General features: G+C 39.2%; 2 protein-coding genes across 2 annotated transcripts; both read right to left on the minus strand.

The window, feature by feature from the left end:
• Window positions 1-20,468: 20,468 nt before the first annotated feature.
• LOC120297531 (maestro heat-like repeat-containing protein family member 2B) lies at window positions 20,469-71,868 on the minus strand. The gene is made up of 37 exons (XM_039320257.1): window positions 71,623-71,868; window positions 71,350-71,442; window positions 70,819-70,947; window positions 70,093-70,162; window positions 68,482-68,598; window positions 67,872-67,945; window positions 62,388-62,510; window positions 60,203-60,313; window positions 58,193-58,331; window positions 55,557-55,597; window positions 54,347-54,479; window positions 51,626-51,672; window positions 50,238-50,345; window positions 49,754-49,873; window positions 48,940-49,065; window positions 46,646-46,798; window positions 45,837-45,863; window positions 44,261-44,383; window positions 43,007-43,086; window positions 41,597-41,732; window positions 39,707-39,802; window positions 37,698-37,799; window positions 35,671-35,794; window positions 34,981-35,090; window positions 33,876-34,028; window positions 33,246-33,400; window positions 32,324-32,486; window positions 30,777-30,967; window positions 30,432-30,569; window positions 28,755-28,866; window positions 26,710-26,856; window positions 25,491-25,664; window positions 24,749-24,904; window positions 23,928-24,059; window positions 22,303-22,408; window positions 21,937-22,002; window positions 20,469-20,842 (listed from the first exon to the last, which is right to left on the minus strand). Exons 1-37 carry the CDS (start codon window positions 71,728-71,730, stop codon window positions 20,628-20,630), a joined length of 4,398 nt encoding a protein of 1,465 aa, XP_039176191.1. The 5' UTR covers window positions 71,731-71,868; the 3' UTR covers window positions 20,469-20,627.
• LOC120297540 (maestro heat-like repeat-containing protein family member 2B) lies at window positions 71,759-80,820 on the minus strand. Its single transcript, XM_039320266.1, has 5 exons — window positions 80,787-80,820; window positions 79,174-79,310; window positions 77,178-77,340; window positions 74,321-74,419; window positions 71,759-71,763 (listed from the first exon to the last, which is right to left on the minus strand). Exons 1-5 carry the CDS (start codon window positions 80,818-80,820, stop codon window positions 71,759-71,761), a joined length of 438 nt encoding a protein of 145 aa, XP_039176200.1.
• Between the last annotated feature and the right edge of the window lie 63,359 nt (window positions 80,821-144,179).

The raw sequence follows: 144,179 nt of genomic DNA on the forward strand, positions 1-144,179 counted from the left end.
TAATTTAGGAAATGGGAACTTTTCATCTCATAAGGACATAATAAAACCTCCTGCATCAGATCAAATGTATTCAGTATTTAGTCCTCTCTATGGTCCTTATAGGGTTCAACTAGATACCTGTGGAAATATAATGAAATTAAAAATCTCTTATAGAGGAGGACAAATTTTGTTTAAACTCAAGAGAGTCTTGGGATCTGAATCCCTAATTAGGAAGTAATTGCCTAAAGGGTATTTAGAATTAGCCTTGGTAAATTGTGCAACTATGGAGTTGTGGGACATCCTGGGTCCAGAGACTTTGGTTCTTGGATGGGATTGCACCACCCACAACAGTATGGATTTTCAATTTTAAGGGGTCTTCTTGCTCAAACAGCTCCTGCTGAAAGCTTAGGTAGCTGTGGTAGTATGGAGAGTGTTGATAGCTCCACCTTCTGTGTCAGTTGTGCCTACTCTCTGGTTATGAAGCCTTGCTCACAGTCACTTATGCCATAATCATCTCCTGTTTGGAATATTGCAATGTGATCTACCTGAGGCTACCCGTGGTGACTATTTGGAATCTACAGTTGGTCCAGAATGCAGCAGCATGAGTAGTTATGGGACACTTTGATGTACCGCAGTGGTTCTCAATCTTTTTAATGCCGCGACCCCCAACCGGTTGTAAGTCGAGAACTACTCAACTGTTGTAAGTCGAGGACTACTCAACTGGTGCAGCACTGTTTGCAGAATGGGACTTTTGACGGGCTCAGCAGGGCAGAGACAGCCTGGACAATTCCTATTGGCTTTTGAAAGCCAATAGAATTAGAGTCTATTCAAGAGAGTCTATTCTATTGGCTTTTAAAAGCCAATAGAATAAAAGGGAGTAGCACAGCTAAGGAAAAGGGGGAAAAATGGCGGACTGCGTTGTTTGGCGACCCCCGTGAAATGGTCATTTGACCCCAAATGGGGTCCCGACCCACAGGTTGAGAACCACTGATGTACCGGTATATGTATAATATCCTACTCTACAAGCAGTAGTGGTCATTAGTGCACTTCTGGGTATGATTCATATTGTTACTGAGGTTTCTTGTCTATTCCTTCATAGGTCTAGACCTGGTTACATTGATCCCATTACATCTGCCCATCCAGTAACATATATTAAGGTCACGTAATGTTATCTAGTGGAACAGGGAAGGATGTTTCTCTATTGCTTCTCCTGCCATTTGGAACCACATCCTGAGACTGGGTTTGCCCCAAGCCTGTCTGCTTTTGGAAAACATCTGGTTTTCTACCAGCCATTGGGTCTGGGAGTGGTAAGATCTGCTGGATAAATTTTTCTCCCAACACTTAAATGTTTGTACATTACTCCTTTAGGTTGTATTTCTAACATTGTGCTTTATTATTTTGTTATTGATTATTCTGTTATTGATGGTGTATACCATCCTGAGTCATGTGATGAGTAGGATAGCTATATAAAACAAATTAATTATACATCTCTAAGAAAGTGCTGATTCTGATTAATGAGAATGTTAGGTTAGCTGGACTCATTGTTCTTATCAGTGATTGCTTGCCCTCTCTTTCTTTAGTGATCATTTACTGTCTCCTGCTTGCCTGCCATTTAAGTATCTAAATCTGGGCTAAGAAAAATTTCTCAGTCTAGGCCTAATTTGATAATCAATAGTCAATATAATGTAAAAATGGTTAGTTGACATGTGACATTCTTCTCTGACATTGTAATAAACCCAGTTCACATGGTGTTGAAATCCATACCAAGTGTGGACTGGCAAAGTCCACATTTTTGATAGAGAGGACCATTGATCTGAAAGAGGAGTAAAAAAAAATCCATCTATGTTAGAATTGAAAACCCCTCCCTCAACAGAGGGAATAAGACACCATCTATCTCCAGTCTACAACACAGCCTTTTCAGCAGTTCCAAGAAAACTCCACAACCAATTACACCCTAATTCAGTTTACCCTGAGGGAACAGATAAACTTCCAAGTAGCCTCAATAGCTCTCGGAATGCTAACAACCAGATGACTGAAAAGAAATACAGTCCTTCCATTCCCCCTCCCCCATCCTATCAGAACTTATTTTTCCATTCCCACACCTTCATTTCTGGGATGAGAAGTGAAATGTCTCCTCCTCCTCCTCCTCCTCCTCCTCCTCCTCCTCCTCCTCCTCCTCCTCCTCCTCCTCCTCCTCCTCCTCCTTCTCTTCTTCCTCCTCCTCCTTCTTCCTTCTTCCTTCTTCTTCTTTGAAAAAACAGTCTAGTTATCTTTTGAAAAAAAGCACCTTTGAGACACTGGCAAATATGTTAACCAAAAGAAAGGGAGGCAGAACTTGGCTTCCAGGCTTTTTCTCCAATGGGTTGAGTGGGTTGAGAGAACTGAGCCAACTTACAACTCAGGTCAACTGAACCACTCCTTGTGTTATCACTTTTGTTTACAGAGAACATGTCCTATCTTGTGTAGGTGAACCTCCATAAGAAGCATTTGTTCACACAGGGAGAAGATGACATTGGGTGAATCATGTACTCCTACTTAGCCCAGACTTGTTTGCCCTGTTGACCTAGTCACCTTCCTGTACAAAGGACGAGCTAGTTGGGTGTTTATTTAAAATGCTTCCATGTTATTTAGTAATTAAGAAAATGTGTGTGTTTTACATAGGAAGGAACTTAAACTGCTTCCATCACATAGTATGGTCATTCTGATATGACCAGAATAATACTATAGGGAATTGTGGATGAGATATGCTGAAAGTAGAATATAGGAATTGCCAAAGAGTAGCAATAAGTAAAAACAATTTCATGGCAGTTTAATTTTATGGCAACTGAAGGATGGGTAGATGGCACTAATTCAGCAGTGGGGAAAGGCCCAATATATGAGACAGAGAGCTCACAGAATTTCCCCAAGCACAGAAGTGATACTCTATGGAAGTGATAGTTGGACTTTAAAGAACCAGGACAGAAAGAACATTAACTGCTTTTAATTTAATGCTGCAGAAAGTTCCTGAGAATACATGGATAGTTAAGAAAATAAAGGAATAATAATAATTAATAATAATAATAATAATAATAACTCCTAATAGACAAAATGATTTGCAAGAAAAGGAAGACCAACCTGAATGTGGCATGGATTGACTACAAAAAGGCATTTGACTCTCTGCCACATGATTGGATAATAAAGTGCCTAGAAATAACAGGAGTCAGTAGAAACATCAGAAAATTTGTGCAAAGATTGATGGCACAATGGAAGACACAGTTGCAGATCAATGGTGAGAAGCTGGGAGAGGTTAATATCAAGAGAGGAATATTTCAAGGAGATTCATTGTCACCATTACTATTTGTTATTGCACTGTTTCCTCTGTCAACAATACTGAATAACTCAGGACATGGCTATCAAACATCAAAAACATCTGCCAGACTATCCCATCTCCTTTACATGGATGATCTGAAGCTGTATGGAAAAACATCATCTGAAATAGAATCGCTGCTCAACACTGTCCGTATATATAGCCAAGATATTGTAATGGAGTTTGGCTTGGACAAATGTGCCACACTTACTATCAAACAAGGAAAAATAGTGAAAACTGAAGGAATCAAGATGCCCCACGAAAATAACATTAAGAGTCTGGATGAGGAAGAATACTACAAATACTTGGGTATCCTTCAAGCTGACAACATCAAGCACACTGAAGTCAAGAAAAAGATTGGAGGTGAATACATCAAGAGAGTGAAGAAGATCTTAAAGTCCAAAGTCAATGGAGGAAATACCATAAAGGCAATCAACACCTGGGCAATCCCAGTCATTAGGTACACAGCTGGAATAGTGGACTGGACTCAAGCAGAACTAAAAGCAATGGATAGGCAGACCAGAAAAATAATGACAATGAATCATGCCCTTCATCCACGCAGTGACATTGATAGACTTTATCTACCAAGGCAAATAGGTGGGCGTGGAATGCTACAAGTACATCAGATGGTTGAAGAAGAAAAAATGGCTTTGGAAGAATATCTGAAGAACAATGATGAAGATGCACTGAAATTAGTATATCAGGAAGGCTTACTAACTACTGGAGAGACAAAACTGGCCTTCAAGAAAGACCAAATGAAGAACAGAATAGAGGTATGGGAAGACAAAGCACTACATGGCCAATACATTAAAAAAATAGCTGGGAAAGCAGATAATAATAAAACCTGGCAATGGCTAAGAGCAGGAAAATTGAAGAAAGAGACCGAGGGACTAATTCTGGCTGCACAAGACCAAGCCTTAAGGACAAATGCATACAAAGTCAAAATTGAGAAGACAGCAACAGACAGTAAGTGCCGCCTATGCAAAGAAGCTGAAGAAACAGTGGACCACTTGGTAAGCTGTTGCAAGAAGATTGCACAGACTGACTACAAGCAGCGGCATGACAAAGTAGCAACAATGGTGCATTGGAAGATCTGCAAAAAATATCATTTGCCTGTAAGCAAAAACTGGTGGGATCATAAAATAGAGAAAGTCATAGAAAATGATAAAATTAAACTGCTCTGGGACTTCAGAATTCAAACAGACAAGCACCTGCAACATAACACCCCAGACTTAACAATTGTCGATAAGAAAGACAAAAAAGTCTGGATAGTGGACGTGGCAGTGCCTGGAGACAGCAGAATAGAAGAGAAAGAACTGGAGAAGATAACAAAAATACAAAGACCTACAAATAGAAATAGAAAGACTGTGGCAAAAGCAAGCAAGGGTAGTACCAATAGTCATAGGCTCCTTGGGTGCAATCCCAAAACAACTGGAGCACCACTTGAACACCATTGGCACTGACAAATTCGTTATTAGTCAATTGCAAAAGGCGGCCTTATTAGGAACTGCTTCCATCCTGCGACGATATCTGTAATACCATCAAACATCCACATCTGCCTATCCCAGGTCCTGGGTAAGGACTCGATAGGTAGACAAAATGCCAAATCCAGTCTGAACATCTGGCTGACTGTGCGATGATCAATAATAATAATAATAATAATAATAATAATAATAATAATAATAATAATAAAAAGTTGGAAGGGACCTTGGAGGTCATCAAGTCCAACCCCCTGCTCAGGCACATACCATTTCGGACAAATGGCTATCCAGTTTCTTCTTAAAAACTTCCAGTGTTGGAGCATTCACCACTTCTGGAGGCAGGTTGTTCCACTGGTTAATTATTCTTTTTTTTTTTATTAAAAGTTTTAAAAATTTTATACAATATATATCCCAAATCCCTCCTATCCCTCCCCCCCACTTCCCAGAGCTGATTACAGGGTTACAAATAAACAATCATACTCTAACTAACATTACCCAACTATACTAACAATTAAATCCATAACATACTTTAATTCCTTTTCAAAATAAATATTAACGTTAAAAACGAAAATAATAATATAATTAAACCATAATACTAAAAATAATATAAATTCAACCATATTAAACTATTAGTAATAATCTAAAATTTACTCATAATCTAGATAATACTTTTTAGTCTCATATTTATTCTGAATATAATCTATCCATCTTCTTCAAACTGAAATATATCTTTCTTGTGAATAATCCTTCAAATAAGCGGAAATTTTTGCCATTTCTGCTAAGTTAGACACCTTGAGTATCCATTCTTCCATAGTAGGCACTGAATCTTTCTTCCAATATTGCCCCACCAGTAAACTTGCAGCTGTTATAAGATTCAACATCAAATTAAATTCTTTAACATCAAAGTCTACAATAACACCTAATAAAAATAATTGTGGCGTAAACTTTATCTTTCTCTTAAAAATCTTTTGAATGTTCCACCAAATCTTAATCCAAAAAGCTTTTATATTTCTACAAGTCCACCAAATATGAAAATAAGTTGCATCTAAGCTTCCACATCTCCAACATTTGGGCTGTAAATTAGGACATACAGGACAGTTTTTGAGGATCCAAATGCTACCTATAAAACATTTATAAAAGTTTTCTCTTAAATTTTGAGCTTGAGTAAATTTTACATTTCTAACCCAAATTGTCTCCTATGTATCCAATAGAATCGGCTCCATTTCAGAATCCAATTCTATTAAAACATTATAAATTCTCTTTATATGGGCTCGAGTTTGATCTTTAATCTGTTTTACCAAATTCACGTCCTCTAAGGTAATACCAACCTTTTGATCTAAACTCTACCTAACTAACAATTGATTATACTGAAATCAAGAGTGTACAATATTTTCCTGCTTCAACTCAGCTAAAGATTTTAATTGCTAATCCTTCTCTACCAAACTAAGTAATTCCTTATAAGAAATCCTATCCAAATTCACTCCCCTAGATGCCCCCTCTATCGCGTGTCCAGGAATCCCCCAAATTGGAATTTTATAATTTAACCTATAATAATACTTCTTCCAGACACGTAATAAAGCGTTTCTTAAAATATGAGATTTAAAAACCTGATCTACTTTTTTATTATAAATTAAATATGCATGCCATCCATATAATAAATCCCATCCCTCAAGAAGAAGTATATTTTTATTTGTTAAATTAAGCCAATCACTAATCAGAGTTAAAGCCACCGTACAGTACAATTTTAAATTAGGCGCCTTAAGTCCTCCTCTTTCCCGTGCATCTTGTATAATCTTAAACTTAACTCTTGGTTTTTTCCCTGCCCAAATAAACTTATTAATACCCTTCTGCCATTCCTCCAAGTTGGCATCTTTTTTCAAAATAGGTATCATTTGAAACAAAAAAAGAAACTTTGGAAGAACATTCATTTTAACCGCTGAGATTCTCCCCAGCAAAGATAACTGTAGTTTCTTCCAACTGGTTAATTGTTCTAACTGTCAGGAAGTTTCTCCTTAGTTCTAAGTTGCTTCTCTCCTTGATTAGTTTCCATCCGTTGCTTCTTGTCCTGCCTTCAGGCACTTTAGAAAATAGCTTGACTCCCTCTTCTTTGTGGCAGCCCCTGAGATAGGTAGACAAAATGCCAAATCCAGTTTGAACATCTGGCTGACTGTGCGATGATCCATCAACAATAATAATAATAATAATAATAATAGTAGTAGTAGTAGTAGTAACAGTAATAATAATAATAATAGTAGTAGTAGTAGTAACAGTAATAATAATAATAATAATAATAATAATAATAATAATAATAATAATAATAATAAAGTTGGAAGGGATGTTGGAGGTCATCTAATCCAACCCCCTGCTCAGGCAGGAAACCCTACACCATTTCGGACAGATGGCTGTCCAATTTCTTCTTAAAAACTTCCAGTGTTGGAGCATTCACTGCTTCTGGAGGCAGGTTGTTCCATTGGTTAATTATTCTAACTGTCAGGAAGTGTCCTTAGTTCTAGGTTGCTTCTCTCCTTGATTAGTTTCCATCCGTTGCTTCTTGTCCTACCCTCAGGTGCTTTGGAGAATAGCTTGGCTCCCTCTTCTTTGTGGCAGCCCCTGAGATGTTGGAACACTGCTATCATGTCCCCCCTCGTCCTTCTCTTCGTTAAACTAGACACACCCAATTCCAGCAACCGTTCCTCATATGTTTTAGCCTCCAGTCCCCTAATCATTTTTGTTGCTCTTCTCTGTACTCTTTCTAGAGTCTCAACATCTTTTTTACATTGTGGTGACCAAAACTGGATGCAGTATTCCAAATGTGGCTTTAACAAGGCATTCTAAAGTGGTATTAATACTTCCCGTGATCTTGATTCTATCCCTCTGTTAATGCAGCCCAGCACTGAGTTGGCTTTTTTGGCAGCTGCAGCACACTGCTGGCTCATATTTAAGTGATTGTCCACTAGGAATCCGAGATCCCTCTCACAGTTACTACTATTGAGCAATGTACCATCTATACTCTACCTGTACATTTGATTTTTCTTGCCTAAATGTAGAACCTTACTTTTTTCACCATTGAATTTCATTTTGTTAGATAGCACCCAGTGTTCAAGTCTGTCCAGGTCCTCCTGTATCTTAAACCTGTCTTCTGGAGTGTTTGGTATAATCTAACTTAGCTGATTTCACCACTGTAGGCCAGGCCTCTTAATGCCACAGAAAAATATGAAGTTCTTTATAGCAGAGGTCCCCAACCTTTTGGGCACTAGGGACCAGTTCTGTGGATAGAGGTTTTTCCGTGGACCGCAGGGTGCGTGGTTTTGTGTGCTGCCTGCATCCCGCAGATGGGGCTTTGCTTGTTTGTGCAGACCGGTTGCTGGCATGCCGCGGCCCGGTACTAGTCCATGGACTGGAGGTTGGGGGCAACTACTTTATAGGCAATTCTTGACTTAATGAGCACAACTGAGTGCAAACTTTCTGTTGCCAAGCAAGTTAGATGCTGAGTGAGTTTTGCCCCATTTTACATTTGCCACAATTGTTAAGTGAATCATTGTGGCTGTTAAGTCAATCAAGTGGTCATTAAGTGAATTGGGCTTTCCCCCATAGACTGCTTGCCAGAAACCATCTGAAAAGGTTACAAATAGTGATCACATCAACCCGGAAAAGTGCAATTGTCATAAATACCTTTCCGCTGCCAAGTGTCTGAATTTTGATCATATGATGATGGGGATGCTGCTGTAAGTATGAAAATCATCATAAGTCACTTTTTTTCAGTGCCATTGTAACTTCAAATGGACACTAAACAAATGGGATTGTAAGTCAAGGACTACCTGTAATTGGCTGAAAACATTAATTGTCTTACTTTGAAGCATTTTAATATAATTAGGTGGTTATTCCAAAATTCCCCTATGGATATACCCATTTCTCCCTCTCTCTCTCTGTCATAGAATTTATTGGCTGCCCAACTTCCATTGGCTCTGGGTGATTTACAGTCCTAAGTAAAACAAAAAACAAGACAAGTCAAAATAAGGATCATGAGTAGCCCAAGGACAATATAAAATCTCCACCCACCCATCTCCATTTCAACAAGGGCTCAACTTTCACCCTTCCCCAGGGTCTGAGAGACGTCTTTAATAATTCCTGAACATCATCAAGGTGGGAGCTTTCTGGATCTCTTGGAGGAGATATCATACCAGAAGACAGGGCTGCTGCAACATGCTGTTCATAATCCATATTATCCAAATGTAGAAAATGTAGAAAAGCAGTAAGAAATAGTGATATAAATTAATGCATGAGTTAAAAGAAATACAACTAAATCTTGTTTGTGAAGTTTTTGGTGTTCTCCGAGCTTGCTTGTTTTCTTGCAAATGTTTTATTACCCAGCAAGGTAACATCTTCAGCGAAGCACTGTTCCCTACTTGGGTAATGAAATGTCTGACAGGAAAAAAGCAAGAGAACACTAAAGATTCCACAGTTCAACCTTGAGCTACAAATATTGTCTTCTACTAGTAAATCTTGTTTACTGCAGCACTTCTCCAACCCATTTTCCCTTATTTTTCCATTTTGCAAACTATCCTTGCTTTTATCTAAACTGTACACTGCTTTATACCTACATTTATTATTTAAAGTTCTCACCTTCCTCTTTTTGAGGATCTCATCAGCTTTATCCAATCAAGATTTTCTCCCTCTGTCTTTTCATCCTTTCCTTCCATGCATTTGCTTTGCAATTCAACCTCATTCATTCTTTTCTACCATCAAACTACCGTCTCAGCATATTTCTTTCCTAGTGGCTAGTCATCTAATCACTTTTGTATTGAGTTCTCGTTCATTCAACTTCTCTTCATTGTTAATATCTTCTTGTGCACACTTACTAGGTAACCCATTTCTACTATCTTTAACTTACTTTAATGTTTTTTCTGTTAAATTCACACTTACCTGTAATCTAATTATCTTTATTACAGATATCTTCTGGTTTTTTTTTTTTTGTCAAACATGCAAGTTTAACTCATTAATTTCTCTTTGTGTGTTTGTATGGTGTGTTTATACTTCCTTTCACATTTTTTTCCTTTTTAGTTTTGCAGATCTAAATACTAGGGAATAGGTTGCAAAATTCAGAAAAATATTTTTGTGCTCTGAATTCGGAAGAGCAATCCATTTTGTAATTAATGATGGAGTAATCAGGGGTCAGTAATTTATGGAATGACTCTACTCAAAAGAGAAGCAGATTTTTAAACAATTCTGATCAGCAGGGAGGAATCTCCAGTTATCCTATTGCTTCCATTTTTTCCTTTTCTTGATAAATCGTGCATTATCAGCTGATCGCTGCTTGATCAGAAGATTGTTGTAAACAGAAAGAAAGAAAAAGCAAAATGACATTGGGAGCTATGAAAATTTTCCTGGCATTTGGATGTGTGAAGGGGCTGCTTTTAATCAAAGATTATAAATTAAAATAAATAGATTATTTATAGATTAAAATAAATACACCAGAAGAAAACTCTATTTTTCCCCTTCAAAGTATCCTGCCACATATCTTTTGGCAGTACAAATGTTCCCATTTCCTCTTCTTTCCCTGTTTAAAAAAACCACCTGCCTATGCATTATTGACTGGTCATCCAGCCATTGCAAGGCTAGTAATTATTGATAAATAAAAAGAGAAAGAAAGAAATAGCACCAGTGTTGGGAGCTCTTGACATATATTAACCCTTGGTAGAACAGCTAGCAGTTTCTATTATTTGCTTCTTCTATAAGGTAGAATGGTTTGGGAAGAACAGAATTGGCAGTGAAGATGGTTGATAATGACACAGTTATGAGGGTTTAAACCAGTGTTTTTCAAACATGCCATTTGAAGACGAGTGGAATTGAACTCCCAGATTTCCCCAGCCAGCATTTAGGAATCCTGAGCAGAGAAATATGCCCTCATTATTACTTGTAATAGAGATAAATACACTTTGGGTTCTTTCACATACATCCCTAATTATGGTACAAACATACCCCAATATTCAATCGATCAATCAGAATAGAGCTGGAAGGGACCTTGGAGGTCTTCTAGTCCAGCCCCCTGCTCAAGCAGGAGACCCTATATCATTTCAGACAAGTGGTTGTCCAGTCACTTCTTAAAAACCTCGAGTGATGAAGCATCCACAACGTCTGAAGGAAAGCTGTTCCACTGGTTAATTATTCTCACTGTTAGGAAGTTTCTCCTTAATTCCAAGTTGCTTCTCTCCTTGATTAGTTTCCATCCATTGTTTCTTGTCCTGCCTTCTGTTGACTTGGAAAATAAATTGACTCCCTCCTCCTTGTGGCAGCCTCTTAAATGTTGGAATACTGCTATCATGTCCCCCCCCCCAATCCTTCTTTTGTCTAGACTGGCCATTCCCAAATCCTGCAACCGTTTTTCATATGTTTTAATTTCCAGGTCTTTAATCATCTTAGTTGTTCTTCTTTGCACTTTTTCCCCAAGTCTCAACATCTTCACTTCTTAAAGACACATCCATATCAACTTACCTTAATTCTATCTATCATGGTGACCAAAACTGGATGTAATATTCTAAGTGTGGTGTTACCAAGGCATTATAAAGTGGTACTAACACTTCATGTGATCTTGATTCTATCCTTCTGTTAATACAGCCTAGGACTGCATTGGCTTTTTGGGCAGCTGCAGCACATTGCTGGCTCATATTTAAGTGATTGTCCACTAGGACTCCAAGGTCCCTCTCACAGTTACTACTATTGAGCCAGGTACCACCTATACCAGAGGTGTCAAACTGCTAGCCTGCGGGCCGGATACGTCACCAGGAAACCCCTCCCACCCCATTGGTGGCAATGGAGAAAAAGCTCTGATATGTTGTGTGACATCACGTGACATCACAAGTTTGACATGTCTGACCTATACTATACCAGTGCATTTGGTTTTTCTTATACTTCTCTACAAGTCTGGTGTAAAGTTAAAGTAGGACTTCTGCTGCCTAAAGAAGTCCTACTACTAGTTTTGTTCATGTTCTATCTGTATATTTGCAAACTAATAGATGCCATCCAAGCTGTGCTATCAAGTAAATGGAATCTACCTAGAAATATATACTTCTGTGCTGTGAAACTGTGAAACTAAACTTGATTTAGGAATAGTTATCTTGATTGTGAAAGATATAACATTTTAGAAATTTATTTTGCTAATGATTTAAAAATAAAGCTTGCAGTAGATATCAATAAACAGGTACAATATCTAAAGAATTTACCACCAAATTGATTCCTTGAAGTTTCTTAATAGCAATAGCAATAGCACTTAAACTTATATACCACTTCACAGTGCTTTACAGCCCTCTCTAAGTGGTCTACAGAGTCAGCATATTGCCCCAACAATCTGGGTCCTCATTACTGACCTCAAAAGGATGGAAGGTTGAGTCAACCTTGAGCCAGTCAGGATTGAACTCCTGGCAGTGGGCAGAGTCAGACGACAATAATACATTATAACCACTGTGCTACCACAGCTTAATATTGGGAAAGGGCAGTAGCATTCCACTGCAAACCCTCATGTGAATTCTACCATTACATATTCACAGCCTGATTTTTTAATGCAAATATGTAATTCAAGGCATTTGACAGAAGAAAAAGGCAAAGTTTGTAATTTCATCCCCCTTAATGAAGTTAATTTCTTAACTTGTAAAAAACAGATATTACGTTAGCAAGTTCAGTAGCAATAAAAACAGAATTGCTTACAGGGATATTTGCTGATTTACTGTGCTGAATCCATTCCTTCATCTTATACATTTGAAATAGGCAATATTGCATCAGATTCTTGCAAAATATGCTTGAAGCGTGGCAAATTTATTTCACAACATTTATTGTTTCAATACAAATTGTTCTATTCTGAGCGTTGGTAAGGCATTGAGACGAGGCAGGAGTAACAACAGTTGCTTCTTTATTCAATCTTCAACAGAACAACAACAAAATGGCGCAGATCCCTTTTATACCCTTCTGCAGGGAGCAGCATCAACCAATAAATGCAACGTATTTTTCCCACGTTGCGCATGCGCAATAGGCTGGAGACAGCTTGTTTGGCCCGGGCAGCCTCATGGTCTGCCCAGGACTTTCTGCAGCTTCCTGCACCTGCTGTGTCAATCGCAGCCCAGGACATAACACAAATAATTGAGGAAGGAGATGCATAACCTTTTCTCTTGGACCCACAATGCCTAATTAAATTATTTTTTCCTCTTGTTGATTTAATCAATCAGAATAGAGCTGGAGGTCTTCTAGTCCAGCCCCCTGCTCAAGCAGCAGACCCTATACAATTTGAGACAAGTGGCTGCCCAGTCTCTTCTTAAAAGCCTTCAGTGATGAAGCGCCCACAACTTTTGAAGGCAAGCTGCTCCATTGGTTAATTGTTCTCACTGCTAGGAAGTTTCTCCTTAATTCCAGGTTGCTTCTCTCCTTGATTAGTTTCCATCCATTTTTCTTATGAGTCACAATCCTATAGATAGACCTATTTGTTAGTCTATCCATGCTGACCCTTCATTAGATTAGCAGTGATAGGGGTTTTCACTAAAAGAAGAAAATGTTCAAAATTGCAGAATCTGAGTTCAGAACCAATTAAACAGCCCTGGAAAACTGTTACATAACAATCAAGTAGAGATGGGTTTCTAGTCTGAATGGCTGAAAAATAATCTAGCATGTTCAGCAATAATGTTATTTTTTGTAGAGAAGCTTAGTTTGATCTGCTCTGCTGTTGGATTAGCTCAATCCATCTGTTTACAGTTCAACAACATTTATGGAACTCGACACCTCATTGGATTTAGTTTATTTAGTTTATTTCGCTAATATCCATGTAGGTCACTTGAGGGACCTACATAGTTCGGAGATGTTATCCAGTATAGCCAAGGAAATATCTAAAGCTTAATGAAGTATTTGGGGGACTTGTTTTGCCACTATGTGACATAGTGGATGTCTCTTTATGGAAAGTAAGTTGTGGTGCTAAAAAATCATAGACACAAAACACATTCAACCATCATTTAAAATACTAGGAAGATAATGGAAGCCAGCTGTTATAATTACAGACTAATAGATGGATTTGAGCAAGATTATTGGATTCCGGCACAGGAAATTTACGTTTCTACCAAACAGATAAGATATATAAACTTTCTTTTTTTAAAAAAAAAAATCTAATGTCAGATTGTCTCTCCCATCTCTGTGTAAATCTGTATTTAATTCTGTTGGATTTCTAACTCTGTAACAGACACTCCCTGAAGAATTTAAATATCTCTTGTGACTGTTAACTGAGTTACAGAAGACAGTATTCAGAAGTCTTATTATTATAAGAAGATTTACGTAAAGCAACATTGCAATGTTCCAAGCTCTTCAAGTGCAAACTGGCAAATCACATTGTTGAATAAGAGATGATTACTGCCTTTTTGTTCTAGAGTGTAGTCTTCACAGAAATACCTGGTCAGTCATTCCACCAAAAGGGCAATGAAAATTAAAATGAGATGGGCCTTTGGTTTGATCCAGCAATGCTGTTTTTACTCTTGAATCAAAACTGGAGAACATCTGTATCTATTAGAGCACCCCATTTTCTTCAGTTTTATTGATTTATGGATAGGATGAGGGTGAGTCAGTTTTAACATCAAACAGCACAAAGATGATGGGAGACAAACGTTTTCTTGCTCTCTATGGCATATTTATTACACACACACACACACAAGATTTTGGCAATAAAGGGTGGATCTAGTATTAAGTTGCTCTATGAGGGAGAAAGGCAGTCTCTAAATATGATAGATAGATAGATAGATAGATAGATAGATAGATAGATAGATAGATAGATAGATAGATAGATAGATAGATAGATAGACAGACACATTAAGGATGCAAGCTTTGTGAGAAGGCCACAAGAGGTAAAGTAACAGAAGAAGGAGGTTTCATTTCTATCACCTAATCCTCAAGAGATGCATCTCCTCCCTTACTTATTCATGAATAACACTAATGAATGAAAAATGCCTAGCTTCTGTTTTTCAGTTAAAGATGGTTTAGAACTGAGACATCATTGTTAATTGCTTTCTGAGTAAAACCCACAATCAGAAAGTTGGCTTATTGACTGCTCCCATCAGGTCTTCCAGAATGTTCCATTTCATCTCTATTTCTTTTGATATTCTCTTCCTGTCCAATGAACATGCTTAGTCTTTTTTGGGTTAGGGCATTTTCAAATGGATTATGATAGCAAATTTCTGTGTTTTCAAAATCAAATAATGCACATGTAAGAATTGTGCTCTTTAGGCTATATAAGGAATATTATATGATTCTACCATCGTTATTATACAAGTATGCTTCTTTATTATTATGCGAGTATGCTTCTATTTTGTGTGGGTGTTCCTTCAAGTCAGATTGGACTTCTGGTAATTACACAGATATTTTCATGCATTTCTGAAAAGGATTTTTTATTGCCTTCCTCCTTGAGCTGGGAGGGAATGATGGCCCAAAATCATCCAGTTGGTTTCTGTGCTTAAGGCAGGACCTAGAATCTTGGACTCCCCAATCCAGCACCATTAACACTCACTTAGCTTTCTATGGCCACTGGGCATATCCCTTATTCACTGCGCTTCTGCTTTCTTAAACTATGTTCAGATATGGTTCCACCAATTTTGGGAATATCTCACACTTGCTGTTTTCCTTTCTTGCACGTGCTGCCATTCTGACTAAAAGAATGCTGTGCTTGGAAAGCTAAACTTTATACTAGTATATAGAATGAAACATCTTCTCATTTTCTGAAGTTGGTTTTACCTTGACACAAGATCTGAGACCTTGAGTAATGCTAAGATATGTAAAGGGCGAGGCAAGATCTTCTTTGGTGAGAAAGCTACAAAGGAAAAAAAGTATTTACACAGGATGTGATATTCAGTTCGGATTCCTTCATTTGCAATATACTGTTTCAAGAGGCTATTTTGTGAACATTTATCAATCAAATATTTATTACGGTCATAGACCAGCATTAATGTGAACACTTTATGGGGTAGATATACTGTATCTGCTTGCAAGGAACCTTTCAAGGAATTATCTGGTTCTATGTTCATAAGCCCTCTGCTGCCATCTTCTGGTTCCTGAATCCCATAATACTGTACATAAAAGACTACTATGTTTACTTTAAATTTGGGACAGCAAAGTGTGTTTTTAATCATCATCATCATCGTCCATAAAAGCACAAGTTAAACCAGTCTATCTAAAAGAAATCAAAGCCAACCATCCTACACATTTTAGGGAGCACTGTATTGTACCACAAGCACACATATATGTTAATACGAAACAAATACAAACCCAGCTTAATGAAAATAGAGTAAAATAGCCAGGACTTGCATTAACCCACTAGTCAAATGACAAGGTCTTGAAAGCATCAAACTTTTGCAGGGGTGATGAAGGAAAGGAAGGAAATGATTCCAAAGTTTGAAACCGGAAGCCTCCTGGAATGAGAAGCAAGAAGAAATAAATACTGGAAAGATTGTGATTCTGAACACAAAGTCCAATGGCTTGAAATGGGTTCTTGCTAGAATCGGAAGCCAATGAATAACTCTGTAATATATAAGAAACATGGTAACAAAAGAGATAAAAGAAAAGGAAGATACAGAGTATTATATAACATGGAACAAGTTGTATGTCTGGTTGGAGACTAGAGATAATAGAGGAGAATAAATATAGAAAGGTCAAAAGTGAAAATATGTGTATAATAATGTATAATAATAATAATATGAATTATTCTTAGTAAGAAGTAGAACATGAAGGAAGAAAAATGTAAATAAGAAATAACGGGGCTATGACAAATATTTTAAAGAAGAATAAGGGGGGAAATGTAAATAATAGATTACCATTACGCAATTGCTGTAAAAAAAAAGGAGGAGTATATATTGTGTGTGTATGTGTGTTATGTTTTGCTTTGTTTTGTTTTGTCTTGTTGGTTAAAAATAAAACAAAATAAAAAAAGAAACATGGTAATTGTGTAAAGCATGCCTGGCTGAGGAATTCTGGGAGTTGAAGTCCACAAGTCATAAAAGGGCCAAGTTTGAAGACCCCTGGTGTAAAGGATCAAGAACAGCCCAAATGAGACTGTTCTGAACTAGGATTAAGAGGATGGAGAGAAGAATTGGAATACCCGTCAGGAGAATTTTTTGGGTAATCTAAGTACGAAATAAACAAAGCAAATTGTAATCTCTCTTATTAAGCCAATGGAAAATCGTGACCATCCCTCCAACAGCAATAAATGAAAGCAAAGTCAGCCGATCATCAGCCAAGGCCCTGAGATTGTGAGTGGTAGAAACAGGGATAATCTAGGAATCCTGGAGACAAATGAAGGGGTGGGTGGGGTGGGATAATAAAAACAATTAAGCAAAACCAAGCAACCTAAGAGACTAAACCCTATCAAGAATGGTTAAACAAACTGGAACGTTCATCCTAAAGAAGAGAAGTCTAAGGAGAGGCACGAGAGCAGTCTTCCAACACTTGAAATTGCTGTCACACGAAGAGGGTGTCAATTTATTTTCTATAGCACTTGAAAGTAGGACCAAAGAAGCTTTACAAAGATAAGATATAAATTGAAATAAGGAGGAATTTTCAGATCAGGATAATCAGTATATTGTGGAATAGCCTGTCTCCTGGAGTCATGGGGGCTCCATCACTGAAGGTTTTCAAGCAAAGCTTGAGAATTCCTGCCCAAGACAGGTGGTTGGATTGGAAGGTCTTCAAGGTCTCTTCCAACTCTCAGGTTTTATTATAAGAAGAACTATGAGTATGGAATGAACACTGCATGTTGAAAGCCTGATAGGACTGTGTAAGTTTACAAAATACATTCTCAAAAGTTTCAAATTGTATCCACTGGCACCAAAGAAGGAGATCCTAATCCAGTTGATCCAGAAATTTAAATTGCTCAAATACCTTTTATTTTAAATGTAAATCACACTGCTTTTCTTTCATAAGTGAAAGATTTGGGTATACATCCCAAGTGAAAATTTTTAGATTAATATTTGGGGCTAGCTTTATTCTGAATCTCAGAACTATTGGAATTAAGATTTAGTTTAGGCCTGGGAAGATGTAGATTAGCTGGGCAACAGGCATAACTGCATGTAGCCCAGAAGTCATGCACCATTTCAGACAAACAAGTGTTTTGTTGAATGTTTATCAGTCTTCACAGATGCCATTTCCTAAGGGAAAGTCATTTGTCCTACATCCGATTCATGCTGTCTAGCATAATTCTTGAAATAGAATAGAATAGAATAGAATAGAATAGAATAGAATAGAATAGAATAGAATGGAATGGAATAGAATAGAATAGAATGGAATGGAATAGAGCTGAAAGGGACCTTGGAGGTCTTCTAATCCAGCCCCCTGCTCAAGCAGGAGAACCTATACCATCTCAGACAAGTGACTGTCTAGCCTCTTTTTAAAAATCTCCATAATTTCTGAAGGCAAACTGTTCCACTGGTTAATTGTCATCACTGTTAGGAAGTTTCTCCTTAATTCCAGGTTGTTTCTTTCTTTGATCAGTTTCAACCATTGTTTCCTGTCTTGCTCTTTGGTGCTTTGGAGAATACTTTGAGCCCCTTTTCTTTGTGGCAGCCTCTCAAATAATGGAATACTGCTATCATGTCTTCTTTTCTTTAGACTAGCCAAACCCAAGTCTTGCAGCCGTTCTTCATATGTTTTAGTCTCCAGGCCTTTGATCATCTTAGTTGCTCTTCTCTGAACTTTTTCCAAGGTCTCAACATCTTTTTTATAGTATGGTGACCAAAATTGGTTGCAGTATTCCAGGTGTGGTCTTAATAAGCGGTACTAATACTTCATGTGATCTTGATTCTATGCCTCTATTTATACAACCCAGGATTGTATTAGCTTTTTTGGCTGCTGCTGCACACTGCTGGCTCATAGTCAAGTGATCGTCTACTAGAACTCCAAAGTCCCTCTCACAGTTGCTGTTTTTGAGCCAGAGCTTACCTAATCTGTATTTAAATCTTTGATTTTTCCTGCCTAAATGTAAAACTGCTTTTCTCCACATTAAAATTCATTTTGTTGGATAGGGCCCATTGTTCAAGTTGGTCAAGATCTTTTTGGATCCTGAGCTTGTCTTCTGGAGTGTTGGCTATTCCTGCCAGTTTGGTGTCATCCACAAATTTGATGAGTTCCCCTTCTATTCTCTCATCTAAGTTATTAATGAAGATATTGAAGAGAACTGGGCCTAAGACGGAGCCTTGTGGTACCCCACTGCATACTTCTCTCCATGTGGATATGGTGCCATTAAGGACTACTTGTTGAATACAGTTTGTCAGCCAGCTACAGATCCATCTGATAGTGTTGTTGTCTATCCCATTTTTTTCTAGCTTACAAAGCAGCAGGTTGTGGTCTACTTTGTCAAATGCCTTACTGAAGTCTAAGTATACTACGTCTACAGCATTTTGCTGGTCCACTAATTTAGTCACTTTATCAAAGAATGAGATAAGATTTGTTTGGCATGATCTGTTTTTGACAAACCCATGCTAGCTACTGATTATAACTTTGTTTGCTTTTAGTTGTTCGCAGATCTGTTTTTTGTTTAACTTTACCAAGATCTTCCAAGATCTTATCAAAGAGGGACTGATGATCTTCCACCATTTGATTATAGACCACCAGTTTCATGCTTGTTGGATTGATCACTGCCACTAATGAACTAATAATCTATTGCCCATGGAATGGGGGCCATCAATTTCCTGACCATTTACTGTACCTCCTGACAAATGCCTAGATAGCCCTCTACAGTTTTCTTGACAAGATTTCAGAAGTGGTTTGCCATTGCCTCCTTTCTAGGACTGAGGGAGAAGAATTGGCTTAAGGTCACCCAGCTGACTTTGAGTCTAAGTTGGGACTACAACTCACAGTCTCTTGCTTTCTGGCTTGATGTCTCAACCACTACACCAAAACTGGCTCTCAAACTGGTGTACATTTACAAAATTCAGCATGCTAATATAAGATATGGAACAGATAAGGAGAAAAAAGAAAGCAGCTCTTCCCTAAACCAATAAAAGATTGTTGCTTGATTCTCATCAACTTTTACCAATTATTAGTAGTTTATTGATCTCTGCAGGGCAGTGTTGGGTGAAGAAAGAGCACTGAATAAGAAGGAAACCAATGGATTGACTGAACCCCAAGAAGCCAAGAATCTATTCTACATTTCTTTTAAATTCATCTCCCCTTCAAACATTTAGGACAGTGATGTCCAACCTTGGCAATTCCCAGAATTTCCCAGCCAGCATTTAAGTCCACAGGTCTTAAAGTTGCCAAGGTTGGATATCCCTGCTTCTTAGAATGTTGCATCATTTTCTTACTTCAACCTGTCCTTGCCATTGTTTTTTTTTAACCATAATTGTCTCTATGTAGGAAGGTCTGATGTTATTTCCTTGACTTCTATTTCAGTATTATCCACCCGCATACATATATAACCACAGTTAGCATTTTGGTTTTGCTTCTTGTCTGTCTTGCCAGTGTATGGTGAGACTGCTTTAACTATTCTGTTTTAGTAGTGTAAATCTCAACCTTCTGTTTCTTCTTTCTTTTGACAACTCAATCACTGATACTGGCTTTTCCTGTAGAGTCTTAAAAAATGTATGGAAGACAGGAAAGCAAGTAAAAGAAGTCCTGAACCAGTTTTGGGGAGTTAAGTCAAAACAAAAATCAGCATTTGTGACATGGCTTCTTTAATTGTATTTATCACAAGAAGCAGAGAGATATAATGAGTGGAAAACAGAGAGGGAAAGTGCTTAGTATTTACCAAATAACCAAGCAACAGTCTTGATGTTATGGCCATACTCACAGAAAAAAAATTACACATACAAGTCCTAGACTGGTGTGTCATCTAAAGTTGCTCTAAGCTGACTTAGAGAAGACAGATTAGATTTTTGGATTCCATTGCTTCCACTGATGGAGGATTCTGTTCTAGGCAGATCTTCTCCCCACTTTTGGAGGATATAAGCTTCCACTACAGCACTCGCCTGGGGCACGTCTAAATGTTCATTGAAACCATAGCTGACATTTTTCTGAAGCCTTACAAGAGCTGAAAGAAGGAACAGGTAAATGATATCAGTGAAACAGATCTTCAACAATGTTAGAAATACGGCAAATATTTGTTCTATTTTAAGTTGACATTTCAAAACCCCTCCATCATGATCTTGAAAACAAACATTGAACATTTAAGGCTGAAAGATTTTATGGCCAGAAGCTTCCTCTTGGCTTCATAAAAACTTACACATTTATTTTATTTACACAGACATTTACATATACATCAGTAGTGTTTAGCAGTAGTGCTTAGACTTACATACTTATTCATAGTGCTTTACAGCACTGTCTAAGAGGTTTACACAGTCAGCATATTTTCCCCAACAAACTGGGTCCTCATTTTACTCTCGAAGGATGGAAGGCTGAGTCAATTTTGAGCTCCTCAGGATTGAACTCTGGGCAGTGTGCAGAGTTAGCTTGCAATATTGCATTCTAATCACTGCACCACAGCCCTAAACATATACAGACTCATTTAGGCAGTTAGGCAAAAGCTTATTACTTATATCAGTAATAAAAAGGGATCCCAGAAAATATTTGCTCAGGCTTAAAAGAGCAACCACGATATTTATAGTATGTCTTTTTAATCTCTAACTGAGGATAAAAGCGGGTTATTTATTTGTGGTCTCATCTTCCCTTTATTGTGCAACAACACCCCAGTGAAATGAATTACTATAAGTGATAACAAATGACCCCAACCTATGCAATCTGAATCAAACTTTCAAATCAAATTTTCTAGAAAGTATTTTGCTGGAGACTGAATATTAGTGATGACTAAACCTAAGTGGGCAAAAGAGAGCCAAAAGTGAGTGAGAATACTCTTCCTCTGCTTTTCATGCATTTCTTTCTTTCTTTCTTTTTAATCTCACTTTTTCCTCAGTTGTGAGAACTCCACAAAATTACAGTGATCCCTGCTCTAAAATATTGATTGTACCATTTTGCTGCTCAAACCAGGTGGTCAGAGATCACAGTTAAATGGGCAAAATTTTCTTCAACAGATCTAATGCTGCTCTTCTTGAAAACTCTAAATTCAGATGTATATTTATTAATTTGTTTAGTCAAAGATTTATTTATTTATTTATTTATATTGCTTACAAGTCAACAGAACTTGCTTAATAGGCTCATCCAGGTCTGCTACTTGCATGCATTCCAGAATGATTTCTGAAGGGAAGGAAAAGGGGAAGGGAAGGAAAATTTGAATGCATTTCAATCTTTTCAAACATGTAAGAATTACTATGGTAAGGACCATCATGCCACCAATCTCTGGACACTTTTTTCCCCTTTAGGATCTTAACCATAAACCTGCATGCAAGAAATAAGCATATAGCATATAGCATATATTTTTAAAACATGGTCCCCTAAAAATTCTCACATTGTGACACATCTCATTTTTTCACTCCATTTCTCCTTCTACTGATTTTATGAACTTTACTAAAAATCTTACTAGGTCTTGTCTCTTACCTGTTAATTCAAGAGCTCTAATCTGGATCTCTTCCCAGTTGCTTTGGAAATAGATCGTTGTCTTTTTCAACAGTTCTCTCCTCATTTCTGGTTTGGTATTTTCAACCTGTTTATCAAGAATAATATTGCATTTTATTTATTGCAGCAAGCAAGGCCAAAAGCTGAAACATGAAGTCTTCCTTTACTGAAGCCATGGTTAGACATATCTCACTGTAGTTTTATCATATTTTTCCTAGTTATGTTATTCCTGTAACTTTTTATAGCTATATTCTATAAAACACATCTTTTTTTAAAAAAAGAGATTTTCTACTACTAAATATCTATCTCTTTAAAATTATACATATTATATAATTGTATTTGTTTATTTATCTATCACATTTGTACACTGCCCATCCCATCTAAGTGATTCTGGATGGTTTACAATAATATAATATGTAAATTTATATTAACTGATAGGATCTGATATAGAACAATCTAACCTAAACCTAATCCTAACTGCTGTATTCTCAAAGGACTTTTCATTTTTCAGATAGCAATAATCAGGCTTTCTCCATTTTCTTATTAAAAAGCTTGGAGTGACATATACCTCACCATGGAACAGATTGTCCTGTACCAGATTACTGTATTTGCAGTCCTGGCCAATCCACTTAAATGAAAACTTTATTGCTCTCTGTGGCAATAAGATTAAAATAAAAAGTATCATCTCAACAAGTACAGATTACAGTTATGCAAAGATTTATTTATTTTGGGGATTTGATCTGAACATGATCTGACTGAATCTCCAAATTAGATGCAAAATTAATTTTGGACAATTTTGAATACTTTTGTGATAGTCAAAAGCATTTTTTGCTCCAGTCAATTTTTAAAATCAAATCAACAGCCTACAAGATACTTGTATCTCCCTGTAGTCTTCTTTGTTTCAGGTTAAAGATAGCTAACACCTCCAACTAACATTTTGGTTGATGCAATCTGGGACTGAACTTGTAACTACTCTATATTACATTTTTGGTTCATGTTCAGATAGTGATTCTTTAGACATAACCTTTTGAATATCTACTGCTAATAAGTACGATCCCCCCATTCCCTACTCAAGCTGTTGATTTTTCCTGTCAAAATGGAAGAGCTAGCATTTGCCCTGTTGAGTTCATTTTGCAAGTATTCGTTTCTGCTCACTGTTCCAGCTAATTAAGATCTACTGAATCTTGACACTGAGACTCTATGGTGTTTGGTATCCTCTATCCTTTGGGTCATTTCTAAATTTGAAATATGTATCTATCCAATAAAAATGTACATTGAACCTATGAGAACAATGTAACACATTAGTTTTTCTTATTTCCCTATCCTCTCATGAAAAAAAAAAATCAGATTTCCAAAGTTACTATGGAGATGCTGAAAGAGACTAAATGAGGCCCTGTTTGGGTTGATCTATTCAGAACTGGCAAATGTTTCTTTTCCTCCTAAGTGGATAAAGTGAGGCAATATTTTGCAATTCCTCGGAAAGGTGGCACGGGTTGGGAAGGGACTGTTTTAGATACAGATTTGCTGAATGACCATAGCAACTTCAATATCTTCCTAAAATTATCCTGTATTTACAGTATGCTAATTCAAGGATGTCTCTCTCTTACCAGCTGCCTGCATACATGAGCATGTAGATTTGGAAGAGTTAAATTAGTGGTATGATAAAGTTCTTCAATATAGATTCTTAGTTTCCTTCTCACTAAAAACGTCATGCATTGCAGAAAAGCAGTCCTGCATGCCTGAAAAAGACAGTGGTATTCTTATACAAATCATGTGTAATAGTAGCAAGCATTGTAAATTATGAATAACTTGTTATTTATTCACTTGTCAAACTTTATATAACCCATCTTACTCTCAGAGTGACTTTTATCTTTATCCAACTCACTACTTCTTCTCAATCTAGGCCAAGTTTCAGAATACGTTCTCCAAAATCAGGGAAGACTGAGTGGTGCTAGCTTTTGGGGGGGAAAAAAACTGAAAAATTCCAGGACTACCTTCTTTTTAGCCTAAATACTTCCAAGCCTTCATGAAGGTTCACAGTTTAATTACTGTGTTCATACAGCTAAACAAACCATAATTTGCTTTACCAATTTACTGATAAACTAAAGCTGAATTGCACAACAAGGTGGAAACCATAAAATACCAATTGCAAGGGAGCAATAAGGAGATGCTTATTATATTGCTGCTTGTGTGCCCTGTGGGAGCAGGTAGTTGAGCACAACACAATCAAAATGCAGGACTAAAATGGATCGTGGACTGAATTAGCAGGTTATTGCTATGATTGACAAGTGTAAGAAGTAGGACTGGAACTGAGCCATACTGAGGTGAGTTATAATCAAAGTCTATGCAGTCTTCAATGAGATAACAAACTTTTTAGTCATTTTAATATTCAAGGATTATCAAATACAAAATTTACTCTGGAACTTACCTCAGATACTCTGGGATTGGGGTCACGCTGGTGTATTAGAAGGGACACCAAATTCTTTCTGGCTTGGATAGTAAAAAATCTTTTGTATCTAAACTTTGTCCAAGCAGCCAGGATGCCAAAGAGACATAGTGCAGCCTCACGAAGGTCAGCATTGTCCTATAGCCAGAAAAAAACCACCACATTTTTCCATAAACTTAGACTTCCTGGTTTGTAATATTGCTGCAAAAAATACATCGGGCTTAGGCTGAAAACCATATGGAGGTTCACATATCAACCCTGAAAAATCTTAGTTAAACTGTGGTATTTGTTGCCATAGTAACAGCAGATAACAGATGGCTTCAAATGGGAATTAGATCCATTCATGAAGAGTAAAACTATCAATCGCATAATTATGAAATTTTATTTTGAATTTAGCAGTCCTAATAGCCTCCCCCTTAATGATAATGAACTTTCTCTTGTGTACATCAATGTGTAGGAAAACAGTTTGTTGTGCAGAGGGATGGAACATTAACTAAGCTAAGTAGGGCCTTAGATATTTGCTCCCAAATCCTACTCAGATGGCACTGCTGTTTGGACTTTATCCGATGTATGCTGAGCAATTTGTGAGAAACAATTTTCAGTATCTTTTAAGCCTGTTATTTGTTAAGAGTGAAGAAACAACCTCCTTAGGACCATACCACACTAGGTATAGGCCTTGACCCTCTCAGCAGTTCCTAAACAGGGAAGTCGATCCTTTGCTTACATCTGCCAGATATGAGGTGGTCTTCAGAGAGATGTCTTTAAATAGGAAACCCACATCTTTTCCCTTTAGGTGTGGAAAAATCAGAGCAAGCAACCTGAGACTCTCCAGAACCAACTTTTCATCATACAAAGCTCCAATCAGGACAGCTACAATGGTCCTCTTCTGTCCTTTCACCTGTAAGGACACAGGTTAAGAAGGCAATTGTGAGTATGCCTTTAGAAAAAGATTTTATAGCACATTTATGAGATCTGTCAAGGCATACACTATGATCAGGTTGATACTGTATATCATACTAAACCATGATTTGTTTAAATAGTTTGTTGAATAACTACAGTTGCTTGAATTCATTGTTCCAAACTGATTTCCAAATCTTAACTGTTGGATTTAAACCACACACTTAAGTCATCAGCTTTGCAATCTATAATAATAATAGTAGTAGTAGTAGTAGTAGTAGTAGTAGTAGTAGTAGTAGTAGTAGTAAAGTTGGAAGGGACTTTGGAGATCATCCAGTCCAATCCCCTGCTCAGGCTGAAATGGTATAGGGTTTCCTGCCCGAGCAGGGGGTTGTACTAGATGACCTCCAAGGTCCCTTCCAGCTTTACTACTATTATTATTATTTCAGACAAATGGCTGTCCAGTCTCTTCTTGAAAACTTCCAGTGTTGGAGCATTTACAACTTCCGGAGGCAGGTTGTTCCACTGGTTAATTGTTCTAACTGCAGGAAGTTTCTCCTTAGTTCTAGGTTGCTTCTCTCCTTGCTTAGTTTCCACCCGTTGCTTCTTGTCCTGCCTTCAGGTGCCTTGGAAAATAGCTTGACTCCCTCTTCTTTGTGGCAGCCCCTGAGATATTGGAACACTGCTATCATGTCCCCCCTCGTCCTTCTCTTCACTAAACTAGACATACCCAATTCCAGCAGCCATACCTTATATGCTTTAGCCTCCAGTCCCTTAATCATCTTTGTTGCTCTTCTCTGTACTCTTTCTAGAGTCTCAGCATCTTTTTTGCATTGTGGTGACCAAAACTGGATGCAGTATTCCAAGTGTGGTGTGAACCCTTTCCATGTGCAGGCAACAATATTGAATGAATACTTTCCATGCCCATTTTTCCTAGCCATCAGTCCAGTGTCTGATTCTAGATCTACTTCACTGAAGGGGCAAGAGTGTGTCTGCCTTCAACATATTTCACACATTTTCTGCAACCTCAACAGGCAAGAACTGACCTTGTCAGGAGCCACAAGGAGAAGGTTCCCAAGACCACGGATTGCCATCTGACGGATCCCAGGATCCCAGTCTCCTGCTCTTAGCATCATGGTTGGGAGAAGAGATTTTAGCTGCAGTTTCTCTACCAAAATGGGATCTTGAATCACCTACAGTAAGTCAATGTGTTTCGTATTATGCTCCAGCATCATGTTATTTCATTTTTTTTTTCTGTTCATCTATCCATGTGGCAATTAAAGTAACTAACAGGCTGGGATAAAATATAAATAAGATAAAACTGATAAAACCCACTACTCCAATATTATTAAAAGTGCAATTTTACATTTGGATGAAGAGAAAAGTCTGAACTCCTTATCAAAAAACAGAATATATAAGGGCAGAACACAAATCAAGGCCTAATACATGCCACCAAGTTTTGGTCAGTTTCCTGTTGAATTTTGGTCAGTTTCCTGCTAAAGTTTGGAAGAGTTGAGTCTTTGGATGGGAAAATCATAGGGCTGGAATGGAACTTGAAGGTCTTCTAGTCCAACCCCCTGCTCAAGGCAGGGACCTTATCCCATCTGGGACAAACAGTTGTCCAATCCATTCTTGAAAACCTTCAGTGATGGAGCATGCACAACTCTAGGAAGCAAGTTGTTCCACTGATTAATTGTTCTCATTGTCATGAAATTTCTCCTTAATTCTAGGTTGGATCTGTCTTTGATAAGCTTCCATCCATTGCTTCTTGTCCTGTGGTAATTTGGAGAATGTCAACCTTGTCTTCTCTGTGGCAGCCCCTCAAATACTGGAAGACAATTATCATGTCCCCCCTAATCTTTCTCTTCATTAGGCTAGACATACCTAGTTCTTTTAACCATTCATTGTGCAATTTACCCTCCAGACTCCTTATCATCTTTGTTGCTCTTCTCTGCCACACTTTCTAGGGTCTCAACATCTTTCTTGTATCATAGTGACCATAAACAAAACAAAATAAATAATAAAATAATAATAATAAATTAATAAATATTACATAGATAGTTAGAGACTTCCTGCTGTTATATCCATATTTAAATTGGTGAGAAATTTATTTTATTTTATTTATTTTATTTTTAAAATTTATAAGCCGCCCCACTCCCGAAGGACTCTGGGCGGCTAACAATAAAAAAACACATAAAACATAACAAACAACAATACAAAAACAATCATCCAGGTGAAGGGTTTTATAAACCCCAGGCCTGCCGGAAAAGCCAGGTCTTAAGTAGCTTACGGAAGACCAACAGGGTGGGAGCGGTCCTAATCTCCGGGGGGAGCTGATTCCAAAGCGTGGGCACCATCACAGAGAAGGCCCTCCTCCGCGGCCCCGCCAAATGGCACTGTTTGGTCGATGGGGCCCGAAGGAGGCCCAGCCTGTGGGATCTAACCGGACGTAGGGAACTATGAGGTAGTAGGCGGTCTCGCAAATAGCCTGGCCCTGAGCCATATAGGGCTTTAAAGGTAATGACCAACACCTTGAATTGGACCCGGAGACCAATAGGCAACCAGTGCAGTTCACGGAGGATAGGTGTAATGTGGGTGTATCGAGGAGCACCCACTATCACTCGCGCGGCTGCATTCTGGACCAACTGTAGTCTCCGAATACTTTTCAAGGGTAGCCCCATGTAGAGCGCGTTGCAGTAGTCCAAACATGAGTAGTCCATTACTTTTTCAAAAAATTGTCTCACCCTTTTCTGTGGGCCTTCAAAGCTGGGGAGAAAATATGTAGGTGGTTTATGTATTGTACTCCATTTATGGCTTGTAAAAGTTATTAATATTTTAGTTTTTTAAAAAATGATTTGTCTATATTTGTATATTGATTGTTTTTATAACAATTTATTTTTATAATGAGTGTTTTTATATGGTTGCTTTATTTTAATGTTGCATGCTGCCCAGTCATTTCATGTGAGATGGGTGGCTACATAAATTGGATCAGTAACTAACTAACTAAATAAAAATAAATTAAAGGGCTCCTTTCATGGTAACTTGTCCCCAACACTTTAAGGCTGTCAGCATCCTAGGTCCTAAGCCTTACTTCTGTCAAAAAGGCAGTTCCTGTTAGTCGGAGCTTCTGAGAGTCTGAATTTATCCATGGAAGGATATTCTGGATGGTTTTGTAGTGAAGAAGTCTATTCTGAAACAAACAACTGGAAGATAAAGGAAGACTGATTTAGTGACATTGGTCAAGTTCAAAAAAAGAACTTATTTAGTCCAAAACAGCATTATATGTGACAAGACATCTCCCTGGGAGAATTGGATTACTACTCCTTGTTTATTATGCTGCATGTCTCTTGCCTTGCAGCTTCCCTTCCTTTCTGTGGAACTTATCTACTACTTGTAACTCAACCATATAGCCAGCATTATATTCTCCTTCTCCATTGGTAAGAGGGTTGTTTAGACTCAGGAGGTGTCCTGGAGAACTCAATTCCCCAGAATATGCAAATGGTATGCATGTGTTATAGTCCTTCTATATTTAATAGTAGTAGTATTAGTATTAGTAGTAGTAGTAGTAGTAGTAGTAGTAAAGTTGGAAGAGACCTTGGAGGTCATCTAGTCCAATCCCCTGCTCAGGCAGGAAACCCTATACCATTTCGGACAAATGGCTGCCCAGTTTCTTCTTAAAATCCTCCAGTGTTGGAGCATTCACAGCTTCTGGAGGCAGGTTGTTCCACTGGTTAATTGTTCTCACCGTCAGGAAGTTTCTCCTTAGTTCTAGGTTGCTTCTCTCCTTGCTTAGTTTCCACCTGTTGCTTCTTGTCCTGCCTTCAGGCGCCTTAGAAAATAGCTTGACTCCCTCTTCTTTGTGGCAGCCCCTGAGTATTGGAACACTGCTATCATGTCCCCCCTCATCTTTCTCTTCATTAAACTAGACATACCCAATTCCAGCAACCGTTCCTTATATGCTTTAGCCGCCAGTCCCCTAATCATCTTTGTAGCTCTTCTCTGTGCTCTTTCTAGAGTCTCAACATCTTTTTTACATTGTGGTGACCAAAACTGGATTTGCCAATACAGGGGCAGAATGAAGAGCAATTGGAAAGAAGAGGGAAAACCAGAATTGGATGATGATGTGGCTACCCTTTTTACTTTTTTTTCATTGTAGTGGAAGGAAGGAGATCATGGTGGTTGGGAAAGAAGATGTTTCTGTAAGCAAACAACCAAGGTCAGAGACCACCAAGGTATCTATCTATCTATCTATCTATCTATCTATCTATCTATCTATCTATCTATCTATCTATCTATCTATCTATCTATCTCTATCACTATTTCTATCTCTCTATCTCATCTCCATCTATATCTGCATCTATATCTATCATCTATCTTTATCAGATATATCCATATCATATATAGCTATCTCTATACCTATCATCTATCCATCCATCCATCCATATCTAATAGTAGGGCTATAGTTAAAACAACTCAAGATTTTTATTTAAAGATTTTCAATGTAGTTAATGTTTTGTTTTAAATCCTGGATAAACAATGGTGAGTGAAGGGCTTAAGGAAAGCTTAAGAATGCAAGACAAGTTAGGCTATTGGGTCAGAGCAAGGCCTATTATTCAGCACCAGTTTGCCAGTGTCCAGAAGCACACAAATGAATTAACACACTCTTTCAGCTGTGTTTTCCAAAACTGGTACAAACAGCTATGTTATCCCTGTACTTAAAGCCATTAGGTAATCACTGACAATCTCTTACCATATTACAATCTCTTACCGTATTAGCAGACAGACACCTTCCTGATGGGTTTTAGGATCTCTGAGTAATGTCCATATACTCACTTCTCTGATTTCTGCCAATGATGGGTCACAGGCGAGCTTTAATACTAGAGCCTTCAGGCTTGACACAGAAAGTCTATCCAAGAAAAAGAATATCAGCACAGAATATCAAAGCCTCCAGCCCTCTACGCTTGTGTGTTAAGAGTGATATTTAACAGTAGCAGTTTATGTCGGCCATGTTCATGCTAACTAGGAAATCCTTGATGGAAACAAATTTACTTTATAAGAAGTTCTCATTCCACTGTTACAAGAAAAGCCGAGCTGTTAAGAGAGGAAGGCTTACCTGCATGGGTTGCCTTCAGACAGTTGTTGTTCTCTTAGAAACAGCTTCCGTCGGCCTTCAGATAAAGGCATCTTTTGCCCCAAAGTTTTGCTGACCTGCCATAGCAGAGCACAAAAGAGCTCTGGGAACACCTGCTGGAGGACTTTTTTCACTTGCAGTACAGAAAGGATTTCATAGATGGCACAGGTGGCCTGGGAAAAGAAAGAAGAGGAGACTGAAATCTGGAATTTTCTTTCCAATCCCTGAGAAAGGAAAACAAATAGTGGAAGACAAAGCTTAATGTAATAGACATTTAGGCTTCATGAGGATCTTTCCCCCAATCATATGGTTCATTAAATTGTGACTTTATCCTAAGTTGCCCCAGGCAGTATAGGATTGTTTCCAGTGCTATTGGGAGGAAAGAGTGAACTGCAGGAGCTAACCCTTAACTGCACCCTTTATTTTCTAGGTCCACAGATTCAACAAGCCACAGATTCAAGAAGTGGAAATAGTACTCCAGGATTTTTGAAGGATATGGTGCAGTGGTGCTGAGATAACATCTGCCAGCTCTTTCAGAACTCTGGGATGTAGTCTTCGAGTCCCAGTGATTTATATTCGTCAAGGTCAGACAGGTGTTCTCTTACCATTTTCCTGCTTATTTTAATTTTTGTTTCTAGTTTGTCTTTTGCAGTGGGTTTTTTTGGTATGTTGGGCTGTAGTTTCTTTTTGTGTGAAGACTGATGCAAAGAATGAGTTCAGCAGCTCTGCTTTCTCCCTGTTGCCTGTTATTTCCTTGCCATCCTCTCTCTTTAGCGGACCTACAGTTTCCCTAACCTTTTTCTTGTTGTTAATATGTTATATTAATTATATGTTATATTAATATGTTAATATGATAGATGCCCAATAAAACAGATGATGCACCTAGTGACAAAATGTCGTAAAGCTATGTCAGCTGCATTTCTTGGGAGAAGTTCTACAAAATTCATGACTCTGCTAAACTTATCTCATATTTATAGAAACAAACATTAATTGTTAATTATTGAACTGAAGGAGAATGGTTAGGGAAAATAAAAAAATGCAACTTCAATTTTCCTGCTAAGACTTGTTAAATTTTTAGATTAATAGTTAGGACACCCTGCCATTTCTAGATACAGCACCACATTAGACCTTTTTAAAAACTATGTTATTTGTAGAAATAAAACTTCTGTTATTTATTTATTACATTTATATAGTGTTTCCCATACATGTCTTCCCATATCTTTGCTTGAGAACATTTATTAGCATTGATTGATGATAACTAACTAACAAAAGTATTTTTGTTTTAACACTGTTCTGCAAAGCTTGAGAGTGTTAGTAAACTGACTACCTAGATGGGGCCAATGCACAGCTATGATGATTAAACATTCTTCAGCAGTCACATCATTTATCTCCATTTTTCTAGGAATCTCTCAGAATAAACAAACCTCTATTACAAGAGACTCCAGTTGTCTAATGCTTAGGCCATTCAGAATGCTAATGTCTTCTTGAAGAGATTCAAAGAAAAAAAAACCCTATTCTTCCTCACTTACTTTGAGAGGATCTTCTTCAGCAAATTCTACAATATCCTCATTTGTGAAGTGTAAAATTGTTCCTGAGTCTGTGGGTTTTGTTATTCTGCTTGCTAGCTTTGGAAGGATGAGCAAGGCCAGGGATGCATCTTTACCCAGAGACCTCCAAAGTTCACCTGTCTCACTAAAATTAAGCAAGGCAAAAGAAAAGCATCATCTCATAAGCTTTGCACAATTCAATAAATATAATATGCATTGTCAATACCTATATGGGGTGTAATTTAAGGCAGAATGCATAATATAAAGTGCCATTTATTTCCTTCTTTCATCTTTTTTTGATGCCAGCTAACAATCACAAAATTGAAAGCTACCCTTGACACAAAATACACACCTCTGTCTTAAACACATGAGTTATGCAGTACTTTTCAACCTTTTCTTCACTATGGACCCCCTTTAAATACCTTTTGTGGCCATGGATCATGGCCATGGACCACCCCAGATTTACTTGAAGATTTAAATCATAACATTTCTTCAAGGCTTCATGGGACCCCTGTGATGACATTGAGCGCCTTCAGGGGCCCATGGACCACAGGACGAGAATCACTGCGTTATGGCTTTGTATGAAACAAGCAGATTCCCCCCATCCCTCCCTCCTTTTCCTCTATTTAGAAAAAGTCAAGGTCAATCTGACCTGCTGTACAACAGTTCTATTTCCTGATAGGCTAATATAATATAAATGTTCAAAAACAGTGATTACATTTCCCTAGCCTTTTCTCCTCCCCTGGGAATCTAGGTACAAAATGATATACAAGTCAAAGGTTGGTTACTCTCCTCCTTAAACTCCACTAGCTTAAATCCAAAGGTTCCCTGGGTCTGTAGAGCTGACATAAAGAAGTCACCTTCTCAAACAACTATGGATCTTGATTTAAATTTGGTCACATACTTATCCATTGGAAGACGCCGGCATAACAGGCTGCTAAACACAGCTTCCAAATGAAAATGGGCTACAATGGACAAGGCATCCATGAGAAATTGTCTTAGGTCATCCTGCTTGATGATAGGCAAGTGACTGTAGAAAACATCCAGGAGTGCTGAGATCTAGAAGGAGCAACGTAGATACCTGCACTCCCATTTGTTAAGCACGTAAAATAATAATTGCACAAAAAAGACTTGGGTCATCCCCTTAAATTTAACAAGTGGCTTTTACTGATATCTAATCTCTCGGGTAGGAATTTCTAAAGCAGTCCAAAAATTGTGTACAGCTCTAGACCTACAATTGCCTGCTTCTACTATAATTAGATTAATTGCAATTTTAAGAAAGTTTACACAAATGTAAGAGTAGCTGTCTTAACCATCCTTAATAGGAAATACTTAGGTGATACATAAATAGGTATGTCTGAATCTGCCCACCAAATCTCCTGCCCACATTTGGGAGGGGAGGAAAGTCATGCTCTACCCACTGGGCACTTGCCCTCCTAAAATGTGTTACAGCTAACTCCTGGCCACCAAAAAATGTCCACCCTACTCTATGGGAAGCAAAGTTTTAAAAGTCCGTTTTGTGACAAAGAATCACCTGTCCTTCCATTGCATTACCACAATCTTGAAGGATGGTTAGGAGCCAGTGACCAGCAGCAATGGCACACATTTTGTTTCCAGACACTAAAACCTCCAGGATGCCCTCGACAAAATCAAGGCCTTGATCTGGTGGAAAATAAGCACTGACCACCTGTCAACATACCAGAAATAGATAAGATTATAAGAAATCTATAGCTCATCAGTCGGTTCATGCTTCATTTGCTTGTTTATATAATTTACATCTTGTTAAAGTTGGAAATGTTTATGTGATATATCCAAAATCACACATCCATGATATAAATGAAAATAACAATTAAGCCAATTAAACAAAATCAACACCCATCTAATTAATCAATAAAAATAACAAGATTGTGAAGTTTAACTCCTGATAATGTTTTATTGAACAGTTCAGTCTTTAGCATCTTCCTGAATGCAATCAGGTAGCAGACTAATATGATCTGCACACTAACAGCTACTAAGAACCAGCTTCTGGCTTCAGTTTCCTTTATTTCCCTAATGTAGGAGCCAAAAAGACTTTTTCCCAAATTAATCAAATAGGTTGTGTTATGAAAATGTAGCTTGGAAGGCCTTTCCTGATTCTCATCATTCCCTTTCCAAGATGAACAAAGATTCCAGACAGCATTTACTCAGTGTCCTGCCCCCCCCCCGTCCTCCAAAAAAGAAATCCTGGCAGCTCAAATCACAATTACAAATAAGGAATGGTTGTTGGAATTGGGTATGTCTAGTTTAATGAAGAGAAGGACTAAGGGTGACATGATATCAGTGTTCCGATATCTCAGGGGTTGCCACAAAGAAGAGGGAGTCAATCTATTCTCCAAAGCACCTGAAGGCAGGACAAGAAGCAACGGATGGAAACTAATCAAGGAGAGAAACAACCTAGAACTAAGGAGAAACTTCCTGACAATTAGAACAATTAATCAGTGGAACAACCTGCCTCCAGAAGCAGTGAATGCACCAACACTGGAAGTTTTTAAGAAGAAACTGGACAGCCATTTGTCTGGAATGGTATAGGGCTTTCTACCTGAGCAGGAGGTTGGACTAGAAGACCTCCAAGGTCCCTTCCAACTCAGTTATTCTGTTACCTTGGCCATTTTGGAAGATGCCCTGAGAAGATTCCCCAAAACCTCTATCTGTAGATTAGCATAAGCAGATTCCATTTCTTTTCCTTCCACATATGTAGCTTGTGACCTCGCTGAAAGAAGGGAGAGAAGAATGATTGAATCATTTTCTGACTAGTTCAGCTTCTGCCGAATGCCTACTTTGTTAAATATAAGACTAAATATTGTTTTGGTTTTGAGCTGATGATGACTCATTAGGCAGAATCATCAATTAACATTCATTTAGAAGTATAGGTGCTATTTTATCAGAATGAGATCTCCAGCAGAGATCTGGTAGAATAATCCAGCCTTCCAGATGAAAGAAGGAACATGTTAAAACCATTTTATCTAAAGGTTGATTTTTTCTTAACACTCAGGTTGAGCCCTGAGGAAGCAAAGTCTCCACCACTGACAATCTGATTTGACCAGTCTTTTTGCAGGCCTCTTGACTTCCATTTTATTATTTGCTTAGTAACATATAAATTAAGGAAATACGCATGTTCTAAACCTCCCTTATCTTCTTAACCAACAGTCCTGATCCTGCTGTCTTTAGAGTTGTGTTGATAAGGATAGTGATCAACTGTATGCCTTTGGTTCATTGATCCTTAGGCTTTTGATTTTTGTGAAGGAAACCAAACAAAGATTGGGAAGCCTTTATTCATGTAGTGTCCTTACCTTGTATATGAATGAGGCAGGTGATGCATTGGGCAGCCCACTGCCGGCATTGGATGGAATTGTCACAGGTATATGGAGCTAGGAATGCAACTCGGGACCCAAATTGTTGAAAATTTTCTCCTTCCTGCCAAAGAAGGCGGAGAAGAACAATAAGGAAAAGAGAAAAAGATTATTTTAAAATATACTGGGAAAAATCAGAATATTTGAAAAATTTCCCTTCTCCCAAATAACCTACATTCATGTACAATACGTGTGAGATAAGCTGTGACTAAACACCAAACTATTTTGCCTCTCCATATCCTTCCATCCTTTAAAAGGATCCTTGCTTCTTCCACATCAATATACTATTTTGTGCACTGCCTTTTATTCTTTAAACTTTTTATCACACTGTTTTAGTTCCATTAAATCATGCTTTTTTTGTCTTCCCCTTTATCTCAGTCTCCATAATTATCTTATTTTGGGGGAGGGTGTTCTGATTTGTGTGTGCCAGAACTTTCAGATGACACTTTAGACAAATCCATGCAGTTTTCTTGGCAAGATTTCAGAAGTTACCATTGTCTGTTTCCTAGGGCTGAGAGGAACTGACTGGCACAAGTCAACCCAGCTAACTTCGTGTTTAAGATGGGACTAGAACTCACATTCTCCTGCTTTCTAACCTGGTGCCTTTATCTACTACATCACATTATCTCTCACATTCTGATATACTTAAAGTCTGCCATAAAAACATGGCTATACTGGTGAAGTCATTGGGAATCATGTTTGACTCAAGGGAATCCTTATCTTTCACCTTTCCTAGAAAAGCAAATGAGGTACCTGTGCTGCCCGCATTTAGAAGCCATCTGAAATGAAACATTTTATCAAGACTTTTTGAGATAGGCTATGAGATTTGGTGGACTTAGTTTTATTGGTTAATTTTACTTGCTTATGACTCTATTACTGATCTAATGGGGTTGTTTTGACATTGCTGAATTTTATTTGGCATTATCTACAGCAAGCCATTACAAAACAGAACACATTGATCTTTTTTTAAAACAGACCTAATAAATAAAAATTCAAATGTGAGTGGCACACTTGGCTTGGAGATTTGACTAAATGAAGTCATTTGTAACATTTGGTATTGTTTGAGACTGGGACATAAATTTCTTTCTTCTTTGATTGGATATATTTCATTTCCTAAATTCTCCCCTCCCCATTCAGAGCATGACACCTGATTCCCAGGCCAAGAGTGGTTGGGCAAATTTGCCCATCAATCCAACTCATGTAAACAATGCCATTTTTCTCCAAGCACATAGTACAGGGGTTCCCTGGGGGTGTGAGATGATATTCCAGGGTTTTTCAAAATTATAAGGTATATGCATAATCTGTTGCTGTTATTTTGAACTTTTGTAAGAGGTGCGAGAATATATCAGAAGCGTTCTAGGGGTGCGGGATATAGAAAAGGTTGGGAGCCACTGACATAGTATAAAATGTGTATATAACTATGTACATATATATGAGCAGGGGGTTGGACGATGACCTCCAAGGTCCCCTCCAACATTATTATTATTATTATTATTATTATTATTATTATTATTATTATTATTATTATTATTACTATTATTATTAACTTAACTAAACATTTACTCTAAACATAGGCTTTCTAGTGTCTCTCTTGTCCTGATTAATTAGAATATAGAATAATAACTTTATTGTCACTTTGAATGGTACACCAATCAGTATACATTAAAATGAAATTTTGTTGCATACAGCTCTCAAAGGGTCACCACCTCTGATATACAATACATAAATATGACAAAAATAAATAAATACAGAATTATTTATACAATAATAAATAAATACATAAATAAATATTAAATAAATAAAAAAATATCAAGCCCATTTAAGATAACACCTAAAGGCTGAAAGAATAAACCCAGTAAGCTCTATCCTAGTGTTGAAGAGATCCTAGTGTTCAATATACGCTCCAGATGAATGAGGACTCTTGGCTCCTTACAGATTGGCAGCAAGGAGAAGAACAGAAAACTCACAGGGAGATTAACCTTCTCCTGAAATGCAACAAGGGCATGGAAAATAGCTTGCAACGCTCGCTCTCTGCTCCATTCTGTTTCGCTGAACCAAGGATCTATGAGCTGTTGACCAAGCAAGGAAACAGGAAGGATGATATCAGAATCTGTCATAGATTTCTCCAGTAATTTTATTAATTATTTCATTCCATTTTGAAATCAGGTTTCCTCCACATTGCTATCTAGAGAGGCAGACTTTTTGGAAGGAAGAGTCATGTATGGTGAATAAAAGAAAAAAAACCAAACCCTTTGCTTCTGCTGGATACCCGCATGACATGAGACGTGGAAAACCTCCTGTTGGAGATAATAGAATGCTTTCCACAAGCTTCCTAATTTTTTCCCATCTTGGCTATGGGAGCATGTGTTTTCATGATGGGGGAGAGAATCAAGGCGTAGACACTAGGGCAGTGATGGCGAACCTTTTAGAGACTGAGTGCCCAAACTGCAACCCAAAACCCACTTATTTATCGCCGGGTGCCAGGTGGGTGTGACCCACTGGATGGGCATGGCTGTGGTCATGGCATACTGGGTGGGTGTGGCCAAGGTGGGTGTGGTCACCTCGATGTTGCTCGTGGCGAGGGACGCCTGTGAGGGCCGGGCAGGGTTGGGGGAGATCCAGGGGCTCTCTGGCAGGTGGGCAGTGAGCAGGAGGCTCATCCTGAGGGGTGAGGTAAGGCAAGGCGAGGCAGAGTGGGGGTGCCATTGTTGCAGGGCAAAGCGAGGCAGGGACCGGGGCGGCTGCTGCCTGACACCATCGGCCCCTGCACACAGAGGCCAGCGAGCGCATGGGGGCTGACAGTGTCCGTTAGCAGCCACAGCCTGCTGGCCCATCAACCGGTGCACTCTGGGACTCCGCAGTCCACCCCCAGCAGTTCAGAGAAGCTGCCTCTGAGCTGGATGGCCAGCCCACAGCTGAGGAGGTGATGCAGTGGATCATGCCTGGGAAAAGGAGAGCATGTGAGGCCAGGAGGGATGGGAGGGGGGGGGAGAAACCAGCTATGTTGGGATGCATCTGGCTACGTGGGACCTCGGTGAGTTAGCAGGCAGCTGGTTGAAGAGGGACAGTTGCCATCTCTAGGGCATGGTGCGCATGCCCACAGAGAGGGCTCTGAGTGCTGCCTCTGGCATGCATGCCATAGGTTCGCCACCACTGCACTAGGGATATAGATCTCGGTAGATTTTTGGGGGGACGGGAACATAATAATAATAATAAATCTAGTATTTTCTATGAGGCTTGAATATTGCATTTAAAAAAACTAAAAGCACTGGTATGTGGGGAAAACTATTTGCATTGGTATAGGACAATAGGCAATAATATAATATATAAGGATAATGCATATGCAGTTTTTCAAGTTTTTAGAACAATTGTCTGACAGATTTAGAGAGGATTGGGTGAAGAAATAGTCTTTCAAATGCAGTATGATTGCATTTCATGAAACGTATCATGCTTCAGGATTAACATTTGTCTGCACATATAAAAATGTTAGCCTAATTGAAAACACTGTGTTTATTGGGATAACATCGGATCGCTATATTTATACAACAGTATTTGTGTCTTGTAATTGAATGTAAGAGGGATACCAATCACAGTGATGGCCCTAATAGATTGAGTAATTCAAGAACAATATTTTTTACTTTTATTTCAAATATTTATACCTTGCCTTCCTGCTAGAAAGTGTTTAAATTGGATATAAAAAATTTATAATAAATCAGTCTTCAAGTCATTCATCATGTGGTATTTTGACAGCCAGCTTTTCACAGATATTATCTTGCCCAAATTGTTTTATCCCTTTTATCATGCTATCACAGAGTTGGATTCAGTGCCCAGCTGCAATGCGATCAACCTTTTATACGCAGAATGTGATGAAATCCTAACTGTAAATCAACCAATCAAAAATTGTTTGAAATGGTTGAGCCACTATACTGGCTGCATATTGCAGATTAACTAATATCAGCAAACAGACATTACTCACCTGGAACATTTCATCCATTAGCTCAGATGTTGGGTGTTCCTCCACCATGCTCCTCACAAGTTTCCCAAAAGCATCCATTGAATCAGTGTAGAGCGACTAAAAACACAATGCAAATAGTGAGGTCTAGGAGCCATATTAGGAGATCCATCAGAGGATCATTATCTTTTGATTAGCTCACCATAATCACTTATTTGTTTCCAAACTTTATTAATGGTTCTAGAAGAGAGGGATCTCTACCTACAGGAGGGATCTGGCCTTATCTTGAGGTCCCTTTTCGAAGTTCGTATATTTGTCCTGCAGATGTTAATTATTTTTTTACTGAGAAAATATTTTTTTCCACTCAGAATTATCTCCCCAAGAATTATTCTGCTGACTTGTCTCTCCAGTAGGAAGACAACATCAGCTGGGCAAGGTTATGTGTGAACTTGCATTGAAATCTATTCTATACAAACCCACACTTGTACAATATTGTCTCTCTCCATCCATCTGCTCATCCATCAATCTATTTTTTCAGAGTTTTTTTTTTTTTGAAAAAAAGTGGGGTTATAATAATAATAATAATAACAATAAAGTTGGAAGGGACCTTGGAGGTCATCTAGTCCAATCCCCTGCTCAGGCAGGAAACCCTATACCATTTCAGACAAATGGCTGTCCAGTCTCTTCTTAAAAACTTCCAGTATTGGAGCATTCACCACTTCTGGAGGCAGGTTGTTCCACTAGTTAATTATTCTAACTGTCAGGAAGTTTCTCCTTAGTTCTAGGTTGCTTCTCTCCTTGATTAGTTTCCATCCGTTGCTTCTTGTCCTGCCTTCAGGCACCTTGGAAAGTAGCTTGACTCCCTCTTCTTTGTGGCAGCCCCTGAGATATTGGAACACTGCTATCATGTCCCCCCTTGTCCTTCTCTTCATTAAACTAGACATACCCAATTCCAGCAGCCTTTCCTTATATGCTTTAGCCTCCAGTCCCCTAATCATCTTTGGTGCTCTTCTCTGTACTCTTTCTAGAATCTCAACATCTTTTTTACATTGTGGTGACCAAAACTGGATGCAGTATTCCAAGTGTGGCCTTACCAAGGCATTGTAAAGTGGTATTAACATTCCACGTGATCTTGATTCTATCTCTCTGTTAATGCAGCCTAGCACTGTGTTGGCCTTTTTGGCAACTGCAGCACACTACTGGCTCATATTTAAGTAATTCTCCACTAGGACTCTGAGGTCCCTCTCACAGGTACTACTATTGATTCAAACCCTGAGTAGATTGGCAATTTTGAAAAGATTATTTATGGGGGTCATTGTTGCTCTCTGAGCTTGGTTGTTTTCTTGTAGATGTTTCATTACCAAAGTAGGTAATATCATTGGTGCTAGTAGGGAGTGGGGTTAAGCTCACAGTAAAACAACAGCCCAAACCAAGACATTCCCACCAATATTGATAGGATTAGTATATAAAATGAGAGCAAATCCCACTCCCTACTAGCAGGGTTGATTTACCTAATTTGATAATGAAACGTTTACAAGAAAAACCACCAAGCTCAAAGAGCACTAAGGACCCTGGTGTTCAATCCTAAACTACAAATAATCTATCAGTAAGATAATTTATATTAGTTTTTCCATGTTGATGCCATTTATAGATATGTTAGTCATCTCTAATAACCTAGCCAGATGATTAGGAATGATACAAGTTAGAAATGCATGGGGAGGGCATGACTGGACTGGATATGACAATGATATCTTTTATGGTCAGAATCAGATAAATAGTTGTATTCAATCTCAAAGCAGATGGTTTAATTAAACCAGCATCATCCTCCAGTGGCCAGCTGGAGATTTTTGTTTACAAAACACATTAGCAGACTAGAAAAAGAAAAGATTCTAGAGAAAAAGTCCCTCCAATTACCTCAATATATAAAGCATCCCTTTCTGTCTCTCCTTTTTCTTTCAGCTGCTCCAGAGGATGGAGGGGAAACAAACTTTTGATGCTTTGATCAAGAAGATTGCGAATGTCCTCCATATTCAAGGATGGCTTCAATTTGCTACCCATAGAAAGATGGACCAAGAGGTCATATATTAAAGATGAAAGCTAAAAATCAGCCCTTAACAGAACGGAAACTTGAACTGTCATCTGAACAATGAATAAGACAAAACTTGGAATTTGCAGGGCACACAATGCAGGAGTTCCATGTCCTTTGTCTATGTTCTGATTTGAATTGATTTGTTGGGAGATAATCAGAATATTTTCTTGAAAGATGGGAGAACTATATTACCATCTTACATGATCCAAGAGAAAATAAAGGTTAGTGAACTTCGGAGGGCATTGTATGAAAATAACTTAGTATTATAGGGGTTTTCCGGACACTGGAAAGGGAGAAGCTTTTCAGAGATAATTGTAGAATTCCAAGTGATTGCTTAAGGGATGTTTGTGAAGTTCAACAATAAAATATAGGTAGTCCTATAACTGACTTGCAACAGTTCATTTAGTGACTAGTCAAAGTTACAACAGCACTGAAAAAAAGATTTATGACTGTTTTTCACACTTACGACCATTGAAGCATCCTCATGATCATGTGATCAAAATTCAGACGCTTGGCAACTGATTCATATTTAAGACGGTTGCATTGTCCCTGGGTCATGTGATCATTTTTTGCGACCTTCTGACAAGCAAAGTCAATGGGGAAGCCAGATTCACTTAACAACAATGCAATCATTCAATTAACAATTGTGGCAAGAAAGATCGTAAAATGGGACAAAGTTCACTTAACAAGTGTCTCACTTAGCAACAGAAATTTTGGACTCAATTGTGGTCATAAATTGAGGAATACTTGTATTGTGGATTGCGGGAGGTTAGTCAAAGTAAATGTCTGGTTTTGATCTATTATTATCCACTTGATCTTTCTATGGACTCCCTGTCACAAAACTTTTCATTAACCAAACACTAGATTACCCTTCCTTGGATAAGTTGTAACCATAACTCCTGAGTTCCCACCGATTTGTTAGCTGGGAATTCTAAGAGTTGCAATCCCAATGTGTTTAGAAGATGCCCAATTAGGCAAGGCTGTCCTATGCTTTTTAATATAAAATGTCATAAGTCACAAACATGGAACCTGGCATGAAATAAAATATTTACTATATAACTAGATAGACCAGAGGTGGGGAATCTTGGCTCTTTTATGACTTGTGGACTTCAACTCCCAGAATTCCTGAGCCATCCATGCTGGCTCGGGAATTCTGGGAGTTGAAGTCCACAAGTCATAAAAGAGCCAAGTTCCCCATCCCTGATGTAGACATTCCAAGGACTAGAAATATCTACCTCAAGAATGCCATGGCAATGATGGCTTTGGGACGAAGGGGTGTTGCCAAAGAATCCAGTGGTTCTTCTCTAATGAAATCCTGAGCATACAAGAGCATACATAAGACAAAAAGAATGAAAAATACACTACGGGCAAAGGGATTTCTAAAACCAATGAATTATGGCAGCATTCTTACAGTTGAATGGCCTTGGGCAGAGTGCTGGAGAAATGTTATTAGAAAATTCTGGGAATTGAAGTGCCATATCTGAAACTGCCAGAAGTTACACTTCAAAAAGCCAGCCAATGGGTGACATTGAATACTATAAACATCTAGGCAAGGAGGAAGAAGATATATATGATTTTTCAAAGCAACTAGTCTCTTAGAAGAGAGCTAACTGCATTTGTCTAAATATATCATAACGATTCTGGAGCAAGAGCACAATTCTGCCAATTTGAATACAATTTGGTTGGGCTCATTTCTGATTAATGCCCTATGATTTTAAAAAGAAAATCCTTTTATAATCTTTGCACTAGGTTTTTTTAAAAAAATTAGTAAAGCAATAGAAGAACAGATACAAATAAATATTTTGTAGTTTTATTTAAAGCTTGCAGAAGGAATAAAAGCACATATTAGAATCAGTATGATTCATTGCAGATCAAGTCTAGAATTGGCTTGCAAAGCTGGGAAGAAATTGGTATCATAACCTATTTGACAAATTTGCCATGGGCTTTGAATTTATATTAGGCATGTCTTCATAGATCTGATTAAGGGTCTACACATCAAAAGTGATCAAAGCTGAAAGCATATAAAGCAGAGGTCCCCAATCTTTTGGGCACCAGGAACCAGTTATGTGGAGAGAGGTTTTTCCATGGACTGGAGGGTGTGTGGTTTTGTGTGCTGCCTGCATCACACAGATGGGGCTTTGCTTGTTTGTGCGGCCCGGTTGCTGGCATACTGCGGCCCAGTACTGGTTCATGGACCGGGGGTTGGGGACCCCTGATATAAAGTGTGTAGGACTCCTCCTCCTCCCTAACAATGGTCTACTGAAGTTTAGAGCAGAACATCAGTGCTGCCACAATTATAGGGAAGAAGTTTGAAGGGATGTATATTTTCATAATGTGATTTGGAGAAGTATTTACAGGACAGCTTTGTAAATGGTATTATTGAAACTAATATATTATTGTTATTGTTGTTGTTGTTGTTGTTGTTATTATTATTAAAAAGGTGGGTATAGGAAGGACATCTACATCTCTCTAGCATTGACTTTACTTACCAACAAAATATCAAGAAGTTCTTTCTTGCAACTTAAGGTAAAATTCTGAAAGCTCCGAGTCTCATGGATAGCTTGGCAGATATCTGTTGTGCTCTGAACAAGGGCTAATTTGAGATTCATGTCCTACATTAGCAGAAGAGCCAGCATGTTAGTTTGGTTAGAGTTCAAGACTAGGAACTGAGGTTCAAATCTTCACTCATAAAGTTCTATAGGTGGCTATTAACCTGCCCCATGCAAATACAAACAGATTTGTTGTGAAGATTACACAATACTAAGGTGAGCTGTCTGACTTCTTTCCTTCTCAGAGGAAAGACAGACTGTAAATTTAGTTAATAAGATTCACCAGGAAACTTGATATTACATGGAAACAGAGCAATCACTAATCACTACTCACTCACTAATTGAGTGATCAGCAACACTGAACCAATACTAGAATCAGACACAAGCAGTCTTTCAAAATTCTTCACCAAATTTATGGGCAAACAAATTGGATGATTTCTCTGAATTTCTGCAAGGAAAGGATAATGTTCTCTTTATAATTATAGTAACGTATACTTGAACAAACATAGGCACACGCATGCATGCACGTGCGTGCACACACACACACAAAGTCAAAACCAATGGGCAGATTTCTTATCAGGCTCCAAAACCCAAGAAAGACAGCCGTGAGTCTTCCAAGTAGATTTCTTTATTATTCCACATCTATAGACAGAATCTTGCCAACTGAATCACCCTACTGTCTACAACAAGCATATCCTCTGGGAACTATTAGTGAGGGACTGTCTTCACCTTCTTTCTCTCACACAAACTATCTGAAGTGACCTGCCTCTTATTCCTCTGGAATGCACCCCCTCCCTCCTGGGAATCCAGACCATCACATTCTATCACAGTTCTCCACTGATGTCTTTCCTCCCAACTGAATTACTGTAATGTAAAACCAAGGGCCACTGGAGAGATGGTTGCACAATAAAAGAGAGAACATTCCTGTATAGCTCCTTTGCAATAAAGGGAGGGAAGTGCCAACAGGACATTCATATACAGCCAATAGTCACCTTATCATTAAATGAAAACTGCATTCCACCCAGGATAATTTTTTTTTTAGAAATTCTCTTCTCTTAAAAAACAACAACCCTTAATCAATTTTTCTTCCATAGAATTGAATGAGGAACTGGTTAAAAAATAACATGATCATTTCTTTGTCTGGTACTATACAAGGCATATATCTTGAAAGGAGGAAGAGCTGCAACCAAGGCATTGTTCAGATCACTGGGCATATTCCAAGAATCTAGTTAGAGAAAGTTTCAGGCAGGCCCCTTCTTAGATTTCAAAAGGCAACATAAGAAAGGAGAAAGCACATTCCGATTTTTGCCACTAGGAACTGGGCAGCATTTAACTATATAGTTTGCAATAATAGTACTTCTGACATGTATGGCATTGGTTTCTTAGCCTGGTCTATCTTTTGGGCTGACAGGCACTAATACTCTTCCCATCCTCCTCTTTTTCTTGAAGAGAACAAGGACATAACAGAGATCGATTTGCTTTTATGTCAGCAAAGGTCAGCTCTTTTATGACTTACCTTGTTTTCAATACTGAGGCCCAGCACCTGAAAATGAAACAAGAATCCAAGGAGAATAAGATAACTTTGCCCAATAACAAATCAAATGATACAAACAATGCACTGTAAAAAGAAAGAAAGTGAAGCCTATAGTCTCCCAACTTCCCCCATTCAGCTTGCTATAGTTAATGATATGCAGGTGAGGTTCCACTGCTATGCAATTTGTTTATGACATCCGACCTCTGTCAAGTGGAAAGTTGTAGTGCCATTCCTTGACCATAAGTAGTGGAAAGCAACAGACCATTAGGCAATTTATTTGTTTTGTATGCTGCTGCAATTAACAAAGACCCAGCAGAGATCCCACACTGTAAGTAGATGGGTCTTGATAATTCCACTATCACTTCCACCCCAAACCAAGAAGATTGTGATATTTCTAGTTCCATCTCAAAGATTGCTCATGTCAAGCGTTTGCAGTGGGGTAGGGATCTAGGACGTTGACTGACCCCTGGATCTAACCAGCCCAGGATGCTCTGCTCTAGATCAGGGGTGTCTAACTACCAGCCTGTGGGCCAGATGCATCATAGCGAAACATGCCTACCCCATTGCCAGCAATTGCAAAAAAGCCTCAATATGTCATGACACATCACGTGACGTTGCGAGTTTGACACCCCTGCTCTAGATGAATTTTCCAGGTTCAGTCACTCACCCACAAACACTCCCTTTCAGTCAAACAAAAAAACTACAGCATTTGCTGGAAAGAAAAGAAGGTTGCAAAAAACAGACATGAAAAGTCTGTTTCTCAGTTAGAGAGTCAAAGGTCTTGCACTTGCCTGGCAGCTACTCCGGTAATGGTAGAGAACTTTTTTCATTATGCTCTCCTCCACCCTTGAAAGCAGGAGCTCTTTTGGTGCTCGCAGCGCCACTTTGCCATAGGTGAGCATCAAAGTTTGATGGGTGTAGCTTCGCCTTCCTCGGTAGTAGTCCTGGTCACATAAGAAAATTAAGAGGCAGAGCAGGTTTTTCTCCAGCTTGGTTGCTTCCTTACCTCACATTTAATTTTAATCTAGAATGACCGTCTTTTTTCCCCTTTTTGCATAGATTTCAGCCAACTATTGCCCATACCCTTTAATATTTTCTTTGTTGGCCTTCTGGTTTTCTTGAGAAAATATGTAGATTTTTTTCTGAATAAAATTATTGTAGCCCCAGTTAATTATCAATGTGAATGGGCAAAACACTATTATAGCTTACAGAATTACTGTACAATTATATTTAAATTTGTAATTTTCTCCTTGTACTTCAACTTTTTTTTAAAAAACTGCTGTTTCCTCTCAGATAGACTCTCAATTGCTTCCTGATAATCATTTTTTTTAATGTTACTATTTAGTGGCAATCATGAGGGTGAATATCTAAGGCAATGCTTTGGCTTAGTTCTAAGAATTGTCTTCAGAGTATGTAAGAGCATAAATGCAGTCATCATTCATTGGCATCCTTCAGTCTCGAGAGACTATGGTATCGTGCTCTGGAAAGAGGACCTAAGGCAGCATCTGGTGTGGCTAAAAAGGCCAATTCAAAAATGGCAGTCCCTTCCACACTGAGGGCAGATATAATCTCTCCCCTGTCCAGCCCCCAGATTTTGCTGGGACTGCCTCTTTGCCTCAGCCTGTCGCACAAGTGTCTCTTCGAATTGGAGAAGGCCATGCTGCGTCTTTAGCTTCCAGGCTGAACAATCAGAGGTCAAGGATTCCCAGCTGTTAATGTCCATTCACAAGGCCTTTAGGTCCCTCTTGCAGATACACTTATAACACAGCTCAGGTCTCCTTCTGGGGCACTTTCCCTAAACTAGTTCTCCATACAGGAGATCTTTTGGAATCTGACCGTCAGCCATTCTCACAACATGCCCAAGCCAGCGTAGACATTGCTGTTTCAATAGTGTATACATGCTAGAGATTCCAGCACATTCCAGGACTGCGCTATTTGGGACTTTGTCGTGCTAGGTGATGCCGAGAATATGTCAGACACAGCACATATGAAAGGTGTTCAGCTTTCTCTCCTGCCGTATATGAAAGGCCCAAGACTCACTGCAGTACAAGAGTGTGCTCAAGACGCATGCTCTATAGACCTGAATCTTTATATGTTCTGTTAACTTCTTATGCAGTAACACTTGATGATTTGTTAAAGCAGCTATGCCTGTTTCAGGATCTTGCAAAGCAATGCATAGACCTGCTTTTTCTTCTCTGAAATAAAATCTCAAGGATTTGACAAATTCAGTTTCCTGTTCTTGATGAACTTCAGCTCCTTGGCTGGATTTGCACATAAACCATAATGCAATTTATTTGGCATTGGCTGAACATACTGGACATACTAGAAAGAGAACAGAGAAGAGCAACAAAGATGATTAGGGGACTGGAGGCTAAAACATATAAGGAACAGTTGCTGGAATTGGGTATGTCTAGTTTAATGAAGAGACGGATGAGGGGGGACATGATAGCACTGTTCCAATATCTCAGGGGCTGCCACAAAGAGGAATGAGTCAAGCTATTTTCTAAAGTGCCTGAAGGGAAGACAAGAACAACAGATGAAAACTAATCAAAGAGAGAAGCAACCTGGAACTAAGGAGAAACTTCCTGACAGTTAGAACAATTAACCAGTAGAACAATTTGCCTCCAGAAGTAGTGAATGCTCCAACACTGGAAGTTTTTAAGAAGAGACTGGACAGCCATTTGTCTGAAATGGTATAGGGCTTCTTGCCTGAGCAGGGGGTTGGACTAGATGACCTCCAAGGTTCCTTCCAACTTTATTGTTATTATTATTAACCCTATACATGTGAACAGCCAACCATTTATAGTTTATTCAATAAACCATGGTAAAACAATCATGGTTTAATATAAAGTACAACTCCAACTAATGAATTCTAGTGATAAAAGCAATATGCATCACTGAAACTAATTTGTGTATCATCACTTCCCTCCATGGGTCTTAAATTCTAATAGAAATAAAAAAGGGTTTGGCTGAAAGAAGAATGTTGTCCATATGTTGTAAAGTGGAAGTAGAAGAGTACATATTAAATTCAACATGACTTACTATTGAATGGCATGTATTAGTGCTCAACTACAAGCTCATTTACCTTATAGCGATTAATAATCATAGACATCTTGATTGTTAAATGTACCCCAGCTCCAAATTCATGCAATATGGCCAATGTTAGATCCAAATGACCCATGGCAGAAAAGGACAGAATCTGGATGACTTTCTGTAAAGGGAGAAAAAAACATATTGGCCAGAATGATGATTCCCGCAGCTTTCCTGGAACGTTCATATGTTAAGAATATCCTGGAAAAGTGTCCACTGTGTCTACTCATGCTGAAATCTGCAGAAAACTGTTATCCTAGACCAGGGATGTCAAACAGCCGGCCCATGGGCTGAATGCATCATAGCAAAACCGCATTCACCCCATTGCAAAAAAGTTGTGATATGTCATGACACGTCATGTGATGTTGCGAGTTTGATACCCCTGTCCTACACTTTTCTCATGAGGAACAGCCATCTGGAGCACATGTGGGCAATCTCTCTTTCTCTGCTTATCCAGAGAGGTTCCAAAGAACTGGTCTAGTCACTGGTTCCTTGGTCAGTACTGATTTGTCAACTCTGCTTTCACAGAGCCATTTTCAGCTCACTATACCTCTTAGATATTGTTCTTGCACCAGAAATAGTCAATAGTCTGTTCTTGCGCCAGAACTTGTCATGTCAATCAGTTTTAAAATGTGTGGCTTGCAACTAAAATTCTAGATGTAGAAGTTGGTGGGCTCCAGACCTGGCTTAGCCACAAAGCCACACAATTTTCTTTCTTGGCTGCAAAGCAGGTGTGCAATCACCAGGTAAAATAAAGAAACATAATTTCAACAATAGAGAAGAGGCAAAAATTCAAACAAGCAGCTTACATCTCTCTCAGATGTTTTCATATAATCAGCATTTTCCATCAAGTTCTGTATCGTACTCTGAACAAAAGTTAAATCCTCAGAACTTGTCAGAGAAATTCCCAAAGATTTACAGAGGAAACTCTGAAAAAAAAGTGAAAAGGGAGAGTACATTCTATTGAACACTAAATGAAACAACTGCACTATATTATATTTAATTTGCATATAAAATTAAAAATAGCATTTAATTAAATACATGAGCATGATAATTTCATTTTACGACAGCAAAAAATGCAAAACTCATGGAGCAGTCACATACAAACCAACAGCAACAGCAAAAAATGTCTACTTCTAAACAAAACCCTTTATATTTGTGTTATAATTAGCTGGTAAAACAAGATTGGTTCATATATAAGAACCAAAGCTTCAAGTCATCTCTAAGTCCTGCACAAATTAAGTAGAAATGTTGCTTTCAGAGAGGAACTGATAAACAAATAAACAAACTGACCTTTTCACTTGACTCATCGGCATAACTGCTCATCTGACTTTCTAATTCTCTACTCAAATTCTGAATCCATGTGCTATCATCAATGGTTTCCAGAGATCTTCTCAGAAACTATAGAAAAAACAATCAAGTGTTTTGGATTATTGCTGTTATTGATTGACTAAGAAACCCTGTGCTATAGTATTGCTACTTGATTACCTTTACCTAAATTTCTGCACATACAATGGAGTTACTACATCGAGAAGTTAGCAGAAAAACCTCTTCCTAACTATTACCATCAATCACACAAGCAATTAGGTTTATACCACACCTTCTATTCTGCAGAGCACTCAAGGGGCTAAAAGAATTTTAAAAAATAGAAACAGAATATCAAATATTAAAAATGAAAACAAAAATAATGCAAAAATTAATTGACAATGAAAAGCGCAGTGAAAGAATGCTTCTTTACCAATTTCTTTTTTTAATTAATCGTTTTTTAAAAAACAACAGACAAGTGAAAGACAGAGAAAGAAATAATGAAAAGATACAACATCAAAAAGTTTCCCAAAGGTACTTTTTTTTCAAAAGGCAACTGGACTTTTTTTTTTCTTTGAAAATGTTTCACTTCTTATCCAAGAAGCTTCTTCAGTTCTCAGAATTAAAGAAGCTTCTTGGATGAGAAAGCAAAATGTTTTCAAAGAAAAAAAAACAGGAAAGTCCAGTTGCCTTTTATAAAAAGCACCTTTGGGACAGCCATGGCCTGGATTGAGAATCTCCATAGACAATATCCAAAAGTAGTCAAAGAAGTTGTAAAGTTATACAGTTAGTGCTCAATATATTGCTGATTAAGGAGAAAGAGAAGTTATTAAGAAAAGGGGAAAGGAATTTTAAAGGACTTTTTAAATTTCTGATCTGAATGCCTGTATCTCCATTATATTATTATTTAAAGATAAACCATCTATGAAAAAAAGAAAAGAAACTGGAATAAAAACAAAAGAAAAAATACCCAAACCAATAACTCCAAAGCATAGAAGACCCAATGCAAAAACTCCTAAGCTTACAAAACGTCAGCCATTACAGTCCATGCATCAAAAACTCCAATGTGATTTAATTTTTCTAGCAACAGAAGTAGCATATCTGAAAATCAAGAATGGCCTGGATATTCCCTACAAACAGCCAGTGACCAAAGGTTAGAATTAGGGTTAGGCTCAAGGTAAACATTGCATTCCTTCATCCAAATTTTTCTCCACAACAGAATTGTGGGTTACTATATAATTCCTCCTCTATCTGCTGCTTCTCCTTCTCCATCAGCATCATCTGCTCCCTCTGAGAATGCATCACAGCTCTTTAAAGAATAACATGCCAGTAATCAAGCCTGTGTCAGATGAAAAATTAGTGGTACGGTATCTTACCTGCAGCAGCTTCTGCTCCCATTGCTCTTTGCTGGTGTCTGTCCTTCCTGCAAAAAAATGATAAAAATGAATGTTTCACTTGGATTATGACAATTACTCATTACCTCTTTTTAATCACGAAACTAATAGTACACTTATTTTTACTTGTAATATATCATAAAGCACTATTTATTTATGAAAGCCAGTTCGGTGCAAGGAGTAAGGCACCAAGCTAGCAACCAGAAGACCATGGGTTCTAATCCCATTTTAGGCACCAAGCCAACTGGGTGACTTTGAGCCTGTCACTTTCTCTCAGCCCTAGGAAGCAGGCAATGCCAAACTGCTTCTGAAAACTTGCCAAGAAAATTGTATGGACTTGTCCAAGCAGTCACCAGGAGTCGAAAATTAACTTGAAGATACAAATTATTTCTTTGTATACAAAATTCCTACATAATGTGAGACCTTATGGTTGCTGTTGCACTCTAAGGAGCAGTTAGGTTTATGTTGCTGAACCATCCTTCATGATGCATGATAACATCCCTGCCTGACTGGTTTCCATTGATGGGTTGGTGCGGTAATCCTGAGGCTGACAGACCTTGGGGATGTTGAACTGCCCCTTCTTTAATTGCCTTTAAGTGAGACTTGAAAAGACTCATTTACACCCCTTGGACCAAGGTGATTGTTGGGCCCTAATAGATTGGGTGTTATATGGGAAAGAAGGAGGATTGTTGGGGTTTTTTTGGGGGGGGTTCTTGTTCTCCCTGGGCAATTGCAGTCTCTTTTGATCCTATGATCATTCTCCTTTTCTAATTTGGAAACTGCTCAGAGTCATTCTGGAGTTGTGTGACCTTAGAAACATATATACATACATACATACATACATACATACATACATACTATTGGAAGTCACACACCCCAGAGAAGGAAATATTAAAAAGGCAGAATATTATATTTCCTCAAAGGATCTTTAATAGCCCCAAGTCTCCCTCCCTCAAGCAGAAACCAGCTCTGTAGAAATGCAGATATGATAATCCTTTCAGAAAGACTGGCACCAGAAAGCTTAGAGTTGATGGGATTAGAAAGACAAAGATTCCTAGAACTAACATCCCCTCACCCCCAAAAATCCCAACACAGGACATAGCCATCAGCCACAGCCCCAGGGAAGCAGGATATGACCATTAGAACATAATAGGATTAACCCACCACCATCAGAATACCAGAAAGGCACACTGAACCTCAGGTCAAAGTTCATGCCACAAGAACAACTCCAAACACAAAAGCCCAAGAAGGTATAAAAATCCACCACTCCCTGCTCCATGTGGTCAGCTTTCCCAGAGCCTTCTGTCTGGCTCTGCTCTTCACTAAACTACAACCTTCTTTCTAAAGCAGTCTCCATTTTGTTTATTCCCAGCTTGGACTGGACCCTGATGAAGATTTTTCTTTGAACAATTCATACATACATACACTGTGGTGGGATTCAGCCAGTTCGCACCACTTCGGCAGAACCAGTAGCTAATTTTTTGTTGCCCAGGCCTAGAATGGACTTCCGGAAGTGGCATCCACACAGAGAACTGGTTGTTCACATATTTGAATCACATCACTGTACATACATACATACATACATACATACTATTTTGGGTAAGTTCATTGTAAGAACTTTAAACCATTTAAAGAAATAAAATAAAACAAATCACTCTCACTATAACTCCAGTATTAGAGGGAAAAAAATCAGAAGAATTAATTTCAAATGCTATTTGAAAAGTTTGAATAGTCTGGGAAATTAAAGTCTTCAACTTGCAACTCCAAAGGCTATAATACAGTTATGGCATCCTCCAGTAGAATTATTTAAATCAGGCAAAAACTGATTAACATGAATCTACCTATTTGTGCTATCATTTTTTTCATAGCAACTCTTAATAAGGAGTGCTGAGGATGGCAGAAAAGATTATTGGAAGTTCACTCCCTTCAATCCAGGACATAGCATATAAGCGATGCTTGAGCAAGGTCCACAGGATTGTCTGGGATACTACACATCCTCTTCACAACCTGTTTTTCTTGTTACCTTCTGGGAGGAGGCTTCGTGGTATCCGAAGCAGAACATCCAGATTCAGTCACAGTTTTGTTCCATAGAGTATCAACCTTGTGAACTCTCATTTCCTCTTTCCGCTATGTATTCAAGATGGACAGTGATTAATATTTATATGTATTTATATATAAGGGTGTAGGTATATACATATGTATGTATATAGCATGTTTATATGTTTGCTATGTATGTGTACACTTCTGAGACCAGGCAACAGAATTCCATTTTTAATGTGTGCTAGTGTGCCCACAGTAAAAAATGACAATAAAGTGTATCTCATCTCATCTCATCTCATCTTACCTTTAGTGCTGCCTCCCTGCTACCTGCTCTCTACCACATCCCATCTTCCCAGGGTTTTTTCACTGCTGCTGATGATTTTCTTGCTATTTGGGGTGGAGACTTCAAGAATTTTCAATGACACGGATGTCTTATGCATCTTTAAGTCTTACGATACCACCAAACCAAGGTCTACATTTTTAGTTGTATGCACTTTGGTTCTGGGGACTACTGATGACTTAAGTGTGGCCCCCAAGTCATGCTATTTGTGTCCCTGCCATAGGGACAAAGAACTTTATTAGAACAAGTAAAATTACAATGGGTGACAGAACGGATGAATCAATTAATTTTATTTTATTATTTTATTTTTATCCTCTACTAACCTTGGAAGGATTCCCAAAGAAAAGGGATTTGTTTTGCCCACAGTTTCCTGACTGCTGGATGGATGTTGGTATGAAGGATGTGTAAAAGTTGAAGGGCCCAACCTCCTCTTTGATTAGGATTTGAGGCCAAAACCTATTGGTAGGAAATGGAACAAATAGTTAGCATCTCAAGTCATCTTTAAATATAAAACATAAACATATGGGTTATGAAGACTGAAATCTTAAATTGGGGCTGGGATTAAGGACCTATTAAGGCTAAGCAGAGATTCGTACATAATCTCCAAATATTTTTCATGATAGTAGAGCTTTATACTGTCCAAAGAACTTGGTGATGATATAAATATTACAGGTAGCAGAATTAAGTATTGGGGGACTAGCAATCAGATCTGAATCTCCTGTCCCCAATAGAAGTCAATAGGTCTGCAGCAAACCATAATGTCCCCTAAAATGATGACGTATAGTGATGATGTCATCAAACAAAGGTCTTCAATGCTTTCTTGTGTCTGATCCAATCCAATCAGAATAGAGCTGGAAGAGATCTTGGAGGTCTTCTAGTCCAACCCCCTGCTCCAGCAGGAGACCCTATACAATTTGAGATGTTTGATGATATAATCTGAAAACAATAAGATGTCAACTTTTAGTTTTGGCAACTTTAAGATGGGTGGATCTCAACTGCCAGAATTTTGCAACAAGCATGCTGGGGAATTCTGGAAGTTGAAGTCCACACATCTTAAAATTGATAAATATAAAAACACTACCCTAGAAAATTGTCTTTCTGAATTATTTGATTGGCAGAGGGCAGGACTTCCCAGAATATGACAAATGTAAAAGTAAATTTAAAAAATCATGTTTCAATTATTTCCATACTATTGATTTATTCTAGTGATTCTGTATCAAAATAATATTAATCAAGATAAGGTCTGTATCACTTCAAAATGACTGGGTGATTCATTGAAAACAGAAGTCAACAGTCTTTGTACAAGGAAGCAGTTTGATTTCAGTTTGCTATAGATCCCTTTATTTTTGAAATGAATATCCAGTTTCCAAAATTCGTGGCTAGTCTGGCACAAGAAATAATATACAGTAACAAACTTCTTTTGGTTACAATATTAAGCAGTACATTGTTTATCTAATCTAATATGTTGAGCATATTACAAATATTTAATCTTAACTTTGAAAAGGAAAATATATTATTTTAAGCATTGCTCACCAGAAGCCTTGCTACTAATTCTTGGGCACTTGGAAGATTTACTACAAAGAGAACAGTAATAAATATATGTTATAGTAGATTTGAAAAAATGCAGTAATATTTTGCTATTCATTTCATATAATTCCAAAATTTGCTCTCCAGGATAACTTTCAAGAAGATGAATTTCCTTCAAATGCTTCAAAATCTGAAGTGATAGAGAAACTTGTACCTATATATGGATAAATATAGGAACTGATCACTATACACAGACTTTGATTGTAGATCAGTTTCTCAGACTGGACAATTTAAACTGGGTGGATGTCAATTCCCAGAATTCTGAGAGCTGAAGCCCACAAATCTTAAAGTTGTCAATTTAAAAAAAAAATCTGGTCAAAATGGTTTTCTTATCAAACCATTAATTGATGCTCCTAAGAAAAACCATTCTTCATGAGCCACTAGATTCACTGGTGTGCTTTGTATCTGATCCTGGCTGTAAGGAATTGCAAAGTACAGATAGTGCTTGACTAAGACTGGATCCCCCTCCCCCCCAAAAGGTACTTATGACCCAGTTCTGAAGTTCTGGTGCCCGGTCTATTGCCCATGATCATGTGACTGCATTTCAGGCACTTAGCAACCAGCCTGAAATTACTGCCATTTGCACTGTCCCACACTCATGTGACTGTGATTTACAATGTTCTGCCCAAAACTGGCATTTACTTCTGTTTTTGGCAAAAATGCCCCATAGCAAACAATGGCTTTGCTTAATGATCACAGCATACCCTTAATGGCCACTGCAAAAAAGTCTGTAAAATTGTGTTGCTCACATGAGTAAACCACTTTATGACCATGAGGACTTACCACCCTAATGGCATTACAGTTGTAAGGGAAGGACTACCTGTAATGAAGTTTTAAAAAGCCTTATATTCCATCTGCTCTTCAGGGCCAGTTTGGTTGTTTTTGCATCTTATTCAGCAAAAAAAAAAAAAAGCCAGTTTCCTCTGCAAAGTCCCAAAAGTTGCTGCAGAATTCTTTTCCTATTTCCTTTCTGCCTGAATCAGTCCTATTCATGATACTGTTCTGTTTACCTTTCTTGCTTGCCAAGAAGTCTTTGTTCACCTTTGCTGTAGTACCTCCACCATTCTGAACAATAATTTTTTCTCCTCAGTTGAGTCTAGATCAGTGGTTCTCAACCTGTGGGTCGGTACCCCATTTGGGGTCGAACAACCATTTCACGGGGGTCGCCAAACAAGGCTGTCTGCCATTTTTCCCCCCTTTTCTTTGGCCACACCCCTGGCATCCGGTGATGTATAAGTGGTTGGGGGTCACCACAACATGGGGAACTGTATTATGGGGTTGCGGCATTAGAAAAGTTGAGGACTGGTCTAGATCAGGGTTTTGCAAGCAGGACTTGCTGTTCCAATCCTCCTACTTTTTGGTTAGACATGCAGTGAGCTGCACTTGATGTGTATCCAAATCTTATAAACCAGTGTTTCTCAACCTTGGCAACGTTACAACATGTAGACTTCAACTCCCAGAATTCCCCAGCCAGAAACACTGGTATATACTCTCTAAATTGCCTGAGTCAATCTCTGTTTTCTCGGTAGGAACCAATCATTCAATCATACACAGTGAGCAACTAAGCAGTTCTCAAGACACATCAGTTGTGATCAAGACCCATTTTCAACATATAAAGCTCAGCAAACAGCTGGTCTGGTCATTCTTTCCCACTTAGAATTTTGCTGCCAAATATGACTCATTATTACTCTCTCTAGTCATATAGTCCTGATTTTTAAAATGGGAGTTTCTCCCAACATAAGTTTTTCTAAGACTATTTCCTTTTTTGGGATATAACATTTTAGCATATGGAATTCTGATCGGAGAAGATAAATGTCAATAGACTCCATTTGATTTTGACCGTGACTAAGTTATGGTAGATTTCACATGTTTGCTAGCATTAAAATTCAAAGTAGTGATAATATGTTGCCCAAAAGCCCAATTCTTACTGAGAAGGCAAGCCAAGCTTTACCCATTTATATGATTTATATGAAGGAGGTTTCTTTCAACAGGTTTCCCCAAATGAAATGCTTATCTGTGGGGGTAAAAAACTTTGCACCTATAAACATCATTCTGATAGAGCCATCTGGATATTTAGAGTTGTAAGAATAGGAAGAAATAAAGCTCCTTCTCCATTATTTCTAAATCAACACATTGCATACAGGGAAGCCATGTAATAAACAAATATGCATGTCAGGAAGCAGAAGTGTCCAGTTAGCATTTTAAAATACAGTACATTGAACCAAATCCCTCTTTTACTTGGTTACAATGAAGGCAAAAGCATATAATAAATTAACGAGGAATGGCTATATTGTGGTATCCATGCTTATAACTATTGTAAATATCCCCATGTTAGTATTTGCTCCTATGGGCAGGTCCAATTATATTTACTGAATACTTTTTCCTCTTTACCTGGTGGCTTCTTCTACACTTTGAGTGTCACATCCTTATGCCATCACACGAGACACTGCATTCGCCATTGTTTGAGCAGGTTTTCCCACCCTAACATCTACTGATGCAGCCTTTTAATGGGGAGGGTGCAGATTTCACATTGCTCTGCACAGAAGCACCATCTTAGTTTAAGTCTAGAGCCATCCACCAACCTCCTTTACATGAGCCCAGGAAAAGAGTCGATTCGTCTGGCCGAAGGATGGCCAGCTCTTTCAAACATCTGCAGAGCGGGATCAGAGTGCGAGTATAAGGAGCTGGCACCACAAAGACTAAGAGTTTGGGCCACAGAGCCTACAGAAAAAGGGAGACAGGAATCAGTATTTATTCTGTTCACATTCAATCAATCAGGACAGACCTGGAAGGGACCTTGGAGGTCTTCTAGTCCAGCCTCCTGCTCAAGCAGGAGACCCTATACCATTTCAGATAAATGGCTGTCCAGTCTCTTCTTAAAAACTTCCAGTGATGAAGACCCACAACTTCTCACAGCAAGCTGTCTGATTAATTGTCCTCATAGTTAGAAAGTTTCTCTTTAATTCCAGGTTGCTTCTTTCCTTGATTAGTTTCCATCCATTGTTTCTTTTTCCTGCCCTAAGTTTCTTTGGAAAATAGGTTGACCTCCTCTTCTTTGTGGTAGCCCCTCAAATACTGGAATGCTGCTATTATGTCCCCCTTAGTCGTCCTTTTCTCTTGATGAGCCAAACGCAAATCCTGCAATAGTTCTTCATATGTTATAGTCTCCAGGCCTTTAATCATTCTATTTTCTTCTACCAGGCTTCTAGGATTAATGTGCAGGATTAAAGTGAATTCTGGTAATTCTTAATTTACATGCAAGTGGGGCTGTGAGTGCCCACAAGCTCATACGGCCCGGTTGAAAATAGGCCAGGGCCCAATGGTGGGACATGGCCCACAGGTTGGGGACCCCTGTCTTAGTGATTGTTTGCGATGGGCCTCTCCATCTCAAAAAGTAATTACGACTTGGTTCTGAAGTTCTGATGGCTGGGACCCCTTCTCACAGTCATATGACTCCATTTCAGACACTCAGCAATCAACCTGCATTTATGTCCATTTGAAGCATCTTGTAATCACGTGACTGCAATTTGCTAAGTTTTTGCAAAACCCAGCATTTAATTCTGATTTTTGGCAAAAACACCCCAGAGCAAACAGTGAGTCAGCAAAACGACTGCCATGTTTGCTTAACCATTGTGTTTGCTTAATGACCACCACAAAAAAGGTTACAAAAGCTGCTCAGTCATAAGGCTGACCCATTTTACAACTATCCTGACTTATGACTATAATGGGCAGGCTCCATTATGGTCATAAGTCAAGGATTACCGGTATTTGAAAGCAAATATTTCTTCCACAAAAGTGGGAAGAATGTGCAACGCTTTGCTAAATGCTACTTTGTCCATTTTTCCTTTGATGGATGCAAGTTGAGGAAGGAAATGTTGCCTTCTTTTTGATCTGATTTTCTTAACATCACCAGACAGCAAAAACTGACCTGACTTTCAAATAACTCTGACTTCATTCTGCTGTTATGCATGTTTAATATTAACAGATATAAAATTAATCATGAGGTTGGACTGACTAATATCTGGCACAATTATTTATTTATCATGCAACAATAGCAAGAGCTATACTTAACAGTGAAACCTCACAAAATTTAAGGCAGCTATTTAAGAAGAATCGAAAGCTATGATACTGTTGTGTAAAAACAAAATCCCTTTTAGAGACTCAGCATTCATCTCCTAAACATATCATGCAAGAAGCCTTTCCATAAGATCTTACTTATGAGCAGTGATTCATAAGGAAGCAAATAAATCTGTCAGGCCCATAACTGAATAGGTAACTGCAAGCATCTTTTACTGCTGCCAGAATAAGTGTATAGAATGTTTTTTATTCTATTCAATTCATTTATACTATTAAAAACTTTACTAATTTAATAACACCTCATGTGGTATTTTTCTTTTGTTAACATAATATTTTAATTGTGCAGTACTTTGACTGGAAAGCAAAAGTATGAGAAAGATGCAGACACATCCCAAATAGAATGGAGGGAATTGTTGCTTTTTCTACATTTTTCAGGTAATTTGATTAAGGGAGCATGGCACATGAACTAAATGGAACATTTGTTCTTTAAAAAAGTCTACATAAAGGGTACTTACTTTACTCATGCCTTCTGCAGAAGCGTTCACATGTTCCAAGACATCAACGCACATATCTTGAATATGCTCCTCTTTCAACTTTTCCTTTTGAATAGCAACGGGATCTTTCCCCTGTGATAGCAACATGCATGAGAGAATAATTTGACAAAGAAGATGCACTGTAAGCCTATATTCAAGTAAGAAAGACAACCTGAATATTCATTTCAATTGCTTTAAAGAAATACGCAAATAGATCTGACCTAGGATATATTGCATTGGAGGTCCTGGTTTATTATAACAGTATGTGGGAATGATCTGGGCAGACAGGAGGAAGAGTCCAGACAGCAGTTTAATAAATGTAATTTGAGTGAAGAAGGAAGGGTAGGGAATGTCTCACAGAAGGGACCCTCCCTAGTTTTCGGGCAAGTAGTAGTGAGGGATGGTAGGGGTTCTTTCAGGCTTGCAAGTAACCTTACAATAAAGATAGAGCTAGTACTCTTGGTTGGGCTTCTGGTTTGGACTACCTGGCAAGGCTAGCAATTTTAGATTGTAGACCCTTTCATTAGGCAGAATAGCCAACACACCACGGCCAACTTGTTGCAGAACAACTCACCACAGCTATCTTGTCACAGGCCAACTTGCTGCGGGACAAGAGTTACACTAATGTCAAAGAAATGGTGAAACAGAATCATTAAAGAAAGGATGCAAAAGTGGGGGGGGGTAGTGGAAAGAAATGTGAATAACAGATTTTAAAATAATCTTTATTTATTTTAAATAATTAAATAGAATTGTTAAATTGTCCCGCAGCAAGTGATCCATGGTGACTTGACTGTGGCGAGTTGTCCAGCAGCGAGTAGGCCATGGTGAGTTGGCTGCAGCGAGTTGGCTGTGGCAAGTTGTCCCATTCCTGAATGAGATGCTGGATTCCAAGGACAGCAGAAATTATTCCCATTGTTACTAGGAAGGGCCTCTGAATGAGCAGGCAGCCAAGGAAGCAGCCAACCCTAACCATAACCTCCAGGATGTAATGTGCATATTCCTTGCTTAAATGGTGCGCATTGGCACCATTGCACTGCAATGGTTCTTTACATGGGCAAAGAAACAATGACAGGATTGCAGTTGGTAAGAATCCAGGTGACCGTATTACAGTCAGTTGCAGTTACCAGGCTAGTCAGCTTTTACACTTGGAATTGAGAATGTGGGAGATGCCACCTTGTCCTTCTCTTGAGGAAGCAAATGTCGTGGGTCACCTTGGCTTCAATGCTGCATTCAGCTCACAAAAACTGAAATGGTTGATTTTCTACAATGAGCAGTAAAGGGATCCCAAGGAAAAAGCCCAAAGTCCTGTTTCCTCCAAGGATTTCAAATTATGTGTTAGAGTACAGGTAGTGCTCGACTTATAACCACAATTGAGCCCAAAACTTCTGTTGTAAGTGAAACATTTGTTAAGTGAGTTTTCCTCCATATTACAACTTTTCTTGCTACAAATGTAAGTAAACCACTGCAGTTGGTAAATTAGTAACATGGTTGTTAAGTGAATCCAGCTTCCCCATTGAATTTGTTTGTCAGAAGGTCGCAAAAGGGGATCACATGATCCCCAGACACTGCAACCATCATAAATATGAGTCAGTTGCCAATCATCTGAATTTTGATCACGTGCCCGTGGGGATGCTGCAATGGTCATAAGTGTGAAAAATGGACATAAGTTACTTTTTTCAGTGACATTGCAACTTTGAACAGTCACTAAATGTACTGTTGTAAGTTGAGGACTATCTGTAAAAGAAGCTGATACTGTTACATAACCCAAAGGGCTCAAAGTGGAATACTGTGGTAGATGTGTTTGATTCAACTTCTTAAAAGTAGTAAACAAAATTTGTGAAAATGGATAAACCTGAAATGTTTGAAATAGATGAGCCAATATCCCAGAAATAGCTTGCTGTGCCTGTTGTGAAAATTTCTTAGATTTCTTAAGAATTTTTCATCTGGAAAGCTATTTATCCTTTGCTTTTACTGTCATGTGTGGGCTGATGTTTTAGCTGGGCTGGGCCATTCCTGTCAACCAAGGAGGATTCAGGTCTACATTTGCAGCACTCTAAATAGTCCCATAGATGGTTTAGCATAGACCTGAAGAAACTCAGCAGCTTCCACCCTCATATTTTGTAGTTGCCAGATTAAAAATATTTTAGCTATCTAATGCTCAACTCACTGACAGGCTGACTGACATGGTAAACTGCTTGAAGATGTAGTCAACCATATCCCATACAGCACAGCCCTCAACACTTTGAGAGCGAAGAAGTTCTTTAATAAAGCACAGAGTAGCTTTCCTCACCTGTCAAAGAATGACAGAAGATGAAGATGTAGATGAGGATAGTAATCATTACCTTTGAATGCTGCAGAATCTTTATAGGACCCCATAAATAGCTTTCGTAAACTTTTGCCAAATGGTGAGTCTATAGCCATGCTAATGAGAACAATGCAAATCAGGAGAGTTAGGGCTGAATACTTCTGCAAAGCAATTCCCTCCTCTAGAGAAATAATAAGACACCGGCTCAGAGGACTGCAAGAACAACCCTTTGGGAGCAAGGGGACATACTATTTTTTGATACTTTTAGAAAAGGAGGCAGAACTTGGACAAAAGAAATGGATAAGACCTGAACATTTTAATTTAATTTTAAATTTTACTTAATTAGAATTAAATACAATTAATTTGATCAGCCAGTCACATATTTAATCATTTGTTCTTTTATCAGATTAGTTGCTCTGTGAGTGGGGTTGGCAGTCTTTAAATCTGATATAGAAATAAATAAATAAACTCTAATTTGGCAACAAAAATTAGAATTGCAGCCAAGAGCTTGAAGAATTCAAGAAATTCTGAGGCCATAGTGGGTACTTGGATAGGTAGGAGAAATTTTACACACAAACACAGTTGCAGTCACAGTCACAGTCACAGATACAGTATATATATATATATATATATATATATATATATATATATATATATATATATATATATATATATATATATATATATATGTGTGTGTGTGTTTTCTGAGGTTTTCGCGGGTGTTTGTATGTAGGTCTTTGGTTGTTCGGGTTTTCTCCCACGTAAAATTGGAAGTGTCTTGGCGACGTTTCGACGAAGTCCCATTCGTCATCTTCAGGCTGGTGTTTTCAGCTTCGTGCTTCGAGCAGCAATGTGTGGTCTTAGCTGTTTCTTCCTTTTAACTGCCAGTGGGGGTATGAACTGATTGGGTGGGAGCTTGGCTGTGTTCTGATTGGGTGGAGGTGTGTTCTGATTGGTTAGGGGCTGGCTGTGCTCTGATTGGCTGGGGGGTTGGCTGTGCTCTGATTGGCTGGGGGGTTGGCTGTGCTCTGATTGGCTGGGGGAGTGTTCTGTTTGGTTGTGCTCAGGTTAGTCTGAGTTGCAGAGGGGTTTAAGATTTTGGGCTGCCTTGCTATTTTTTGGCTTCGCGTTTGTGGTCGTGCCTCATTTTCATGGAGGGTGTCAGTTTGCTTCATGTATGGATTGGAGGGCTTTAAAGTGGCTAATGATGCAGCTCTGATCTGGCTTCTGGTTTGTGGTCGTGCCTCATCATCGGTGTGGCTTTGGGTTTGCTTTTTGCGTGGATGTGTGGTGGTGACATCCTGTGTGGTTTTTGTGAGTGTGGGTCTGGTATCATTTTTTGTGTTAGGGAGTCGTTTGTCAATAAGGGCGGGTTTCCAAATGGCTGGTAGGCGGGAGGTATCATCTCGCTTGTTCATGCTGTGTGGGCGTTTTTCTATCTCGATGGCTTCTCTGATTATTCTGTTATTAAAATGTTCACTTTTGGCAATGGTTCTGGTATTTTTAAAGTCAATTTCATGTCCTGTGGCTTTAAGGTGTTGGACCAGGGAAGATGTTGGTTCCTCTTTTTTGACTGAGTTCTTATGTTCTTCAATGCGTGCACTTATTCTTCTGTTGGTTTGTCCGATGTATGTGGTGGGACAAGTGGTGCATGGGATTTCGTATACTCCTTGATTTTCTAATTCAATTTTATCTTTGGGGTTTCTAAGGATGGTGGATATTTTTCTGTTTGTGCAGAATGCTGTTTTGATGTTGTGTTTATGGAGGATCTTACTGATTCTGTCTGTGGTGCCTTTTATGTATGGGAGGAGGGCTTTGCCGTTTTCTTGTTCTTTGTCTTGGATTTTAGTGGGGGTTTCTTTTTGGATTAGGTTTGTAATCTTATTTCTTTGGAATCCATTGGATGTTAGTACATTGGTGAGAGTGTGTAGTTCGTTTTTTAGGTGTTGTTCGTCAGCTAAGCGTTTTGTTCTGGAGATGAGTGTCTTGGCTACAGAGTTGATCTGTGCTGGGTGGTGGTGTGAGAGAGCGTGCAGATAGCGGTTTGTGTGTGTTTTCTTCTGGTAGATGGTGTGTCCTAGGGAGCCATTGGATTTCTTGTAGACTAAGACATCCAGGAAGGGAAGTTGGTTGTTAGCTTCTGTTTCCATGGTGAACTGTATTTTGGGGTGTAGGCTGTTGAGGTGTGTGAGGAAGTTGTCCAGTTTTTCTTTCCCATGTGGCCAGATTATGAAGGTGTCGTCTACGTATCTGAGCCAGAGTTTGGGTTTGTGATCCGATTTTTCTAGAGCTTGGGTTTCAAAGTGTTCCATGTAGAGGTTGGCAATGACAGGTGAGAGGGGTGATCCCATGGGTGCTCCTTCTGTTTGTTTGTATTTTTGTCCATTATAGATGAAGTATGTGTTGGATAGGCAGTGGTTGGTCAGATCTAAGATGTGTTTGGGGGGGTTATATTTGTTTTGATAGCTGTCAAGGCTTCTTTGATAGGCACTTGGGTGAAGAGGGATATGACATCAAAGCTCACTAGTAGGTCGCTGGGCTGTAAGTTTTGTTTCTTTATGATCTCTATAAACTGGAATGAGTTTTTTACGTGTGAGGTGATGGATTCTGCATAGGGCTGTAGTTGTTTGGCGAGAAATTTGGCTAGGTTTTGTAGAGGTGAGCCTATGGAGCTGACTATAGGTCTGAGTGGGGTTCCTTCTTTGTGTATCTTGGGGAGACCATAGAGTTTGGGGCATCTGGATGATTTCTCTCTGGGAATGATTCTTTGCTGGATCTCTTCGCTAATGGGGGAGGCTTTTATTTTGGATCTGGTGGTTTTTTCCAGGTAGGTGGTGGGATCTGTATTTAGGGGTTTGTATGTGGAGTCTTGGAGTAGGTTGGTTAATTTGGTTTGGTAGTCAGATGTGTTCATAACCACCGTGGCGTTGCCCTTGTCTGCTGGTAGGATTATTATGCTGGTGTCTTCTTTCAGGTTACGTAGTGCTGTCTGTTCCTCTTTGGGTAAGTTGCTTTTGGGTGGCTTGCTGGTACAGAGGATGTTGGTGATTTCGAGTCTGATTCTGTTAGCATCGTCGGGGTTGATTTTGGTCAGGCTGGTTTCAACTCCACATATAATGGTTTCAGTGGGGATGTGTTTGGGAGTGACTGCAAAGTTGAATCCTTTGGAAAGGACATTGGTTTCGGCTTTGGTGAGGATCCTATTGCCAAAAGTGAACATTTTAATAACAGAATAATCAGAGAAGCCATCGAGATAGAAAAACGCCCACACAGCATGAACAAGCGAGATGATACCTCCCGCCTACCAGCCATTTGGAAACCCGCCCTTATTGACAAACGACTCCCTAACACAAAAAATGATACCAGACCCACACTCACAAAAACCACACAGGATGTCACCACCACACATCCACGCAAAAAGCAAACCCAAAGCCACACCGATGATGAGGCACGACCACAAACCAGAAGCCAGACCACAGCTGCATCATTAGCCACTTTAAACCCCTCCAATCCATACATGAAGCAAACTGACACCCTCCATGAAGAATGAGGCACGACCACAAACGCGAAGCCAAAAAATAGCAAGGCAGCCCAAAATCTTAAACCCCTCTGCAACTCAGACTAACCTGAGCACAACCAAACAGAACACTCCCCCAGCCAATCAGAGCACAGCCAACCCCCCAGCCAATCAGAGCACAGCCACGCCCCTAACCAATCAGAACACACCTCCACCCAATCAGAACACAGCCAAGCTCCCACCCAATCAGTTCATACCCCCACTGGCAGTTAAAAGGAAGAAACAGCTAAGACCACACATTGCTGCTCGAAAGCACGAAGCTGAAAGCACCAGCCTGAAGATGACGAATGGGACTTCTTCGAAACGTCGCCAAGACACTTCCAATTTTACGTGGGAGAAAACCCGAACAACCAAAGACCTACATATATATATATATATATATATATATATATATATAAACCTTAATACAAAATACAAAATTAAACAATGACAAAAATCTAAATGTACTAAAAAAATCCCATGCACAATTAAACAAGACTATGTGTAAACGTAATGAAGTATTCCTAATGAATCCATTCATCCCCAGTTTTTATCAATTCAGGAAGTGCTTCTTTAACAATCACAATTTGGCTTTCTTTGTTTTACAGACCTGCAAAAGTCATAAAATGAGAGGACTGTCTATGAGTAGTGCAAATGGGTGTGGAGCCTTCTTGGCTGCAGGATATTGCCTCCTGAAAAAGTGCCTTTAAGACAGTGGTTCTCAACCTGTGGGTCGACCATTTCACGGGGGTCGCCAAACAATGCAGTCTGCCATTTTTTTCCCCTTTTCCTTAGCTGTGTTCCTCCCTTTTATTCTATTGGCTTTTGAAAGCAATAGAATAGACTCTCTTGAATAGAATCTAATTCTATTGGCTTTCAAAAGCCAATAGGAATTGTCCAGGCTCTCTCTGCCCTGCTGAGCCCGCCAAAAGTCCCATTCTGCAAACGGTGCTGCACCAGTTGAGTAGTCCTCGACTTACAACCGGTTGTGGGTCGCGGCATTAAAAAGGTTGAGAACCACTGCTTTAAGACAACCATGACCTGCTTGACTGAGACTAAATGTCTCCATAGACATTTGGCTATGCACTTTGGAATGAACAACCTTTGAATGGTGTGGGAGTATGAACGGGTTTCCAGAAAACATTGCAGACTACAGGAACCATTTGCGCTTCAGTATGAGATGCAGACAAGACAGACTCATCCCCAACAGCCTGAGCCTGTCTTCAACAGTGAAGGGACCCAGGGCAGAAAACATCCTGCAGCCAAGAAGGCTCCACACATATTTGCACCACTCAGGTGATCCTGAAGACACAGGTAAACCTCAAATGGCCTCAACAACTCTCTAAAAGAATGCAAATAACTGTTTGCAATGAATATAGATCCTTCCATTTTCCACCATCCAGTCAGAGCTGAAGAAGCTTCTTGGATGAGAAGCAAAACGTCTTCAAAGAAAAACAAGAAAATCCAGTTGCCTTTTGAAAAAGCACCTTTGGGACAATGAGAGGACTGGTTGCAAAATTACTTTCTTATCACTCTCTAAAGTGCATATGGTTGTTAAATGAGGCAATTGTTAAACAAGGACTACTTGTAAATTTAAATGGCGGGTAATTTAAGATATTACCAAAGAGGTGCTACTTCACAAAGTATATAGTAAATTCTGGAATCTTCTTCCAGAAAGAATACCATCTTAAGAAAGTTTTCTGAATTACCCTGCCATGAACTGGTGCAGTTTTTCTATAGGCTTTTGGTCTGAACTTATATATTTTTTTCATAGGTTTCTACTATTTTACCATTTCACTATGGTCATCCAGAAGACATTTCACGGCTTCTACAACTGGACGTTTTCTGTTTCTTGCTTCATATACTGAAAATAACCAAAGATTCACCATGAATTGAAGTCGGATTTTACTAGGAAGAATTTGAGTCCTATTAGCGTAAATCACAGTGGCAACAAAAGGCTCTAAACACACAACAGACAGACATGTAATTGTTTGGAAACAAAGGAAGTTTGAAGGATAGTCATGAATTAATGTGTGTAAGTTTAGTTTGGTTACTTCCTGGTTAAAATTTAATATGCAGAGACATTTTGTTCCATAATGTCTGAATTATTGATTGCATGCCTTGGTGGATCTCGGTATGGTGAAGGTTTAATAACAAAATAACTAAATCCTCACATTCATCCATCCTTTTTCTAAAGCAGAACCGGGGAGCTGGCCTTTAAGATGTAAGTGAACTATGGTTCACAGCATCCCTCCTTATTTTTCACAATGGCAGGAGCTCCTGGGAGCAATATAGCAATAATTGCAGGGCTAGGGATTGTTTGTGCATAAAGTAAAGTGTTGCGTAAATGTGATGCATTCTCTTTTTGATATTATTTGGAGAATAGTACTTACTACTTACTCTCATCATGACTCACAATCATTTTTAAATTATTTAAGAATCCAACACGAATATCTTCTGCAGCATCTTTCATCTGAGTCTGCAAGAAGTCTTGTGCATCAACAGGACAGCAGGAGACTGAAAAATGAGAGATAGAAATAAAGATGAGAAAGAGAAAATTTCTCTGTTCTTGAATTCATAGATAGATAGATAGATAGATAGATAGATAGATAGATAGATAGATAGATAGATAGAGATAGAGATGCATATTGTCATGGTTTTGATAGATGAAACCAATTAAAAGAACTTCAAGGCAAGGTTTTCTTCCCTTAAGAACATTTTATTCAAGAAACAAAGTATTGGCACTTACATAGTTGAACCCAAGACTGAGATTCCCTCCCCCAGATACAAAGTAACAAATTTCATTTCCCATCCCACAAAAGCTTCATAAATCACATTCTCCAATTAGCGCAAAACGGGCTTTTCTCTCCAGCTCCTCAGATGACAAAACCTTATCATACAATGTCCTTGAATTCCCACACTTCTACAATGTTATGGCTAGCTAAACCCTCAAACATTTACCCCATCTGAACTCTAGAAGAACAGAAAAAGCATGTTAAAAGCAAAAGTAAAATGACTACTGATTCTCAGTGGTCAGAGCGCTGACATCCATTGTCACAGCGTTGACACATATACATATACAGTACTTCAAATCAGTCTCCTGAACATTTTGTAGTCAAAATTGCATTATCCATGCATCAGGAGAACAAAAAAAGTCTCTAAAATATTGGTGGTGGAGAGGAGGAGAGGGGAGGGGAGGGGAAGAAAATAAATGTTTGAAGTATCACAATGAAGTCAGAACATGCTCTATACCCATGGAACCACTGTGGCTTTTGGAGAAAACTAACTGTCAGATCCTCAATGCATTTAATCCATTTCATTTCATTTCACTTGCTTGTGTATTCCATTTTCAGGTACCGCCATTCTGTTGGGAGCGGGGAGTTTCTGTGGGTTCAGAGATGTATTTCTTTTGCTTTGTTCTATCTTCTTTGAAGTGACCCTCTCTGGGTGTAAAAGGTGGGAGGAATGTGCCTGTGGCCATCTGCCTTATCTCTGTTTGGATGAGACAGGATTGTGGAGGAACTGAAACCTTGAGAACTGCATTTTAGGTCTCTAGTTCACACTTCACATCTATGGATTGGCTAAAATCAAACTGGATGATTGGACACTGGGGAGGGATTTGAAAGGGCAGTTTTAATGTGACATTTTGCGGGGGAGGAATTTGGATCTTGCCTTGCTCTACTTCTATCACTAATTCTCAATAAAAGTTCCTGTTGAAACAATGCCAAGAGTTCTGCTTTCTTGGGAGCACGAGTTGAGGCAGGTCCTTAAACTAACAGATAATTGAATAGGAGAAATGGAGTGGAATATCCTGGAACAGAGCATGGCTGACAGAAACCTTGAAAAAGAGCATTCTATGCCACAACATACACTAAATAACTTGATGAGTATGTCCTGCACATGAAATCTCTTTTGTTACTTTCTGTACATCTAAGTGAAGTGTGGCACTTTGATGAAAATCAAGAAAAAAATAATACTTGTAGAAACTGTTTCCATGATTTTGGTCCTTACCAAGGTGACCAAAAGCATCCATAAGTATAGAGCGATGATCTTTGCAGATCTCCCGATGTTCGTAACAGGACTGTAAGAAAAAGGGGAAAAGAAGCCTTTATTTATTTAATTTGGTTCCCAAATACTGTACTAGCTTGGGCAATGTTCAGAATTCAATTTATATTCTGATTTATTGGGGTCTTGTAGATTTATGTAACTTTGGTAGAGCTTGAGATCCATCCCTCAGTTTCCCCACTCTTTTTTTTTTTTTTTAGTAAAGTTGAGAGAAGGCTTCACCCACTCAGGAAGAAGTTATGTTAAATGAACCGCTGATACTGATTTCAGGATAATCAATAGTCGGTAGATGCCTTTTTCCTCAGCAAGTTCCAGAGCGATGGGAAAAATATTTATTTATTTAAATTAAATTTATTTATTTAATTTAAAATGTTTATATAGCCATTCATCTTATACCAAACTCTGGGCATCAAAGCAACATATAAACCATATTACTTGGAATTATTTCTATCCTTACATGTGATTTAGAATTCTCTATTATGGTCTGAACTGAACTCTGAGGTGGTGGCAGAAAGAAAAAATAAAAGAAATGTTGCAAATTGGTATTCTCCGTGAAACATGTTTTCCATACAGCATATTATTGTCTTTTCCATTGGAGGTGGAAATCGAAGTAAAATGTTCTAATCAGGCTACGTCTGGATTCAACAGAGCACAAAGCAATATACTACCCACCAGATCACACATAGCTGATTCCCCTTCAGAATCCTGCCTTTCCAAAGTAGTCATTTGGATATTGGGTTTCCAGTCCTGTCGTGAAAATATCTGGGGGTTTTTTTGTAGTGGAGTATCAAATGGCAGAACCTAGAACAAAGCGAGACATATCATTGGGGGAAAACATTATTTTTATATATTTTCTGTTGGGGACCCTGTATTCACTGTAAGGTCTTAGAATTTTCATCAAGTAGCTTCAATATTAAAATTGAAAAAAGAGGGCTTGGAGGTATCCGGTTGATGAAAAACTAACATGTCATTCAGAGGGCCAAGCTAAATGTTGCTGAAAGGCTCATGGAAAATTAATTCAAATCACAGAGAAACGACTTTGCATGGAATACCAGCTATTTGGTTTGGCTTTTTTGATGGTGACATCATAACTTGCTGCATGAAAGGTCAACCACATGGCTTGGATCTGTTGACAGGGTATTACAATCAGTATCTCCTTATTCAAAAAAAAAAAAATGTTCGTGTCACAGGACATTTTCTTACCTGCTTGAATACAAAGTCACAAAGAGCCTGGAATATCTTCTTTGGAATGGGGGGTTTACACTCTTCACAGACATCCAAAAAAAGGTTAAGCTTCTAAAAACAGGAAACTGTATCTATTAGGCAATGTACATTGGAGCAATCATGCATAGCTTCACCATTAAAGTAAAATTAATAGCATCATCTGGTGCACCAGCTGTGTTTGTTCCTAGATTTGGGGGGGGGGCTTCAGAGAGTCACTCATGCCCTGGTCACCTCACAGCTGGAAGTGCTTACTTTGGCTATGTAGAATGAGTCAAGAACTCTGCTGTCCATAAGGACTTTGGGAATGTTCTGTATAATTTCATCTTGCTGCTCAGTACGACGAACCAGCACCCCTAGCATTGGCCACTGGGCTTTCACTGATGCCTCCTTAACCTACAGGAAAGCAAACATCTTCAATCATAAGAACGTCATGGCAAGAGCTGTTGCATAGAGATCTGGGAAAACACAGTCAGGCTGCCACTTGATACACGCTTCAAATTATACCAAAATATTTGTGAGGCTCTCTGTTATGATTTTTGCAGTGTACACCAGGGGTCCTCAACCTTGGCGACTTTAAGACACGCTCTTTGGGGAGGAAGTTGAGTTTGTAAAAAAGGGGACAGAAATGTTCTCGGTCCATCCTCTTCCTGGCATCTGTTCAGAACAACAGCAATGCTATCTCCCTTTATTTTTAATTTATGAGCAGAGGTGGCGCAGCAGTTAGAATGCAGTACTGCAGGCCACTTTAGCTGACTGTGTTCAGCAGGTCAGCGGTTCAAATCTCACTGGCTCAAGGTTGACTCAGCCTTCCATCCTTCTGGGGTAGGTAAAATGAGGACCCAGATTGTTGGGAGCAATGTAAATATATATATACATTGCTTACTGGTATACACCGCTTAGAGAGTGCTTGCACTTAAAGCGGTATATAAGTCTCATAAATAAATAAATAAATTGTGATATTGCCGTGCACTCATTTGTGACTGACTATCCAATAGTCTTGATAGTCACAACCTGCTCTCTGGTGAGGAACAGAGATTCAGACCCCAGGAAAAACAAGAGGGAAAATCAGCTGCTGACTGGAGTTACAAATGCTAATAATAAACAGGCATGAAAAAACAATAAAGTATATTGGGGTGGAGAAATTTTTTTCCACTTCCTTTTGATGGCTCTAACTTCATGTTCCTTTTGTGTAGCCATGAGTCCCTTTTGCTATAATCCAGTAAATTGACAATTTAAGGATGTGTTTAAAAGTTACGCTAAATAATTGCCTATGTAAAAAATGTGTTTTTCTGGTTCTCTTTTTTCCTCTGCTTGCTTTTGTGATTTTTGCTTTTTCCTATCCCTATTTTTCTCTTCCCTTCTCTTTATATTATTTACAGTAATATAAATTAAAAAGTGCAGCACTTAACTTGTGTCATCTCAAAGAGAAAGGTTAATTTTTCATTTAAATATCTTGCATAAAATTTTCCCAGGACTGATAACAGACCAATTCGCATATAATTGACAGGGTTACCCACTTTTTTTTTTTTTAAAGAGAACTAAAGATAAATTGGACAGATCCTTACTTTTGTTTCCTCGTCATTCATCCAATCACTAACCAGACACTGATAGATGGGGATAACAGGAGCACAGAGATGGGCCTCAGTCTCTCTGGGGAATGAGCACATTTTCCAGTTTTTATAGTAAAAGTTTATGGCAGTACAGAAAGTTTCCATAACTGTGAATGAAACAGAAAGAAGCAAAATGCCTGAGAGGTGATTTTCTAGGAAAAAAACTACTTTGTGTCGTACAGTAGTTCATTCACAATAGGATAACCAGGGAAATTAATTTATTCATTCATTCAAATTTGCATGCTGACCCTTTCACCAATAAGGCAACAAAATATACAATATTAAATGTCATTGCTAAATTATTAACTATTTGCCTTCTCTTGCAGCAAGGTTCTTTTTCTCCAGTTTTTTTCATTTGATTTGCATCTTAATATTTGGGCTTTTGTTGTTTTCATTTCCACGTACACAAATTAAAATCTGGGCAACCTGCTGGCATGAGGCAGAGGACATATTGCTAATATTGCTAATGGCTGTTCAATGCTGGTATTTATCTTACGTAGATGCTCCCAGACCAGCATGAGACTGTGCAAACCAAGACAAAAAGGAATGGTTGATTAGGCTTGAATCAGTCTGAAAATTCACCCCATTGTATGTTTTTGTTTAAATGTATGTTAAGCTAATAGAGACTAGATTATCAAGTAGAAATTCACACATTTTAGATATGTGGTACAAGTTGATGAAAGACTAGAACAAATGGCTATGCTTGTCATGGCTGGGGGCAGTAGAAGAACAGGAAGCCAATAGAATGGATGGATGAGATCAGGAATATAACGGGAATGTCTCTGAAAGAGTGCCAAATTGTCACTGGGGGACAAGTCAAAATGAAGGGCATTTTCCGTACCTTTACTAGAGTTAGTTAAGAGTCTATAGACCCATCTAACTGTTAATTTGCCTCCTAACACAGAGGTCCCCAACCTTTTGAGCACCAGGGACCAGTTCCGTGGTGAGAGGTTTTTCTGTGGACCAGAATGGGTGTGGTTCCATGTACTGCCTGCATCCTGGGGCTTTGCTTGTTTGCACACACCGGTTTCTGGCATGTCACGGCCTGGTGCCAGTCCCCAGACCAGGGGTTGGGGACCCCTGTCCTAACAGACTCTCTTCTAGATTATTTTCCTTAAATTCTGCATATTCTACTTCTGCTACTCAAAAGTCTGAAATAGTTCCTGGAGGGAAAGTCAGGTTAATTATTTTTAATTAACCATTAGCTATTAGAGTAAATAGATTAAAATGGAGAATTAACACTAATGGTAGACCCCAAATCTGAAAGGATGCACCTTAACATTTAAGGAAGAAATGGCCATATAGGCTAAATGAAAAAGGGAAATTATGTTCTCACTTACCGTAACACACCGCTTCCTTCATATGGCTTATCATGGGCATCCTTAGAATCATTCTTATATACACAAAAGTTAAAGACAAAAATGGGACACACTTAAGTGCTGCAAGAATGAAAAAAAATACATATGTGTGTTAGATGAGCGAAGCAACCATGGGAAATCCCAAAGGTGCTTTTTTCACGAGGCAACTGGACTTTCTTGTTTTTCTTTGAAGACATTTCATTTCTCATCCAAGAAGCTTCTTCAGCTCTGGGTTCACCTTTGGGACAACCATGACCTGGATGACCGAGAATCTCCATAGATAACCATGGGAAATATGAGGCAGGCCTCTCCTTATCCCAATTAACTTCTTCCAGCTAGTTGCCCATTCAAAGGCATTTGCTAATTGATTCAGCCAACTATCAGGCTATATAAATACAATATGTGTTAAACTGCTATATCGTTCCATGACCTTTTCTTTTTATATTGACAGGTGACAGTGAGAGTGAGGAGGAGGAGTAGCATTCTTTTTTTTTTATTATTAAAGAGTTTTATAAATTTTACAAAAAATAAGAAACAATACAAAAACAAAAAACAACATATACAAATAAAAAACAAACATTACCCAACAAAACCCCCCTTCCCCCACCCCTACCCAAACCCCCCTTCCCCCCCCAGGACCTCCCAGAGCAGAATATAGGCTTAATTAAAGAAAAAGTTAAAAAAATTTATAAAAAAAGAATATAAAATAGAAAATATATATATATATATATAAAGTTAAAAATTATGAAAAAACTATATAATATTTTTTATATCAAATTTAAATTGTATGAATTTTATCCATTTATCCCAAACAGCAAGAAATTTCTCTTGCGTTTGTCCCTTTAAGAAAGCCGAAATCTTTGCCATTTCCGCCAAATGAGACACTTTAAGAAACCATTCCTGCAATGTAGGCAAAGATTCCTTCTTCCAATATTGTCCTACTAACAGCCTCGCAGCTGTTATCAAGTTTAACATCAATATAACCTCCTTTGTGTCACAATCAGTAACTATACCTAACAAAAATAATTGTGGAGTAAATTTTACCCTCCTTTTAAAAATTCTCTGGATATTCCACCATATCTTAATCCAGAATGCTTTTATCTCTCTGCACGACCACCAAATATGATAATAAGTAGCATCCATATAACCACATCTCCAACATTTAGGTTGTAAGTCAGGGTACATAAAAGACATTTTTTGTGGATCAAGGTGCCATCTATAAAACATTTTATAAAAATTCTCCCTTAAGTTCTGTGCTTGTGTAAATTTGACATTTCTCACCCAAATAATTTCCCAGGTGTCCAATGGAACTGGCTCACCAAAATTCTGCGCCCATCTAATCATACAATCTTTAATTAGTTCCGTTTCTGAATCCAATTCAACTAAAACCCCATAGATCCTCTTAATGTGGGTTTGTCTTTGATCCTTCACTTGCTTAATAAGATTTTCATCTTCTCTGTGAAAACCCACCTTACAGTCCATCTTCCATCTATCTAATAATTGCCTATATTGGAACCAAGAATAAATAATATTTTCTTGTGCTAACTCTTCCCGTAATTTTAACTGCCAGTTTTGTCCATCCCATTTAAGTAACTGTCTATAGGACACCATATCCATTTTAACCCCTCTTTTTATTCCTTCTATTGCATGCCAAGGTACGGCCCATAATGGTACTTTAAAATCACTTTTGTAATATTTTCTCCAAACCCTAAGTAAAGAAATTCTTAAGATATGAGATTTAAAAGAGATTTAAAAGCCCAATCCATTTTTTTATTAAATATTAAATAGGCATGCCACCCAAAAAGAGGAGTAGCATTCTTGACAGTTTGAAATAGAAGAACAGAGCTGGAGGCTTGATGTCACGTTGCCTAGAGTCTTCTCAAACCTGATGATGTCCTTGGTCGTTACTCAAATGTTGCTACCTGACATCCCATAAAAATTAACTAATTACTTGAAAATACCAGGAATCAATGCTTTTAAAATAATGATCGTAAGAGCCAGAAAAAAAGAAAAAAAGGCTAGAGAAAGTAATAAAAAGGCTACAGAGAAATTAGAAAAGTCATCCAGAAATTAAACAGGGTCTAGAATGACAAAGACTGCTGCAAGAATTTCCCTTTTGATTTAGTACATTGCATAGTTGGCTTCAATGTTTGACCTATACATATAGATACTTTTTAGTCAAAATAATTTTAATTTTAATTCTGTTATTCCATAAATGTTGAGCAACCATTTGGTCTATATCACTCTGAATTTGACTCTTATGGCGGGGGGAGGTTTAAGTGAAATTTCAGTGTTTCTACTGAAAGGTGGCTCGTTCATAAGCTGTACCTCATAGAATTTGATTCAGATCATTCCTTGGGACCAGTTTGCACAGCATATTAGATCAGGGCTTTTCAGCCTTTTCACCCATTGTACCACTTTTAGGATATGGCAATATCCAAGTACCATCAGTCGCCCAGCAAGGTGTCAAAAACTTGATGACCCCCCCCCCAAAAAAAGGAAAAAAGTGATAAAGTATAGGTAGTCCTCGACTTACAACAGTTCTCTTAGTGACTGTTCGAAGTTACAATGGCACTGAAAAAAGTGCCCCCCAAAGCACAGCCGAGCAAGACATCTGCCTGCCCACCCACTTCATTCCCCTTCCCCACTACCACCTTTCTAGGATGGTCGTGTATCACCTGCCAGGTGCCAATGTACCATAGGTGGTACCCATACCACTGGTTAAAAAGCCCTGTGTTAGATCACTACCATAATTCTCCAGCCCTACAGAGAAAGGCTCAGTTCCTGCTTGAAACAAAATACCCAACAGTGAAGGAAGAACTGCTAGAGGATGCTATACCATAGTGAGATGCCAGGTTTCCCAGAGTGGTCAATACCATGTGGTGCGGGAGCATCCCAGTCTTCATATTCCTTTGAAGTTCGTACATGACGTCATTGAAATGAGAGTTGGCCAGAGCTAGAAGGATCATGCTGGCTTGGACACTGATTTTCAGAGGCACTTCCTACAAAGGTGGAGAAAAAATAGGAATTATTGTCAGCCAATAATTTCAAGACCATTAAAATGAGGTTAGCTCTCAATTAATAAGGAGGGGATATTTTAACATGAACTGGATAGAACAGGGCTTGGAGGTTTTTAAGATGAGATTGGACAGCCATTTGTCTGAAATAGTATAGGGTCTCCTGCTTGAGCAAGGGGTTGGACTAGAAGACCTCCAAAGTCCCTTCCAACTTTGTTATTCTGTTATAGGTAGTCCCTGACTTATGACAGTTCATTTAGTAACCGTTTAAAGTTATAACAGCATGGAAAAAAGTGACTTATGACTTCTTTGCACATTTATGTCTGTTGCAATATCCCCATGGTCACATGATCCAAATTCAGAGGCTTGGTAACTGATCATATTTATGACAGTTGCAGTCTCCCAGGGTCATGTGATCACCTTTTGTGGCCTTCTAAAAAGCAAAGTCCATGGGAAAGTCAGATTTACTTAAGAACTGTGTTATTTATTTAACAACTGCAGTGATTCACTTAACAACTGTCTTACTTAATAACATAAATTTTGAGTTCAATTGTAGTCGTTAAGTCAAGGACTATTGTAGTTGGTTGTATCTAACTTCAGCCTTTTCCTGGCTGCTCATGTTCCAGACATATTCTTACTCCTGACACTTAAAACAAGGATCTCTAATAGCATCCTTTGTGCTTGCTTGTCTGTGTATTTGAAAAAGTGCCTGGGCAAGTAGATAATTAACTGTTTCTAGTGGGTTTCATGTATATCCTCTTATACTTCTTGATTTTTCTGATCACTTGTAGGACCAGATCAGGGGAACTCTTTTGTTTGATTTTTTTATCCAATTTCAATTTCTTCAGGGGTTTTTTTGGCAGGCGGGGGGCATCACTACATGAAGTTCTAAAAACTAGAATGTATTTATGTAAAAATGTTTAAAATATAAAAGGCCTCATAGATTCAGAATCAGAATAGAGCTAGAAGGGACCTTGGAGGTCTTCTAGTCCAACCCCCTGCTCAAGCAGGAGACCCTATACCATTTCATACAGGTGGCTGTCCAGTATTTTCTTTAAACTCTCCAGTGATGAAGGACCTGGATGAAGGCAAGCTGTTCCACTGGTTAATTCATTGCTGTGATTTTCACATAATGGTAATCTATAATGTGACGTGTTTTTGACTGAATGGGATGTATGATGAAATGGTAGTAAACCATAGTTAGTAAACATGGTTTACTGCTGACTTATACTGTGATCTTCTGAGAAGCAAAGTCAAAGGGGAAGCCAGTTTCCCTTAACAACTGTGTTACTGACTTAACAACTGCAGTGATTCACTTAATAACTGCAGCAAGAAAAAACTCACTTAACAAATGTCTCAGCAGCAGTATTTTTTGGCTCAAGTGGTGGTTGTAAATCAAGGACTATTTGTATTCTATTAAATGAATGAAAAGCAGAAGCTAAACACAGAACTGCCATTTTCAATGGCAATCTCTTACCCTTTCTATAGTCTAAGAGGAAGCTTCTTGTGCTAAAAGAAGTTAGTACAAGATCAGTGCAAGAGTGATGAAAACAGTTTTCCAGATAAAGTGTGCTATAAAGCAGGGGTCCCCAACCCCCAGTCCATGGACCAGTACCAGGCCACAGTATGCCAGGAACTGGTCCACACAAAAAAGCAAAGCCCATCCATGAGATGCAGGCAGCCCACAAAACCACGCCCCCTCCAGTCCACAGAAAAACCTCTCTCCATGGAACCGATCCCTGGTGCCCAAAAGGTTGGAGACCTCTGCTATAAAGCCTTTGACTCACCATGCTGTTGATTTTATGCAACAGGCCTTACCTCATTTACCATCTCTTGGGCCAAAATATTGATGGCCAACTTGACATTAACTTTCCCAACCATCATGCTGATGTCTTGAGCAGCTTGCTCAGCATTCTGCAGGCATTCCAGATAGGAGTAGATGTAATCATAAATCTCTGAAAGGTAACAAAGAAGAATTTGGAGTGTCACCCTTGAAGAGGGCCTGATTTGCCTGTAACAAAGCTCCATAACAGTATTATTTATAACCTATTAGACAGTTTATATCATTAGAATTATGACTTACTTCAGAACATGTTGAACTGACATAGAGATGCAATTTATAATAAGATGTTTCTGTAAGTTCACCGGAGCCAATATTTCTTCACTAAGCCTTCTTTTTGTATCTTGGCATCTTGATACACTGTCATAGTCTGCTGGAATATTTAAACTAGCCTTCGGTTCAATGTATCCAGAAGATTTCATATTGAGGAAAGTTGGTTTAAAACATTGATATTTTTGCCTTTTACTGTAAAGTTTTTATTTTTAAAAAAACAACAACAATCATATCCCAAGATTTAATTTGCACTGAGATGAATTCTCCATTGTTCCTATTATGGAATTTTATTCACCCCAGAAATGCCACCCAAAATATTAGTTTAAGGAGGAGAAACAAGGGATTTTCTTCAGAATCAGAGCAGAGGAAGAAAATCACCATCCTTAATCAGCAGAAGCAGTCTTGCTAAGTAATGTCAGAGTAAGTTAACTCCAGCAGTCCTCCAGAACGATGTCAACAAGGACTGCCCAAAAAGATTGTTTTCATTATCATCTGCATCATTTCAAAAGATGGCAAGTGAACATATATTCAGTAGGCATCAGAAAGTCATATTAACGTCTGTAAAAAAAAGTCACTGGAGGAGAAAGTGGTCATGTTGTATTTTTGTTTGGATTCATCAGTCTTCAGTGCAGTGTCATTTATAGGAGATGCAATTCCAAAAGCTTTGCTTCTTTCTACTGTTTATTCTGTTGATCACTAGAGGAACAGGGATAATGTTAAAGGAACTCAGAGTACCTGATGAGCCATCTCATTACAAAGGGATTAGCCTGCCTCACTCATCAGTGGAGGGAGCTTGTTGTGAATACTATCTGTTAAGGACTTTTACCTGGCAGAATCCAGGACAACAGCCTTTTCCACTGTGGCCCCTGCCCTGTGTAACGTTCTACTGATGGAGGCTAAATCTGCTCTTGTCCTCCTGATCTCAAAATGTGATTTGGCCTGTTGGCTTGAGGTCCTGATGGGGACACTCCTTGCTGGAGATGGCTGACAGGATGAGAAGATCATCTCACCATTGTGCTGCCCATCTCATTGGTTCCAATTTTTATATAACTCTTTTAATTCTAATTGTTTTTATATTTATCTTTCTGTAGTTTGTAAGGCACCCAGAGTAACCTTATTGGTCAGATGGATAGCATATTAATAATAATCCCCCAGTGAGGCACTACTTGATGTGGTTGTGGGGCTTGTGTACTCTGAGGAAGATGAGAGCTATGTTAGAGGTTCAACCATACTGGACAGATCTCATCAGAGGAGTCAGACAAAGAGTGTCTCTCCCATAAAAAAAATATGGTGAGACGTAAATTTCAGAAAGCCATACCAGCTTGGATGTCACCCAGGTTAACAAGGTCCATGCTAGATGTTGGAGTTCCTGGATATCTGGTAAAAAATGGGTTACAGGACTCAGGACTGTTTTCTGAGCAACCAGGGCCAGCAGCTGCAGAACTACTGGAAGAAAAGGTGTTTATCTATTGCAAATACATAGTGATTGAAAACTAAGAAATAATGATGTTATTACAGATCAAGTCCAACAAGAAGAGGACATCTAAAATGAATGCACCAGTTCTGGAAAGAACAAAATCCAGAATCAGAAATAACAGAACAGAGACTAGTAGATCAACTCTGATTTATAATACGAAATAAAGTATTCACAAAAACAGAATTGGGTGAACTGCAAAGGTTTACCCAGGGCAAAGAAATCAAAGCCTTGCCAGAAGTAATTCAGAATGTAGAGGCAAACCAGGGGGAGTTGGCAGTGCAGGAATCAATATCAAGTATAAGCACCAATTCACTGCAAGAAACAAACCAACTAATGTACAGCACAACTGCAGTTATAACTTAACAACTGCAGTTATAACTTCTCAACAAAGAAGAAAAACAAACAGTGCACCACAAAAATGGAAGGTTAGACTAGAAAATAAGATCAGCAAGTTAAGATCACATGCAAGCAAGCTACAACAGATGAAAGAAAAGAAGCTGAAGAACAAAAAGACCAAAGAATACCTAATCAAGAAATACCACTTAAAAACAAGAAAGATCAAGGAAGCACTAGAAATAATAAAGCAGCAAATAACAGCTATAGCTAGGAAAATCAGTAGATTATAGGCAGAACCTCCCATTTCAATCCAATCAGAAATATTTCTACCAATTCATCAATGGAGAAACTGCAATGAATCAGTCAGCATCTGACAAGGAAGAACCAGTGCAGCTCTGGAAGCAGATATGGGAGAACCCAAAGAAATACAACAAGGATGCGGCTTGGTTAAAAGAGGTGGATGCAAATAAAATAGAAGTTGAAATGAAAGAACTAATAATAACAACATAAATGGTAGAAAAAAGAGCAAGGAAGATCAAAAATTGGTCAGCACCAGGTAAAAATGAACTGCATGGGTTTTGGTTGAAACATCTAACTGTTATACACCCACTCATTGCCAAGCAGTTCAACAATATACTACAAGGAGGAGAAATTGAAAAGTGGCTAACAACTGGGAAAACCTACCTAATAATGAAAAATCCAGCAAAAGGGGCAATACCAGGCAACTACAGGCCAATCACCTGCTTACCAACAACTTTCAAATTGCTAACTGATGTGGTAGCTGATGCAGTACAACAGCATCTACTTGAAAACAATCTCTTTCCATCTGAGCAGAAAAGAAACTGACCCAATAGCAGAGGAACAAAAGATCAACTCCTAATAGACAAAATGATCTTGGAAAACTGCAAGAAAAGGAAGACCAACCTGAATGTGGCATAGATTGACTACAAAAAGGCATTTGATCCTCTGCCACATGACTGGATAATCAAGTGCCTAGAAATAACAGGAGTCAGTAGAAACATCAGAAAATGTGTGCAAAGATCGATGGCACAATGGAAGACACAGTTACAGATCAATAGTGAGAGACTGGGAGAGGTTAATATCAAGAGAGGAATATTTCAAGGAGATTCATTATCACCACTACTATTTGTTATTGCACTGTTTCCTCTGTCAACAATAACTAAGGACATGGCTATCAAACATCAAAAACATCTGCCAGACTATCCCACCTCCTTTACATGGATGATCTGAAGCTGTATGAAAAACATTATCTGAAATAGAATCACTGTTCAACACTGTCCGTATATATAGCCAAGATATTGCAATGGAGTTTGGCTTAGATAAATTTGCCACACTTACTATCAAACAAGGAAAAATAGTGAAAACTGAAGGAACCAAGATGCCCCATGAAAATAACATTAAGAGTCTGGATGAGGAAGATTACTACAAATACTTGGGTATCCTTCAAGCTGACAACATCAAGCACACTCAAGTCAAGAAAAAGATTAGAGGTGAATACATCAAGAGAGTGAAGAAGATCTTAAAGTCCAAACTCAATGGAGGAAATACCATGAAGGCAATCAATACCTGGGCAATTCCAGTCATTAGATACACAGCTGGAATAGTGGACTGGACTCAAGCAGAACTAAAAGCAATGGATAGAAAGACCAGAAAAATAATGACAATGAATCATGCCCTTCATCCATGCAGTGACATTGACAGACTCTACCTACCAAGGCAAATAGGTGGGAGTGGAATGCTGCAAGTTCATCAGATGGTTGAAGAAGAAAAAATGGCTTTGGAAGAATATCTGAAGGACAATGATGAAGATGCACTGAAATTAGTATATCAGGAAGGCTTATTGACTACTGGAGAGACCAAACTGGCCTACAAGAAAGATCAGATGAAGAACAGAATAGAGGCATGGGAAGACAAAGCATTATATGGCCAGTACATTAAAAGCTGGGAAAGCAGATAATAACAAGACCTGGCAATGCCTAAGAGCAGGAAAATTGAAGAAAGAGACCGAGGGACTAATTCTGGATGCACAGGACCAAGCCTTAAGGACAAATACATACAAAGCCAAAATTGAGAAGACAGCAACAGACATTAAGTGCCACCTATCAAAGAAGCTGAAGAAACAGTGGACCACCTGGTAAGCTGCTGCAAGAAGATTGCACAGACTGACTACAAACAGCAGCATGACAAAGTAGCAACAATGGTGCCTTGGAAGATGTGCAAGAAATATCATTTGCCTTTAAGCAAGAACTGGTGGGATCATAAAATAGAGAAAGTCATAGAAAATGATGAAATTAAACTGCTCTGGGACTTCAGAATTCAAACAGACAAGCACCTGCAACATAACACCCCAGACTTAACAATTGTCAATAAGAAAGACAAAAAAGTCTGGATAGTGGACGTGGCAGTGCCTGGAGACAGCAGAATAGAGAAAAAAGAACTGGAGAAGATAAAAAATACAAAGACCTACAAATAGAAATAGAAAGACTGTGGCAAAAGCAAGCAAGGGTAGTACCAATAGTAATAGGCGCTTTGGGTGCAATCCCAAAACAACTGGAGCACCACTTGAACACCATTGGCATTGACAAATTCGCCATTAGTCAATTGTAAAAAGCAGCCTTACTAGGAACTGCTTCCATCCTGCGATGATATCTGTAATACCATCAAACATCCACATCTGCCTATCCCAGGTCCTTGGTAAGGACTCGATAAGTAGACAAAAATGCCAAATCCAGTCTGAACATCTGGCTGACTGTGCGATGATCAATGATGATGATGAAGAAGAAGAAGAAGAAGAAAGGGACCTTGGAGATCATCTAGTCCAACCCTCTGCTTAGGCAGGAAACCCTATACCAAATAAACTCCCTCTTCGTTTTTTGCTTTGTTCCTGTTCTGCTCTCCTTTGAGTAAGCCTGCACTGTGATGTCATAACTGTCAACTAAACCAGAACTTGTATTGACTGATGAGCATGGTAAATTTGTTGGGGTAGAAATTAATTTGCCTGGGTCTAAGACTCTAATATTGGGAATTTATGTCCCAAGTGAAGATAAAATATTGTTCTATAAGGGACTTGTGGGAGACTAGTGGGCTTAAATGAAGATTGATGTTTGATGGGGGATTGGAATGTAGTGATCTCCACACAAATAGACAGAACTTCAGAAAAAAATATAAAAATTATACAAGGCAAATTACATTTTTTAAAAATTTAATGAACAGTTTAGGGCTTGTCAATATATGGAGACAAGAATGTCAATTTAAGTGTGTGTGTGTGTGTGTGTGTGTGTGTGTGTGTATATATATGTATGTATATATATATATATGTATGTATGTATGTATATTCTGAAAGACATAGATACTTTTCAAGAATAGACATGAGTTAGTTTTCTGTTAGAAAGTTAGAATCTCCAATTTGGAAGCTACTATACTGTTTACCCACAACCAGTGGTGGAATTCAGCCAGTTTGCACCAGTTCAGCAGAACCAGTAGCTAATTTTTTGTTGCCCAGGCCCAGAATTGACTTCCAGAAGCAGCATCCACACAGAGAACCAATTATTCACATATTTGAATCCCACCATTGCCCAAAACCCACCAGAGAGGACTACATATAGAGTACTGACTTACTCTTAGAATGCAATTCTTACCTTCCAGTTTTAATGTTGGATTCACAAAGAATCTTACAAATATAAATTGTTTAGAATTATCTGCTTAGTTCTCAATAAAGCTGGATTGGCTTTTTCTTCCCTTTTTATGAAATTATTTCCCTGATAAAATACTATCCAGGTTGTTGCAAATAGATTTGTTGCAAACTTTGTATGTTACATCACAATGTGACTTTGCAACTAACCTCCCATCATTTCAAATGCCCTAAAATGAACTCATTAGATATCTGGACTGCTTCAGCAAAACATCTGTTATTTTCTCCCTTGTTTACAGTCTCTTTGAAAATTCTCCCTTTTCTCCTTTCATTTCTTTGGAACTTTGAGTTTTTATGTCTAAAAAAATATTTGTTAAACCGTGTTAGGTACTGTTGGGGGATTGAAGGATTTCTGGGTGATAACTTTATAATAATTAAAAGTCCTTGTTTTGGGGGGGGAATTGAATACAAAAATTTTAAAGGAAAACATTTTTGTCTGAAGTGTCCTATAATAGTTTTACATTAATATGGTTGTTGAACATGAACTGAAAGGACATACTTCACCCCTGAGTATTTAATGCTAATTTCTGTGGTCCTGGAAAAGTGAAGTTTTTTGTTTTGTTCTGTGTCTCTTCCCAAAAAACTCCTGGCACCTCTTTGTCCCACTTACCTTTCCTTATCTTTAAATCAAAAGGTGGATCAGTTATGAACATTGCCAATGAACCCGCTCATTTCACAGGTTGAATTGCTGTTGAATTAACTACAACTGGCCTGTCTGTCCAGTAGCTTCTGTACATTGGTCTGTGGGAGTAAATGTTGCTGAGGCCAGTGGGGCTTACTCCAAAGTAAATATACCCAAGATTGCAGCTCAAGTTTTAAAAAATAACCAATAAAATCCAGCAGTTGTCTTATTGTGATGTGGATGACAGTGTCATCCTTTATTAAACCTCCTTACACAGACCAATGAACACACTTCAGGCAATTTGGGGTTGTTGACACTATTAAGGAGCGATTGCAACAATTCCTAACTTGATGCCCTTCAAATGAGCTGGACTGTAGCTTGCTTGAATATCTATCTCCTATACATATGCATAAACACTTTCCTTCTAGTGATCGTATCTTATTCTGTTTGAACACTCCTACAAAAGTGTCTCATTAACTACTATCAGAGATAGAAAGCTGGAAAAGATTGAACCTCATCTAATCCTTCAAGGTATATTACAAACATCATTGGAAAATTACATCTTCAATACTTGTGATTGAGCAAAGTTTGCTTTGAATTTTTCTTTGTTTGAATTTTTCTTTGTTACTGCAGTCTTTCTCCAGATCTGCATCACACACTCCAGTTTTCAAAATACACATTTCTCACTTATCAAAACATTGGCAGATTCAACTCAGATTGTAAAACAGCCCCAATTAGCTTTTAGATCTTGGAATCCATTCTCTGCTCAAGCATACAAGGTTTTTTAAAAATGTTTTGATGTGGTACCCAATATTATTAAATTCAGAGTTGCTAAAGTTCCAACAAAGGACCTAAGAATTATTAAGATGGCATCTGTGAATATAGGCAGTTCCAATCATCATCATCATCATCAACAACAACAACAACAACTTGAATAATTGCCTAAATAAACAGAAAACTTGTGGATTCTTCTCTGGTGATAAATGCTTGAGCCAGGAGAACAATGATGATGAAAATGGAGCAGTCAAATGATTTGAGGGCCCATTAGTTCTGACTGAAGAATTTTTATAGGGGTCTTTTCATCTGCCTTCATCAGTGTACAAATTAAATCATTACATTTCAACATCATGTTATGTTTTTATTGGCAAAAGCCAACATGATCTAATTCAAACACTATGAATTTTTTTGTCATTTCTGGTCACTGGTCAATGAATAAATAATAAGACCTTTTAGAAGCCAAGGACAGTAAATTTGATGATGTAAATGGTCTGATATTCTCTGAATCCTATAAATGATGTCATGTTCTCCAAAGCTCACAAAAGTCCCTTTCCTTACTCCCAGATTCCTAGTACTGTTATTAGAAAGTTATTTCTACTATAAACCAAAAGTTTATAAGCTTGTCAGTCACATATGCCACACATTTTTGAAAGCACATGCCATATGTTCGCAGATGGCCCAACATTGGGTAGATTCAATCCCTATGAAGTGCCTAAATATTTCATAAATGCTGCACTCTCTCATTACTCTGTTATTGTCAACACAAATGTGGATTCCTGAAAAGTGTTTGCAGAAATATCTGGTCCATCAACCCTTACTTAGGAGTGGTTTGTCAGGGCACCTTAATGGGAGAAGTTTTAAGTGAATGAACTTTCACTAGATCTCTGGCACAGCTCTATTGCAACTTTCTTTTTCAATGTGTAAGATTGAATTGGCAAGGAAGATACATACATGGGTGCCTGTGATGGTGGGGATGAATATGAAAACATTTTAAGAAGAATAAGTGAAAAAAATCAAACATTTTTAGAAATGAAAATTCTCCATAGCTCAGTCCCAAGACTCAGAAAGCATTTCAGAGAATAGAATCATGAGTTAGTTCTTCTTGAACATCAGATCAAACCTCTGCAAAGAAATAAATACCTTCTCCTTGTCTTTCCCTTTGCCTCAATTCTCCAGCCCTCACAGTTACACTCAACCCAAGTGTCTTCATTCTTCCCATTTGTGATACTGTTTGTGTTACACACATTGAAGTTAGGGCATGTCTGTAACAATATGAAAATAGGAAGCGAGATGCAAAAAAGAAGTGCCACATTTTAGAAGGCACAATTGGGGATTGCTGTATGTGTGCTTATACACAAAGGGAAATAAAGGAGATGGGAAGTGTTGTGTCCTGAGCCTGCAAAAGCAGGCTCAGGAAGTTGCAATGGTCCCGGGCATTCCAGAAGCTGCCTGGGACCAGACTGAGAGGCGCCAGCCTTGCACACATGCGCAAGGCGCGAAAGCACTCCGCTTTTTGTTGCCATTGTGTCTGGGGATCTGGTCAGATAAAGAGAGGCCTGCGTGTCTTTGCTCATTGATGGTGTTTTGCTGTTAAACTAATAAAGAGCTGTTAACTGCACAATGAGCCTTCATCATTCGCCCTTGATCGAAGGACTTAAGGAAGGAAGGAACTAAGAAAGTACAGGGGCCACTCTACCACATGATTTTCAAGGAGAGGAAGGCTTCTTCAAAAAATATATTCACTATCAAGTATTAGCTGAAATTAATAGTTTCTGGGAGCATTTTTAGCAAGGCTCTTAAAAGTCTTCCCCACTTTGTGTGCATGATTTTTGGAGATTTCTTGCAAGTAAGGTTCACTTTTGCATTCCACACCTAAATTAGTTGTTGATCCAAATTATGTTATTTATTGACCTCCTGTGGCATCATAAAGGAGTCGCTGTGGATTTTACTTTGCTACTCATTGCCAGCTGTAGAGGGAGGTGCTCATCTCTGTTTCAAGGCCACTGAACTAGTGCGGTCTGAAGACGTTTCTGTGCTCATGTGGCCAGCATGACATTGCACAGCACTGTTATCTTCCCATCGAAGTGGTACCTATTTATCTACTCGCATTTGTTTTCAAACTGCTAGATTAGCAGGAGCTGGGGCAAGGACAGGAGCTCACCCATCTTGTGACGCTTGGGTCTCAATCCTAGACCATTGGCTTGCCAGCAGACAAGCCCAGAGTCTTACCTGCTAAGCCTTCGTTCTGCCCTCATGACATCATCTTGCTTTTATTTTATTGTTTATTGTTTGGTGACATCATGCCATTTCATTTTATGGTCATTTACTGAGTGAAATTGTTCTTGGACTATTTCATTGATAGGAATTAGTCCTTGATATTTAAAAGTTTGTTTTGCACAAATGATATAAATGTGGAAAAAGATCCCACTGAATTGTTAGGACACGTTCCATTAAGCTTGTTTGTAAAATTTAGCCTTTTAACTATTTCTTCTTTCAGGCTCCTTTATCTAAAGCTGCCATAGTGCCCTGAAACCTAAACAAAGTCGGTCATCAGAGAATTATGGGTATGCCCAAAGATATTAAAGAAGTTGGCCCATATGCCCAATCTGTGGCATATGGCCCAGATTTCACACAGCTGAATTCTGATCTAAGAACTATTTCATATGTATATGATGGTTCTATATCTGACTGCATAATTAGAAAACTTGAATATTGAAATGAGAGGGCTTAAGTCTACAGATTTTATCGCATATATTCTGAATAACACTGGGGTCAACTGCTTAACTTTTAATATATAGTGCCACAGAGATAGGAAAGTATCTGTACAGAATTATTGTATAAACAACGATTCTTGTGATAAAGATTTATAAATTTATTATTTCATGGATTACCCTCTACATAAATTATTATAATTCACTTCCTGACTGTGTCCTATCTTGTGACACTGACATTCCCCCCCCACACACACACACTGATTATATAATGAATGAAAATTAGATTTCAAGTGGAGGACCAAAAAATCCACACAGCCAATATATTGAATTGGGAATGCATCTGTATAATACAGTATTGTGTAGTGCCCAGTAAGGGTGTCTCATGCATAAATTACCCCACAAAAAAGGTCAAATCTGCTAATTTCAATATTGTAAAACATTAATAATCATTTTTGAAGGCTCAAAGGCAGAGATGATATGTCAGAGTACTCTGTCAACGCTGCTAACATTGGACGTTCCCGCTCTGACAACTGATGAAAATGCAGCCATTTTCTCTTCTCCTTTACTATGCTTTTTCTTGCTTTTAGAAATCAGGTGCAGCAGGGAGGGAGGTTGGAATGAAAGCTCAGCTAGCCATAACGATAACACTGCTGTGGGAACCCAAGGACAAGCTGATAACATTTTGGCTGGCTGAGGAGCTGGGGAGAAAGCCCATACTTTTAACTAATTGGGGAATGTGATTTATGACAGTTTATTGGGGGTGGGAATTGTACTTTGTTACTTTGTATGGGGTGGGAAGGGAATTTAGTTTTTGGGTTTAACTATGTAGTGCCGATACTTTATTTCCCAAATAAAATGTTCTTTAAGGAAGAATTTTGCCTGGAAGTTCTTTTGATGGGTTTCATCATTTGAACTATGACATACACATTTTTTTAAAAAAAGAATCGTTAAAGATGTCTGCATTTTCATGCTTGCATTTTAACAAAAAGTCATATTTTATTATTCCCGGCATGTAAATCCAACATGATAGTAGAGATCACATTGAAATTAAAATAACATTTATGCAGATTCAAACGGACTACAAGTATCTCATTATGTGTAAATGATACCTACAAAGGTATCTGAATTAAGATTCCAAATGTACCATGGATACTTGTATAACATAAGTTTTGTATTTTGGAAATAGCTGCCTATTTGCTGGTGCATTCCAACTGCAGAAAGAGGCATGATTGTGAATGTTAAGTTCCATTAAGAGACCACTAATCACTGTGTGCCCTCTAGTACTGGAACGGAAGCCTGTGTTTCTCTCTCTCTCTCTCTCTCTCTCTCTGTGTGTGTGTGTGTGTGTGTGTGTGTTTCTGTGTGTGTGTGATATACCCCTCACCCCACCCCCACACTCTCCCAAAAGTTGATCCATGCCCGGCCCTACTTGGATTGTAACTGCCCAGACTGATATATTGAGCCACGACAAATGTTTCATTTTGCATTTAACCCAGAGTGTTAATTCTCTATTAACTTTCACAAAAGGCCCTCCTTGTCATCCTCACAGACAGATGGTGACTGCATTATCTTTCATTTGAATCACGAGTCTCCTGGTACATGAATTGCAAGGCCAGGGTCCCCTCCAGGATGTGATTTGCAAGTTATTTGAGATTCTTTGATGTGGATGTTCTGAACAGAGCACTAGCCTGCTCTCCAGATGTCATCGTTTAGAGCTCCTTGCTTAGACAAAGCCTTCTTCTCCGTCTTTAGTGAGAACCAGTTGGTCGGTGAATCTTGCGTCACTTACAGTAGGTGTGCTTGTCTTTGCCATGTGCTTGAGAAGAAACAACGTGAATAAACTGTTTCATCCATAGTTATCCCTAACAACATTTTTTAAAAATGCTACTTCCTGTATGGTCAGGAAGTTGACTTGGAATATAAATAAATATTATTAATAATAATAATACTATAATATAAATAGGTATAGTTTTAGAAGATTGGGATCATTGGAAGATACAAAGTTTATAAAATTCCATTCTCACTCCTATGGATGTTCCTCAGTCTCTGATCCTCTACCAGAGGCCCAGGAGTTTGAGGGTTCTGTGCAGTATCTTAATTATTCTTAGCACTGCACTCTTCTGTCATTCCTGGGATCTGTTGGAGCCAAGTCTCCCAGCTTAGGAGTCACTGCCCTACATGCTCCTACCACATTGGGACCATTGGGACCTTTTTTTTCCACATCTCCTCCATCTTCTCGTGTATCTTCTTCCTGATGTTGCTGTCACTTGGCACCACTACAGTTAAAACTACTGCTGTAATTCTGGTCCTTGTCTACCACTATGATGTCTGGTTGATTGGCTTGTACCTGCCTGTCTGTCTGAATCTGGAACTCCTGCAGGATCTTAGGCCTCTTATTCTCCATGACTTTCTGTGTGATCTCCCAACTGGACTTGGGAGTGTCTAGCTCAAACACTGTTCAGATGTTCCTATATACAACGCCAGTTCCTTGGTTATGCCAATCAATGTATTCTGTTCTGGCCTGCATCTTACACCTTGCCACTATGTGTTGGATAGTCTCTGAGGTCTTTCTGCATAGTCTGCACCTCACTGAAACCCTACTAAATGCAGGTTTCCTGTAATGGAATGCAAATTCTCCAACTTCCATACTTTTCCATACTCTGCAGTATAGTTCCAAATATAAAAAAAGCTCCCCAAATTCAGGAAAATGTCATTTAAAAGTATATGGGAAAAATTCTTTGGGAATAAGGCCTACCTAAGGAAAGAAATTATATAAGAAGTAAAGGCAAGCAAACAGGTATATGAATGTTTCCCTATATGAAAATGTGTCAAAATTCTGTGTCCATAATTTTTAAGTAAAACCATTCCTAGGTGATACAAAAAAGGAGACAAATATAAATGTCACAGGAAGCAAAATAGAAGATTTCCAACATCAGATAGATTTTTGCCTTGATTTTTCCATCTGGCCTCTTGTTAAGCAATGAACTTAGGTCTTGTAACAGCAAAGTTGGAGAAAAGCTACATTGTCAACCTAAAACCTTTGACTCAAGGAGTCTTTTTGTTCAAAGAAGAACTTCCTAGATCAGGCATTTTACCAAGGTTTTCTATTTCCCAGCTGCACCCCTTCATTTACCTTGCAGGGATGATGAAAATATTATGTCCTAACATGGGAAAATATACCCTGAACCTGACCAAGATTTGGATTTGCCAAAGCAGTTACTATTTGCCCCAAAGGTTCTGCTGGTGTTGCTAGTACCTGGAGCTCACTTTTAGAGATGCTTCAAGTTAGACAATCCCTTTTTTCTCCTTGTCATGATTAATGAGGACATTTGTTCCTCAATTCCTAAATCTACAGAACAGATCCAGCTGGGAAGTCTCACTATTGTCATGGTTAAAAGGAACCAGCAGGGGGAGGTGTTGGATTTTAATCCTCAATTTAGATTTGGTTTTGGGATGACCCTAGAAAAAAATCTTTGAGTGCATTGATGCATGTTGCAAAATATTTGAATGTGTGTGGGGGGGGGGGGGAGTGATACTGTGTTTTGGTGAATTATGCGTAGCTGATAGAGTTTTGGGGCTGGATCTTGGGGTGCAGGCAGGGAATAGCAACTCTAAATCAGCACCAGGGGGAAAATCACATCAAAATATGCAAAAGTTAAGAACTCAAAACTGGATGGACACATCTGTCAGCTTTATTTTCTCCTACATGTGTTTCTACTCTCCTCCCCATCCTTTTCCCCTTTTTCCCCTTGTATTTTTCCCATCCTGTTTGGGAAGAACTTTGTGAGTTTGAGGAAATCCTTTAAAAAAAATGAACCAGATGAAATTCTTACCCATCTCAAGTCCACATCTGGCTTGCCCACGTGGAGAATGATCTTGCTTACTCTGTGTTTCAAACAGCCCCCTCTAGTAACTCATTCAGTTAGATCCCAGCCTAGTACCATGACACTTCCATTAACCTTTAGACCAGTGTTTCTCAACCTTGGCAATTTTGTGTGGACTTCCACTCGCAGAATTTCTGCTGACTGGGGAATTCTGGGAATTGAAACCCACACATCTTAAAACTGCCAAAGTGGATAAACATTAATTTAAATGAATGTTGTTGTGCTCCTAGGCTGAAATTCTGCAGGTTCAAGGATGGAATTGCAGTATACAGAAACATACATCAGATTGAACTAGTGCAGTGGTTCTCAACCTTTTTAATGCCACGACCCCCAACCGGTCGTAAGTCAAGGACTACTCAACCGGTCGTAAGTCGAGGACTACTCAACTGGTGCAGCACCGTTTGCAGAATGGGACTTTTGGTGGGCTCAGCAGGGCAGAGACAGCCTGGACAAATTGGAAAGCCAATAGAATTAGACTCTATTCAAGAGAGTCTATTCTATTGGCTTTCAAAAGCCAACAGAATAAAAGGGAGTAGCACAGCTAAGGAAAAGGGGAAAAAATGGCGGACTGCGTTGTTTGGCAACCCCCGTGAAATGGTCATTCGATCCCAAATGGGGTCCGACCCACAGGTTGAGAACCACTGAACTAGTGAATATTGCCTGTTTTGGTGCCATCCAAAGGATTTTGGATTATGATCTTCCTCAAAGGAAGACAAATATATGTGTCCCAGGATATTGTTGCAGGATCCAATCTATGTTGGTCACTGGGACCAAAGGTTTAGTCTTCCAGGTTTTGGGCTTGTGTTGGAGTCCATCCTCAGGGAACTTTTCTCTTTCCAGAATGTGCACTGAGCTGTTCTACGTGTTGTATTATATAGTGCCTGCTTTTCATTGTTAATTAGGCTATCAATGGCTGGCTACTAAGTTGTTAGTTGTTGTTTCCTCCCTCCCCAAGTTTCCTATTATTATTAATGATGAAATGCATGAAGAAATATAGCAAGCTTTTAATATTTCTTATCGTTTATATTTTTCTGTTGTTCTTTTTCACTCTGCTGGCTTTAGGCTTTCCTTGTTTATTGTCGCTTGTGTGCAATTGTCAAGATTGCTAATATTCCTTCTTGCCTGCCTGTTGGTTTAATATTACGCCAACTGGTTTGGATTTCAGCAGGAGAAAGTAGTACATCAATGCTCAGGTGAATTAATACCAAGTGTCACAGCAAATGTGCAACCATCCAGGCCTCGAAGTCAAATCAGAAAGGCAAAAGGAATTAGCAGAAAGTAGAAAGTAGAGTAAGCCCAGCTTCATGGTAAGAGCCACAAATTTTAAACCCACTACAAAGGGAATTCTTTCAGCAAGCTCTTGTTTAAGGGGCTGAAAAACATCTGGAATTCCTCTAAGAAGCCCCAGCATTTGGGAGGGCACATAAAACATGTGCTGTGCTAAGCCGAAAACACATCCTCTCTGGGTGTCAGGTTTGTTCTACACTCCTTGCTTTCCCCGGAGCGTGCCAGCTACAACAGTAACATCTGCAGCTGCAGATGAGTTGCCTATTGGCAGCTGCTGAGTTCAGATGCCAGATCCATTACTTATTTTTTCCAGCCAGGAACATCTGGGTTTCCCCTGATTGGTACCTGGGGCCACCACTGTCTACTGTGGTGGTCTTTGAACTAAATGCTAGCTTGGAGGCTCTTTGGCTACCAAAAAAATAATAATGCAGAAATGAACTGTCTCTTTCCTCCACCTGCATCTTCTCCTCACAAGAGAGGGGACAACATTCTGGCATTTCTCCAAAATCACATAGAGAAAAAACCATTTTTCTATATGTCTATTAGTCCTTTCCAGGCCTCCGAGTTCTTGGGAGCAAATTATTATTGCCAGAAGAAAGTCTTGCTTGGATTTTTTTTTTAACTTTTAAAATATCCTTCCTTCTTTCTCTAGTTATTTGATTTATATCCTACAAAAAGATTGCTTTAAAAAAAATGATCAAGTAATACAAAAAACTGATTTTGAGAAAACCACTTACAAAGAACAACACAAAATAACTGTCAAATGGAAATGCCAGTTAAATGATAAACAGAAACTGGATGGTTTTTCTTTTGTATTAATTTCAAGTATTCTGCAAGACAGGTTTGTCCTTGGAAAATCTTTAAAGTGAGTCCCACCCAGATCTCATTTCTCTTGTTCATCCGCTGGTGATCATGAACCAGTCTTCTAAATTCAAGACCAATGTTAATAGCAATAGCACTTAGACTTATATACCTCTTCACAGTGCTTTACAGTCCTCTCTAAGTAGTCAGCCTATTGCCCCCAACAATCTGGGACCTCATTTTACTGACCTCGGAAGGATGGAAGGCTGAGTTAACCTTGAGCTGGTCAGGATCGAACTGCCAAACTGCTGGGAGTCATCACTCCACACAATTAGCCTGCAATACTGCATTCTAACCACTGCACCACCATAGCACCATTAAGGAAGTGTAATGGTATCTGCCATGCTAATGCTAATGCTAATTTGCTGATACATCCACCACTGTTGGATGGTGCAGGCTAGTCCAATTTTGTAGAATGGAGACGCATGGACTATTAAGTATTGAAAAATGAGTAGCCTGGAAATTAGAGTAAGTTTTGGAGGCATTTCTTTATTCTCTAAGTAGAGCCCTGAATCCCAGGCTATCAACACAAGAGCTTTAGCAGTGATAATCACATTGTATAATCTCCTGCATATGCTGTGAGCTTGGTTTCTACCAATGTTATCTTATACAGGTGGTCCTCGACTACTTAACATCCATTGCTAAATAATGAGGTTGTTAATTGAAGTGTGCCTGATTTTGCAATCCTTTTTGCCATGATCGTTAAGCCAATCTGACTTCTCCTAGAAGCTCTCTGGGAAATGGTAATCATAAGACACCCTCCCCCAAGATGCTGCATCCATTTTGAATGCATGATGGTTGCCAAGTGCCCGGATTTTGATCACAAGGTGCTGCAATGGTTGTAAGCATTCATTTTTTTCAGTGCCATTGTCAATTTCATTTAATGAGATTCAGACATTAAATAAATGATTTTAAGTGGAAGACTACCTACAGATACTAGGAAAAATCCTTTCCTTCCATTACTGCCACCTGCTCATCAAATCTGGAGACAATACTAAACTGGCAGGAATAGCCAACACTCCAGAAGACAGGCTCAAGATCCAGGTGGATCTCGACATACTTGAACACTGGGCCTTAACTTTAAAAATTGATATTCTGTGTAGAGAGAGTAAAGTAAGGTTTTATACTTAGGCAAGAAAACCAAATGTACAGGTACAGATTAGGTGAAACCTGGCTTAATAGCAGGGATCTTGGAATCCTAGTGGACAATCACTTAAATATCAGCCAGCACTGTGCAGTAGCAGCCAAAAAAGCTAATGCAAACCTAGACTATATTAACGGAGGGGAAGAATCAAGATCACGTGAAGTATTAGTACTGCTTTATATCGCCCTCTCTTAAAGGACAACTGATTGCTGAAATGCAAGGATGGTCCCTGATAATGCTGTACATCAATTACAGATAAGAAAAGGGTGAAGACCTCCATGGTCCCTTCCAGCTCTATTCTATTCTATTCTATTCTATTCTATTCTATTCTATTCTATTCTATTCTATTCTATTCTATTCTACTCTACTCTACTCTACTCTACTCTATTCCATTCCATTCCATTCTAGATGTTAGCATATGTTCAATAAAAAAATTAAGTGTTTGTGAAAAATGCCTAAAATAATCCAAAGATGAAGACACCTCAGTGGGAGGAGAGGCCATTTCACAGGTCTGGTGCTGTCTCAGATAAAACCTAGCAATGGTGAGATAATTTTTATGAATAATGATATATAAAGAGTAAGACTTAGTGTGCGTGTATATGTGTGTGTTTGTGTATGTCTGTGCACTTGTATGCATGCATGCTCTATCTATATTTTTATTTTACTGGAAGTACACTTTTTTATTTTGGGGGAATGAGTAAACAGACATCTATTCTTATTGTCAGATTTTAAATAGGCATTTTTAGAGTTGTTCAGCTGGCCAACAGCAGATTTTTAAAGATTTAAACTAACTCTCACAGAGAAATACTGAGCTAATAGATACACATACTCTGTTTAAAGAGACTTAAATCAACCTCATATTTAATATTGTACATATAATTATAAATTAATTATATAGATTAATTTATATCATTATATAAATTAATATTGTACATGTTTGTGGAGATGATATGAAAATCAAGGCTATTAAATAGGACAAAACTTGCAGACTATATATCTTGTATATCTAGACCTCTCTCAATATGGGCATCAAATGTAAAATATGCCCTTTTTTTCTAATCCTTGCTTAGTATGAGCACCAGATATAACACATAACTTCCACTGGATGAGGTTTCTAGAGGTATAACTGATTCTTCGTTTCATAAACCACCTTCTTGTATCATATACTGAAACCCTGAAGCTTCTACCATAACATTGCTTGCTTCTGGCCAAAGTCAGGACAGCAGGTAGCATTATGCTGAAAGTCAGGTGTCACATTATACATGTGTACTGAGCTGCTATTTCCCATTTCTTAGCCTTAGATAGAAAAGGAAACCAAATTCAGATAACCCATACTCAATCATGTTAGTCTTGATTTCTATATCTATATCTACATTGATCAAAAGGGTGCACAGACATAGCTAGATACATATACACACACAAAACTCTCACACGTGTCTTCCCCTCTTTCTTGTGGCAGATCCGCTTTCACCAATATTTAGATCTTCTATTTCCACAAAGTTTAGATTAACTGAGTGAGGCCGATTTCCAAATGTAATCTCAGCCTTTCATTCTCTGTTTTCCACTTGTTTCAATATTTATGGCTTTTTTAGACTTTCAAAGAAATGGTTCTCCAATACATATCTGGACTAGTTTAAATGAAAAATGTTTAATAGATGCTCAGACATCTATTGCAAAGTGCAGTGGTACCAATGTGATGGTGTAAGCCTTGCAACATCAATACACAAACGATGCAATTAGGTAATTGTGTCCTGGGAAAGGAGAACATGTGAGAAAGAAACACAAAATAAGCCTGATGTGAATCTGTTTGCTATGGGGAATAGGTTGGCAGACAGGAACTGGGGCAGACTTTCAACATTTTGCCCTATAACAATAAGGTAGCATTCCTTGCTGTTTCCTGATCTGATGTTAGAGTAGTGTACAGCTACCAAATCAAATCCCTTTCTGAAATTCCAGATGTTTAGCAGCACTAACCAGAGTCTGCAGAAATATGGATCTCTCTAGATGGCAGCCAAATATGCAGAAGAACCTTTCGCTAGAAGAAAAAGAAAAGCCCACCGAAACATGATAGCAATCTTCTAATACTTGAAGGGCCATCACAGGTGTGTGGATCCCCCAAGAATCCAAGGATAGGAGAAGAATGAGAAATTTGACAAATGGAATCCAAACTCAAATTAAGAAGGAATGATGTCCTGATTGTGTTCCATCACTGGAGGTTTTCAAGCAAAGGTTGGGTAGCCCTTTGTCTGGGATGATCTGAGGATTCTTCATCTAGATGGAGGCTTCAACTGAAAGATCTCCAACATCTCTTCTAGTCTTATTATTCTATGTGAAACTTCTTTACTTCTTCTCTACTCTGCTTGGTAGCCAATATAGTCAAGGGTTATATTTTTGAAGTTCAATAAGGAAAGAAAAACAGTGCAATGGGTAATCACAGCATTGTGCATGCCAACTGGCGTAGATTTTATCTGCATTGGCTGCTGTTAGGTGATGATGAACTTTCAGCAAAAGCAGCCATGAGTCATGATCTTTAGAATGGGACATGTTAAAGTTATGGTTTCAGATGTATAATAAGGGTATTCTATGGGGGCAGCATAATTTCCTGCCAGCCTGGGGGTAAGCAGAAAGATGATGTGGCCTAAGTCTCTACAGTTGAATGGCACAATCAGGTTTACAAGACGGACAGAACAGGACACAGACTTCACTGGAAGAAGTGAACTATATTCTCAACCCAATAGATAGACAATGTCAGGAAATCATAGGAAGGCTACAACTAGCTTCATTGAGATTGGCTATAACAACAGAATCTTGCAGCCTGAATATGTTCCACCCCCTTCTTATATTCCACTAAATCAGGGTGTGTCTGCTTGAACCTTTTCCAAATATTAACTCATTTCTCTAGACTTAAAAAAACTTCAACCCCTTTGGCCTAGGTAATGGTCCTTGCATATTTCATTCAAGGTCATCTCCCTTCCTCTCTGTACATCTTTATTGAGCTAGACTATAATAATAAAATATTGTGAGTCTGACTGTGCTTTAGTTTTTCCTCCCTCTTATATAGCTCTCTTTGCTTACAAAATGGTTCTTGTCCCAAAGGTCACCTCTCTCCTTATCTACAAATGCCTACCTGCAAGCAGGATGAGATTTGATCAAAATTCAACTCCACTAAGGATCTCCCTAACCCAACATTGTAACTATTTGATATGAAGCAAACATATTTCTAAGTTCTTTCACTGCTTACCTCTGCTGTTTAAATTTATTTCTCCTGTCAGATCCCACAGCATCTTGGGGGGGGGGGTGTTTAAGTATAGGCTTTAAGTGGAAATAGACCATTAAGACACAGCTTTGTCCTCGGGTGGAAAATGAATCTGGAAGCCACATGTTCGCCCCTCTGCCAGAGGAAAGAATTGGATAAAAGATGTCACACTTGAAAAATCCAAAGCCTAGAAATACCACATGAGGCATTTTTCAAAAAAGAACATGACTTAGAACATGGCTTCCAGCATCAGCTGTGTTTTGAACCCACTTATTAGGAAACAAACATCTGTGCACTGCAAAAAAAATGAGAGAAGAACAGATGACCTAGGCTATGATGACCTGAAGCCCATTTCAGGTGGTCAAACAGAAAAATGACATATTTAAAAGTCTTGCAATTTAATGCATAAGAGCAATTGCTAGTTATCCTCTAGATATTTTGGAGTACATGTCCCAGAATCCTCTGTCAGTGACCATTCTGACTACTACTGGGAGAGTCAAAGTTCAGTGTATTGTGATGGCACTTGGCTGCAGAACCACAACTTCTAGTTTCCTTCTTTAGTCCTGCTGAGTGGAACTGATTGCAGTTTAGCAATCTCTAGGCCATCTGGTCTATCACAAATGACAGAATAGCTGGGAAGGGGAGAGGGAGAATTGAGCCATCAAATGGTGTCCATTTTGATTTTCTCCCAACTTGTGGAAGAGAATAAGTGATTCATTGGACTGAAAGAGCATTAGTCTATCATTTACCTGGCAAACAAACAAAAGATCTTCTCTGTTGGGAGAGACTTTTTCAGATCCTGCTGTAGATTAGGTATCACATTAGCAATTAAATATGGCTCATATGTCCCAAATTGGAAGTCAAGTCTGCTCTCAGTAAAATATATCACACAGAAGGGATGTGAAGTAAGATTGGCATTCATGTGGTGATGGCCAGATTAAATTCTTTACAGGTCTTGGGTCATTCATTTAGATCAGCCTCCAAGACAGATCTATAGATTAATATTTGCATATGGTAGACTGTATTAGCTCTGTAACTTATAGTTTAAAAATTGGTGTCAAAAACTTTTAAATAGACTCTTGGGAGAGTCATTGACCTTGGGCAGAATGCTTATTGTAACCAATGGATAATCCAGCCCTCCGGAGGATGCTACTGGTGAACTCAGCATTAAAAGAATTTCATTATTCACAGTGATGGCACAATTTTGGTTAAAGCTTTGGAAGAATAGGAAAATGTCTTGGGCCAAGTCCTTCATCACTTGCCTGCAATGCAGCTTCCTTCCTGCTTGGTCTGAATGAGTTTCCCATGGAAGATTAAGGAAAAATATGCCATTCTGACACACAAAATAAATAAGCAGATGTTCAACAACAAACCCAGGTGGACTCTGACTTTTTGAAGAGAGAGAGAGAGAGAGAGAGAGAGAGAGAGAGAGAGAGAGAGGGAGGGAGGGAGGGAGGGAGAGAGAGAGAGAGAGAGAGAGAGAGAGGGAGAGAGAGAGCAGAAGGTTCTGCAGCTTCTCTACTGCTTTAAGTGAAACTTCAGATTCTGGAGACAACCATAGGACAAAGGTGATAAGTTGAGTCTGCCTTGGGGCAGGCTCCAAGGTAAATCTATGTACTATGTTTCCCTGAAAATAAGACCCTGCTATGTATACACACACACACACACACACACACACACACACACACTTCCAAAAGAAGTACTAGGTCTTCTTTTGGGGGGGGTCTTGTTTTTTTTTCCCCGGCACCTGCCTCACCAGTGGTGGCACTTAGCCCTGTCCAGCAAAAGCCCACGTGGCCATTGCTTCATTTCTTCTGCAGCTGCTTGAGGTCACTCGTAGCAGGACACATGGTGTGTTGTGTGGTTTTGCCACCGCGACTCAAATAGGAGGAGCTGTCCCATGTGCCCTGCATCTGCTTACCTCAGGACCACTGCAGCCAGGCCACACACTCCATGACACCTGTTGCGCTGCTGCCCCACTTCTTCTGCAGCTGCTCACAACTACTTGCAGCAGGATGCTACGTTCCCAAGTGTCCCATTTGCAAGCAGATGAAGCTTTCAGTTTCCCTCTGGGCAAAAAGTGTTTGGGTGCTTATGAGGCATTTGGAAACGGAATGCTCTATTTCCATGCATATGTGTCTAAACACTTTTTGCCCGGATGGAGAAATGATAGAGACTGGAAGCTTTATCTGCTTGCAAATGGAGTGCTTGGAGATGGAGTGAATCGCTCAGTTTCTAAGCACCCCATTTGCAAGCAGACAAAGCTTTCAGTCACCCTCTAGGAAAAAAGTGTGTGGCGCATCCAGATTGCCAGCCTCCCCCTTGCCTCTGCCTCCACGCTTGGACTTATCTGCACTGCAGAAAGGGACTAGCAGGCTGTAGCTGCTGCTGGACATCGTCGGCCCCCACAAGCTTGCTGCCGCTTGTGCTGGCCACGCTTACCCCCCCAGGCTTATTTTTGGGGTAGCGCTTATATTAGGGCCACCCCCAAAAAAAATCAGACTAGGGCTTATTTTTGAGTGGATCTTATGTTTGGGGAAACATGGTAGGTAGATTGACAATGTTGTGGATATTAGCTGTTTAGCAGAGTGATGGCATGGGGTAAAAAACTGTCCTTGTGTCTAGTTGCTTTGGCATGCAATGCTCTACAGAGTCATCTAGTGGGAAGAAGTTGAAACAGTTTATGTCCAGGATGTGAGGGGTCTGTAGATATTTTTACAGCCCTCTTTCTGGCTCATGCAGTATACAGGTCCTCAATGGAAAGCAGGTTGTAGCCATTGAGGGGTTGTTGTTTTGTTTGCAGTTCTAACTATCTGTTGAAGTCTGTGTCTTATTATTGTTGTTCAGGGAGTGCAAAGTTGATCTTGGTTATCTGCTAATTGGGGGTCTAGTTTGAGATCTATGCTTCTTTGAACTGAGTGTTCGGTTCACAATTTTGAGTCTCATAAACAAGAACACCCATTCAACTATATAAACTGGGCATATTTTTTTAAATAGAATGAGCTTCCCTGTTGAGAAATTTGGCAGAATGTTGGATTCTCAACAATAATATAAGCAATTCAAAAGAATAATACAGAAATGAATAAACCCAGAACTGATCATCAACCAAATCCTAGTATTTTTAACCATTTATCCCATCTAATAAGTCCTAACCAATTAGTTAAATTAACTCTTCAAAATTTCTTTAAAAACATTTCTTACAATATTTGCTAGTCTTCCACTCTTGGTGATTGTTGTTGCTGTTCTTTTTTTCCAACATTGAGACAATACAAATGGGCCTCAATTAGCAGAATTCAGATTATTTTATGAGTCTTGCAGAGCAGTGCTATGTATTGTGCTCAGAAATGATTTCCACAGAGCCATTCAATGGAAATTACACTTGGGTAAATAAGTATAATGGGAGAAGGGAATTGCCAAGTCACAACTGGAAGTTTCCAGTAGATGCTACCCAGGCCATTAGAGCTGAAAAGGCCTTCTGGAACCAATAAACTGACCAGAGTTGGGAGGTTGCAGCTGGAAAGAAATAAAGTGTTCCCACTCTACACATTGGAGTTCCCCCTGAATCATTTCCTCATATTATTTTATGTGGAAAGAGGCATAATTCAAGCTTATGAGCACTTGAGTGTGAGCTGGAGGACACATTAGTACCTCTCCTCTTCCTGTCCACTGCATGTTGTATGTGCTTATGTATATTTGTGTGCATGAGTGTGTGTGTGTGTGTGTGTGTGTGTGTAAATGTGTGGTCTGTTGCTATTAATCCAGACAAATTTTTAGCCTGACACAAGAAGTTCAGGTTACATCATCTTCAACAGAAACAGCCATTTCTGTTAAGTCAATCTTGGGAGGAGATGCGGAAAAGGATATGGGATAGTCTGATTTCAGAATATAAATAAAACAGAGAAGATAGGAGAAACCTGAGGGTGTAGGAAGAGCCATCCAGCTTTGATCTGCATATTTTAAAAAAGGCTCTTTTCTTGGGGACTCAATAATAACTTGGAAAGACAGAGGAAGACATGCTAGAATTATTTTTAAAAAATCTGATCCCAATTATAGTATGATTTCTCTAACACAACCTTGACTTCTCATCTTTCATCTCACATATCTGCATTCGAATTCATCCAGGTTTTGCATCAATTTCTTGAACAGCTGCTGAAGTTGTTATGCAAGGGAAGCAGGAATGGTTTGGAGAAAAGCAAATATTGTATCATTCCTATAGTAAAGGAAGCAAAGGATCCAAGAGTGGTTTCATGAAAAATTCTACATTTGTTTACATTTAGTAAACTCATTCCTTATGGCCACCTGACCTCTATCGCTACGTGAATTAGATGGAAAGAAGGAAGGAAATCTGTTTTAAGCAAAGAGACCACTCTCTCATTTTTGCACATGATTGCATGCTGAAAATTGCAATTTATTTATGCCTTAGAATAATTAATAATAATTTCCCAGCTGTCTTTCTATAAGGCAATAAATAAAAATTAAAACACATTTTTTTAAAAACAAACAAACAGCCATCCATCTAGAATAAAGTCAGAATAAAACAGAAGACTAATTATCCATCCAATTTGAAAGCCAAACAAAAAAGTGAGCCTGACAATCCAGATAGCCTGATAGGTTTTTGTTGAAAAGAAAGAGCATAACACCTAATTGTCAGAATGTGATCTGCTGCAGCCAATTATTTTTTAAGTAGACATGGAAACTATTTCTTCCAGCTCCTGGCATTCTGAAAGTGATGGGACAACTCAACACGGCCAACTTGTTGCAGAACAACTGGACACAAGACAATTTAACAATTCAATTTAATTATTTAAAATAAATTAGAAAATATTTTAATTTTTGTCATTCACATTTCATTCTGTCCCTCCTTTTGCATCCTTTCTTTAATATTAATTCCTTAATGTGACTCTTGTCCTGCAGCAAGTTGTCTGGTAAAAAGTTGGCCATGGCGAGTTGGCTTTGGTGAGCTGGCCGTGGCAAGTTGGCCGTGGTGAGATGGCCATGGCTAGTTGGCAGTGGTGAGTTGACCATGAGTTGGCCTTTGTGAGTTGACCGTGGTGAGTTGGCTGTGGTAGGATGATCTTGGTGAGTTGGCCGTGGCGAGTTGACCATGGCGAGTTGGCCATGGCAAGATGGCTGTGGTGAGTTGGCTACGGTAGGATGACCTTGGTGAGTTGCCATGGTGAGATGGCCTTTGTGAGTTGGCCATAGTGAGTTGGCCATGGTGAGATGGCCATGGTGAGTTGGCCATGGTGAGTTGCCACAGTGAATTGTCATAGATGCTTCTGAAAGGCTGGCTTTTAATTTGGAAAGCCACTCAGAATCTATACATAAAAACAGTTAATCAATGCAGCTTAACTTTTTTTTCTTGTTTAGCTTTTATTGTGCTTGATTGGTTGATTATCAAGTCATTTTATGCTCCTTGGGACTACAGAGGTAGATTTTCACCATGACAACTTTCCCTAACTTGGTCTTTCAGATCCTCGAATGGTGTGCTCATCACCATTGCAACCGAATCCATTGACCTTGCCTCTGGTCATCTGTCATGTAATAGCCATTTGAGGACTTCACAACCAGTGCACATTTATGACAGTTGCAGTGTCCCACCTCCACATGATGGCTATTTGCGAGCTTCACGGCTGGCTTCCAGCAAGCAAAGTTAATGAAAAAACAAACATGTTGCAAGTCACAATTATGTGATATTCTACATGATTCACTTAATAACTGCAGAGGAACTGATGTAAAACAGGCATGGTCATGTGATGTTTCACTTAATGACCATGTCACTTAGTGATAGAGTTGCCTATCTCAATCGTGGTCATTATGTGAGGACTACCTGTACTATATTGCTGTGTATTTTATTAATAATAGCACAAATGATTACTTTAAATTCTCAAGTTAAAATAGAAAGAAAGAAGCTTCTTTTTGTTGGAAAAAAAAATTAAAGGGGAACAATGTTCATTTCTGCACCAGAGATAAATTCCTTCTGTGTCTAATCACACTTGGCCAAATAAAGTATTCTATTCTATTCTATTCTATTCTATTCTATTCTATCCTATCCTATCCTATCCTATCCTATCCTATCCTATCCTATCCTATCCCATCCCATCCCATCCCATCCCATCCCATCCCATCCCATCCCATCCCATCCCATCCCATCCCATCCCATCTTCTGTCTGTATAGCCAAATCTGAAGTACATTGAAGGAAAATTGAAGCAATCCAAGAAATATTTTCAAAGTCCACACAGTTCATTCTGCCAAACCAGGAGCTGGAAAGAAGTGGAGTTAATTTCTCCCACCCTCAACTCCACCTTATTTTTTTAAAAAATCTGTTGGTTTGAACAGGAGGGGAAAAGCTTAGAGCATCTAGAGCCATGCCAGGTAATGAATGATGGGTCCTGTGATTTAACATACTTCAGGCTTTCTCTTTCCATTCACCATTTCCAGAAGCCGATTTCTGCAGGTACAACTGGAGCTCCAAAACAAATGCTGATCATTCCATCACTGTTTTATTATTCTTCTCTCCTTAATGCTGAGAATTAAGATTGAATGCCCTATAGAATTATGGAAACTTGTTTTGCTAAAAGTTTTGTATGCTTGCAGATATGGGAGTAGCTTAAAATTCTTTTGGTGTGATGTTTTTGTACGGTGCAAAATCAGAATAGAATAACAGAATAACAGTCAGAAGGGACTTGGAGATCTTCTAGTCCAACCCCCTGCTCAAGTTGGAGATCCTATATCATTTCAGACAAGTGGTTGTCCAATCTCTTTTTAAAAACCTGCAGTGTTGGAGCACCCACAACTTCTGGAAGCAAGTTGTTCCACTGATTAATTATTCTAACTGTCAGGAAATTTCTTTGTGTGTATATATATATATATATATATATATATATATATATATATATATATATATATATATATTACTTTTAACTAAAGTAGGAAAAAGTTGCAGAGCATGGCTTCTGAAATTCTTTTGAACCCATTTCTATATGTTCTTCTGTGTTACAAAGTAATGTGAGTTATGTTTCTGCTCTCCACTTGGATTGCTTGGTATATGATTGTGTGCTTCTATGGCCTGGAAAGCACATAGCACTGAAACCTTTGTTGTTCTGTTGCACAATAAAAGGAGAAAGGATCTCCCTATAAAAGAGTTATATACAAGGAAAAAGAGGCTTACATCTCTTTCTCATTCTTTTACCTACATAAATAACACGTTTTATGGGAAACCATATATCAGAAGTCAGCAAATGCAAACATGAAGCTCCCTCCAGCTGTACAACTGCAGAGAAAACACTAGACTTTTTCCTATGTGCTGTCCAGGGCAGACCCTAGTCCCTAAAGGAATACTCATCTTTGCCATATACTTGGGATAAATAAATAAGGCGGACAAAAAAAGTAAACCCATTGTTAAAAACACCCATTCAGAAGAATGAATTTGATTCACCAAAAAAGTAAACTCGTTGTTGTTTCTCTCTCCAAACACTGCAAAGCTAGTAGAGGTTTTGTAAATGACCTGACGTGCAAAGCATCTTCCTTATAGTTTAAACCAGGGGTAGTCAGCCTTGGCTCTTTTATGACTCGTGGACTTCAACTCCCAGAATTCCTGAGCCAGCTTTTTCAAACTTGGCAACTTTAAGATATGTGGCTGGAGAATTCTGGGAGTTGAAATCCATACATTTTAAAGTTGCCAAATTTGAAAAGGACTGGTTTAAACTATAAGGAAGATGCTTTGTGCATTAGGTCATTTACAAAAGCTGTACTAGCTTTGTGGTGTTTGGGGAGAGAAACAACAACAATGGGTTTACTTTTTTGGTGAATCATAGGCTCATTAAGCAAATTCATTCTTCCAAATGGGTGTTTTTTGCAGGAAATCAGCAACAAACATTGCAAATCATCTGGCCATGGAATGCTGCAACCAATCGTAAATGTAAGCTGGTTGCCAAGTGGCCAAAATGTCATCACTTGTGTGTGTGTGTGTGTGTGTGAGGCCATAAGTAGCTTTTTAAAAGTCTGTCATAAGTGAATATGTCAAGCACCAGGGAAATCAAGAGATTCATGCAGTTCAAATGAGTATAAAGATTTATTACAAGCTTAAGCTCTCTATAAGAATCTGACCAACTAACGGTCGAGGGAAATGATAAGAAAGGTATTCAAGGTGAACTGGACTTAGATCTCTTGCGGGTGCATAGGGACTTGTGACCTATGATGCATTTAACCCCTCCCTGTGGCTCAGCCTGATCATCTCCTACAGAATCATTGTTAAGTTTTAAGTTGAGGACTATCTGTACAATACAATGCTATGTGTTAAGTTGAGTACTATCTGTACAATACAATGCTATGTGTATTTGATCAGAGTGGTATAAGGTCTCCTGCCTTCAGCAGGATATTGGATTAGAAGAGGTCTCTTCCAGCCCTATGATTCTATGTTCTATGGGTACCTGATGAGACCCAATTAAAAAAAGCAGAATCCTGCCTCCTGGTGATTAACTAGTGCATAAAACCATAGGAATATATGCTGAAACAGTCTCTCCCTTTGGAGTAGGGGAGTCATGAAATCTCCAGTAGGAAGGCGTAACATTACAATAGCTTCCTCTCACTAGTCTGACACACTGTCATCATCGGATATCAAACAGATTGGCAGACAAAGGCAGTTTACAAAAATCTAAATTTAGCCTAGTTGGCCAGGGCAGTTGCCTTCTATGACTTAAGTTTTAAAACATCAGGGAGGTGTTCTGTTCTGTTTTATGTGGTGGAGAATAGTAAACAAGGATTATTTTTAAAAGGAGTAGACAAAAATCCAATTATTGGGCATTTGCAGCCAACAATTGGATGTATAAAGCACACCACAATGTCCTAGAGCAGGGGTAGTCAACCTTGGCTCTTTTATGACTTGTGGACTTCAACTCCCAGAATTCCTGAGCCAGCACAGCTGGCTCAGGAATTCTGGGAGTTGAAGTCCACGAGTCATAAAAGAGCCAAGGTTGACTACCCCTGTCCTAGAGGAAGTAGCAAAATCAGGCTTTAACCCTACACCCAGAATGTCCCAAAGGTACTTTTCCAAAAGGCAACTAGACTTTCTTGGTTTCCTTGAAAATGTGAAGTGAACTGAACTGAACTGAAGTTCTCTTCTGAAGTGAAATGTTTTCAAAGAAAAAAACCCAAGGAAGTCCAGTTGCTTTTTGGAAAATCATCTTTGGGACAACCATGACCTGGATGATTGAGAATCTCCATAGACACCTACACCCAGAAGTGCAAAACCATTTTTATGCATATGGCCACATTTGGCCTTTAACTCAAATAGAGTTTGTATTCCATACGATCTTTCTAAACCTGATCCAGGACAAAAAAACACACCCCCAAGTTCAAATTGAAAATTGAAATTAAATTCATGAAATATAGCTAGCATGATTTCCCAAGGAATGGGACACCCAGTATAATATAGTGGTTAAGGTGTTGGAATAGAAGACAGATGGACTTCTACTTTCAACCACAGAAGCACACTGAATGACTTTGAGCCAGTCATTCCTTCTCAGCCCAACCTACTTGATAGATTTCTTGTAAGTAAAAATGGGAAGAGGAACCTCTTATAGTAAACACTGGGCTGAGCTTCTGACTAGAACATGGAATATACATTAGTAATTAAGTAAATACTCCCCATAGATTTAATAGTTGTCCTCTTCTGTCTGTTTAACGTTATAATTGTGTGGCAACCTGTGGAGAGCCCCGGGGGTTTAAGGAGGCCTGTGTATGGCCTAGAGCTCCAGGCTACAAAATATCAGGACTCTGTGACACAGAGAGTACCATATAATCACAATAGTACAATTTGTCTGCTTTAATTGAGGTGGTAGAGGTTTTCCACTTTCCATCATGGCAGGTCTCATGAATCTGAACTCAAAGAGCTTTTCTGAGGCCTGACTGTTCAAACAAGTAGAGCTGATGAGCAAGCCGACAAGTGAGATAATGGATAAAAGGATAAGATGGATGAGGTGCTGGCAGAAAACATGGTCAAATGTTTTTGAAACCTAGAGAGGGAGCCTTATCAATTCTGTCAATGAGAGCCTCCTTTTTTTTTTTCTTTCTTAAAGGCAGAACTTGACACTTTACACTCAGAAAACTTTATCTTCCCATTTAGAAGAGAAAGACCATAAACAATAGGAGAGTTTCTCTGACATGCTGCCAAATGCTACATTTGAGGCTCATCCAGGTGGCACTAATTTAAGGGGTCAGTACCACACAAACATATGACTGCAGTTTAGATGTCTGGCAAGTTGTGGCCCATCAAGTTATTCAGGATCCTGCATGGTTAATGTCAATCTGTTATGGGGCAGAACTGACAGCAAGTAGAAAAGCCCCAGGTCAACCTTTTGCTCTTCCAGAACTTAAGTTCCTGTTACACTGTAAATAACCAGCAAAGAGGCAAAATCTTTAAGGAAAATACTAGGAGGAATGCTACATCTAATCAAATGGCTTTCTTTCGTTGAGAAGTCTTAGGAGGCAAAATAAGCCACAGCTCGTTGCCTCCATGCTCAGATTACTCCAGGAACAGTTAAAGAGAATTCCAGCATGGATCCTGCTAAGAGATGAATCTCAGAGTCTTACACCAGTAGATTCATGATGAGTTGAAAGACCAGCTAGTTTTTGTAGTTCCCCTGGAAAAAATGAAACAAAAAAATCTGTAAGGACTGTTGACCAATGCTTGCATTTAGCTTTTAAAATGTGCAAAATGGTTCTTTTCTACTTTTCCCACACCAGACTTTTAGGAAGTTCAGCATTGAGTAGCTCTTGACACTTTGCAGAGTAGAGACTTCTTCATGATCCTTCCTGGAATAGCCACATATCCATGTGATGTTGCATGATGAGCTAGAAGGTGTCCATCAGCCTTTTTGTCAAGATCTCTTCAGAAGCTGATGTTCAGCGGTCTATCACCTCTCCTTATATATATATTTTTTTTTAATTGAATTTTTTTCAAAAATTTTACAAATAAACATCCACCCCCCCTCCCAAACCACCCCACCCTCCCCCCCCCCGACTTCCCAGAACTGAATATAGGATTATTTAACAAATTTTAAAAAATAACGTATACAATTTATAAGATAATTAATAATAATAATAAAAATCATAATAATAATATATATAATAATAATATACGTTAAAAAAAGGAAAAAGAAAAAAGGGAAAAAGAAAAGAGAGAGAGAAAGAAAAAAGAAAGAGGTAGGCGAAAAATAAAACATATATAGAAAAGTATATAAATAATAATACAGAAGAAGAAAGAAAAAAAAAACAATCATTACAAGTTATAAAAAGGCTAAATAATATTTTTCCATGTCTAAATTATGTTGTATAAAATTTATCCATTTTTCCCATACCGCAAAAAATTTCTCTTGAGATTGCTCCTTTAAAAAAGCCGAAATCTTTGCCATTTCTGCCAAATACGAAACTTTATAAAACCACTCTTGTAAAATAGGCAAGGATTCCTTCTTCCAATATTGTCCTATTAACAGCCTAGCGGCTGTAATCAAATTTAGCATCAATATAATCTCCCTAGCATCACAATCAGTAACAATACCTAATAAAAATAATTGCGGAGTAAATTTTACCCTCCTTCTAAAAGTTCTCTGAATATTCCACCATATCTTAATCCAAAAAGCTTTTATATGCTTACACGTCCACCAGATATGATAATAAGTAGCATCCAAGTGTCCACATCTCCAGCATTTCGGCTGTAGATTAGAGTACATAATGGACATTTTCTTTGGATCAAGGTGCCATCTATAAAACATCTTATAAAAATTCTCTCTTAAATTTTGCGCTTGTGTGAATTTAACATTTCTTGTCCAAATAAGTTCCCAAGTATCCATTGAAATCGATTCACCAATATTCTGTGCCCATTTAATCATACAATCTTTAACTAATTCAGATTCTGAATCCAATTCCACTAAAACCCCATAAACTCTCTTAATATGGGTTGGCCTTTGATCTCTTACTTGTTTTAGGAGAGTTTCATCTTCTCTAAGCCAGCCCATTTTACAATCCATCTTCCATCTGTCCACTATTTGTCTATATTGGAACCATGAATAAGTTAGATTTTCATGTATTAGTTCTTCCAAAGATTTTAACTGCCAGTCTTGGCCATCCCATCTAAGTAACTGTGCATAAGAAACCATATCCATATTAACCCCTTTCCTTATACCTTCTATGGCATGCCGAGGTATAGCCCATAATGGTATTTTAAAATCAAATTTATAATACTTCCTCCACACTCTAAGCAAAGAGATTCTTATAATATGAGACTTAAAAACCCAATCCACTTTTTTATTAAATATTAAATAGGCATGCCATCCAAAAAGTAAATCCCAACCTTCCAAATGAAATATTTCTATATTTGTTAAATTCACCCAATCGCTGATCAATGTTAGTACTACAGCATCATAATACAATTTCATATTTGGTATCTTGAGTCCACCTCTCTCACGAAAATCTTGCATTATTTTAAGTTTCACCCTTGGTTTTTTCCCTGCCCAAACAAATTTATTAATACCTTTTTGCCATTCATCTAAATTACGATCACTCTTTAAAATAGGTAACATTTGAAACAGAAAAATAAACTTTGGCAGGACATTCATTTTAATAACTGCAATTCTACCCATAAGGGATAACTGTAAATTGTTCCAATTTTTTAAATCCTTCTGTATCTCCGTCCACAACTTTTCATAATTATTTTTATACAGTTTTGCATTGGAAGCAGATAATGTAACCCCCAAATATTTTACCTTATCAACAATTTCAAAGTCTGTTAACTTAACTAAAACTTGTTTATCACTATTAGTCATATTTTAGCTAATATTTTGGTCTTGTTATTATTAATTTTAAAACCAGAAACACGTCCATATTGTTGGATCAATTGTAATAATTTTACCACCGAACAAATAGGTTGAGACAAAGTAACAACCAAGTCATCTGCAAAGGCTCTTAATTTATATTCTTTTTTATTAATTTCTATTCCTTTTATTTCTTGAGACTCCCGAATTTTAATCAACAATATTTCCAATGTTAAAACAAACAATAACGGGGATAACGGGCATCCCTGTCTTGTACCTTTTTCTATTACAAAAGCCTCTGACAAACCCCCATTTACAATAAGTTGAGCAGTCTGTTTTTGATATATATTAGATAGTACTTGTAATATATTTTGTCCAAAATTCATCTCCTTAATTAAACATAACATAAACTGCCAGTTCACTTGGTCAAAGGCTTTTTCAGCATCCAAAAATATCAAGCCTGCAGAGACTTGGTTATACCTCTCCTTATATTAAACTCTTTCCCTCAAGCAACATCAACTAGCCAGCTCAGCAGTGTTGCTTGAAATGTTTTCCATAATAAGTATGTGAAGCACAAGCTCTGCTTTCTACATTAAGGAGCACCAGCACAGTATCTCAAAGTTAGTAGGAGGTACTTTTTTATGTGTAAAAAATAACTGAATGAGAAAAGTTGATTCCTCTTTAAATGAAACTCTGTTGCTAAAATTTTTAGATAAATACTAGCAAGAATGCCACCATGACTTTGTTGGTATTATGTAATTTATTACTGAAGGAGAAAAACATTGGTGATGGTATACGCAAAGTCCTAAACAAATGTCTTGGGAATTTAGAAGTAGAGATGGTCAACCCAATAAAAGAAAAAACAATCTCTACATCTTAGCAGGCTTCCCATTTTTTCGTGCAGTTCTCATAGATGAATTAACTTTTCCAACACCACAAATTATTAGTTATAAAGATCAAAGTTTATAAGATAGCACATTCTTCAAAGGTGCTAGCAGCTTTTTAATATGCCATGTAAAACATGAATTCTTTGCTGGTACTTATTAACAAAAAACTTTATTAATTTTTTTTTAACACTGGCATCTTTTTCTAGAAGTGTGTAAAATGTTCCATCGTGGAAATGTGATTCCAATCTTCAAACAGGCATCCCAAATGTTCTGTATGTGGACCAAAATTGATTGTTGATGTAGTTCCAGAATACTTGGAATGGGTCAAAGTGTTCGTTCTTCTTCTATTGCCTCCAAAATTTGGAGAGCAAAAAGTGTTAACCAAAGCAAGTCCATTAGTGGGTGGAAGTGGCAAGAAGGTGACAAGCAACAGGGAGAAAGCAGAACTATTTAACTCATTTTTTGCATCTGTCTTTACACAAAGGGAAAAAACAGACCAACCTATCAAAAATAGTGCCACAAAAAACAAAACAGAAACACAAGTTAAGATAGGCAAGAAAATCGTTAGTGAGCACCTGTCCAGCCTAGATGAGTTCAAATCGCCAGGACCAGACGGATTACACCCCAGAGTTCTCAAGGAACTGGCAGATGTGATATCGGAGCCACTGAACTATATTTTTCAAAGATCCTGGAACACAGGGGAACTACCAGAGGACTGGAAAAGAGCTGATGTAGTTCCCATCCTCAAAAAAGGAAAAAAAATGGATCCAGGAAATTACAGACCTATCAGCCTGACCTCAATACCTGGGAAGATCCTGGAAAAGATAATCAAACAACGAATCAACGAACACCTAGAGGCAAACAAAGTCATTACTAAAAGCCAACATGGGTTTGTCAAAAATAGATCATGCCAGACAAATCTTATTGCATTCTTTGACCAAGTGACAAAATTAGTGGATCAGAGGAATGCTGTGGACATAATTTACTTGGACTTCAGTAAGGCATTTGATAAAGTAGATCACAACCTACTACTTGACAAGATAGAAAAATGTGGGGTAGACAGAACCACCACCAGATGGATCCGTAGCTGGCTGACCGGCCGTACTCAGCGAGTGGTCCTCAATGGAACTGCATCTATATGGAGGGAAGTGTGTAGTGGGGTGCCCCAGGGCTCTGTTCTGGGCCCAGTACTCTTCAACATCTTCATCAACGATTTGGATGAAGGGATAGATGGGGAACTCATCAAATTTGCAGATGACACCAAGCTGGCAGGAATAGCCAACACTCCAGAAGACAGGCTTCAGATACAGAAGGATCTGGACAGACTTGAACACTGGGCACTAACTAACAAAATGAAATTCAATGGTGAAAAAAGCAAGGTTCTACATTTAGGCAAGAAAAACCAAATGCACAAGTACAGCATAGGTGGCACCATGCTCAATAGTAGTAACTGTGAGAGGGACCTCGGAGTCCTAGTAGACAATCACTTAAATATGAGCCAGCAGTGTGCTGCAGCTGCCAAAAAGGCCAACACAGTGCTAGGCTGCATTAACAGAGGGATAGAATCAAGATCACGTGAAGTATTAATACCACTCTTCAATGCCTTGGTAAGGCCACACTTGGAATACTGCATCCAGTTTTGGTCACCACGATGTAAAAAAGATGTTGAGACTCTAGAAAGAGTACAGAGAAGAGCAACAAAGATGATTAGGGGACTGGAGGCTAAAACATATAAGGAACGGTTGCTAGAATTGGGTATGTCTAGTTTAACGAAGAGAAGGACAAGGGGGGACATGATAGCAGTATTCCAATATCTCAGGGGCTGCCATAAAGAAGAGGGAATTAAGCTATTTTCCAAAGCACCTGAAGGCAGGACAAGAAGCAACGGGTGGAAACTAATCAAGGAGAGAAGCAACCTAGAACTAAGGAGAAACTTCCTGACAGTGAGAACAATTAATCAGTGGAACAGCTGCCTCCAGAAGCAGTAAATGCTCCAACACTGGAAGTTTTTAAGAAGAGACTGGACAGCCATTTGTCCGAAATAGCGTAGGGTTTCCTGCCCGAGCAGGGGGTTGGACTAGATGACCTCCAAGGTCCCTTCCAACTTTACTACTATTACTATTACTATTACAATGCCTTTACAAAAAAATCTAATCAACCAAGCTTCTACAAAAAATGGTGAGTAATCAGAAATTCCAGTATGATAAGGAAATGGGGGGAAACATGCTAATAAATAAATTGATATTTATTTATTAGCAAGATTTTTATATCTGGCAGGATTCTGGGCAGCAGATTAAAACATAAGAACAATCCTTGCAAAACACCTATTTCCACCCATTTGTTTAATATAAATAAGAAGCTTAATATTTTCAGCTGGGCCTTAACATCAAAGACTGCTTTCCCAAATGCCAAGAGTGAGGGTGCGAAGTGTATCTCTGGAGCAGCATATTGCATAGTGTTGAAGCAATCATTGAGAAAATGTTGCCTTTCAGGCCCACATGCTTCTTGCTTCTCATGTTGAAGAAGGTTTGAGCAGATCCACTCTAGATGACAAGAGAGATAAACTGATTTTGCACAAATCAGTCCTTAAGGTAACCTGGCAGTATGCCTTGTATGAGTAATAATCAGTACCATGAATTAAGCTTAAAAGTCCACTGGAACCAATGTAGAAACTATAAATAGATGACATTCTGCAATAAGAGGTTCAACCAGCAAACAGCTTAACCTCTGCATTCTGCATTAGTGGTAGCTTTTGAATTGTCTTCAAGAGCAGCCCCAAGTACAGCAAGTTGCAGTAATCCAGACATTTAGAGATAAAGATAAGTCTCATTGCCAAGGTCCCCTGTTCTGTAAAGGAACATAACTGGGCACTGCCTCCATCTTTTCTTTTAGCAACAGGCGTGACTGCAGGAGGACCTCTTTTAGGGAAGTGTAATTGTGTCTAGAGCTAATGCTAAAGCTGAGGTCCTAGAAATGGATTTTCCAGCAACTCTTGTCTTGCTCAAATTTATTCTGAACTTGTTTTTCCCATCTACTTTCTAATAGTCTCTAATCATCAGCTCAAGACTTTCACAGCATCTCCAATATGACATGGGATGGTGAGACAATTGAGCATTGTTGCCATACTGATGATATTGTACTTCATTCTGAATTGACAGATAATCTTTCCCAGTATAGATATTATATAGTATCAGGAAGAGAAGTGAATCCTGTAGACTGCACTCTGGAACAGCCATGAGCTCAATTACCCTTCCTTTATATGAAGGTCTATAGAGATTCTCTATGGAGAATCTCTATAGACCTTCCTTTATAACTACCAATTAGGACCACTCATTCAAGGGCTAAAGTCCCCCTCCCAGAGATGGTCCATATGAATACCATGGTAAACAGTACTGAACACCAATGATTGCTCCATCAGAACCTCATGGAGAGGGATGCACTCTCCCCATTCAGACCCTTGACTAGCAGTGCTTGCCAAACATTTTTCCTTCATTGCCCAAAATTACTTATCAAAAAGTCTTATTGAACTTTGAAGACCAGTTGTAAGTCCCTTCCTTCAGCACCATTGTAATTTTGAATGGTCACTGAATGATTTGTCATAACTTGAGGACTATCTACATTACAAAAAACAGTATAATTGAATGATCTTTAGGGCATTTTAACAAATTTCCATTGGTAATTCTCATCTTAATAGGAATACTTTGTGAGAGTTTGAATATATTTTAGCACACATGGCAATCTTTAAGTCAATTTAAATGTCTTGCATTGGTTAACTGATACGTGTGTCATTTCCCAAGGGAAAAAAAAAAACACTTTTACCCAATGTTGGGTAATTTATCCAGGTTTGGGACATGGTGAACTAGAGTGACAAATGCTGTTTCTATCCCGTGCCTGCATCTACATTCCAAGTAAAAAGGATTTGGCCAAGGATTAAGGAGAGGGATTTGATATCAGACTTCAGATAGCTTAAAGGCAGTCATACAGAACATCTTTAATACTGCATCACAGGGAAAGATTAAAATCAAAGTCTGGACACTGTTGGGAACTTATTAAGAACTGCAAAGAATGTCTTGAAAATGGAACAGACTAGCTTGGAAGTTCTTTGCTGGAAACAGTTAATAGGTTGAATAGCTATCTCCCACAGACACTAGGACAGGGCTAAGCAACTCTCTAATTGTTTTGTTGGCATCGCCCATCAGGTCCAGACAAAATGCTCAAAGGCAAAGGACCATGGGAAATGTATTCCTAAAAGTCTAGAGAGCACCTGCTTACCTATCTTTGTTGTAGATTCTTGCCTGCAGCAAAATACTTCCCTTGATGTCCTGTGCAGCTCCTTCAAACTCTGAATTCTAGAATTTGATGAATTTGGCATGTGATATTTAAGCACATGGTATAAAAGACCAGACATGGGGTGATGCAACTTGTTGCAAACATTAATCAACCAGCTGCTGGTTTGGGTCTATTCTTGCCAGAAAACAAAAGAGATTTTCAAAGTGCTGCTTCTCCGCCCCCTGCTTTGGGGAGCCCTTTTACCCTGAAATGAACTCTCTTCCCATCTTTGCTTTGGCTGAAAAGTGGATGACTTAATTAGCAGGGCCTACAGAGTGCTGGGGTGACAATCTGTATATCCATGGTGCAGGTTCATTGGGAAAGGAGTGTTCTTTCAAGGGACCGGGTGTCCATGTGGTATCATTTTTCTCTTTTATTTGCATTTGCACATCCAAAGGAATAACAGTTTTTACAAGCCCCATGGGGGCCTCTTGATGATAAAAAGAAAGCTGCTCTCTTTTTAAAAAAGGGGGGGGAAGAAGGATGGGGGTGGGAGGACTCCAAACCAGAAAGAGTCTCTCCAAGAGAAAGACACTTGACTTTTGACCTTTTCTCAAAGGCACCTGTGTCAGCCTTTAAACCTCAGCAACAGCAATTATCCACTTTCAACATGAAGTGTTTAAACCTTGGACCACATTAATGGAGCTTAGTATATAGGCGTGCCATTGCCAACTTCCTGATTGGGCCATTTGGGGTGGGTGGCATGGGGGATGAAAAGTGAGAGATGTCTTGACACAACTGAAAGAGAGTCTAGGAATCGGGCAGGAGATGAATCGGTTTCTCCTTCCTGACAGCTTCAGACAAAAGAAGCTTTTCAGCCACCTGGTCTATGTCTCCTGCACCTGCAGGAGCCGCGTATGTGCTGGGGGGGGCGGCTTTTGTGCTCCGTTGCCTTGATCCTTTTGTTTGCAGGTATCTCTCTACAGCCACCCCAGGCCACTTAATAGCCCTTCAGAGAAAGACAAAAGCTGAGAGGATTCACAATGCCTTCTCCCTCCTCCCATGGCTGCCCGCCATGGCGTAATGACCCTTTTTCTGTTGGATTATAGGGATTTTCATTTAATTGGGGGTGGGAAGGGGAGGGGAAACATGGAGGTGGGCAGTGAGAGAAAGGAAGACCTAATTGACTCTGGATTTGTGTTCTCTGGACAGCAAATGGAACTGTCATGGCAATCTCAGCCTGCTGATGTTATAATCTCACCAGGCTCTCAGACAGAGGACAGACACCCAAGAACGTGAGGTCTTTCGTCCTGCTGCCATTGTGTGGCTGGTGTTTTTATATCTCTCCAGTGCCTAATGTTTTCTTTCAACACTTCACAAACTTGCATACATACAAGCACACACAGCTACCCCTAGGAACAGCCATCAGCCCGCCATCTAAAGTAGGGACGTACAATTTAATCCACTAAGACAAATGTGTCCTTGCTTGGACTTGTTAACAGCTGCCTCTGACTTGTATTATTTAATATCACAGAAGGAAGAAATCATTAAAGTCAGGAGAAATAATTATATTAACTGAATCTGATCAACTTAATTTTGATGAAATTGGAACTGGTCAAGTCTATCCTTTCTTTGGCCAGTATTTGGAGTCTGGATGTAACACGATGAATTAAAGCCATGTCTGACCCTCAGGTGGCACATCCTACCCAGATCTACAGTAAGTCGTCTGAAAATTAGCTGGCCAGAGGTCTTTGAGTAATATCCCCTTGCTATACCTAATGGGGATTGAATTCTGACATATCGAATATGTGACAGTGAGATGGACAGCAAATAAATGTAATAAATAAATATCTGTGGAGAAACACTGGTGCAATTAGAATGTTTCGGGGTATGTGCATATTATTTCTAGCTTCAGGTGGGACTTAAAAATGCAGAATATGTGTATGTGAAAAATCCGTCACATACACCATCTAATTTGTTAGGGAGATTCCTAACAAATTTCTCTGAGAAATCATTTTTCCAAGCAATATATATGTATATGTATGTATACATACATACACACACACAAACACACACACACATACATAAACATATATATGTTATATATATGCAGGTCTTGGCATATTCTGGTCTTTTGCTGTGTAAGATTGAGAGTATCTTGGCAATCTTACACGGGAAAACACCCGAATACACCAAGACCTGCATACCTGTACCCGTGAAAATCTACAAAAACAAATATGTATTATTTATTTATTAAACATTTAATTGTTTTATCTCCTGGTGCTCATCTTTATCTTTTGAATATATATATATATATATATATATATATATATATATATATATATATATATATATATATATATATATATATATTGTTTTCTGAGGTTTTCGCGGGTGTTTGTATGTAGGTCTTTGGTTGTTCGGGTTTTCTCCCGCGTAAAATTGGAAGTGTCTTGGCGACGTTTCGACGAAGAAAAACCAAACAACTACAGCCCTATGCAGAATCCATCACCTCACACGTAAAAAACTCATTCCACTTTATAGAGATCATAAAGAAACAAAACTTACAGCCCAGCGACCTACTCGTGAGCTTTGATGTCATATCCCTCTTCACCCAAGTGCCTATCAAAGAAGCCTTGACAGCTATCCAAAACAAATATAACCCCCCCAAACACATCTTAGATCTGACCAACCACTGCCTATCCAACACATACTTCATCTATAATGGACAAAAATACAAACAAACAGAAGGAGCACCCATGGGATCACCCCTCTCACCTGTCATTGCCAACCTCTACATGGAACACTTTGAAACCCAAGCTCTAGAAAAATCGGATCACAAACCCAAACTCTGGCTCAGATACGTAGACGACACCTTCATAATCTGGCCACATGGGAAAGAAAAACTGGACAACTTCCTCACACACCTCAACAGCCTACACCCCAAAATACAGTTCACCATGGAAACAGAAGCTAACAACCAACTTCCCTTCCTGGATGTCTTAGTCTACAAGAAATCCAATGGCTCCCTAGGACACACCATCTACCAGAAGAAAACACACACAAACCGCTATCTGCACGCTCTCTCACACCACCACCCAGCACAGATCAACTCTGTAGCCAAGACACTCATCTCCAGAACAAAACGCTTAGCTGACGAACAACACCTAAAACCCGAACTACACACTCTCACCAATGTACTAACATCCAATGGATTCCATAGAAATAAGATTACAAACCTAATCCAAAAAGAAACCCCCACTAAAATCCAAGACAAAGAACAAGAAAACGGCAAAGCCCTCCTCCCATACATAAAAGGCACCACAGACAGAATCAGTAAGATCCTCCATAAACACAACATCAAAACAGCATTCTGCACAAACAGAAAAATATCCACCATCCTTAGAAACCCCAAAGATAAAATTGAATTAGAAAATCAAGGAGTATACGAAATCCCATGCACCACTTGTCCCACCACATACATCGGACAAACCAACAGAAGAATAAGTGCACGCATTGAAGAACATAAGAACTCAGTCAAAAAAGAGGAACCAACATCTTCCCTGGTCCAACACCTTAAAGCCACAGGACATGAAATTGACTTTAAAAATACCAGAACCATTGCCAAAAGTGAACATTTTAATAACAGAATAATCAGAGAAGCCATCGAGATAGAAAAACGCCCACACAGCATGAACAAGCGAGATGATACCTCCCGCCTACCAGCCATTTGGAAACCCGCCCTTATTGACAAACGACTCCCTAACACAAAAAATGATACCAGACCCACACTCACAAAAACCACACAGGATGTCACCACCACACATCCACGCAAAAAGCAAACCCAAAGCCACACCGATGATGAGGCACGACCACAAACCAGAAGCCAGACCAGAGCTGCATCATTAGCCACTTTAAAGCCCTCCAATCCATACATGAAGCAAACTGACACCCTCCATGAAAATGAGGCACGACCACAACGCGAAGCCAAAAAATAGCAAGGCAGCCCAAAATCTTAAACCCCTCTGCAACTCAGACTAACCTGAGCACAACCAAACAGAACACTCCCCCAGCCAATCAGAGCACAGCCAACCCCCAGCCAATCAGAGCACAGCCAACCCCCAGCCAATCAGAGCACAGCCACGCCCCTAACCAATCAGAACACACCTCCACCCAATCAGAACACAGCCAAGCTCCCACCCAATCAGTTCATACCCCCACTGGCAGTTAAAAGGAAGAAACAGCTAAGACCACACATTGCTGCTCGAAGCACGAAGCTGAAAACACCAGCCTGAAGATGACGAATGGGACTTCGTCGAAACGTCGCCAAGACACTTCCAATTTTACGCGGGAGAAAACCCGAACAACCAAAGACCTACATATAATATATATAAATATATAAAACACACACACACACATATATTATATATATATATATATATATATATATATATATATATATATATATATATATACATATATGCAGGAAGTTTTTCAGACAGATGTCTAATTGATTACACCTTGACATTTTTTAACTGCTATACTGCAGTTTTACTTTTTACAATCTCTTTTGCCTTGCAGCCCCCAACATATATATATGTTTTCTGAGGTTTTCGCGGGAGAAAACCCGAACAACCAAAGACATACATATATATATATATATATATATATATATATATATATATATGTGTGTGTGTGTGTGTGTGTGTGTGTGTGTGTGTGTGTGTGTGTGTGTGTGTGTGTATGTATATATGTGTGTGTATATATATGTATATATATATATGTGTATATATATATATATATATGTATATATGTGTGTGTATGTATATATTAAACAATAAAATATACGAACACCAGGAAGTTATAAAACTATAAAAAGTTTTAATAAAACCAGAATAAAACCAAGCTTTTGCTGGCATCTGCCAGCATCATCAGGGTAGTCTCCAGTCGATGGGAGAAGCTATTTATAAATGTGGCGTTCTTTGCGCCCGGCTTCTTGACCTCGTCATGGGTCCCAGCCAATCCACCTGCGTTTTGATCGTAGTTTCTGTATTGCAAGCTGTAATTTCCTCACTTTCCTTACTTGTGCTGGTACCGCAGCTCTTCCTCCCTTCTTTGCATAACTGTGAGTCGGGGGGACTCCTTAATTCCACGTAATTAGATGTGCACTGTCTGTGTTTATGTTGTTTATTCTCCTCATCCTCCTTCTTAGTACTCCCTATTTCTCTTCTCCTCCCCCTGTTTCTCTGTTTACGATCCTCTTTCAAAACTATATCCTCATTGTTTGTCTCTGTAGCCCAAGATTCCATTGTGTTTACATCATCCTGTTTCCCGATCCTTCGTATCACTTTATTAACTCCCCTTTCTATTTTCTCTTCAATGGGGGTGATTTTAACACCCTCTCCAGAATTCGTGGCGCCCACAAATTGATTGCTGACCCCTTTTCCCGAGGGGGCTGTCCCTTCACTGTTGTTTGTGTATTCGCTCATTACTTGGGGGTATGCAATCTTCCTTAAAAGGAGAGAGGCAGAATCCTTACGGTCGTGACTTGCATCTCCTTGTGCATTCCTACGGGGAGTCGTTCCTCTCAAGTGTCTGTAGGAGCGTGTGGAAGCTCTAAGATTATAGCGAACAGGCTTCTCATCTCCCCGTTGTTCTCCTGCGTTCCCAAGGCAAACTCTTTGTGGCTGACAAAGAGTTAGTGGGAGACTAGTATAGCTATTTCAGGCTCATTTGCCCTCATCAGCTAGTCACACCCTTCAGGGAGTTTATAGTGTTCACAGTATGTGAGGTCTGCCTGCAAATATGTTTTCGTAGATTTTCACAGGTATAGGTATGCAGGTCTTGGTATATTCAGGTCTTTTCCCGTGTAAGATTGAGAGTATCTTGGCAAAATTTCGACGAGGTCCCACTTGTCATCTTCAGGCTGGGGTCTTCGGCTTCGTGCTTGTGCGAGCAAAGTGTGATTGGAGTTGCCGTCTCTCTATATATATTGGTGAGGGTGTGTGGAGTGTTGGCTTAGTTGCTGTAGGAGTTATTGTTTGTGGATTGTTTGGCTGTTTCGTAACATCCTGAGTAGTTGAGGTGCTGGCTGTGTGCCCATTAGTCTTTTGTGTTGTAACGACCTGGGTAATGAGTTGTGTGATGACATCCGGAGATCTAGTGTAGTGATATCCTGAGTTCTGTGTTGCACCATCCTGGGTGGTTGGCTGTGTTGTAACATACTCAGCTTTGGCGTTGTAGCCTCCTGAGTTCTGTGATGTGATGTCCAGGGCAGAAGGCTGTGAAGTAACATACCGGGCTTTGGTTTGGCTCTGAGTTTGCGGTCTAGCTCTGTGTTCATGGCGTGTGTCCTTAATTATATATATATATATAATTAAGGTTAAATATAGATGTTAGATGGTAAAGAGATAGCTGGCTAGAGATAGACAGACAGAACTAACTAGTTAGACAGACAGACAGGAAAGACAGATAGACAGACATTTGCATTACATTAAGAGCTAGTTTGATGTAGTAATTAAGGTATCATTTTAGAAATCTGGAAAACATGAGCTCTAGACACAAAGCTAGCTGGATGACCTTGGGCCAGTCACTTTCTCTCAGCCCTAGGAAGGAGGGAATAGCAAGCCACTTCTGAAGTCTTGTCCAGGCAATCTCTGAGAATCAAACATGATTTAACTGATCAGAACCAGTAGGGATACTAGGATGTTCATCTCAGTTAAAGAATTTCAAAAACTTTTTGGGGCAACTTTTTTGAATGGTTGAATGTTGTATCTTTAGCTGTGAAAGTGAATCAAGTATGTCACATATAAGTAATAAATGGAATATAGAAATGATTAAAATTAGCAACAAAATAACAATGAGATAGATAAATCACTTTAGTTTACATCAGAACATACTAATGTCAAACAAATGCTATCTTCAATAAAGAAGCATTTCAAAATTTCCTCAAGGTGGTAAAAGCGATGGGTATTGATTGAATAATTTGTTCTTCTTCTCATTTTAAAACATTCCAAAATTAACCGTATACTGTCCAGGAGGAACAGTGAAAATGGGCTATTGCAGAGAAGGTGCAACTCTAATAGTTCTCATAGCTTTCATTCAGATCAAGATAGTTCTAAAGTTTGGGCACAGTCATGATAAAAGAAAGGGATATGTTACAGTATTTAGTAAATGAATGAACTTAGAATAAAAAATATTTACAGGTAGCTATCTCATTTCAACCTGTCAACTATTAGAATGGACAATGAGTGAAACAATGATAGATTGTAGTAGCTGACTGGTTGACAGGAGACAGCTATTTGTGTGTATTTGCTTATTAAAGTCAAACTAAATTATGCCATCTAGATAACCTTCTGTTGAAAATTGTCCCAGTTCAGATCTGTGTCTTCTCTGTGGGAGAGCCTGTTGTGATTCTAAATATCTAAAATTGTCTCAGTTCAGATCCATGCCTTCTCTGTGGGATAGCCTACTGTCATTCTAGATATCTAAACTTCTTGCTGAAGCAAAGCTCAACTCCCATGTGGCAGAGATGACTTTCAGAATTTGAGAATATCATACTGTACAATGGAAGTGGCAGCTTTAAAGCCCTGTATTAGAGAGCATTTGTACAGGAATTCAAAAAGTCAAAATTGTGTCCTTGAGCATGTGAACATAACCCACCCCTAATATACATATTTTACACAAGCATTGTAAACATCATTTATTGATTTCTTTTTTGACTTTTGACAACAGATGCCTCATCTGAAGACCAATTAGTCCTTCTCTTTCAAGGTCTGAATCTAGGTCTAGTTTTATAATAAAGACCTACAAAGAGAGATGGAAGGAGGCCAGCTTGGAACTGCCCACCTTTGGCAGAAAAAAAATCTGGATAACAGACTGAATAGCAAATGAGCTTTCACAGTCTTTCCCCTTCTACACTGTATTTCTGCTTAAATAGCAATTATTTCAACATTTTCTTCCCAACTTTTTCAGCAATAGAACAATAGCTAACCAAAGTGGTAACAAAGAAGGCCCCTTCATATGTATGTGTGTGCATTTATATACACATATACTCACACATACAATACTGGTATATCCACACACACAAACCAGTCCCATCTCCGATTGGACCTCTAATTCTTTCTCTATGAGCCCATAGAGTATAGGAGACTCCTCAGTGTTGAGTGTGTGTGCTTGTCCATGTACCTTTTCAGTATTTTAGCTAATAGTGTTTGCCATTCCTATCTGGAGATACCAGCAACCAAAAGTAGATCTTTCTGCACCCAAGACACTCCTTCTTTTGATGAGTTGCAACTCTTCCAGTAATGGGGTTAGACATCACTGGCTAAAACCCAATTCTTATCTATGTGCACGGGGCTTTGAAAGAGGGCTCTGCAATGCTCAGAAACACACCAAGCAGCCCTATATTTTTCCAAACTGTCACAGCTGCTTCTGAAACTGCCTCCAGAGCTGCAGCTGGAAGCATCTTCAGAAGGACCCTCCTGAGCTTTAAAGTTTTAATTGTTAACGTTTTAACCATTTGAAACCTAGAAACAGCTTCCAAAATATGCACGCAAACATGGAAAAGATGGGTGGCTGTTGTAACAAAAGATACAGCTAGAGTTTGGGGCTTCGAAAATCTGGATGGTTGCTAGACGACAGCAAAATAATACCAAAAACTTTTGCTGTCACCTGCTGTATTGCCATCTGGATTGTTCTATGGCAGATCTAGTAGCCCTGCAAAATGGGTGCTTTGCACATGCAAGTCCTACAAAATTCTGAAGCACCTTTTCTGAAGGACATGCATAACCATCTTTCACCACTTATTTATGGTGTGCCCTGTTTTGTTTTTATTCCTTTCTCGTCTGCCAGCCTGACTTTATAATGTTGTGCTATTATTATATTTATATTATATTTATATTATATTATATTATATTATATTATATTATATTATATTATATTATATTATATTATATTATTCCCTACAAGTTTCTTGATTAGCTGTGATCATCCACATGACTAATCTAGGAAGGAGAAAAAAAAGATAATTGGAGCAAAAAGAATGGGGCACCATGGGGCATGAAAGGGAACCACACGGTTAATACAGCACAAAAGTAGTTCTCCTTCCCCAAAACTACTACTTTCCTATCAATAAATTGCTATGAAAAGCTCAGTTCCATGCTATCTCCAAACCTACAAATGGCCCCAGCCTTAGAGAAGCTAGGAGTCCTCCTCCCATCAGAGTGGAAACTCTGGCTGTTTTCAGTGCAAACACAGAATTAAATTATTACTCAGACTATTCTATGGTTTTCTTTAATTAAAACAAGATGAACTCTTAACAGTATTTCCCATAGAGCAATACCATGTCATACCAGAGATCTGACCACAGTGTTGGAATGTTAACATGGGATAGAAGGTTAATAATGTGATGAAAACAGCAAAGCAATAGTTACAAACCATTGTCAGTTTATGCAAGAAAGCTGGATAAATTAGAAAGGTTCTCCCAATGCTAAAGAAGATACTGTCTGTGCCATTCCTAAGCACCGTCTAGATTCAAAATCTGTACAGTTCTTGATGTCAAAGAGGTAGCTGAATTTGTGCCTCTCTGCAAAGAACTTTCCAAATGCAGGGGAATGTGGCAAAGGTAAATTGATCGCTAACATTGGACACTTATAGCAATAGATTTATATACCGCTTCGTAGTGCTTTATATCCTCTTTGAGTAGTTTACAAATGTCAACGTATTTCTCCCAACAATCTGGGTCCTCATTTTACCAATTTCAGAAGGATGGAAGGCTGAGTCAACCTTGAGCGAGAGAATTGAACTCCGGGCAGTGAGCTGAATTAGCCTGCAATACAGAATTCTAACCACTAAGCCACTTATATACATGGAGTTCACTGCATAGAAATTCCATCATTACAATAAATCCTTGATTTAATGGATTAATAGACAGAGAGTGAAGTTGATTATCTTCTAAATGGCAAATGTGATCTTTTTGAGCTGTGAGACATCCTTGCTCATCAAACAAATGTTATTGTTATCTATTATCCAGTATCCATTTGGGGAGGAAGCACTAGACTTTGTTACTCATTTGGGGCAAAGCCTGTTATTGTCAAAACTTAAAACAAAATTCAGATCTAGTGTGTTTTGCCTTTTACAACCAACATCTCCTAAATCAAGGTTTGAAATATTAAGAGACTACTTTATTATTGCATTTAAACATGAACACTTGTGCTTGTTATGACAATGATGCCAACACAATGGAAAAAAAAAACAAGGGAAGGAAATCTTAAAGTTTGCAGAAATAGCTACATTCCCCCCAAATAATGCAGAAAAATGAACAGAAAGCAGAAATTTCCAAAAGCTTCAATAAGAGTTATAATGCTCAGCAGTCCTGTAATACTGAACATCACTGTTTGAATACATTTTTGCATGCCAAAGATTCCAGGTTGACTGGAGAATAACAGTGGCATCACATATCCCTGCCCAATAGCTCCACATCCTCCTCATCATCACAATTCATAGGCAGATAGTTAAATGTGCATGTAAGAACGCAGCAATAGTGTTATCCAGCTCAACCCCATTCACGAAGTTGGAATCCAAAGAGACAAATCCTTAAACACATCCCCAACTTGAAGATATCCTGGGAGGGAAATCCACCATCTTCTCAGGCAATTGATTACTGTATCAAATTCCTGTTATCATTACAACATTTTTTTCTAACATTCAAATGCCTTTCTTAGGGCAATTTTGCACTGTGCTGAAGGACAGATCTGCATATTGTGCTTGGTCCATTCCGTTCATTCTTTCTGGCTGCTGGGAGAGATGATGTCATTCTGCTCCTACTCCAAGCCCACTGCAAACACACCCCATACCTATGTTTCATAGCTTTAATTCAAAACACCTGTTTACTAACCTGAGCCATCTTAACCCTTCCAAACAGTCTCCATCACTCTGTTGTGTTCTAGTTATTCTCTTTTGGCTCTACTGCTTGCTGTGTCCCCTTCTTTCCACTAGGTGGAGATACATTAAAGTGTATTGTGTTTATAGGGTCACAATCAACTTTAAAAAGTTATCTATACCTTCCCCACCTTTCCAAGTTTGGTGCAGTGGTTAACGTGCTGGCCTTGAAACTGGAAGACGGTGCATTCCAGAAACCGGGAGAGTGTGACTTAGGATCAGTCACTCTCTTTCAACCCAACCCACCTCACAGGGTTTTTGTTATGGAGCAGGAAAGAGGAGGAGAAAGACGTAAAGACAGATCTCGTTTAGCAAATGACTTTGACAGGCACCATTCTCTGCACTTTGGAAAAAATGCAGAGAAGAACAACTAAGATGACTAAAGGCCTGGAGACTAAAACACATGAAGAATGATTGCAGGAACTGGGGTATGGCTAGTCTAAAGAAAAGAAGCACTAGGGGTGACATGATAGTATTCCAGTATTTGAGGGGCTGCCACAAAGAAGAGGAGTCAACTTATTTTCGAAAGCTTCAGGAGGCAAGAAACAATGGGTGGAAACTAATCAAGACAGAAGCAACCTGGAATTAAGGAGAAACTTCCTAACAGTGAGAACAATCAACCAGTGGAACAGCTTGCTTTTAGAAATTGTGCGTGCTTCATCACTGAAGGTTTTTAAGAAGAAACTGGACAGCCACCTGTATGATAGGGTCTCCTGCTTGAGCAGGGGGTTTGACTAGAAGACCTCCAAGATCCCTTCTAGCTCTATTCTAATTAAACATTAAACATGCAAAGTTATAACTATGAAAAAGGTAACTTGCTCATAATTCTTGATCTTCACAGCATCTCTCTCAGTTGCTAAATGAGAACCTACCAGCATTAGGTATGTTAAACTCCTTGAGTGAATTTCTCTCTCTCTCTCTTTCTCTCTCTCTCTCTCTCTCTCTCTCTCTCTCTCTCTGTGTGTGTGTGTGTGTGTGTGTGCGTATTTTATCACAAATCAAATCCAATAAGAATGCACCAGTTCTGGAAAGAATATCCAGAATCAGAAATAATAGAACAGAGGCCAGCAGATCAACATTGACTTATAATACGAAATAAAGTATAATTGAAAGAATTGCAAAAGTCTACTCAGGGCAACAAAATCAAACATTTGCCAGAAGTAGCTGAAACTGTAGGGGCAAACCAGGGGGAGTCAACAGTAGAGAAAGCCAGCATAGCCATGGAATCATTTTCATTCCAAAACTAGGCAAATTTGTCCTCTGCCTTCTCCTCAGAAAGAATAAAGCTCTCTAACAACCACACACACAAAAAAACTCCTAGAGGAATTGGAACAAAGTATAACTGAACATTTAGAACAGCACAAAAACCCAGAATAAAGTTGCCTTGTTCCCAAAAAACAGCTAGCACAAATATTAAAAGATGCCAATATTGTAATATCAAATAGAAGCACCAGCTCACGCAAGAAAGAAACCAGCTAGTGCACTCAAGTTAACAATTGTTCATAAAAAAGATAAATCTGAAAGTAGAGATTACAGCACTGGAGACAGCAGAATTTAAGAAAAGAACACAAAATACGAACTACTGCAAAAGAAAAAAGCCCACTTTAAAATGGCTATGGCAAAAGATAGCAGTCAGAATCCAATTATATTTCATCTTTAATTATCAAATATAGAAACTCCCAATTCTGCCTTCTCTGGATTCTGCCATAAGAAGGAGAGAAGGGGGAGAACAAAGGGGCTTTATGGCCCTCACTTCCTTCAGTAGACTTCTAAGGAGCTGAATGTGTTTATTGCAACATCAAAGAGAGACTTTGAATGTAAATAGCATCAAAGAACCTTACCATGACAAAAGAGAGCTATTTACCTTTCATGTAGTTATCTGAAGTCTCCATACAGACGAAAGAAAGGAGCAAGGGGGTGGAATTGTGATGCCTGAAACTATCACTGGAAGGGGGGGTGATTGGGTGGGACTGCTGGGGAACCCCTTAAAACCTTGAATGGGAGAGCTTGGACCCCAAGTCCTGTCTAGCATGCCTGCAACCACTTCTTCTTAATAAAGGATTCCTGTTGGAAGAATTATTCCAAGAGTTCTGTCTTCTTAAGATGCAAAGTGGGGTGGGTCCTTACATTAGACAGGACTTACAAAATTAATCCACCTGGAAGGGAGACCCTTGCCGGGGGATTTTGCAAAAATTTACCATGTCAGACAATGGAGCAAGAGAGGGGGAAAACTCCCTGGAAAGAGAGCCGCTGACCCAGTTGGAACCTTGCCAGATGTTGGGATCCGAGAGGCCAGATTCCTCAGGAGAAGAAGTGGTGGAGACACAGGACCACAAGCCTCGCTGGTCGATGGGCGTTGGAAAGAAAAGTGAGTGGGGAAAGGAATCAAGAAAGGTGACCCTGAGACGGGGGACCAAGCAACCAGAATGGAAGCAGGAGATGGAGAAATCCCTGCACGCAAGTGAAGAGGGAGGAAGCTGGGCACCGTACTCAGACTGGATCCTAGAGAAAGCTATTGACCTGATGAAGAGAACTCTCAGCTCCCTAGGAGAGGAGAATACTGAGCCCTACGGCCGCCCCAGCTCCTGGAGCCAAAGGGAGAGACACCGAGGGGGACGTGGAACCTGCAACCCCAGGGACATCTACTGATCCAGGAGCCCCCACCCCCTACCGGACCACAGATGGCAATCTGGACGGAAGACACTACCACCCACAACGGAGGCACCGATCCATTCCAAGACGTCCACCGTTGGAGGTGAAATTCAAAGGGGAGCCAACACGCTTGGGGTTTTTCCTAACCCAAGTCCTCAGCTACATGGAGGAATATGGGCAGGACATTCCCAGCGACAAAGCCCGCATCCGGATTGTGCAATCTGCCCTGGATGGACCAGCTGCAGATTGGGTGGTGAACTTGCATGACTCCAATGCCCCAGAACTCAGTAACTTCAACCGTTTCATGTCCTCTTTGAGAAGACGATTTGAAGACCCCCTGGCTGATCGCAAAGCCCGTGAAAGAATAACAACGATGAGGCAAGGCAAACGCCCAGTGGCTGAGTATACACAAGAATTCCGGGCCATTGCCAGCAAACTGAATTGGCCAGAAGACATCCTCCTTGGCCATTTCAAAGATGGACTAAACTATGATCTATATGATGCTTGCCTGCCTCGAGGGGACCCACATCGACTTGAGGAATGGTACGTCTTGGCAGAGGAAGCAGAGATCGACATATTGAAGAGGCACCGCCGAGGAAAACAATGGAGCCGCCCCCCGCCTGAGCTGACACACCAACCGGTGAAATCATCGGATACAGCCAAGAAGCAAATGGGGTGTTTCAAGTGCGGAAGAGAAGGGCATCGAGCTGTAGAATGCCGCTCAAAGGCCCCCCAGCACAACCCAGACAGATCCCCAATCAACAAACCCGGAAAGTCTTCAGCTAAGCCAAAAGAAACGGCCATGAGAATGATGGAAATTGCAGAACCCCCACTTCTGCTCACCAAGGGGAAAGAACTCCAGCCTACACCACAGGGCCGGTGGATGCCTCAGATGACAGCTCGGAGGGCGAACCCCTGGTAAGTGGATGCATCACACCCATCTTCAAAACAGTGACTATATTAATCCCCCCCATGCCCGAAGCTGTGAAGGTGAAAGCCTTAATAGACTCTGGCTGCACCCGCTGCCTCATTAGCCCAACACTAGTGGGGAATCTGGGCATCCCATCCAGGAGACTGGAACAACCAATCTCATTTGGCCAGCTAGATGGATCCATAGCAGGGGGGGTGCCAGCTACCCTAGCCACTCTGCCAATACACCTCTCCCTGGGCAACCATGAAGAGGACATAACATTTGTGGTGACCCCAGGTATGGAATGCCCAATGATTCTAGGGATGGAATGGTTGAAAAAATGGAACCCCTGGGTAAATTGGAGGACGACAGAAATCAAATTCCCGAAGGGGGACCCTATGGACTTAAAACCCCAAGGGAGGCTACCAGAATCAAGAATAGAAAAAGCATCCATAGGAGAGGAAAAAGATTAACAGAAATACCAGAGGAATATAGGGACCTTGCTGAAGTCTTCAGTGAGGAGAGGGCGAATGAGCTTCCCCCCCACCGACCCACAGACTGTACCATTGAATTCAAGCCTGGGGCAAAACTCCCGAAGCCCAGATTATACTCCATGAGCCCAAAGGAGAAGGAGGAAATGGAAAGATTTATTAAAAAAAAACCTGGAGAGAGGTTCATTGAGCCAGCCAAGCCTAAAGTGGCTGCCCCGGTCCTTTTTAGAGAGAAGAAGGATGGCTCTTTACGTTTATGCGTGGATTATAGGGCCCTGAATACAATCAGTGAAAGCAACCTATACCCGCTGCCCCTCATGAAAGACATGCTGTCACACCTATCGAAAGGGAAAAATTTTTCTAAACTAGACCTAAGGGAAGCTTACTATCGTGTGAGAATTAAGGGGACAAATGGAAAACTGCATTTAACTGCCACATGGGGTGCTATCAATTCAAAGTCTTGCCATTTGGATTACAAGGGGGCCCTGCAGTCTTTATGCAATTAATCAATGACGTTCTAAGGGAGCACCTGTTTAAGGGGGTCCTTGTTTACTTGGACGACATTCTTATCTTTACTGAAACAAAAGAAGAACACGTCAAACTTGTCAGAGCGGTTTTAAAGAAGCTGCGAGCCGCTCACCTATATGCCAAACTCTCAAAATGCGAATTCCACCAGGAAAGGATAGACTACCTAGGCTATCGCATATCCCCACAGGGCATTGAAATGGACCCAGAGAAGGTCAAAGCAGTATTAGATTGGGCGCCACCCCGCACAAGAAAGCAACTACAAAGTTTCCTGGGCTTTGCAAACTTTTACCGCCAATTCATCCCCTCATTTGCCCAGATAGCCTTGCCCCTCACTAACTTACTAAAAACGAAGGGAGCATCCTCAGTAAAACCTAGCCAGCCACTAACATGGACAATGGAGTGCCAAGCAGCGTTTGAGAGACTAAAGAGACTTTTTTCTGCCGAACCAGTACTAAGGCACCCAGATATGGACAAGCCCTTCATAATACAGGCAGATGCAAGTGATGTGGCAGTGGGGGCTGTGCTATTACAAGAAAATGATGATGCAGTATTGCAACCCTGTGCATATACATCCAAGAAACTCACGGAAACAGAACAGCGCTGGCCCGTATGGGAGAAGGAGGCTTATGGGATACGTTGGGCATTACTCACGTGGCGACAGTTCCTGGAAGGCAACAAAATCCCCTTCCAGGTGTGGACCGATCACAAAAATTTAGAAGCCCTGAAAACGTCCAGGAAACTCAATCCCAAACAAGCCCGCTGGTCTCAGCATTTTCACCAGTTCCAGTTTAAGCTCAAACATTTACCAGGGAGAAAGAACTTCCTGGCAGATGCTCTATCTCGCATGCCTCAATATAACAGCGCACGAACCACAGACTCTAGACCAATAATGGCAGAGTCACAACTGGCAGCACCAGTAACCACAAGAACCCAAGCCAAATTAAAACCACAACTGGACAGCCAAACTGGAATTGAATTCAGAAAAAGTTTGGAAACAGATGAATGGTTCCAGAAAAACAAAAATGTGTGCACAATGAGAGACGGGTTGCCTTGGGTAGGGGAAAAGTTATATATACCAACAACCCAAAGAATCACGTTCATGCAGCTTTGCCATGACACAAAATCAGCAGGGCATTTTGGATTTGTAAAAACTTTACACTTAATTAAACGGCAATTTTGGTGGCCATCAATAAAAAAGGACATAGAAAGTTATGTTGCCAGCTGCCCAACCTGTGCATCGGCAAAGAGGTTGCAAGGGAAATCGCCAGGGCTATTACAACCAGTGGCAAGTCCCTCAGCCCCCTGGAGGGAAATAGCCATGGATTTTATAGTGGAATTGCCAGAAAGCAATGGGAATACTGTTATCTGGACAGTCATGGACTTATTTTCCAAACAGGTGCACTTTATCCCTTGCCAAAAGATTCCCACTGCAAAGGCCTTAGCAAAACTTTTCATCCAGCACATTTACAGATTGCACGGGGCACCCCAACGCATCATCTCTGATAGGGGAGTGCAATTTACGTCTGCATTTTGGAAGGAATTTTTATCCCTCTTAGGGACCACTCAGGGACTGACATCTAGCTATCATCCACAAGGGGATGGACAAATGGAACGGTGCCATTCGGTACTTGAGCAATATTTGAGATGTTTTTTAAATTTCCAACAGAGTGATTGGACGGACTTACTTCCTTTTGCAGAAGTTGCCTACAATAATGCAGTCCACTCCAGCACAGGCTACACTCCTTTTCAAATAGCCAACGGTCAAAGTTTCAACCCTATGCCAGAGTTAACCCCAAAAGAACCAACGATCCCTTCACTGAAAGAATGGATGGAAAACCTACAAAACACCTGGCCAATAGTTAGAAAATCACTAGATGAAGCTAGGCAGGCATACAAAGCACAAGCCGATAAAAAAAGGGTTGAGCCTACACCATTCATTATAGGAGAAATGGTGTACTTATCTACAAAATACCTAAAGTCCCTACAGCCCTGTAAAAAACTTGGACCAAAATATATAGGACCTTTTCCAATTAAAAGAATCATAAATCCAGTAACAGTAGAATTAGAATTACCCAAAAATCTCAGGCAAATACACCCAATTTTTCATTGCAGCTTGCTGAAAAGAGAGCATCAGTCACCTCTACGGCCAAAAATCCCCCCACCACCACCTCCAATCATGGTGGAGGGTGAACAACACTTCGAAATAAAGGAAGTCCTTGACTCTAGGAGATATCATGGAGCAACTCAGTACCTAGTTGCCTGGAAACACCTCCCTGCCTCACAAAACGAGTGGGTCCATAAACGTCATGTCAGAGCCCCGAAACTATTGAAGAAGTTTCACACAGAGTATCCCAACAAGCCTAACTAACTTTTATACCTGTTTTGTTTTCTTGCAGGTGGATCTCTCTTATTTTTAAGAGGGGCCGGATGTCAGAATCCAATTATATTTCATCTTTAATTATCAAATATAGAAACTCCCAATTCTGCCTTCTCTGGATTCTGCCATAAGAGGGAGAGAAGGGGGAGAACAAAGGGGCTTTATGGCCCTCACTTCCTTCAGTAGACTTCTAAGGAGCTGAATGTGTTTATTGCAACATCAAAGAGAGACTTTGAATGTAAATAGCATCAAAGAACCTTACCATGACAAAAGAGAGCTATTTACCTTTCATGTAGTTATCTGAAGTCTCCATACAGACAAAAGAAAGGAGCAAGGGGGTGGAATTGTGATGCCTGAAACTATCACTGGAAGGGGGGGTGATTGGGTGGGACTGCTGGGGAACCCTTAAAACCTTGAATGGGAGAGCTTGGACCCCAAGTCCTGTCTAGCATGCCTGCAACCACTTCTTCTTAATAAAGGATTCCTGTTGGAAGAATTATTCCAAGAGTTCTGTCTTCTTAAGATGCAAAGTGGGGTGGGTCCTTACAATAGCAAAGATATTACCATTAGTGATAGGCATCTCGGGTACAATCCCAAAACATCTGGAGCATGATTTGAACACCATCAGCATTAACAAAATTCCCATCAGTTGATTGCAAAAGGCATCTTTACTTGGAACAATTAACATTCTGCAATGATACCTTTAACACCATCAAATGACAACATCTGCTTATCCCAGGTCCTTAGGAAGGATTTAAGAGCTGGATAAAAATGACAAATACAATCTAAACATCTGGCAAACTGTGTGACCAACCATAGTTTATTAAATTTATATGCAACCCAATTCCCAGCAACTCTGGGCATTTACTATTGTTAAAACATTTTAAAAAGAGAAAAATAGGGGGAAAAACCCCACAAAAACAGAACAAATGAGCAATAATGACAAAGAACACAAGCCTAGAAAATAAAGAAAATGGCATCAGTCATCCACTTCAAAGGCCAGCATGAAGAGCTTGGATTGATTACAAGAAAGCATACAATTCCCTGCCCTATTATTGCATAATCAATTGCCTAAAAATTACAGAAGTCAATATAAACAATAGAAGGCCCTCAAAAATACCAATAGTGTGCGCCTTGATCAAATTGCAGGGGAAATTTCAATCCTAAGGGCAGGCACTGCTACAAAAAAGTCTTGCTTCCAGGGACCTGTGACATTGCATAATCAATGGAACACAGAGTATGGCAACCCTACCAGATCAAACTGGTTAGGCAGATATTATAGGAGACAGGCAGGTCCTCAGGTAACCAGATAGGGTAATAATGATGATGATGATGGTGGTGGTGGTGGTGGTGGTGGTGATGATGATGATGTTGGAAGGGATCTTGGAGGTCATCTAGTCCAATCCCCTGCTCAGGTAGGAAACCCTATACCATTTCAGACAAATGGCTGTCCAGTCTCTTCTTAAAAACTGTTGGAGCATTCACCGCTTCTGGAGGCAGGTTGTTCCATTGGTTAATTGTTCTAACTGTCAAGAAGTTTCTTCTTAGTTCTAGGTTGCTTCTCTCCTCAATTAGTGTTCCATCCGTTGCTTCTTGTCCTGCCTTCAGGCGCTTTGGAATATAGCTTGACTCCCTCTTCTTTGTGGCAACCCCTGAGATATTGGAACACGGCTATCATGTCCCCCCTCCTCCTTCTCTTCTTTAAACTAGACATACCCAATTCCAGCAATCGTTCCTTATATGTTTTAGCCTCCAGACCTCTAATCATCTTTGTTACTTGAGAAACTTTGAGTCCCATTCTACCCTTTGAATTTCACCCTGTACAAGGTGGTTACTTGAGGGATATTATATCTAATGGTTCAAATTTAGGTAGCTGTCAATTCCTACTTTTTTGTTTGTATAGTTTCTATCCTTGGATTGTGAGTTGCCCAGAGTTTGGTTTAAAATGGGTGGCCAAATAAATGTTTAAAATAAATAAATACTCAACTGCACAAGACCAAGGAAGCAAGAATGACACAGATAGTCTAATGTTAGTCTGGAGTAAATACAGAATTTTGAAAATTCCCAAAAGAATTTCCAACATTCATTTACATCAAATTTACCAGGGGAAAATCTCTTGAAGTGATTTGAAATGTTTTTTCCTAGGTTTCTTGATACCAGGACTGTGTTTTACTTACAAGATAGCTACCCTCAGACTCACCTTCTGTCTCTTGATTGTTGATGTTCTTCTCATTTATCAGATTTTTTAAATCTTACTTTAATACATACATAAAACTCCCTCCTCTTCCATCACAACAATTCTGTGATGTTGGTTGGGCTGAGAAAGAGTGACTGGCCCAAAGTCACCCAGCCGGCTTTCGTGCCTAAGGTGGGACTAGAACTCCCAGTCTTTCGGTGATTGGCCCAAAGTCATCCAGTTGGCTTTCATATTTAAAGTGGGACTAGAACTTACAGTCTCCTGGTTTCTAGGCCAGCACTTTTACCACTAGACCAAACTGGCTTCATTGTTTCCCCAGCCTTACTACAGTTTCTCATCACAACTTGGTCATGTGGTAATGCTAGATCTTAACAGTAGCAATAGCACTTAGACTTATATGCTGCTTCATACTGCTTTATAGCCCTAAGTGGTTTACAGAGTCAGCATATTGCTCCCAACAATCTGGGTCCTTATTTTACCGACCTTGGAAGGATGGAAGGCTGAGTCAATTTTTAGCCACTCAGAACTGAACTCCTGGCAGTGAGCAGTAAATTAGTTGCAATACTGTGTTCTAACCATTGCACCGCCATGGCTCCAGTACCTTTGGACTACAGTATTCCTTTCCAATAATAATACTAATTAGAGTACAAATTACTAGCACAATGAAGAATTCAGACCCCAGTCTGATTTGCAGTAAGCATAACATGTTGTATTTCCCTGCAAATTCAGCTCATGCGAAAGAAAGGATTGCAACCTGAAATTAAAAACATTACTATTTTGCCATGTACCAAAATAACACAGACTAGAATTGTACGTACTCTTTCCCCATTCAAGCTGATAGGGGTGACGATCATCTTCCATTTATCCAGTGTGAAGTAATCCTGACCAGAACAACAACAGCTGAACAGCCCCAGCCTCCGGGGGGATTTTGGCTAATTCAGTGAGGCAGAAAAATTAACAGCTTAGACTAATTTCTCATTAGGTCTAGGATCAAATTGCTGAGGTGGCCAAGAGCATTTTGCTAACCATTTTCTCTAGGAATCTACAATAATTTTCTGGGCCTGCTTTGTAGAGGATTTTGCCAGCTGGAAAATAAAGCCGTGCAGATGCTAGGCATTGTGCAATGCCCACATGCTACAAGTTCAGGACCTACAATTGTGAAAACATCCCAGGGCACTGTTCGCTGGGAAAGCGTGCAGAGCTCATTTCCAATCCTGATATTGCAACACCATCCCAGAAAAGCTGTTTGGCAGATGATGAGGGCCAGGTGGTGAAGCCCATTAATTCACTGAGGAGGCTGAGATGATACAGGCCTTTAGCTCAAGCAAGCCCAACCTTTAGTAAGATACAAAAAAAGGGAAACCCTTCTAATGGTCTAGCTTAGGAACCAGCAATAGGGTATTTGCTTTATTTGCATAGTCTCTGGGTGGCTCACAACATATCCAAATATATAATTAAAACAGTTATAAATATAGCAGCATGACATAATAGCACAGACAAAAAACAGTCATAGCTATCAAAAACATAATGGCAGCTCCAGAAAGAGATTAACCCCAGATGAGGGAAGAGAGGCAGATCTTAAGAGCCTTCCAAAAACCTTAGAGAAGGGGTCCCATATGTATCTCTGGGAAGATGTTATTCCAAAGGACAGGGACTATGACAGGGAAGACACACTTCCTTGGCCCCTCAGGATGAAAATGTTCAGTTGAGGGGACCAGGGACACAAACTGTCCAAATGTCTTTCCTTCTCCTCCATGTTATTCCTGCAAGTTCAATGTTTGCTTTTTGTATTGACAAATACCATCTTGTATGATCAAATGCAGCATTCTGGTCCAACTGGGCAATTTTCCTGTCTGCATTATGTATAAATGTTAACAACCAGGCAGAAATGATTGAAGATAGGCAGTTTCTCAGAGAGCCAGACCGTATGCCATGAAGGCCTCTCTAGATAACTGATAATTTAAGAAAACATTATCCCCCAAACAAAAAACATTATGTTGTGGGAAAAAAACCCATAAATACAATTCTTGAATCAGATTAAGCCTTTACCAATGTAAAAGTAAAAGACAAAAGCCAGAAGTGAACTTACTTTTGAATCTCCCAGAATTCTTCTGTAACAATAGAAACCTTTAAAAGAAACGACAGTAAGAATAAGTGTTTTGGCAAGGATGCCTCATGCAAAGAATCTCATGGCCCAAAGTGGGTAGGCTTTTGAGCTCAGGTGGTGCATGTAATATGACTAACTAGCCAGCAGGTGGAGGCAGGAAAACGCTGTGCAGGGGTTAACACACTGAAGAACTTGCACAGAAGCATTTGTGGCTGGTGTGCTATGCTATTCCCACTCACCCTCTTTCGGCAGGTGGAAAAGATTGTTCAGCAAGGATCTGAGCTGCAAGCAGGTGCGTTTCAACCACCTGGATCCCTGGGTGTGTTGCAGCTGAAAATCAGTGGCTAAATCTTGTTACAGTAGTGGAGGGACCCAGTTGTTTTGATGGTTAAATACTGACAACAGCCTTTTTTTCAAGCTGGAGCTGTTCAGTTGTGTTGCTGGACTATGTCCCCCATCATCTTCTCTTACCTGCATGCTTCTTCCTCTACTTTTGGTCCTACAGTTTTAAAATTGCAATATGTACATATTCTGTAATAAAAACATTGAGCTCCTTTTAAAATCAAGGATCCAACACTGAATCAAAAGAAGGTAGAGATCAGGGCCGTATCAGGAAAAATGCTCATCAGAATTTTAGTCATTCTGTCACTCAGAGGTATCCTATGTACATTTTTTTTCTGTTCAGCTAATATGTGGAGGGTGGCATAATGCACAGGTAAAACTACAAAGCAAAAAGTGGGGCAGCTAAACCAAAAAGTGGGTAGGAATATTCATTCTCTCTCACGTCCCATTTTTTCTGACACCCTCAAGGTTCCCACCCAGCACTAGAGTTTTGAAATTAGGCTGAAGCTTCATGAGACTCCTGATTGTCCACCCGGATTTTTATTTTTATTTTTTGATGCCTTCAAGTCAATCTTGACTCCTGGAGACTGCCTGGACAAGTCCTTGCAGTTTTCCTGGCAATTTTTTTTTTGGGGGGGGGGAAGTGGTTTGTTATTGTCCTCTTATTCCTAGGGCTGAGATACAATGACAGGTCCAAGGTCTTGGCTTTGTGTCTAAGGCAGAGCTAGAACTCACAGTCTCCCAGTTTCTAGCCTGATTTCTTTACCCCTACACCCTGATCCATTGGAGTTTTATTTTGTATACAGATAAGAGAAGGCTAGGGATAATAATACAATAAACAAATTGAGATAGCAAGATAAAAGCACTGGCAGCTGTAAAGATTAGAGGTAAACTATTTGGATGATATAAAGAGGAGTACTTTTCTTGGGCTCTAAATATCCCTTGTCTCCCCTCAACCCTAGTACATCAGAATAGGCTTTCAAGGGTGAATAGTCCTGAAATAAATACAGCAAAGAAATATGGGCGAAATATTTAACACAAAAATCACATAATTCAAAGTGTACAAATCAACATGCCACTGTAACTGAAAATTGCAATTCTGCTATGAAGAACATGTTATGAGAAAAATCCATATTCTGCTATGCTGATCTGTAACTGTAGGTAAGATTTAATTTGATTCATGCTCATATTCATATATTATAAGGACAAATGCATCACAATAATTCACATTTCAGGGCATTGGCACAAAGAGGTGAAAATATTTTAAAGCAGGGGTGGGCAACTATGCCACCCCTTTACGACCTGTGCAGTTCAACTCCCAGAATTCCTGAGCCAGCTGGGAAATTATGGGTGTTGAAGTCCACAAGTGTTAAAGTTTCTAAGGTTGGACTTACTTGCTCTAAATTAAAAGATGCTATTAGTTGCTCCTGGGAAAATGACCTAAGATAAGCTTTACAGGAATCATAGAGGACAACTTTCCCCCTCACAAACTAAACACAGATTATTTACAACAAAAATGGAGAACTTGCCAAATATTGCCAGAACAACAACAAACAGGCAGCACATTGAGGGGGGGGTGACCAAATAAATATATCTTGAAAATCGATACACTTTGAAATATTTTTCATGCTGATTTGGAAAGAATAGAATGAACGTGTTGGGATATTTAATGCCTTTGCAAGGCAGGATGATGGACAAATAGAGCTCTTTGGCAGGAGGGGAGTATGATCTGCCTCCCTGTTTACACTGTTTTATCTCCCCTCTCTTTTGAACTCCAGTTTAACTAGAATTTCACAAATTACATGTGCATAATTTATACAGATTATTCGGTCCCTTTTGAAACATTGTTTCTTAAAAATGAAATAAACTTTGAATACAGTGAAGATGGCTTTGAAAGTATGCAGTGAAGAGGTGAGATTTAAAGTATCTGTACAGAAGGAGATTTCATGTTCTTAATGCACCATAGCCCGAGCTCTGCTCACTTGATTGGCCACCTTGCAGAACGCCTTATGAAACACAGCCAGAGCATTTAATATTATAGGGAGAAAAGGAGAAGCGTCCTGATCAATATAAATCAGGCACTTACATCAGGTGCTTGGTGACTAATAATCATAATAATCATAATAAAGTTGGAAGGTACCTTGGAGGTCATCTAGTCCAACCCCCTGCTCAGGCAGGAAACCCTACACCATTTCGGAAAATGGCTGTCCAGTCTCTTCTTAAAAACTTCCAGTGTTGGAGCATTCACCAGTTCTGGAGGCAGGTTGTTCCACTGGTTAATTGTTCTAATTGTCAGGAAGTTTCTCCTTAGTTCTAGGTTGCTTCTCTCTTTGGTTAATTTCCACCAGTTGTTTCTTCTCCTGCCTTCAGGCGCCTTGGAGAATAGCTATACTCCCTCTTCTTTGTGGCAGCCCCTGAGATATTGGAACATTGCTATCATGTCCCCCTCATCCTTCTCTTCATTAAACTAGACATACCCAATTCCAGCAGCCGTTCCTTATATGCTTTACCCTCCAGTCCCCTGATCATCTTTGTTTCTCTTCTCTTAGGCACATCCATATTCTTTTGTATGGCATCAAGTGAGAACACTCCATTAGGTTATGTTTTCAATGTATAGGCAGATGCCAGAATCTCAAAAGAGTTATGGGAGGAAGGTCAGTTTCATAACATAGGCTGTATATCTTCAAAGATGGGCTTGTTTATTGTTCCAGTTGACTGACTGACTAACTGACTGATTACATGCTATCAAGTAGTTGTCAACTCCACATTTTCTCCACAATGTTCTATCCCTAATCTGGTCTTTCAAGTCCCTCATCACCACTGCAACTGAATCCATCTACCTTGCTGCTGGTTGTCCTCTTCTTATCTTTCCTTCCACCTTTCCCAGCATTAAAGCCTTCTCCAGAGCTAGATTTTCACATATTGTGTCCAAAGTAAAATAATACCACAGATGATTAATCTGGCCCAACCTGTGTGAGGAGCACTTTGACCAGCTCTTGAGAGATAAGGACCATGGCAGTTAGTGCCCTCTACTGGGAAGGAAGGGGCATTGTAAGCAAGTCTGACTTGCACAGATTACTTCAGAGAAACGGTGTGCATCTCTTTTGGGAACTTTGTATTTCCCCAGCCACTTAAGAAGTATTGATGTAAAGGTTAGTAAAGCAACAGAAAAAAGTATAGAGACTCCAGAAAGAGTGCAGATAAGAGCAACAAAGATGATTAGGGGTCAGGAGGCTAAACATATGAAGAATGTTGCAGGAATTGGGTATGTCTAGTTTAATGAAAAGAAGGACTAGGAGGGGTGACATGATGTTCTAATATCTAAGGAGCTGCCACAGAGAAGAGGGGGGCAACCTATTCTCCAAAGCACTTGAAGGCAGGAAAAGAAGCAATGGATGGAAACTAATCAAGGAGAGAAGCAACTTAGAATAAGGAAAAATTTCCTGACAATGACAACAATTATTCTGTGGAACCATTTGCCTCCAGAAGTTTTGGACGCTCCAACATTGGGGGTTTTAAAGAAGAGATTGGACTACCATTTGTCTGAAATGGTGTAGGGTTTCCTGTAGGGTTGGACTAGAAAACTTCCAAGATCCCTTCCAACTCTGTTATTCTATATTCTGTACATGCATAGCGGGGATGATTTTACAAGACTAGAGAAAGGCATTCCTTTTGGACTGGCTTAGTATTTCCTGAGCTTCCCAGGAAAGCATTAGGAAAAATTTAAATTCTCAAGCTAGTCCCAGAATTAGAAAAATGTTACCTCTAGATGGTCCCTTGTTCCTTACAAAAAATCTCTTCTCATGTCCTTCCCGTGTCCTTTCTCATAGGCAAAGCAGCAACGGAAGTGTCTTCCTCAACTTTGTCAACTCCTCAAGCGGAGTAAGGATGCATCTTGCAAGTTGCAGAAGCTCCTACCATTCATTTCTAAAACTAAAATTAGGGAACTCTAATAGCTTGAACTATTATATTCCATTCCAAAAACTGAATGGATGGAGGAATATTTCTGACTTGAATCTTTGCAGTGCTTCTTGAAAGGAGAACTTATTTCTTACTCCACTCTCTCAGTTCTCTAGTTCTTGCCATTTGCCCACCACTTCATTGCTGCCCTGTTTCCAGTAACAGGA

The sequence above is a fragment of the Crotalus tigris genome, unplaced genomic scaffold (assembly GCF_016545835.1).
Source record: "Crotalus tigris isolate CLP2741 ecotype Arizona unplaced genomic scaffold, ASM1654583v1 scf7180000017605.3043972, whole genome shotgun sequence".
NCBI lineage: Eukaryota > Metazoa > Chordata > Lepidosauria > Squamata > Viperidae > Crotalus > Crotalus tigris.

Coding starts and splice junctions, on each gene's coding strand:
- LOC120297531 (XM_039320257.1), bottom strand. CDS start 71,730: ATGCTAGGGGTGCTGGTTCGTCGTACTGAGCAGCAAGATGAAATTATA. Junction 30,968..32,323: donor CTGAAGAAGATCCTCTCAAA/GTAAGTGAGGAA, acceptor TTCTTTTCCCAG/GCCACCTGTGCCATCTATGA. Junction 26,857..28,754: donor GAACTGCCTTTTTGACAGAA/GTAAGGCTTAGG, acceptor GACTTACTGTAG/GTGATTCAAGATCCCATTTT.
- LOC120297540 (XM_039320266.1), bottom strand. CDS start 80,820: ATGGACCTTGTTAACCTGGGTGACATCCAAGCTG. Junction 79,311..80,786: donor CCTGGGTGACATCCAAGCTG/GTATGGCTTTCT, acceptor GTTACCTTTCAG/AGATTTATGATTACATCTAC. Junction 74,420..77,177: donor AAACCTGGCATCTCACTATG/GTATAGCATCCT, acceptor TCATTCTTGCAG/CACTTAAGTGTGTCCCATTT.